Source organism: Sorex fumeus, unplaced genomic scaffold (assembly GCF_029834395.1).
Source record: "Sorex fumeus unplaced genomic scaffold, SorFum_2.1 ptg000006l, whole genome shotgun sequence".
Classification (NCBI taxonomy): domain Eukaryota; kingdom Metazoa; phylum Chordata; class Mammalia; order Eulipotyphla; family Soricidae; genus Sorex; species Sorex fumeus.
This window is the reverse complement of record NW_026606063.1, coordinates 37,074,502-37,200,252: the sequence shown is the minus strand read 5'-3', so window position 1 is coordinate 37,200,252 and position 125,751 is coordinate 37,074,502. Positions and strand designations below refer to the sequence as shown.

General features: G+C 44.6%; 2 protein-coding genes, 1 non-coding gene and 1 pseudogene across 7 annotated transcripts; all 4 read left to right on the top strand.

The window, feature by feature from the left end:
* The first annotated feature begins 11,813 nt into the window (after positions 1-11,813).
* Positions 11,814-11,944, top strand: LOC130038291 (small nucleolar RNA SNORA70). Its single transcript, XR_008794656.1, has one exon. It is a non-coding gene; the product is annotated as a small nucleolar RNA SNORA70 (small nucleolar RNA).
* A 10,894-nt stretch (positions 11,945-22,838) lies between these two features.
* On the top strand, positions 22,839-54,311 carry ACTG2 (actin gamma 2, smooth muscle). 2 transcript variants are annotated; one of them, XM_056124079.1, is made up of 9 exons: positions 22,839-22,882; positions 33,667-33,828; positions 34,242-34,370; positions 43,435-43,545; positions 43,968-44,052; positions 47,443-47,604; positions 48,365-48,556; positions 50,948-51,129; positions 54,101-54,311. In XM_056124079.1, the coding sequence occupies exons 2-9, from the start codon at positions 33,703-33,705 to the stop codon at positions 54,242-54,244; spliced, it is 1,131 nt and encodes a 376-aa protein (XP_055980054.1). In that variant the 5' UTR covers positions 22,839-22,882; positions 33,667-33,702; the 3' UTR covers positions 54,245-54,311. The 2 variants fall into 2 exon arrangements, with proteins under 2 accessions (XP_055980054.1, XP_055980047.1); XM_056124072.1 differs by lacking the exon at positions 22,839-22,882 and adding an exon at positions 33,303-33,415.
* On the top strand, positions 34,634-40,534 carry LOC130033958 (heterogeneous nuclear ribonucleoprotein A3-like; annotated as a pseudogene).
* Positions 54,312-58,088: 3,777 nt separating the features above from the next.
* DGUOK (deoxyguanosine kinase) lies at positions 58,089-113,576 on the top strand. 4 transcript variants are annotated; one of them, XM_056125491.1, is made up of 7 exons: positions 58,089-58,259; positions 73,135-73,247; positions 91,941-92,128; positions 103,795-103,942; positions 110,123-110,238; positions 111,699-111,798; positions 112,463-113,576. In XM_056125491.1, exons 1-7 carry the CDS (start codon positions 58,112-58,114, stop codon positions 112,487-112,489), a joined length of 840 nt encoding a protein of 279 aa, XP_055981466.1. In that variant the 5' UTR covers positions 58,089-58,111; the 3' UTR covers positions 112,490-113,576. The 4 variants fall into 4 exon arrangements, with proteins under 4 accessions (XP_055981466.1, XP_055981469.1, XP_055981467.1 ...); XM_056125494.1 differs by lacking the exon at positions 73,135-73,247 and having other exon boundaries at positions 58,133-58,259; XM_056125492.1 differs by lacking the exons at positions 58,089-58,259; positions 73,135-73,247 and adding an exon at positions 91,545-91,596.
* Positions 113,577-125,751: the final 12,175 nt, after the last annotated feature.

Genomic DNA, 125,751 nt, shown 5'->3' with positions numbered 1-125,751 from the left:
AGGAATCCCCGAGTTCAATCCCTGGCACCAACACCTCACCCTCCAAGAGAAATGATGGTGTTATTGATGATCCCTCAGGCGAGATGAGGGCAAAAGATTAAAATGCCTTGAATAGGAAAAGGATTATTTGATATCACAGTTCAGGGGGGCGAGGGTGGGGGTTGAGGTGGTATCTCTGTGATAATTTGCTTTCTCAGTATTCTCAATCTTTATTTTTTTTTTTAAATTTTTATTAGTGAGACACCATGAGGTACAGTTGTATTCTCAATCTTTATTGTTATAGTTAGTGGTCCTTGCATTTGTTCTCTGAAAAAGCCAAGTCTCTCTATTCTTTTTTTCTTGGCTTTTGCTTAGGTTCTAAACTCCCAAGATGCCTTGCAGTTTTCTTTCCTTGTAGTGCTGGTTGAGCTGGGATTCAGGTTCCGAGTGATTCTGAGGAGAGAAAGGAGCCCAGAGCTAATTGTCCCCCTCTTCCTTTATCTGCTGCTGTTACGGGCAGCCTGACCCATTACTTGTTGTCCCCAAGAGTCCTACAATTGCCCAGGTTTTTATTTTCTACGAAGTTCCTCCCTGATTTTGAGGCTCAGAGCAATCAGTTGGGGATCTCTATTTCTTGCTTTGGCTATTGCCAAATAGGCTCATTTCCCTTCTTTTTGGTGTTTTGTTTTTCTTGTTTCTGTTCTGCTCAGCACGATCAGAAGCTTCCCACCTCAAAGCCTTCTCCCTGTTTCCTTCCACTCACAAACTTGCAGTTGCTTTCCATTGCCTGTGTTTGACTTTGTTTAGCTATCATTCTGAACTTACTGCACAGGGCCACTAAAGTTCTCCCTCCTGATTACACAAAGATACCTAGGAAACTTTTAAAATAAAGAAGAGAGGAACTTTCACCCTCTTAACCAAAGTCTTCACTCCTAAACTGGAATTGACTTTTTCTTGTGACGTGTAGCCTACTTGGGTTAGGGCTGTATGCATCTGGGATATGTCTGCTGTCGTTTAGGATGCTTGTCAATCCAGAACCCAGTCCTGTTGCACAGCATCGCCATGGGCCCTTATGTCTGTTGGTGACCAAATCTGCTTCTGTTAGTACTTGGTTTACATTCTTCTTCCCCTGGTTCCATCTTTCACTGATAAACTTTATCTGACTTCTGTCAATTCCAGTGACACTTCCGGTCTGTTTTCTACAAGTTGATATGTATCTATCTTCCTTTCCCTGCCCCCCACCCCCACTGTAGTGCTATTTTCTTCTTATATGAGTCACGTTTCTGAACTACCATGCAAACTGTAAGGACAGGGCATGTTTGCTTTTCAGCACTGTGTGGGTGCCTTTAAGCATAGCACTTCCTTTCTTTTTTAGAGTCCCTCCTTGAAATAGCGTCCTTGACAGTGAATCATGTGTTATGGGCAACTAGCTGGATCTAAGCCTTGCCTTGAGAAACTCTGCTCCCAGCCATTCCCATTCTGGTGGTCACCCACCTCTCAACCTGGGATGTATAATGCCTTCCTTTCACTTTATGGGATATCATAGGCATTCTCTCCTCTGGAGAGGTCTGTATTCTCTCTTGCAGACCTCTCCCTCTCCCCGCCTTTCTCTCACTCTTTCTCATTCTCTCCTCTTCTCTAAATAAAACTATTGTATTTCACACACATAAAAAAGAAGAAGCTCTGCCCCCACCTTTTGGGAAACAAGCATCTTCACTCTGACTCAGACTTTATCTCTTGGTCCTTTCCTGCCACCCCAGAGTCACCCTGAGCCACGTCTGAATAAAGCATTAACAGCCAGATGCTTTCAGAAAAGGGAACCAGCACTAGAGTTCAGTGGATGGTTGTCTTGCCCCCTGGGCTTATGTCCCAGCAACGAAGGCTATCTTGATTCAGAAACCAAGTCAAGCATCATCTTAAAGGGGATTTGAGTGGCACCCAATGACGTGGAAGATTTTCTGGGCTAAGGACCCATAGGAGCCCCCGGATCAGCCACTTATCAGGAATCTTCCTTGAAAACCATCCCAAACACCTTCACCTCACCACTTCACCACTGTTCCTTCTTCACTCTGTCAATAGTATTGTCATTAGCTACTGTCTTCCTAGCATCTGTATCCAAAGTATACTCCCCAAGAACAGCAACTTTGTCATGTTCACTCTTGTATTCTCAACTTCCATAATAGTGTCTTGATAATCAACAAGATAGGATTATAACGACAAAGATGCATCTAAAGGCACCCAGCTAACAAGTGAGAAAGGTTTGCTTTTGTCCTGGGGAGTGAGGGAATGATGGGGATAAGGTATAATAGGAAATGTACACACATTTTGAATGATGGTTTTAAAGATTATGCAATTGAAATATAATAAGTTACGGGACTAGGGAGATAGTACAGTGGGTATGGTGCTTTCCTTGTATTCAGCTGACCCAGGTTCAAATCCCCAATACCCTATATGGTCCCCCAAACTGCACCATGGGTGATCCCTGACTGCAGAGCCAGGAGTAAGCCCTGACAACAGCCAAATATGGCCCAAATCCCACCTCACCCCCACAGTTAACAAATTTGTCACAGATGGTTACCTCAGATAAGAAAGAAGCAAATCATTCAAGAAAATTTAAAAGCCACAGATGCAGAAATTTTCTTTTATTCTGATATCAATTAAGATGAAACATTACCATATGACCCAGCAATACCACTTCTGAGAATATATCTCGGGGATGCAAAAAAGCACAGTAGAAAGGACATCTGCACCTGTATGTTCATTTCAGCACTGTTCACAATAGCCAGAATGTGGAAGCAACCCAAGAGCCCAAGAACAGACGACTGGTTAAAGAAACTTTGGTACATTTACACGATGGAATACTATGCAGCTGTTAGGGAAGATGAAGACATGAAATTTGCTTCTAAATGGATGGACATGGAATGAGTCAGAAAGAGAGGGACAGACATAGAATTATTGCACTCACTTGTGGAATATAAAATAACATAATATGAGACTAACACCAAAAGACAGTAGAGACAAGGGCTAGGAATATTGCTCCATAGTTGGAAGCCTGCCTCATTAGCAGGGGGAGAAGGCAGCTGGGATAGAGAAGGGATCACTAAGTCAATGATGGTTGGAGGGAATGCTCAGGGTGGGAGAGGTGTGCTGACTGAAGATAAAGGACCAAATATGATGGCCTCTCAGTATCTGTATTGCAAATCATAATGCCCAAAAGTAGAGAGAACAAGTAAGAAGGAGGGGCTGGAGCAGTAGCACAGCAGGTAGGGCATTTGCCTTGCACAAGGCCCACCTGGATTTGATTCCCAGCATCCCATGTGGTCCCCTGAGCATTGCTAGGAGTAATCCCTGAATGCAGAGCCAGGAGTAACCCCTGTGCATCACCAGATGTGTCCCCCACCCCCAGAAAAAAAGAGTAAGAAGGAAATTATCTGTCATAGAGGCAGGAGGTGGGGTCGGGTGGGGGAGACATGAGGAATACTGGGGACATTGGTTGTAGAAAATGTACACTGGTGGTGTTTGATCATTTTATGGCTGAAACTCAATCATGAATCTCCCAGTGATTCAATTTAAAAAAATGAAACATCACAAATTAAAACTTCTAGATTGTCCACAAGTGCCCAGAGAAAAACTTAGAACTTCAGATGCTTCAGTAATAATAATTCAAAAGGTATGTGTTAAGCACTTGACGCAAATTAGGTGGGAAAAATCCAAATATTTTAGATAGAAACAAATGCGTTGAAATATGGTCACTCACATCTCAACCTGGGGTGTGTAATGCTTTTTTTTTTTTAAAAGTTATGGGCTACCATAGGCTTTCTCTCCACTGGAGAAGTCTGCATTCTCTCTTGCTCACTTTCTTTCTCTCTGTCTCTGTCTCGGTTTCTCTGTCTGTCTCTCTCTCGCTCACTTTCACTCTTTCCTCTTGTTCTCTAAGTAAAACCATTCTATTTCACACAATCACAAAAGAAGAAGCTCTACCCCCATCTTTTGGGAAGCAAGCCATCTTCACTCTGACTCAGACTTTATCTCTTGATCCTTTCCTGCCACCTCAGAATCACCCTGAGCCAAGTCTGAATAAAGCGTGTAACAGCCAGTTGCTTTCAAAAAAGAGGACCAATATTGGAGTTCAATGGATAGCTCCACTAGCACAGTTAAAGAAAGGGTGAGCCAGGAAGATGTCCCTGCAGTGAAGGATATCTTCACTGCAGGAAATAAAGTTTTTTTTAAATTACTGAATTTAAAAGTAGAAGAATCTATAGATAAATTGATACTGTATTTTATAATAATATTAAGTAGCCAAAGAAGGGGGGAAAAAACATACAAATTTGAAATGAACCAGTGAGAGGAGAAATGGACAAGGGGAAATGCAAATGTCTAAATGCCTGCCCCTAAGTGTCATGAAAAAGTCTTATGGGGGCCAGAGATGTAGCCATTCTTTATCCACACATCTGCTGCATTCTGGCTACTATTATGAAAAAGAGCCCTGCAAGGAAAATCCAGCCAAGGCAGCAAAACACAGGATTAAGAGGTTATTGGAATGGAGGCATGGTTGGGGGTTGCAGACCATCTTCCCAGGAATCTGACGAAAATCCTATACACAGACCTGATGAGACCTGAAATGGCTTCCTAGTACTAGTCATGCATATGCAGGTGGGCCAAGGGAGTGAGGGGAACACTCTCATTCACCTGAGTCCCCAGAACTATAAAATACCTTGGAACATAATAGGAAACATGCAAGGTTTCTATGCAGAAAGTTACTAAGCTTAAAGGAAATAAATGGGAAGGCTCGTGTGTTATTCCATGAGACTTAATGCTCTCAAGATCTTAATGTTGAGGCTAGGGAGACAGTTCAAGTGAGAGCTGGTGTCGAAGCCCTGAGTTTGATCCCCAGCATTTCATGGCCCTATGAGCACCCCCAAGTACTTGCAAGCCCTGGAGTTAGGCTGGGACCACTCCTAGCCATGAGAACGCAGCAGCATGATGTGGGTGTTACCCTCACAAAAATTACGTTGATTTTTTTTTCTTTTTGGGTCACACCCAACAATGGCTCTGCACTCAAGTAGAGCTTAGGGGACCTTATGGAATGCTGAGACTCGAACCTGGGTCAGCTGTGTGCAAGGCAAACACACTACCCACTGTACTATCACTCCAGCCCAAACGTTGATTTTTTTTTAATTAATTTGTTTTTTCTTGGGGTTTATACCCATAAGTGCTCAGGGCTTACTCTTGGCTCTGTGCTTGACTCTGTGCTCGGGGTTACTTTTGGCTGGATTCAGGAGACCATATGCAGTACTGGGGAACTAAGTTGAACTAAGTTGGCCTTATGCAAGGCAAGTGCACTATACCATGACTCTAGCACCCTAATTTTCATTTTTTCACTTGATGATTATGTTTCATCTGGAATAAGTGAAATAACCATTATTTTTGTTTTTGTTTTTTTAACCAAAGGAATTAGGATACTGGGGGAACCACATGAGAATTAGCAAACTTTATTGTAAAAGGAGGAACAAGGATTAGATGCTGAAGGTCACAGAACTCCAAATGAGTGGTGTCAGACTTCCAAACCCACATCCAACCACAGTGAACTGCCTTCCTAAAATATACCCAGACCCATGTGTGCATAAAAACAAATATGCAAAAAAATGTGATCCAGAGGTGATGAAATTATGGCATATTGTTCTTCCCCCCTATATACTGTAAAAAAAAAATTCCAAGTATTCTAGAGAACCCTGTACAGCTCACATAATTGGAGAAAAGGACACTACCTACTCTTTTCAGAAACCAAAGCTCCGTTTCCCCTTTTGTGTGGGAATCCAGCCACCATCTGATTCTTGGACAGCACCAGACAAAGAGCTTGGGAACACTCCTGAACACAGCCGCGAGGCTGTCATATATGGAAACCTTCCCCTTGGATGATCTCAGCCCTGGAACCTGCTCAACGTAAACGATGCCTCCAAGAGTTAGCAGAGATCTTCGGGCAAAGCCCGAGGGTGGAGCATCAAGAAAAAACTGGCCTAAAGAAGAGAGTTGTTGGGCATAGGGCCGGCAAAAGCCCTGCGTATCCCTTATAGGTGAGGCAATGTGGGAACTGCAACCAACAAAAGACCTAACTCACAGGTCCATGAAAAAACAAAGAGATCTTGAATCTCTGCAGGGCTTACTGACTTCTTGATAGAAAACTGGAGAGCATGGTCTGCCAGCTACTGACTGGCCCATCCTCAGTGGATAGAAGCGGACCCAATTTCATTTTCCTTCTCACTGAGCCCCCTGTATACATCAACTTAGTGTCCCCTCACTGCATAAGCAAATACTAATGACACAGGGTACCTATTAGGAAGTATGTAGCCCTTATACGCATGCCACAACTTTACCATGACTCCTCATGGTGCTAACTCATGCCACACTCCCTAGTTAATTAACTTCCTGAGTAAATTCACCCCAAACCCAGTGATAACTCTCCTCTGAGAGCGTCTGTACCCACTTCATGGGTGCACGCTTGAAAATATCTCCAGTCTTGCACTTGAATTCTTCCTCCCACAAAGAAAAGGAATTGAGGTATGGCAAGGACCTGACTGTGCACCCCTTCTTCCCCGTGATATGTGGTGGAGCAGACTTGGGTTCTAACAGCCTCCTGATCCCCTTCTTTCCTTCAGGAGGACAAAGAACCTGGTTTCCTTTGCATAGAGGCCACTTTCATATCTTTTTTTCTGAATTTGCACAAGTGTTCACACACACTTTAGTTGGAGTGCTTGCCAAGGGCCACACACCTGGTAATGGGGTGCTACTAAAGATTGCTCCCTTGGTTGTAGTGCAGGGGTGGGTCACACACTCATGCAGGGCTTGCAACTTGGGCATGTGTGGTGACGCTAGGATCAAACTCACGACCTCAGGTCTGCAAGACAGGGTTCTATCACTGAGTTTTGCCTGAGCCATTTAGCTTATTTTTAATTGCTTCACGGATAAATTCACACAAATATTTTATTTCCAGCTCAAGCATTTATCTTTAAACACAAGCACTCTGATTATAGGCCTTGATAACTGCAGTGTGATCTAAGAAGAAACAATATGATAAAAATAAAATCCTGCCTGTGTTTGTGGGCTGTGTGTGTGTGTGTGTGTGTGTGTGTGTCTGGCAGGAGGTAGGAACAACTTGATGGCTGCTCAGGGACTATTACTGGCTCTGTGTTTGTGGTGCTTGGGAAACCATGCAGTGCTGGGAATCAAACCAGGGTTGACAAGTGCAAGGCAAGCATCCTAACCCGGTACTGTCTCTCCAGCCCTGATTTAACTTCTTTTCATTACTCAAACAGAAAACTCAGTTCACTGAATCCAGTGCCCACTATCATCAAGACTCATTTTGTATTCCCCCAGTGGCTCAAATACTTGGGGTTCTTTTACTAGATTTCTTCAATATGGTAACTCTGTCAATGGCAGGTAAAGCCTAGTTTCTTGGTAACTCCAGCAGTAAAAAGAGAACTTGTATGTCCAAAGATTGCACAAATCTTGGACCTGAGTCACACGCCATGTTTTCATCATGCCTCCCTCACAGGATCAATCATCCCCACCAAATTAATGGAATGCTCTGTTTGGCAGGCCTGGGTCATGTGTCTATCAGATATCACAGTGAGAGTGGAGAAGCATTTATTTTTTAAAGAAAATGGCATTAACAGTAGAAGGGGGAGTAGATGCTGGGAAGACAAAAGAACAGATGTCTACACAGGTGCCTAAGAGGAAAATCCACCACTGTGGGCAGCAGAACCCAAAGTGAACAATCTCAAAGTGCTATGGGTTTTAGAGAAGCACACCTGGGGGCTGGGGGAGGCAGTTCAGTGGTGGAGCATCTATTTTTTCCTGCATGAGACTGTTTTTGGGTTCATTCCCAGCACACGCCCCAACAGCACCTGAACTATGGGGTAATAACTCTTTCACTCTCCAAATGATGGGTCACCTCCAGACCACTTATTCGCTTTATTTGCACCTCCGTAGTACTTACTGAGTGCGAATGCTCTTCAAAGTACACAGGAAGTAGATGTCATGCTATCATCACAGAGCAAAAGTGGAATAGAAAAAGTAAGATATTCCCATGAAATAGCACAATGACAATTTCTTTATAACTGATTAGTGTGCACATGATAAGCACCAAGTTTGTACGTGTATTAAGGAAACCCAAGGCAGGGAGAAAGAAATGTTTTTATTTTCACTACTCTACTTCACTACTATAACTGAATTTGTATGCTTTATAATGATGATTTGTGTGTGCTTTTAATTCTTTCAACTTATATATTTTCTCTATGATTAGATACCGAGCCCATGCTAGACACTGGGTGTTTAAGAGAGAGCTTTTCAGGATATGTGAAACATTACAAAGAGAAAGCCCACACAGCAAAGCCTAGCAAGCTACCCGTGGTGTATTCAATATGCCAAAACCAGTAACAACAAGTCTTACAATGGAGACGTTACTGGTGTCCGTTCGAGAAAATCCATGAACAACGGGGAAATAGTACAGTGCTACAAAGAGAAAATGAATGTGGGTATGGAGAAATGTAGGATACAAAGATTGAATCAAGTGGGTCCAGTGATAAATCAACATCTATAACCATGATCACTTACATTCCCACCACAGATGGGCCACATGGGACATGATGTCATCAATAATAACATGGATATTTGCATAATAACAAGTGTTCATTTGTTATTATAAAAACAATGAACACTTGTACAATCAGTGTCTGGGTTTTTTTTGTTGTTGTTGGGGGGATCCTCTTCAGTGGTGCAGGGGCCTCCAAGGCTACATCCAGTGGAGCTCAGGGACCATGAAATACCAAGGCTCAGACCAGGTCCCTGTGCATGACAGACATGAGCGCCAGCCCCTTGAGCTATATCCCTTGCACCCTGCCTAACAAATTTAAACATCGCAGAGAAGATCCTGCTTGTGTATAAAAGATAGCATTTCAATATCATACAATATATAGAAGAAGTAATCTACAGGAGCTCAGGAGAGCATCAGTAGGGGTAATAGAGTTTGACTCTGATACTTTAGCTGAAGCCACCTGGCTTAACCTAGGGATGCATTTTTCTGTAGCTGAGAGCTCAGATGAACTGTATATATTTGAAACAATTTCAAGTTTCTCTCTGGTGATATTTTAATAAATACTTGGTGACAGTTAACTGGGAATTGTAATCTTTGGCCAATGCCTCTGGAGAATCTTGCTGTATTATTATTGGTGACTGAGTAAGATTAAAGGCTCTCAGTTTCCAAACGGGTTTTGGTTTTGCTTTCACACAGCTCACCAAGGTGGGGTAAGAGAGCCCATGACCTACTTACTACATTGATTCCTACTTTACGGCAGAAAAAGAACTTGCAGTGACCACAAATGGTTTCTGTATAAGCAAATCCAGGGAATCAAATTTTGGAGAATGTGGTTGACTAACTTAAAAATTGGGAGTAAGGAGTCATTGGTATGGAATGTCACAGGGTGAGACCAGGATGTGCCTGGAAAACTTGGATGAGCAGACACCAGGAGATAATCACCTCAGCTTCCTAATCCTTTTACCACCCAACTGCTTTAAACTTAATGAAAATTCCTCACCCTACCCCTTTGTTAAAAAGATAAGAAAAGGGAAAGATTTATTTCTGGAATCCTTAGAGGAAGATCCCTCCCAAAATCCAGGAGCTTCTTTGCCTTCTTTTCCTTTCCTTCCCCTTCTCTCAAATAAAATAGTTCCTGGATTTGAAAATAAGAATAACTAAATAAATAAAAACAGAAATTTGGGACTAGCACAGGAATAACCTACGTAGGTTATAACTCTAGTCTTAGAGGTTTTCCTCTACAGCCCTTTTCTCTGTTCATGCTTAGCTACGTAGAGTCTGCTGTAGATACAGACCATTCCTTGTCCAGAAAAATAAAATCGTGTCATCAGAGTAAAAAGAATAGCTCTTTTGAAAAAATAGCAAGGGGCTCTGCAACCAACTCATCCAAAAATAGGATTGGATTTTTTTTTTTTTAAATGAGTGGAAAAGTACGGGTGTTAGAACTCAGCTGGGCCAAGCCTCGGGAAATCTGTTTGCTCCACCCTGGCGCCTGAACAGAACAGCAATGCCAAATCAGTTCCTCCCTGACCCAAAACTGAGGATAGGTCAGAAAAGGTTGCAGATGATATGATTGATATTCTTCTTGCCACAGAAGGGCAGAGATTATGGCAGTGACCTGCGATGGAGCTGTTGCTGAAAGCTCATCGGGTCTTATGTCAAACGCTGAGCTCAGAATCCTGGATTGGTAGCATTTATTGAAGAGCTGGCATAGAAATGGAGTAGAATGACCCATAAACAAACAGACGTTTCATTAGAGTTAGGAGAGGCACATGTTGTTCTTATTTAAGGAAGATAAACTGGACTTTGGCTCTCTCCAAACAGAGTTAAATCCAAAGAACAAAACAATATATAATAAAAACAATAAATAAAAACGGAGGGTCGGAGCCAACATGCAGGAGGAACATGAACAACTCCAGAGGCAAGTTTCCTCCTCGAAATTGAACGTACCTCAAGTTTTTAAGTGGTCTGATCAGCAGGCCATAATTTGGATCTAGGTCAGAGACTAGCCTCATGTTTATGAAAAATCAAGGCCGTGACTGACATGGGGAGGGTGGGGGTGGTTCCGTGACAAAAGCCCAGCTTTGCAGAGGCAGGGCTGTTGGGTCCATTCTCCCACTCACATGCCTTGAGCATGGCTCCCAGCCCCTCTTCTTAAAATGGTAGGTCGCTAGGTGGTTGCATAACTGAATGTGGAGAATCACAAAAAATTTGGCAACAGCAAAAGGTTTCTGAAAGCACAACAACCAAAACTCAATTCAAGATCAACCATGTAATGAATCCAAGGTGTTTCTGGCAGCATTTGCGCATGTTGCATTTCCCCAGGGGGAAAAAAAAGAGTTGTGGGTGGAAAGTTTAAGAAGTCCTGGTCTAGAGTCCACACAGCCAGGTGTGTAGGAGCTCAGCAACTGAAGTGTGTGGGAGCACCACAGCCAGGAGTGCACCCCAGTGAATACACACAGGAGCACCACAGCAACCCCTAGGGAGTACTCCAACCAGAATACATGCGAGCACCACAGCTAAGAGTAGCAGAATCTCAGCAGGTGTGTGTGTACCCCAATAAGAGTCTTCAAGTTCTTGGGGCCAGAGAGATATTGCAGTGGGTAAGGTGATTGCCTGGCTCAAGGTCAACCCAGGTTTGATTCCCAGTACCACAAATGGTCCCCCGAGCACCACCAGGAATGATCCCTGAGTATAAAGCCAGGCGTAAACTCTGAGAGCATCATCAGGTAAAAAGTGCATAAGCCCAGGAGAACACTAGAGTGTGGGCACCACACTGCGTGTGTAACTCCTAGCAAACACGTGATCCCTAATAATCACAAAACAGCAATAGGACTGGGACTGGGAAATTTGGTGGTAGTGGTGGAGAGCTTGGGGCCACACCCAGATGTGCTCAGGGTTTACTCCTGGCTCTGCACTCAGGGCTCACTCCTAACTGGGCTCAGGGGACCATATGTAGTGCTGGGGATCAATTTCTGTCAGCCTCCATCAAGGCAAGCACCTTAGACCCCTGTGCTATCTCTCCAGCCCAGGATTTTTTTCTTTAATTAAATATCTGTGGTAGGTCTGGAGAGATAGCACAGGTAGTTAGAGTTTGCTTTACACGGGGGCCCCAGTTCAAACTCCAGCATTGCATATGGTCCCCCCAGTACCACCAGGAGTGATCCCTGAGCATAAAGCCAGGAGTAAGTTCTGGGCATAGCCAGGTGTGGCCCCCCAAACAAGCAATAATCTGTGGTATCTTCAGCAAAGTAAGTTTACTGTGCTCTTTCTCCCCATGGGGCCATGTGCAGAGGCTGAGAGAGTGGCTGCTTGATACTGTCCATAGCCTGTGGTTTGTATAAGTAGACCTAAAGGGCCCTGGAGACAATCCTTTGGGTGGACATTCACATCTGCCCTCACGCTGTCCCCAATCTTGGACTCCAAACAGGTATGGATGTGCCTCTGGAAAGCCTCAGGGCACAGTGGTCACACACTGAGCAAGTTATCATGACCCTCAGCATCAAACTGTAACTGTATAGCAAGGAATGTGACTGAGACTCAGTGCCAGGCCAAGTTCAAGTTGGTCGCAGAAGATCCACATCTCCAAGAAGTGAGGCTTTGCCATGGTTAATGGGGAGGAGTTTGAAGACTCAGTGGTTAAAAAGTGCCTAGTGCCACTTGCTGTGGTGTCAAATACATCCTCAATTATGCATCACTGGACAAACAGCAGTTACACACTCCTGACAGCCTCCACACTCCCTGAGTTCCTGCCCACCTGCTCCTCAATAAGTCTGGCTTCCCACTTATTCCCCTCCCACCCACAAAGTTTGTGTTACGGGATAGAAAAAGTCATAACAAAAAGCATGGGGGAAGGCAGCTGACCTTGTTTCATGAGACCTGAAGGAAGGGAACTTCCCAGGTATTATTCATCCTTCGGTTCCACACAAACTCGTTTTCCAAAATAAGGGCTCAGAAACCTCTTCCGGAGTCTGCCTTTGTTGCCAGACTTGATTCTCACCAGAAGGTGTTATTGAAGTCAAGTATTTTTAAGACAGTGAAAAATGTATTTGAATGTTGTTTTTTGTTTTTTTTTTTAAGCGCCTGGGTGTCTTCTTCCTATTTTGGTTTTTTGCAGCTTCTTTCCTTTGGGACAATGCAGTTTCCCAAGCACTGCTCAGAGGACCCCAGAGCCACTCCCAGTGAGATCCAGTCAACCAGCTCAGGTTTCATGCTACGGGACTTGCAGTGTGCTACTTCTCAGGCCTAGAGGTGCTAGGGGCCATCCGGAGTTCAACTTTGAATCCCACCCAGAGAACCTTGTGGTGCCAGGGATCATACAAAGCTTGTGCCTCTGACTTCTGAGTTATCTCCCCAGTCCCTTTTTGACATTTCTTTATTTATTTATTTATTTTTATTAGTGAAATACCATGAGGTACAGTTGTAGACTTACAAATTTTTGTGCTTGGGTTTCAGTTATAGAATGACCGAATACCCATCCCTCCACCAGTGCCCATTCTCCACCACCAATGATTCCAGTAGTCCTCCCACCACCCCACCACACCACTCCATCCTCCCTACCCCACCCTGCCTCTGTGACAGGGAATTCCCTTTTGTTCTCTCTCTCCTTTTGAGTGCTGTGGTTTGCAAAAGAGACACTGAGTGGCAATCATGTTCGGTCTAGAGTCTACTCTCATTACGCATCTCCCATCCTGGGACATTTCTTCATTTGACTTGTTAAAGATGATTGGATTGCTCAACAATTAATTCTTATTCTGCTAATAAATTCATTCTTCAACTAAAATTTTATAAATAATCCTCAAACCAGATGTTGGAAAGATAGAACCTGCATTTATGGTAATAATTGGAAATTGAGACTCATTTTAAATATTTGTGTAACATTGGACAACCTCATCTTCAGAACACTACAGGTGGACCAGGGAGAGACTCAAAGAGGTGGAGCACAAGCCTTGCAAGTGTGGCATGTGGGGCCCAAGTCTAATCCCCAGCACTCGAGGTTCCCAAGCACCACCAGGCAGAACCCAGATCTCCCCCAGGCCCCTGGGCTCTGCTGGGGAAATCTTCCCCAAATGAATACTACAGGTGATATTTCTAGTTTTCAGCTGGCATCAAACTGTCCGTGTACTTACCCCTAAGCACTAAGAGAGGGCATGATGCTGAGGTTACAAGCAGGCTCTGACAGGCTGGGAAGTTCCATGGCTTCTTTTTTACTGACTATTCCTGCCTCTCCTCAACTGCAAAGGCCTTGGCTAGAAGAAGATCCATAGAATGTGTGCATGCATTTACAGCCAGTGGACTAGAAACTCATGAAAAAGCTACAATTTGAATCCAAAAGCAATTGGAAAGGCTGGAGATACAGTACAGCGGGTAGGGCATTTGCCTTGCACAAGTCTGACCAGGGTTTATGCAAGACAGAGTCGGGAGTAAGTATTTATTTATTTATTTATTTATTTATTTATTTATTTGGGGTTTTGGCATATCGAATACTCTCGGTAGCTTGCCGGGCTCTCCGAGAGGGGCGGAGGAATCGAACTCGGGTTGGCCATGTTGGCCGCTTATAAGGCGAGTGCTCTACCGCACAGTAACAACAAAGTCTCCAATGGACACGTTACTGGGCCCGCTCAAGCAAATCGACGATCAACGGGAGGGCCTTTACCTTTTACCTTTGGGGTTTTGGGTTACACCCGGCGATGTACAGAAGTTACTACTGGGTCTGCAGTCAGGAATTACTCCTGGCTGTGCTCAAGGAGCCGTATGGGATGCTGGGAATCGAACCCGGGTCAGCTCTGTGCAAGGCAAACGCCCTACCCAGCTGTGCTATTGCCTCAGCCCCAGGAGTAAGTCTTGAGCACAGCTGGGTGTAGCCCCAGAATAAACAGAAACAGCAGTTGATTGGCAGAATTTCCTCTCCCAGGAAGATTACAGCTTTCAGCTGGTTGGATAAGACCCAACCAAGTTATGGCAGATAATCTGCTTCACTCAAAAATCTACTGATTTTGGACTAGTATAGCAGGGAAGACACTTTCCCTGCATGCAGCTGACCCTGGTTCAATCCCCAGCACCCAATACAGTCCCCTGTGCCCAACCAGGAGTAATTCCTGAGCACTTCTGAATGTAGCCCCAAGCAACAACCAAAATTCTACAGGTTTAAATGCTAATCTCACAAAAACATCTATGTTAATGTTTGGCCAAATATCTGGATACTGTGGACTAGCCAAGATGACATAAAGTTAAACATGCCAGATCCAGAGGCGAGTCACGAGTGTTTGACAGAGAGCTTTGAACTCCATTGCTTTCTTCTCCAGACCCATAATCTATCAAATGCACTAATTAGCTTCTCAGTCTCTTAGTTACTGCTTCTTACTCAACATCTTGGCCACTTAGATACCTTGTGCCACTTAGACACTGAAAGACATCTCAAAAAGGAAATAGTGTAAAATCTCGACTTCACCCCACATTCTCCCTGATAAGGGATGGTAGTTAGGTAGTTCTCTGAATCCTTCAGACAAGCGTTTTTTAATATTTTATCATAGAGGGAGAGAGATGTTTAAAAGACATTTTTTACATGCAACTCCAAATTAATATTTCTTAAAATTGAGAATTACTATAAACATAAAAAATAAAGTGCATTGGCCAGAGAAATAGTGCAGGAATTAAGGCACTTACCTTGCACACAGCCAACTCCAGTTTGAATCATTGGCACCACTTATGGTTCCCTGGGCACCACCAGGAGCAATCTCTGGGCACATAGACAGGAGTAACTGATGAACATGGTCGGGTGCAGTCTTAATCCCCCTCCCAAATAATAATAGTGAATATTATACTGCATAACATTTATTTGTTTGTGGGTCTTGGACCACACATAGTGTCTACTTAGACTCCCAGCTCTGTGTTTATGAGTTGCTCAGAGGAACATCTATGTGGAGCCAGACATCAACCCTTGACTTCTCCCTTGTAAAGCATGGGTCCAGTCCATTGAACTACCTCTCCAGCACCGATACTAAGTAGTATTTAGTGGGTAATTATCAGAGGGTTCTGCATGGTATGCTGGGAGAGAATGTGCTTCACTGTTATTTATACTACTAATAGGGCCTACCTTAGGTTTTCTGAACTGAACCTGTGAGCTCCCTAGGGCATGGATGAAGAACATGAAATGAGGGGCGTTCTCCTCAAAGATGCCAATTGTAAAGGCATAACATTATGCATCTTGCAAACCACAGCACCCTAAGAGAGAGAAAGAGAGAGTAAAAGGGAATGTGCCTGCCACAGAGGTTGGGGGGGGGGGGCAGGGAGGGAACAGGGGGAGGTACTGGGAACATTGGTGGTGGAGAATGAGCACTGGTGGAGGGATAGGTACTCGATCATTGTATGACTGAAATGTAAGCATGAAAATTTTTAAGTCTGTAACTGTACCTCATGGTGAGTCATTAAAAAATTTTTAAATTTAAAAAAAATTAAAGAACACATTATGCATCAGTCTGAAATTTTTATATAGTATGATAAAAATATATGTAAAAATATTTATGGGCTGGAGTGATAGTACAGCGGGTAGGGCATTTGCCTTGCACACGGCTGGCCTGGGTTCGATTGCTCCGCCCCTTTCGAAGAGCCCAGCAAGCTACCGAGAGTATCCCACCCGCAGATACCAGGCGGAGCCTGATCCCTGTGGAATATTTGATATGCCAAAAACAGTAACAACAAGTCTTACAATTTGTTGTGAGATGTTACTGGCTTCAATTTTTATTTATTGAAAAGTTTATATTTATACTGGAGTGAATCAATTTACTGACATAGTATTATTTTCAGGTTATAATATTATCTAAGTAGAAAATGAAAATGTTTATGGGGCTAGAAACATGTACAGCTCTTGCCTTGCAGGCAGCAGACCTGGGTTCAATCCCTGGCATCCCATATGGACCCCAGAGCGCTGTCATGATTAATTCCTGAGTGCAGAGTCAGGATTAAGTCTTGAGCATAGTGCAGAGCTAAGATTAAGTCCTGACACAGACTAGTGTAGCCCAAAAAACAAAAATAAGAAAAGAAAATGTTCAGACTGATGAGAACTGAGAAATACAGCTAGATACATCTACTTAATTATGTTCATATATTCACTGTCACTCACTGTCCTCCCGTTGTTCATCGATTTACTTGAGCGGGCCCAGTAATGTCTCCATTGTGACACTTGTTACTGTGTTTGGCATATCAAATATATCACAGGTAGCTTGCCAGGCTTTGCCGTGCGGGCGAGATTCTCTTGATAGCTTGCCAGGCTCTCCGAGAGGAGCGGAGTAATCAAACCTGGGTTGGCCAGGTCAGCTGCGTGCAAGGCAAACACCCTACCACTGTGCTATCACTCCAGCCATATTATAACATATATTTCCTCTATTTTAGTTATAAATTGTAGAAATTTCTACAGTTAAAAATTGTGGCAAATGGGAGAAGCATGCTGAAAGTAGACTATTAGACCAAACATGATTGCCACTCAATGCCTCTTTTACAAACCACAACACCCAAAAGGAGAAAGAGAAAAGAGAGGAATGCCCTGCCACAGAGGCAGGGTGGGATGGGGGGGCATGGGGGGTGGGAGGGATACTGGGATCCGTGGTGGTGGGAAATGGGCACTGGTGGAGGGATGGGTATTTGATCATTGTATAATTGAAACCCAAGCACAAAAATTTGTAAGTCTACAACTGTACCTCATGGTATCTCAATAATAAAATTGTTTTTTAAATTGTGGCAAAAATATTAATAGCAAAAAAAGTATAAAAACCTAGTTAAACAAAATTGTGCAAGAACTAATGATAAAACAGATATTATTGAAGAATCTATACTTCTATATTTGGTTTTAGACCCACATTGGACGATACTTAGGGGTTACTACTAATTCTGCACTCAGGAATTACCCCTGGAGGTTCTTGGGAGATCAAACAGGATGCCAGGGATTGAACCCGGGTTGGCCGCATGCTAGGCAATTGCTCTTACCCACTGTACTATCTCTCCAGTCCAAAAATATAAACTTTTCAATAAATAAAAATTGAAGCCATATCCAACAATGGAAAGATGCAATTATTTTCTGGGTTAATATATGGATTCGTTTAATTCCAATTAGGTTATTCACATTTTAGGTTATTCTGATTAGGAACTTGGTGAGAAATTTTTGCAAAATTATTGTAAAATTTTTCCAGGAATTTAACGAAGAAATCTTTTTAAATGTCATTATGATGTATTAACTTTGGTAAACATTAAAATTTTGGGTTGTATTTAAATTGGTGCAAAACTTCTGCTGAAATAGACCAAAAAAGAGGGCAGTGAATAAAATGAAGACTATTTCAAATCATGGAGATGCTGCTGACTGTCTTAAGCGGTGTTAGCGAGAAGTCCTTGAGGGAAAAGAGAGTACAAATGAGCTTGATCCCTAGCTCAGAGATGGTAGCAGAAAAGATTTCAGCTGGACTCAATAAATATTTCAGCATAATAAATAAATTATAAAATTTACAGAAGAAAATATAGGTTAATAGCTATTACTAGCTTATCTTTATGAGTTGAGGAATGCTTTTCTAAGCATGATCCACAGATAAGAACCATGAAGGATATGAAAGATATTATTATGTCAAAGTTTAAAAATCACAACAACTTCTACCTTGGGAGGATAATGATTAGAAGAGGTTCTGTGGAAAGCTGATTGTGATGAGTGTTATATGGGTGGGTGTAAAAGCTCATTTTCTGTACGTGTGTTATCCCTCAATTAAAAATAGCTTTAGTATAACTTCTACATAGAAAAGGACACCACAATATTTTAAAATGAAATGACAAGCTAGGAATAAATCTTTCAACACTCATGACACAATGAGTTACTTATTATTTTCTGGTGCCAGAGAGATAGTATGGCAGTTAGAGCTTGTGTCTAACAGGAGGCAGACCCTGATGATGTCCCTTGGCACCACACTGTCCCCCAAGAATCTCTGGATGTAGCCATTAAGAGCCCCCACTGAACATTGCCGTTATTGTTTGGGTGATCCCCAAGCACCCCAGGATCCAAGCAGCACCACACAGTGTCCTTCAGATGCGCCCTTGCCTTGAATCCTCCAGCTCAGTTGGTGACAACAATTGGGAGTGGCCCCTTAGCCTCCAGAACACCCCTTGAGATGGTCTCCATACCCCCAAAATAGCACAGTTGGCCACAGAATGATTAAAAGAATTTGAGCACATGCTTAGCTTGTGAGAGCCCAGATCCAGTCCCTGGCACTGCATGATTCCTTGAGCACTGCTAGGAGTGGTACGAAAAATTTTTGAAAAGATGAGCCCCAGGGCCAGGGATGTGGCTCAGTTGTAGGACACATTTCACACTAGGGAAGCCATGGATTCCAACACCAGATTACAAAAAAAGTATCACTGTATCACTGTCATCCTGTTGTTCATCGATTTCCTTAAGCAGGCACCAGTAATGTCTTCATTCATCCTAACCCTGAGATTTTAGCAAGTGCCACATTGGAGGCTCCTTCAGGGTCAGGGGTTACTGGGTTTTGGCATATTGAATACACAACGGGGAGTTTGCTGGAGTCTGCCGTGCGGGCAGGATACACTTGGTAGCCTGTCGGGTTCTCCAAGAGTGAGAACTAGACAATAAGAGGTCTTAGAGAGTTTCCGGGAGCTGGGTTTTATAGTCCCTGGGTCTTGGCCGTTGATGGGATAACACAGCGCCAGGGGCAGTTGGTGGGTGTAACACCTAGCTACTGGAAGATGGGGGTTCTGGGTGGAGGAGGCCCAGTCCCAATCCGAGCAGGCTTGGAGATCTTAGCCCCGGGTCCCGCACACCTGGGTTCCTCTGCCGGTTCCTTCATACGTGAGGCTCATCCGAACATATGGGGAGTCGTCTTTAAGCATGGCTGTGGCTGGTTCCAGAGGTCTTCAGCTGCCGGGGCTCTGCTTGGGGCAGGGAGGGAAACTCAACTCGCCCCCCTCAAGGGGCCCCAGTGAGGACAGCCAGGCATAATAGAGAAAAGTAATAGAGAGATAAGTATTTATTAAATTTTTAATAGACCAGAATCCAAGAAGATAGTGGTGAGCCATCTAAGAGAAAAATAGACAGATATGAACCAGTTATTCTCAGAGAAAGATAAGTTAAAAAAAATTAAATTAACAAATGTGAAACAAGTTCATTTACATTAGTTAGAAATAAATATTTTTTATTTTTTGTCTTTTGGGCCAGACCCAGTGGTACTCAGGGGCTATCTCTGGCTCTGCACTCAGAAATTATTCCTATTGGTGCACAGGGTTTCTGAGGGTGCCAAAGATTAAATCTGGGTCAGCTGCATGCAAGGTAAGTACCTTACCCACTGTATTATCACACATCCCCATAGTTACCAAATATTTTTAAATTTAAATTTTTGCAGGGCTAGAAAAACACAAAATTTACAGCCAAAAAAAAAAAAACCCACAAGACAAAAGCTCTACACTCAATGTCTAAAGGAGTATGAAGAGAGAGGGATGGTTTCGTGAGCAACCTTACGGGGAAAAAATTCTGGGTGTTTGTAATCACTATTTAAAATGTTATTTTCTTGATCAAGTAATTCCACTTTAAGAAATTTACAATAGAGAGCTAGAGAAATAGTGAGGGAGATTAGGCCCCGCCTGCTGTAATATCTCTCTAGCCCTTGATCTTTTAACATTGAGTTTAAAAGTGGGGTAGAGAGTGGTCAAAGAAATGTCAAAGAAATGTAGGGCTCCAGGGGCTAGAAAAAATAGAGTCTTTCTGTCACCTGGAATGAAGAATGGCTTTACTTCCTGCTTCTGCTGCCCCTTGCAAAGTCAAGTCCAGCTCCCTCTCCCTAAGCAGTTCCCGAATACGTCATCTTATTCGATGACCTTTCTTTTTTTATCTCGGGTTCTTCAGACCCTGAATCACAACTGAATTCCTTGGATTGTAACCTCTCGATTATTTACCAGCTGATTGGGTCGACTAGGAGTGAATGTCTACCAAGACCACAATGCGATAAGAAAGAACTGAGTGGGCACTGGAAGGGGCTTCCCACTTAGAGACCTGCACCCTATCCCCCAGCTCTGGCAGTTAGTGGCCACCGAAAAGACCCGCAGAGCCACGAATGCCCTGGGCGTGAGCACTCAGTGTCTGGCCAGTGGGGACAGACAGCGCTCTATCCCTGCTGGACAGCTCCCACCTGCTCTGCTGATTGGCAGGCCTCAGCCTGGGTGGTCAGGGCCTCTCCAGGCCCCTGAGAGACTCAAGGAAATTTTCCCTGGGGGCCTGCAATTGAGACTTTACCTTGGGCACTCAGGTCAGTGGGCAAGAGTTGAGTATGTGCCTACCGATGACTCCATGCTCGCTTCTGGGTGGGGGAATATGCAGAAGCCCTTGGGCACAGTCTTCCCTGGTATTTTTCCCAGGAGCAGGCAGTCTCCCGGGCCTTCATCAAACGAGGTGCCAGGATGCCTGAAACCTCTTAGAATTCCCATGCAGTGCCCACAAAGTGGGAACCGTTGTGCCTAATCTGACACATGCCAGGGGAAGCGATGCCGGTGCCCTCCTCAACAGCTGCCCCTCACACTGGCTCCCTACTCCTGTGCAAGACAGAAACTGGAGGAGGCCAGGGCCACTTGGGCAAGTATCTGTTGCTGTCCTTTTGGGGAAAGGTAAGTCTCCTGGGCACTTGGGGAGGGACAGCTTTGTGAGAAATGGTTGAGCCCCCAGACTTCTAATTTAATAGGTCCCTGGGAGGGGACCTGAGAACCTGGTTTCTGACAAGTCTGGGGTCTGGCCGAGGCTGCCTTCCCATATGCCCTGGGCTCATGTTCCTTGTCCTGCAGTCCCCTGGGCTCATGCTCCGGGAACCACTAGCTTTGAAGAGGAACACTGAAAGGGCTGTCCAGGGACTGTGCCAGACAGAACCGGAGCCTGCAGGAGTGGAAGGGAGGGTGAGGAGTTGGGAGCATTTCTGAGGAGAGGCCCAGGTGGGGTGGGGGGTGAGGAAGAGTGAGGAGAACTCACAGTGGGTGGGGCTACAGAGGGAGGAAGGAGCCCAGGGGAGGAGCTTGAGGGAGGGAGCCCAGTGGGGGCCAGTGGTACTGACAGGAGAGGACTAAAATTGTCCGGGGCACCGCCTAGATGGGGCCGTTCCAGGGACCACCGTACTCTTAGTCTGGATTGAGGGAAAGATTGAGAATGTGGAACTGGGATGAAGCTAATTGCCACAGGGCTGAGAGAGACGCCCAGGAGGGAAACCAACCTGCTCCTGAGGACAGAGAAGATCCAGAGGGCCGGAGAGATAGTGCAGCATGTAGGACACTTGCCTTGCACACGGTTGAGTTGGGTTCCATCCTAGGCATCTCTTTATGGTTCCTCAAGCCAGCCAGGAGTGAGTGCAGAGCCAGGAGTAAGTAAGCCCTGAGCACCAACAGGTGTGGCCCAGAAATGAGAGAGAGAGACAAACAGACAGACAGAGAGACAGAGAGAGACAAAGAGACAGAGACAGACAGAGACAGAGACAGAGACAGAGACAGAGAGAGAAGAATAAGAATAAGAACCACAGGTCTGTGAAACATTCTCTAAGCTTGTGAGAATGTCTAGAGGGCCTCAGCCCTACCCAAGGTGGTTCCTTGTCCTGCAGTCCCCAGGGCTTCAGGGCTTCAGGCCTGCTAGCAGGGAGTGTGGAAGGGCCAGGAGAAAGGGGGAGGAGATGGCTGGTCCCTAAGGAGGGAGCCTCAGTGTGCAGGCCTCCAGCGCGGGGCCCTCAGGACTGCTTTCCCAGGCCTGACTGGTCTTTCCTTTGACTTATAGCTGTCCCAGGCTATAACCAGAGACACTCTCCCCTACAGACTACTGCCTGGGATTCCCAGGCCGTCCCTGGTGCAGCGGGCAGCCAGGCCTGAAGAGAGAGTGTGTGGGGGGGAGGTGGGGGCCACTGCCATTCTTGGTATGGTTCTCTCTCCAGGAGCAGAGCTGCATCAGGTCACACTCCGGACAGCTTATAAGGCCTGGTGCGAGTTTTGTTTATGCAAGAGCAGCTTAAAAGGAACAAACCCGCCAGCACCGGGGGCTGTTGCCACTTGAGACCTTTTGCATACATTTTTCAACCGATAATTCACTCTCCCCAACTCCCTTCCGAACCCCACCCCCCCATGCCGATTTATTGAAAAAACTGCCTTATATGGTAATATTGCTCCCACACCGTCAGCCGGCCTTTTTAGGGACTGAGTTTAAAGAAGATCCGCCTCTGGGGTTTTATATTGCTCTGGTATTTATGCCAAAGACACACCAACCCTCAGCTACTGGGAGAAGAATCTCTCGTCCACTGGGTGAGTACATTGCCTGCGTCCAGCGCCTCTTCCCTCCCTGAGGGCCACCTGGCCCCCTGGGTGTAGGAGGCGCCTCCAGATTGGCCTGGTTTCTGTGACGCCGGCCTCAGTCACGCGTCAAGGCCCTCAGTGGGGTGAAGGGCTTCTAAGTATAATGTCGCCTACCAGGAAAAGGCATTCTGGGCTTGGAGCATCCAGGGGCCGCGGTTGTGCCCCAGACAGGGTGGCAATGGGCTGTTTGCCTGCTCCCCAGGGCCAGTGCAGAACATCCTGATATTCTTTGACATGTGTGGAATGTCCCGGAGAATGGTTGAGGGAGCAGATGCTTTCTGAAAAGCAGGATGCTGTCAGGGCATCTCCATCAAAGGCAAGGAGGGTCGGCATGTCTGAGCAGAGGGTGTGGTCGGTGATAGGGAGTATGTTGTCCTAGGTCTTCCCGTGGTTCTTGCTGTCTTCTACACGGTGGAGGTGAACGGAGAGTTTTCTTGTCCTTGGAAGCAACACGAGGGCATGGAGGATGTCAGCGGGACAGGGCAGGAAGTGCCCTGTGGCATGCACAGGGTTCAGGGCAGGAAGGGAGTACAAGCATCTTATTCTCACCCTTGCTGAGGATGCCCAGAGGAGTTAAGCAATGTGTCCCCAAGATTCACTCAGCAGCGAAACTGGAGAAAGGGCAGAAGGAAACAGCTTCTGGCAGTGCTGGAGTGAGGAGGAAGCATGTGTTGAAAGTTCTGTGTTGAGAGTGCTTGGTTCAAGGAGTCAGTAAGCTGGGTAGGGACCTGATTATTTGCCTTCCTAACAAGATCCTGGTGGTGCTCAGACCACCAACTGGGAGATCCCACTGTTGCAAAGATACACCCCCATGTTTGCTTTTATTATTTGAATGGGTTTGGGCCTTTGAGGTTAGCCCTTGGGCTGAAAAGCCAGAGATTTGGGGGATAGAGATGGGTGGGTGCTGGGGAAAGTGGAATGAAGAGATTCCATAGGGATCTTGAGAAAGCAAGTTGTGCACTATGACATCACGACCTTGAGGTTAGATTTCTTTCCTCTTTGTCTCTGTTCATTCCGCTGATGGTCACTTATGATATGCCAGATGAATACATGGCAACCCTGAAGAAAATGTTTGAAAAGGGATAAAAGCTCAAAAAGGAAGCCTTCACTTAGTCCTGGAGTTATCAGGTAAGGCTTCCTAGAGGAATGAGCCCATGAGTTGGGTCCTGAAGTGGGCAAAGTGACAGATCAGAGGGAGCCTTGTCTTTGGAATTTTTTAAGTGTCTCAACTTCCCTAAACTGACAGTTGAGGGCAAAATATGGGGTAAGATAAGCTATGATCAGACGGGTGAGTATGGCCAGTTTTGTTCGAGTTTTATACACTATAGTCAAGGATTGGATAGCGGGGGACACAGCCAGGTAAGAGTAGGGATTTGCCTTTAGAAGGAATTTCCCTGGCAACTGGAGCATGGAATGGAACAGGAAACAGGGTAAGTACAATACTGCAGTGTAAAACCACTTGGTTCTCTGGGTTGTAGAGGTAGGTCTGAAAGTGCCTAGGGAATGGTTGGGTGGGGAATAAGGGTGTTAGGCATGGTTGCGTCACTGAATATTGTGGTTCCTAAGGTGCTTCTTATGTTAAAGGATGGTGAGGTATTGAGAAGTTATGAAGGTGGAGTTGACTTTCCAGGGCCTTGGGATATAGCTGCCTTTCTGGGTGAACACTGCAAGTCAGGAACGAGTGGCCCAGGCCTACAATAAGCCCAGGAGTAAATGAGATCCAAGCAAAAGTCAAAATGGCAGGAGCGAAGGGGAGAATCCTAAGGATCGAAATATAACCACAAGTTGTGCTTAATTTACCTAATATATACCAACCAAGCTGAAATACCCTGGAGCTAAATAGAGGTTTTATAAAAATTTCCCTGTGGCTGTGTTTGTCATGCATCTACCTCTCTCAGCCTGGCCTCTTAGGCTAAGGATATATGGGATGCAAATTCTAGCAGGAAGATGCTTCTGTGTTGCTTGAAGCCATCACCTCAACATATTTCCCCAACTATTGGTTAAAAACCTCACCTTCCTTTTACAGCTTAATTTTCCCTCTATAATGAAAGTGTTAGGGCTGGAGAAACAGCTCCATGGTCTGGAGCACATGCTTTGCATGCAGGAGTCCCATGTTCATTCCCCCAGTACCTCCTATGGTTCCCCAGCACCACATATGGTCCCTCAGCACTTCTAGGAGTAACTCCTGAGCACTGAGCCAGAAGTAGCCCCAAACAAAACCAAACTAACTAAACTTAAATGGAAATGTTTTTGTGAACTGGTATAAACTCAAACTTCCATAACCACTGATCCATGAAATGAGTCATTCAAGTCCATTTGGTATCATGGATTTTATCCGGGGGACAAGTGAGATGGGAAAGAATCTGTTCTTTGCAGCCTTTTACAACAGAGGTTGACAAAGTTTCTCTGCAGATAGCCAGATCATAGATAATTTAGGCTTCTGTTGAGTCTAAATGTCTCTGTGACAACTACTCAGTGCTGCCATGATAGTGATAGAAATGCTAGACATGGTCAATTATGTCAGCTAGATAGTGCAGTGATGTTCCAGTAAAACTTTTTAGACACCAGAATTTGAATTGCTATCATTTCCTCGGGTCATAGAATACTATTCTTTTCTTTTCAGCAGTTCCCATCTCCCTTCCCTGCTTTTGGCATCATTGCCATGAGTGGCGGCATGCACTTGGTTGCTGTGCTCTCTCTCTCACGCGCACATACTAATCGTGGGGTTCATGAACACTTTTTGTCATGGTGCCTGCCAGTCATCACATTCTTTTTTTTTTTTTTTGCTTTTTGGGTCAGACCCAGCAATGCTCAGGGGTCACTCCTGGCTCTGCACTCAGGAATTACTCCTGGCGGTGCTTGGGGGAACCATATGAGATGCCGGGAATCGAACCTGGGTAGGCTGCATGCAAGGAAAATGCCCTACCCACTGTGCTATCGCTCCAGCTCCAGGCATTGCACTCTTGGTTGTGGTGCTAACACATGGTGGGGTGTGGAAAACATACTTGTAGTCTCGGGGATCACAAATGACAAGGGGTTACACGTAGTACCTGGTATAGTGCCAAAAAACCAAGCTTACAAACTCAGATCTATCACTCACCCAACCCATGTTTCTGGGCCCAGGAATATTGTCCTTCAGCTTTACTGATGAGATTATGCAACCATTTAAAGTTGTCAAAACCAGTCTTACTTTGTGGGGTCCACAGAAGCAGGTCTTAGTTTAGATGTGCAATTTATAAAGCATTTTCATTTCCATTCTTCAATCCATCATCCTGGGCGATGATGTTATTTTTTCCATTTTATAGTTAAAGAAACTGAAGGCCTGACATGGTCTGAGGCACAGGAAAGGGGTTTCCTGAGGAGAAAGACAAAGAAAGGAGACTTGGATGGAGCCCCAAAGCCCAACCATGTGTCCTTCAGAATGTCAGAGGGGGGTTAAGGTCTCATCTCCCATCTGCTTGGGGGATGACCAGGGAGTTGAATGAGTGAACAAGTTCTTTGCACTTGTTATTGTCTTTGGGTTTCGGCCATCTTTAGGGGGGGCTGGAGGGGGGGCTGTATTTCCAACTCTGAAATCCTCAATGAAGCCCAGATGTAGTTGCTGCTGCAGGAGCCAGAATAATTCGCTTGGCTTCCCACAAGCACACGGAGGCTGTGACCCCAGGAAACCACATGGCCTTTGGCATAGCTTCAGCTGACACACTCAAGTCTAGCCACAAATTACAGAGCAGCCGCTGAAGAAGGGCTAGAATTTCTCCTGGCAGAGACTTCAGGAGAGTCTGCTCCCTTGGTCCAGGGATCTTAACTCCCTTCTTCCGTGGGCCCACAGGAGGCCCCAGAGCACCTCCCTTCCAGGCCCCCTGCAGAAGCCTGCTTCAACCTCTTCTCTTCTCATCCGGTTCTGCCTTCCAAAGGGTTGGTTCAAAGCCACCATTGGTGTGTCAGGATGGCCTGGTTGGTGACTATAGTAGATGGCTCTGTGGCTTAACTATTACTCTGCCTGGGGACCACATGTTAACGTGCTTTGTCTCTCTGTGTATTGGGAACCTCAGGAGACAACAAAGAGGGAAAGTCAGACAAGCTGGAGCAATAAATTGTACAAGAGAGCCATGCTGAGGGAACCCTGTGGGTAGCAGTCGCAGAGGTGAGGCTTGGCTCTCTGGGCCACCTTGGAGCTTCCCCAGGTTGCCTCTCCCTCCAGGTGGACCCCTGCTCCAACACCAGGTCTAGGTGCTGGCCAGCTTGTGAAGAGCAGTCTCGGTGGTTCCCATTCATGTCTGGGTGGCCCATGAGATCAGACTGTGAGTGTCCGGGGTCCCCAGCACAGAGGAGACTCTGTAGGGGAAGAAGGTTCTTTATGAAGCACCTACACCTTGCAGAGTATAGAGTGAGGCAGAGGCTAGAGACAGGAAAGGCTACACAGCCCTGCCATGGGAGGGCCTCAGAGGTTCATAGGCAAGAGCGCTGACCCTTAGATTACAGAGCAGTTTTAGGAACTGGGGCAGAAGCAAAAATTACCAGAACTGTGGAGGGGAGGGCAGTGAGGAAGGAGCAGCACAGACATGGGTCCCTGTCTACCAGATGTAGCCCTTCCTCTTCCCGGTCAGGAAGCTTGAGCTAAATTCTGCCATGGCCCTGACACTTGGTTCCCAATCTGTAAGGTGGAAGCTTTTGTGAGAATTAGGTAGATAATAGAAGTGGGAAACACACACACACACACACACACACAAAAAAAAAACCCCACAAAATCATTGTAATTAAAGATATATTTTTCCAGGGCTAGAGAGATGGTACAGAGGTTAAGGTGCTTGCCTTGTATGCTGCCAACCCCAGTTCCAATCCCAGCCCTGCATATGGTCCCCCAAGAAACATCAGGGTTGATTACTGAGCACAGAACCATGAGTAAGTCTTATATGGTGCCCTCACTTCAAATAAAGATACATTTTCCCAAACCATGATATCTTAATAAAAATTTGTTACATACATATATATTGCTTTTTTTAGGTCCCACCCGGTGATGCACAGGGGTTACTCATGGCTCATGCACTCGGGAATTACTCCTGACGGTGCTCAGGGGACCATATGGGATGCTGGGAATCGAACCCAGGTCGGCCACAGGCAAGGCAAACGCCCTACCCTCTGTGCTATCACTCCAGTCCCCAATATATTATATATTTTTTAAAGGATACATTTCTCCCCATAGTGAAATCATGGAGAATACTGCTCTATTTCACCTGACAAAACACCATTTTTTCCTACTGTTTTCAAACCTGCTTTTTTCATTGCCCAGAGGTTCTGCAATTAGTTTACAAACCAATTCATTATTCAATACATTTTTAAAAAAATATTAACACTGTTTCTGATTTAGGTTGTTTTAAACAAATCTGGGATGTCCTGTCTCCTGGCCAAGTTTTGCACTTACCCAAGAGAGTTTTCCAAGGATTAAATTCCCTGAAAGGTCTCTAGGGAGTCAAAGGTGCATTTCTTAGAGGCCTTTGATACGTGTTTTCAAATTCTCCTCCCATGAAAGTAGTATAATTTGACATTCATCAGCTGTGAGTGAGCCTACATCTCCACATTTTTCCCTGCAAGGGTGATCCCAAACACCAGACATGGACATACTTCTCCAGGCAGTGGGGCCCTAGCTCACTGCGGACTCCGGGACTCCTTGAAGCTTCACTGGGACTCTGTTTCTTTAACTAGACTCACACACATAGTCTCACATCTCTTTGTTTTCATCTTGGTGGACTCGGCTCACTTTCTCTGCTCGGTGAGACATTCTTGGATTTAATTCTTCCATTTAATATATTGAGCATTACTCACTCTCCCCAGCTCTGCTTTATCTGGGAGTTTGATCAGCACATGTTTTCCGCTCTCCTCTGACTCATTTATTAATATGTCATGTATGAAAGGACGAGCAGCTGAGTGAAGCCTCTGGGTTGACCTTGACCTACTAATTAGCACCTTTCAGTGACTATAACTCAGGCAACTGTAAATATGTCTAACTGATTTATTGTCTGACCTGAATGGCTTTATCAATAGAGCTATCTCAAGAGAGCTTGTCAGATGCTGAGATATACTTAAGCTAATGGCTCCCACCTTCTCTGCATTCCCATCCTGGGGTCCTGGGGGCAGAGGAAGGGCGGGGTGAGGAAGAGAGGCTCTGTTACACCCACATTTGCTCTTAGAAAACTAATTATTAAAAAATAAAAAAAACACTGCTTTGGGGAGAAAGAGCGCACATGTTCACCCCAGGTGGTACTGGTGTTCAGGGGACCAGATGTGGTGCAAGGGTTTGAACGGCATGCAAGCCAAATGCCCAGTGCTATCTTTTTGGCCCAAGAATTACTGAATAGTGCTTTAATATTTTTTAACATGCTAATCAAGATTATCTGAATTTTTATAGTAATCAATATTTTTTCTTCCCCGTTTTGAACATTGGAATCTTTACTCATCTGCAGTCCTGGGACATCACCACACATCTCTGTTCTTCTAATTTGGTAGGAGGTTAGGAACCTTCTCTGCAATCCAGATATTCAGAAGTTCAGACCCACAGATCCACTGAGATTAACTTGGTACTCTTCTCTTTCCATTTCCACCTCACTTTGGACCTCAGTTTCTTCCCTACTGTTGGGTTTTCCTTTGTGATTCTAAAACTCTCCTCTTCGCCAGTCACCAGTTTCTTTACTCACTCATTTTGGTAACATACACATGAAAACCCCTCTCTACAATCATGTATTAGGCACTCAGAAGAATCGCTGGAGACTGAGGCAGACCCAGACTTTATAGAGCCATTGAGGAGTTGGTATTTAGAGTTGATCATTGTTTGGACAAGTTCAAGATGCCGTGGGAACAAAGAGGAGAGGTGAATGAGAGCAATGAGCCAGAGTCCTCATGAAAATGCAGTGACAGAAGTTAGAGGTCAGGATCCTTCCTCAAAAAAGAAGAGGCGGTGAATGGGATGGAACTCAGCACAGAGAAGGCCAAAAAGGAGCAAGAGGAAAGGTGAGGCTGGAGATGGAGAAATAGGGTCAGACCCTGTTGGGTGCCCTGGGTTGGATTAGAAGCTTCAGAACTGATCCCCAGGACTGGAAGTGAAGGCCACGAAACTCGACAGATAAGCAGAGCTGGATGTAAGAGTTTATTGGGCCTCTCCCCTCAGACTCGGCTGCTTTAAGGGAATCTTGCAGCCTTCTAACTTTTATCAATAAGTTTCTGCTCAGCCTCTATTAGCCTTTCTGACCTCCTAGTCACAGTCCTATGGCTCCATTTCCTCTTACTTTGATCATGAGTTAATAAGCTCCAACTTCCATGTCAGGCCATTGAGGAGCTAAAGTCACAGAATTTTCTTTATTTTTTCACTTAATTTTAAAAATTTATTTTTATTAAAGAACTGTGACTTCGAGTTATTGATAGTTGAGTTTAATATAAGATTTCAATGCCAATCCCACCTTAGAGCTATAATTCTTCTCCCTACCCAGCCCCCACACAAGGCAGACTATTTGTTGGATGCACTTTCTTTCAATCCCTCGCCCCTTCCCTCATCCATCCCCCTCACTTTTGCACCTGGCATTGCTCAGGAACTATGCCCAGCTCTGTGCTCGGGGTTCATTCCACCATTGCTCTGAGGGTTATGCCAGGGTTGAACTCAGGCCTTCTTTATGCAAAGCATGTACCAAGCCCTTTGAGCTTTCTCTCTGACCCTGCTTGCACATTCCCAATGAAGCTTTAGTGGTGACCTGCTCCACACCTGCCTTTCCCCCATGTCTCATGCCTCTTTCCTCTGGACTTCAGAATTGAAACCCAATCATGAACAACTTTATAACTATGTATCTCATGGTGGTTTGTTTGTTTTTTTTAAAAAAAAAAAAAAAGAAAGAAAAGAAAAGAGGGGCTGGAGAGATAGCACAGCGGTGGGGCGTTTGTCTTGCACACGGCCGACCCGGATCCGATTCCCAGCATCCCATATGGTCCCCTGAGCACCGCCAGGAGTAACTCCTGAGTGCAGAGCCAGGAGGAAACCCTGTGCATTGCCAGGTGTGACCCCCCCCCCAAAAAAAAAGAAAAGAGAAAGAAAATTAGTCTTCTCAACCCGTTAGCTAAAGACTTTTCTAAAATTCTACCTGTCCCACCTGGGAAATTTGTGCTTCCAGCATCAATTTGTGCTTTCCCCTTATCAATAAATGCCAAGATTTTGTAGGTGTGGTCTGTTAACTGCTCCCCATCCAAGAAAAGAAAACCACCTGCAACAGAAGTTTGAAAATTCCCTCATCACTATGTAGCTGCCCTAATTCTGATATCAATGTGGAAAATGGGATGTTTCTGTATTTGGAAGTGGGCCCACATTTCTCTTCCCTCTCAGAGGGCCCCCTTTCCCTCAACGAATTTCTTCCCTTAGGATTGTGCATCTTACCTATAATCACTATTGTTTTGCTTTGTTTTGTTTTGTTTTGGGCCACACACCTGAGCATATTAGGGCTTACTCCTGCCTCTGTGCTCAGGGATCACTCTTGGCAGTGCTGGAGGGGCCATATGTGATGTCAGGGATAAAAGCAGGGCCAGCCATATGCAAGGCAAGAAAGCACCTTAAGCCCTGTGTTCCTCTCCAGCCCTACCGCATCTTTTTTATCCTTAATGACATGCTATGCTATTGATTTTAATTACAAACTATACATGAATATAGGCTTCTTGTAAAATTAAAAGATCAGAGCTTTCACCTCCTCTCCCAGACCCCTCTTCCATCCAGAGATAATCACTAGGATCAGTCTTAGACATTTTCCCCCAGAACATTTTGCTATGTATTTGTAGCCACACAAAGAAAATCATGAAAACCACAAAGTAGTGTGTGTGTGTGTGTGTGTGTGTGTGTTTTTAAAAAACCCTTTTTTTGCTGTACTTTCTATTATGTACTTCTCACTGAGTAGAAATCTATCCACATTACTTCATGTAGATCACCCTGACTCTTTTTTTAACAATATTTCATCAGTTGGACCTTTCAGATATTTAAATTATGTTTGTGTTTTCCTGGTTAAAGAGAGCTCATTTTCTTACACCTTAAAAACACCTTTCAGAGAACTTTGACTACATGCTGTGATGAATGACAAAGGTTAACTTTTATTTGCATGTCCTTGATAACAAATGACTTTCTTTTCCTACAGTTGTTGGAGATTTGCATTTCCTTTTCTGTCAATGGCCTATTCAAACTCTTGGTTTTTCTTTTTTGACTATTTACTTCGTTCTTATTGATATATAAGAGTAGTTTGTATATACTAAATAACAATTCTTCATAAGAAACCCTACATGTCAAGTGTTCTAGAATTTCTTTCCCATGGATCACAGCTCTATTTCAGGTTTTTAGAAGACAGTGGTGTTTGTTTGCTAGGTTTTACACAGCAAAGAAATGGCAGAGTGGCAGCTTAAAAACAAAACTAAATCTTCTTGTGTACTAACCTGCTCTCCTTAAACAGACATCACACCTATGGAGCAATATTGGACACCAGTGATATTGAATTTATGTTCACATTTTACATGAATTATACCTCAAAATACCCTATCTCCATTAAGTAGTCTTTCTCTGAGGTCTCAAGGAGAAGATTAGAGATTCAACATAAGAATCTAGGGAAGGACACTATTCAGTTTATGACAGTGGAGAATAGTAGGAGGAGTCCAAACTTTCTACCCCTTCTGGAACTGGACTTTGATGGCAGATGAGCTCAAGCCCCAAGATGCCAAAGAGACTTCTCTCCAACATGATTTTCCCCCTTTATTTAAACACCATGATTTACAAAGCTGTTATACAATACATTTGTTACAGGCTTTTATTCAATATTCCAACACCAATCCCACCACCAGTGTGATCTTCCCTACACCATTGTCTCCATTTTCCCAACCCCTCCCCAAGTCTGCTCCCTTAGCAGGCACAAAATAATTTATTTTATATGGCTCATTACAACTGAGTGGCTAATAGAATTATCAAAGAACACTTCAGTAAAAGAAAATTTTTATTTTCTTGGTTATATCTCACCATGGGGACATTAAGTCTTTGAGGGTTTACTAAGCTGTGGTTGCTAGTTGAGCCTTCTAAGTTAACGTTTTTGTTAATTGACCTTTAGTTGACTTCTATGCCACATCCCCATCTAATTCGGTATGCTCCTACTGGGAAGTCAGAATTGTAGAATTTGGAGGTGTGCAGTCGTGGACTCTGGACCATGCTCCAGAAACTCCAGAACATTTAATTGGACCATGAGTTTATGGGCAGCAGTTGTGTGTGTGTGTGTGGGGGGGGGGGGGGGGGTTGCTAGGACTTTCAGAAGAACAAAGCGGGGAAAGGAGGGGGAGCAGGCTGTCTGCCACTCTGAGAAGATTCCAGAGTTCTCAGTCCGAAGACCAGTGTATCTGGAATTTTCGACAGCTTGTGTTCTCTGCAGAGCCTAGCTGTGAGGCAGCAGAGCTGGGCTTTTGGCATGGCAGCAACTGTGGGGAGTGAGTGTGGCTTCCAGGAGTTTTGGCAGGGCAGGGAGTTGGCTTGCCCCACTCCTGAAGGTGCCTCAGAGTTTTAAGCCGGGACTCCTGGCAGCTTGATGCTCTCTTCTGAGGTTTAATTATGAGTCTGCAAAGCTGGGTCTATGGATGAGTTTACCTGATGGGGAGGGGGGTCGTTGGGGAGGGAGGAGCAGTCCTCCAACAGGATTTTGACAAGGGGCTGACTTTTTCCCTTCTTTGCCAACCTCAAGGTGCTTCAGCCGCTGGTTTACTCAGCCACACTCACCATGTGTGAAGAGGAGAGCACTGCGCTTGTGTGTGACAATGGCTCTGGCCTGTGCAAGGCTGGCTTCGCAGGAGATGACGCGCCCCGGGCTGTCTTCCCCTCCATCGTGGGGCGCCCCCGCCACCAGGTGTGTATTCATTTGGACCCAAGATCTTGAGCCACTGGAGGAAGTGCTGCCTTGTGAGGATTCTGATGAGCAGTCTGTGTGCGTGTTCTCTGTGTGTGTGTGTTGTGTGTGTGTGTGTGTGTGTGTGTGTATGAGGAGGAAAATAATTTATCAATATGCCTTATTCTCTATCAGAAAATTATATTGTCATATGAGAAAAGAGAGACAAGGAAATCCTATGCATTCTGTCCCAACCACTTCTACCTCCACCCTTGTCTCCTGCGGTCTTGCTTCTAGGGGACGAAGGGCACTTGCTTTCTTAGGGAAAGAAGGATACTTTTCTAGTTCCATCCCTCCTTCAGAGACTTCAGTGCTTGCCTCTGAGTGGAGCCCTCCACCAATCCACTTCTCCTTCCTTCTCCTTTGCATTGCAGGGAGTGATGGTGGGAATGGGCCAGAAAGACAGCTACGTGGGAGATGAGGCTCAGAGCAAGCGAGGGATCCTAACTCTCAAATACCCCATCGAACACGGCATCATCACCAACTGGGATGACATGGAGAAGGTATCAGTGAACTCTGGCTCAATGCATTCGTGCATGATAACACAGCATGGTGACTGTTACTCCCCCCAGCACCTACACCTACTATCTTCCCCTCCTAGGTATTTCTCTCCTCTTCTTTCTGTGTATCCCAAGTCATTCTCCAGCCATCCTGACCTCCAATCTCTGGAACTGGCTTCCTGGGTGATTGCTTTGCCTTCTAACTCACTCACCTAATTAATTCTTCACACTACTACAAGGTTTTTCTTTATGAAACTAGATGAATCATGGCACTCACCTCCCCAACAATCTTCAGTAGCTCCTTATTGACCAACAGTAAGTGACTAACTCCCTGCCTAAAACCTACCTGGTCCTACTTAGTTCCCAGCTCCAACCTCTCCTCACTCCAGCCCAGCATTTCCTGCTTGAAACTGCTACTTATCAGATGGGTATTTGATAAATATTCTTTCCCATTCCATGGGCTCTCTCTGTATTTTGGTCACTGTTTCTTTTCAGGTGCAGAAGCTTCTTAGTTTAATGTAGTCCCATTGGTTTATGTTTGTTTCTACTTGCTTGGTCAGAGGTGTCTCATCCTTAAAGATGCTTTTAGCTTCAATGTCATGGAGGGTTCTACCTATATTTTCCTCCATGTACCTTATGAATTCAGGTCTGATATTGAGGTCTTTAATCCACTTTGATCTGACTTTTGTGCCTGGCATTAGACAGAGGTCTGAGTTCATTTTTTTGCAGTTAGCTGTCCAGTTTTCCCAGCACCACTTGTAAAAGAGGCTTTCCTTGTTCCACTTCACATTTCTTGCTTCTTCATCAAAGATTAAGTGATCATATATTTGAGAGTCTGTGACAGAATATTCAAGTCTCTCTGTTCCATTGGTCTGCGGGTCACAATGATGCAATTAAAAAAAAAGGAGGGGGCTGGAGTGATAGTACAGTGGGTAGGATGTTTGCCTTGCACGTGGCCAACCTGGGTTCGATTCCCAGCATCCCATATGGTCCCCTGAGCACCGCCAGGAGTAGTTCCTGGGTGCATGAGCCAGGAGTAACCCCTGTGCACCGCCGGGTGTGACCCAAAAAGGAAAAAAAAGGACAAAAGAGAAATGAATAAACTTTAAAAAGCTACTTCCTCCAGATAAATAACTTTCTTTCCCTTTCTCATGCCCCTCCTGACCTGAGAGGGCACATTGACATGGTAGTATTAGGATGGTGATATGTTAATAAATTACTTAAGTAGGAGTTGGAATTGGGGGGACTAGGTCTAGAAGCTTTTTTGTGTGTATAAGAAAATGGAAGGGGCAGTCCTATTTTGTTTTTGTTTTGTTTGTTTGGTTTTTTTTTTTTTTGGTCACACCCAGTGATGCTCAGGCTTACTAGTGATTCTGCAGTCAGGGATCACTTCTGGCAGACTTGGGAAACCCTATGGGGTGCCGGGTATCAAATTGGGTTGACTGTATGCAGGACAAATGCCCTACCCACTGGGGGGAGATGCGAGGGAAGTTCATTTTTAAGTGCTTGATTGTGATAAAATCACATGTGCAGAATGTTAACAGAGCCTTTCTCATACTCTTAATCAATTCTGCTGACAACTCTCTGAGAGTTCTTGATTTTGCAACGATGGCCTTTTGAAATGTAATAAAAGGCTTATTGAACAGACTGCAATTGGGAATAAAGAGTGTTAGTCTGAAATCTGTATTTTGAATATATTTTTCTCAAAGACCTAGATTCAGTCACTGTATGGTAAGATAAATGAATAACATGCACAAAAGCATTTGTTTCATAATAGAGTGGTTAAGAGCACACTCTCTGTGGCCAGCGGCAGGGAGGTCTGGACCCAACATCCTCCCTTCACAAAATCCTTTATTTGTAGAGTGTAATTATATTCTCTTCATTAGGATTTTTTGAAGATTGAGTCAAGTAAATACTTAATATAACCCAAAGCATTGGGCCATACTTAATACTCAGGAATGACACATATTGTTCCTATATCTAGCAATAACTAATTCAAAAACATCAACAAAATGCATTATTCACAGTAGTCACAATATGAAAAGGCTTTTTAAAAACCTGAAATATAAGTGCTTTAAAAGAAAGGCTGACAGGGTAAATCTGTCCTGTCCCACTGTAGAACAAGGCCATTACAGTAAAAATCTGACAATGGTGATTGTATGTATTGAAGGCAAATAATTTGATTTGATAAGCAAGTACATTACAGAGTAGTCACCACAGTTAAGCTAATTAACATATCTGTCAGCTCACCTACCTACCTTTTTGTGGTGCGGTAATTTAGGGTTTATGCTCATAGCAAATCTCAGATGTCTGGTGCCTCGGTGACTGGCACATTTCCATTTTCCCTCTCTCAACCCCCAGTCCCCAGTTCTGGGTAACTACCATTCTACCTTCAATTTTTATCAGTTTAACAAGAATAAAATCACAAATTTTAATTTTGAAAAATAATCACAATGTTGGCTTGGAGAAATAAGTAAGAAAAAAATAAGGCAGAGGAGTAGGAGAGAGAGTGGAGTGAGTATGGCTATTGCCTTGCATGTGACTGACCCAGGTTTAATCCTTGGCACGACACATAGGCCCCTGAGCAGGGGTCATCCCTGAGCACAGTTTGGAGTGAGCCCTAAGCCCTCTCAGGTGTGATCTAAATCATGCTTACCCTGTTAGAAAAAATGAAGTCATGAAATTTACATACAAGTGGTGCTTACTACATGTACTACATGAAAAGTATCATGATAAGCGAAATGAGTCGGAAAGAGAAGGACAGACATAGAAAGATTGCATTCATCTGAGGAACATGAAGTAACAAAATAGGACACTAACACCCAAGAATAGCCGAGATAGGTACCAGGAGGTTTACTCCATGGCTTGGAGGCCAACCACACACACTAGGGGAAAAGGCAGCTCAGATAGAAAAGGGAGCACCAAATAAAGGGTGTTGGGAGGATCCTCCTAGGATGGAAGATGCATGTTGAAAGTAGACTATAGAGGCTGGAGCAATAGCACAGCTGGTAGGGCATTTGCCTTGCACGCAGCTGACCTAGGTTCGATTCCCAGCATCCCATATGGTCCTCTGAGCACCGCCAGGAGTAATTCCTGTGTGCATGAACCAGGAGTAACTCCTGTGCATTGCCGGGTGTGACACAAAAAGCAAAAAAAAAAAAAAAAGGAAAGTATACTATAGACCGAACATGATTGCCATTCAATGCCTCTTTTGCAAAACACAGCACCCAAAAGCAGAGAGAGAACAAAAGGGAATGCCCTGCCACAGAGGCAGGGTGGGGATTGGGAGGATGGGGGATTGGAGGGATACTGGAATTAGTGGTGGTGGAGAATGAGCACTGGTAGAGGAATGGGTACTCGATCATTGTATAACTGAAACCTAAGCACAAAAATTTGTAAGTCTACAACTGTACCTCATGGTGTTTCACTAATAAAATTTTTTTTTTAAATCATGCTTACCCCCCCAAAAAAGGCAAACAAAAAATATTCACAAGTTATAATGACAGAATAATATGAACAGTTGATATGCACTGATAGAAGTTGGGGAGATGACTCAGCGCCTTAAGTACACAGGGGTGTTCCAGGTTTGATCCCTGACACTGCATGATTCCCCAGTACACTGCTAGGTGTGATCCCTGAAACTAAACAAGTGGAACCCAAATAATTGAGAGCTAAAAATACAAAATTTTATGCTACAAAAAGACAAATGACACGAGTAGATGATTTTTCAAGTAAAATTACAAAAGTTGCAAAAGCGAAAAAGTTTAAACTCATATGAAACAAAATATTTCAAAGGAAACAACTAGGTATCATTTTTCCTATGAAATTATTACTATTTTAGGGGCTGGAGGGATAGTACAGTGGGATGTAGGGTGATTACCTTGCATGTGGCCAACCCTGGTTTGACCCCTGTCATCCCTGAGTACTACCAAGAGTAATTCCTGAGTGCAGAGTTGGGACTAACCCTTGCTGTGTGTGGCAAAAGAAAAGTATTCATATTTTAGCTATAGAATATTGAATGCAGGTAAAGGTGTAGGAAACAGGCACTTTCTTATTCTAGTGTGCAGACTTATCTACCCTCACTGTAGGTAATAGAAATTAAAAAGACTCAGAAGGGATATCTTTGCTCTTAGCCCAGTAAATCTAGTAAAATTACTTCCCCTGAAAAACATAATGAATATATATATATAACATACACAAATTCAGTTATCATTATATTATTTGCAATAACAAATGGACAAAATCACGGATTGTGATGTGACAATAGTTTATTGTGAAATGCTATATGAGCATTGAGAAACAAATGTTAGTTCACTTGATTAAAAACAGATATTTAATGTGTTAGGGTTTGGCTCAAGCAATATACCACATACCCTAGCAGATATGAGATCCTTAGTTCGATATCTAGAATTACCTGGCACCCAAGTATGACCCTGGTGGGTCCCAGCTTTGCCAGTTGTGACTCTTATTTTAAAAATAATTAAACTGAAAATAAATAGTATAAGAAAGGAAATGTATTAACTAAAATATGGTAGGAAACAAATTTGAACAAAAAGTATTATTAATATAATTTTAAAATTTGAAATATATTAAATAAATGCTAATAGTGATAAAATTGAAAATACAGAAAGGTAAAACATTAGGGAGAAGAAAAAAAATCTCAAAATACAACTGTTTGATTTTAGGTGATAGAAATATGGGAGATTTCAATACTTCTAATAATAATTTTTTTTTTCTGGACTGGGGTTATAACTCAGCGGTAGATCACTTGCCTTCCATGTGCTTTGGGTTTGATCCCTGGAATTGCAGTCTTTTTCTAATTTGCAAATCATCCGTATCTTTAACTTTTTTTTTCTTTTTTTCTTTTTGGGTCACACCCGGCAATGCACAGGGGTTATTCCTGGCTCTGCACTTGGGAATTATTACTGGCGGTGCTCAGGGGACCATATGGGATGCTGGGTATTGAACTCAGTTCGGCCGCATGCAAGGCAAACGCCCTACTCGCTGTGCTATTGCTCCAGCCCCAGTATCTTTAACTTTTAAAGCACCTTATTAAAAACTCCGAAAGGAATTTGAGTTGGAAGAGGTGAGTCCGGTCTCAAAACGGAGTAAATCCACTGACAGAGCAGTTGAGAAAACTGTTTATTGGAGGTTTGAGCTTTGAAACTACAGATGATAGTTTAACAGAACATTTTGAGAAATGGGGCACTCTTGTAGATTGTGTGGTGATGAGAGACCCCCAAACAAAGCATTCCAGAGGCTTTGGTTTTGTGATTTATGTGTTGAAGAGGTGGATGCAGTTGTGTGTGCTCGACTACATAACGTTGATGGGCGTGTAGTGGAAGCAAAGAGAGCTGTTTCTAGAGAGGACTCTGTGAAACCTGGTGCCATCTAACATTTTATTTATTTAACATTTATTTATTCAAAAATGAAGAAATTTTTTGTTGGTGGTATTAAAGAAGATACAGAGGAATAAATTTGAGAGATATCTTTGAAAAGTATGGCAAAATTGAAACCATGGAAGTTATGGAAGACAGGAAGAGTTGGAAAAATTGAGGATTTGCTTTTGTGACTTTTGATGATCATGATAGTGTTGATAAAATTGTTGTTCAGAAATACCACCGTATTAATGGGCATAATTGTGAAGTGAAAAAGACCCTTTCAAAGAGGTCGTAGAGGTGGATCTGGCAACTTTATGGGTCATGGAGGCAATTTTGGAGGTGGTGGAGGAAACTTTGGCCGTGGTAGAAACTTTGGTGGAAGAGGAGGCTATGGTGGTGGCAGTGATGGCAGCAGAGGTAGTTTATGGAGGAGGTGATGGTGGGTATAATGGATTTGGAGGTGATGGTGGTAACTATGGTGGAGGTCCTGGTTATAGTAGTAGAGGAGGCTATGGTGGTGAGGGACCAGGATATGGAAACCAAGGTGGTGGATATGGTGGAGGTGGTGGAAGATATGATGGTTACAATGAAGGAGAAAATTTTGGCGGTGGTTACTATGGTGGTGGTGGGAACTATAATGATTTTTGAAATTATAGTGGACAATAGCAATCAAATTATGGACCCATGAAAGGGGGCAGTTTTGGTGGAAGAAGCTCAGGCAGTTCCTATGGTGGTGGTTATAGATCTGGTGGTGGAAGTGGTGGATATGGTAGCAGAAGGTTCTAAAAACTCATCAGAAAAAGGCTACAGTTCTTAGCAGGAGAGAGAGTGAGGAGTTGTCAGGAAAGCTGCAGGTTACTTTGAGACAGTCATCCCAAATCCATTAGAGGAACTGTAAAAATCTGCCACAGAAGGAGCGATGATCCATAGTCAGAAAAGTTACTGCAGCTTAAACAGGAAAACCTTCTTGTTCAGGACTGTCATAGCTATAGTTTGCAAAAGTGCAGTTATTGATTAATGCAATATAATGTCAATTAGATGTACTCCTGAGGTCTTCTATCTGTTGTAGCTTTGTCTTTTTCTTTTTCTTTTCATTACATCAGGTATATTGCCCTGTAAATTGTCGTAGTGGTACCAGGAATAAAAAATTAAGGATTTTTTAACTTTTCAATATTTGTGTAGTTCATTTTTTCTACATTTTAGTACAGAAACTTTAACAAAATGCAGTTTTGGAGATGTTTCCTTGTAAGTTAACAAGTAAAGAAGATCATTGTTAATTACTATTTTGTATGAATTTTGCTAAAGTTAACTGTAAAGAAACACCTGCTGACTTGCTGTTTAAGGGAAATCTATTCTCCCATTTCCAAACCATGAAATGAATGGGTGCTGACATGTGGAGACAATAGATATTTGTATGTTTGCAATGTGTGTTTTAGATAAATAGAATTGGGTATATAAATTAGCATATTTGTGAATTTAATAGCATTAAGATTTAACTTCAAATGAAAAAAATCTCAAAATTCCTATTTGGTTTTTGTCCATTTTCTTTCAAAATGTAATCCATGATTTTAGTGTGTTAGTTGTATTGAGAGTCCTAGCTGTTGTTTAGAACATCATTCTACATTTACCTTGGTCTCATGTTAACTGCTGCCATGATTTTATTTGGGTGTAAAAAAATGTCTACTGTCCTCTGTTTAAATTCTGGAAAGGGGTAGTGAATATTCTCCTTCCCTCCTACGGTTAAAAAAAAAAGTTCTTAAAAACTTTGAAAATACAGGAATACTAGGCCTGCTAAATCTGAGCAAATTAGTGGCTATCTTCTGTTTTTCTTTTTAAAGCACAAGAGGCCCATAAGTCTTGAGTTCTTTTCCTTGGTTTAATATATATATATATATATATATATATATATATATATATATATTTTGATACAAGCTCTCAGAGCAAGAGAATAAAAATCATGCATTGTTGAATCCTTAAAAAACACTCTGAAAGATAAAATATAATGAAATGAATATGCATAGGCCCAACACTAAGAGATTCTATGTCTTACGGGTCTGGAGTACCAACTAAGAGCCTGCACCTATAACAATTATCTGAAGATATCCTAGTACAAGGGATGTGGGTGCCATTTGGGTGCCATTTAGGTGCCATTACTCCTGAAGCTTTGCTACTATTTCCTCCCCTTTTGGAAAACACCAGGGTCTTTGCCGGTGCTATTTCTCCCTCTGAAATCCTGAAATGCTCTCTCCTGCAGAGACCTTCCTGTGTCAGGACTCACTCAGATTCCCCAGAAAATAACTGCTCTAGGATTTCCTTCACTTAAAGTGTGGTTGTGTTTTTGTGTTATTTGCGGTTTTCTTCTCCAGACTTGGCAACTAAGCCCTGGGAGTCATGTCTGATTCTTGACTTGATTCTCATCCTCATCCCCTTAGCACAGTCCTAAGCACTAAGCCAGGACCCAGAAACATATGGGTACAGGGGAATCAAATGTCCCTTTGTCCCTCCTCTGAGGCAATCAAAGCCAAATGCTCCTACCACTCTGCTGATGCCTTCTGAGATAATGATGCTTGTTTGGTTGTCCCTAGGACCAAATCGCTAAAGTGAAAAATAAACCCAAAGGGAAAAAGCCTTCCTTCAAAGCAGTGGTTCTTGATGGAGACAAATTTGCCTTTGAGGGGATATCTGTCAGTATCTGAGGTCACTACTGTTTGATACAGCTGGGGAAGTGCTACCGGTATCTTGTGGGTGAAAGCAAGAGATGCTGCTAAGCTTCCTATCATGACCAAGTTGGCTCTGTCAACAAAGAGTTTCTCATTCTAAGCTGTTCAAGTGCTGAAGTTAAGAAGTTCCACTCTAAAGCACAAGTCTGCCACGAACAGTCATTGAAATCTCAAGAATGTGCATCAGATTCCCAGCAGGAGACAATATACATGCAGAGTTCTGACAAGACTGGAGAACTGCTTAGAGATATGAATGAGCAAGGTTAGGGAACCAGAAAGGGATGTTCAGTTCTAGCAACTGAGGGAAATGCTCCAAATCACCCTTAAGAACAAGGGGTAAGGGTAGTATCACTGGAATTCAGTAAAAGCTGGAGCCAAAACCTGGAGGGCCTGTGTTGTGGCTCAGTGGAAGACCAGTTGTGTTGCATTTGTGAGGCCCTGAGTTGCATCCCTCGCACCAAAGGGGTGGGGGTGGGGGAAGAGGGTCTTTTCTACTGGAGCCATGTTCTAGAGTACCAGCTCTCTCTCTCTCTCTCTCTCTCTCTCTCCCTCTCTCTCTCTCTCCCCACTCCCACTCCCACTCCCTCCCTCCCTCCCTCATCCACTTTCAATCCTCTTGATATTTTCCATTAGCCAACTATCTCCATATATATCTTCATTATCTACAAAGAAAAGAATGTTGAGCCATCCAGGGCACAAAGCAGGGGAGAGGAAGGAAAAGCATAGAGAGAGAAGGTCCTTGGAATTTGATTCATTAAGTATAATAACTCCTGTTCTGAGTGCTGTCTGAAGTTCTGCTGAGAATATATATAAACTCTGTCCATCAGAAGTTCCTCTGGCTGACAGGCCTCCTCCCGATTCAGCCCATCTCAAAAACATTGTGCCATCCCCCAGCAGGGGCGTGCCAATCAGCACTGTCTAGATGCCAGGAGTCTTTTGGGCTCATTTGACTCTTTCCTTAACCAGATCTGGCACCACTCCTTCTATAATGAGCTGCGAGTCGCACCTGAAGAGCACCCCACCCTGCTCACAGAAGCACCCTTAAATCCCAAGGCCAACAGGGAGAAAATGACCCAGGTAAGAGGCCAGCAGGACTTGAACAAAGACACAACTAGGCACCATGGATGCTTTCTCCCCTTCATGCATCAACTCAACAGACATTTGTTGGGGGGGTGGGCACTCACCCAGTGATAATCAGGGGTTAATCCTGGTTCTGCATTCAGGAGTCACTCCTGAGGGTACCATATAGGATGCTGGGGGTCAAAACCAGGTCGGCTTTGACCCTCAGGTTTGTGCAAGGCAAATCCCCTACCTGCTGTACAACCAAAATTGCTTTAAGAACCTGTTACATGCATGATCCATGCTAGAGCATAGATAGGGAAAGGGGGGAGGATAAATAGACACAGTTCCTGCCTTTAATAAGAGTTCACACTATTCTAAGGGCTGAGAGGCACTGTGAATTTGGCCAGGAAGTTCTTCATTCTATATTGCCCTTTCAGATCATGTTTGAAACCTTCAATGTTCCTGCCATGTATGTCGCCATCCAGGCTGTGCTCTCCCTCTATGCTTCTGGCCGCACCACAGGTAAGAAGCCTTATAATGTATTCCCTTACATGCCTCAGGGAGAGAGAGAATGGAGGTGGGGGAGGGAGGGAGAAGCTGGCCTCATACGCATGTAGTCTCCTGCTCAGAGGAATCAAAGAGATAGCCAAAGCACAGGGAAACCTAGGAATAAGAGAATGCATGTGCCAGGCTGCCGGATAGAGCTGGAAGAATTTACATGAATAACTCACTGTCACTGTCACTGTGCTCCTGTTGTTCATCGATTTGCTCAAGCAGGCCCAGTAACGTCTCCATTTTGAGACTTCTTGTTACTGTGTTTGGCATATCGAATACGTCACGGGTAGCTTGCCAGGCTTTGCCAGGTGGGCGAGATACTCTCTGTAGCTCGCTGGGCTCTCCGAGAGGGGCAGAGGAATTGAACTCGGGTAGGCCATGCTGGCTGCGTGCAAGGCAAATGCCCTACCTGCTATGCTATCACTCTAGCCCATGAATAACTCAAAACTACAATATTCAGTGGGGGCCATTTCCATCACAGCAGTCCAGCTTATAAACACATTCCAACACTGAAACATTTTTGCTCCTGAGCAATGTTTTTGCTCATAAAACCCATGTTGGTGGATATACAAAAATGTGACCATGGTAAAGAATGGTGATCCAGCAAACAGAAGAAACACCATAATAGAGCAATTTTTTAGAACACATTTTTTATGTTTTTGTTACTGCAGTGCTGGAGGCAGGGCAGAGGAACATGTACTCTGAGGATCCAACTTAAGACCTCACACTGGCAAAGCTCAGGTTCTGTTGCTTAAGTCTCACCTCCATATAATTAAGCAATTTTTAATTTGGATTGGGCAGCTTTCATGAATATTGTTCAAATATTTTCTCATTCATGTATTCATTAATTTGTTCATTCCTTCAGCAAATATTTTCTATCTCTGTCTACCATGTGTCAAATACTGCACCAGGTCTCGAGCCTATTATGACAAAATTAATATTGCCATTGCAAAGCTAACCATCTAATGGGGGAAAGACGGAAGTGAAAGATAATTTCACTGCTACTGATAATGACAGTGATGAGGAAATACACGACATATTACGTTTTCTCATCCTGTACTTTGTACTTGATTTTATGCTGTAAACATCATGCTTAACGTCCACAATTAAATTGCTGTAGAATGGAGCAATAGCACAGCAGTAGGGTGTTTGCCTTGCACACGGCCGACCCTGCCAACCAGGGTTCGATTCCTCTGTCCCTCTCAGAGAGCCCGGCAAGCTACCGAGAGTATCTCACCCGCACAGCAAAGCCTGGAAAGCTACCCGTGACATATTCAATATGCCAAACACAGTAACAGCAGCTCTCACAATGAAGATGTTACTGGGCTCGCTCAAGCAAATCGATGACCAACGGGAGGACAGTGCTACAGAATGGTTCCATAATTTCCTTTTTTAAAAAATCATCTCTCTGGGGCCAGAGTGATAGTACAGCAGGTAGCGCATTTGCCTTGCACACAGCTGACTCGGGTTTGGTCCCTTGAATCCCATCTGGTCCCCTGAGTACCACCAGGATTAATTCCTGAGTGCAAAGCCAGCTCTGAGCATCGCAAAGTATGACCCATAAAGTGGAGGTGGGGTGGGGAATCTCTCTGTTGCTGGACTTAGGTAATCTCTAGTCATTATTATTATTATTATTATTATTATTATTATGCTATTGTCAAAATTTTTGAAAAAGAGTAAGCTAGTGGTTTCTGGATATTTGTTTGCTTCCTACTGAGCCATTTTATTAGCACAAACTGTCACTGTCACTGTCCTCCCGTTGTTCATCGATTTGCTTGAGCAGGCCCAGTAACGTCTCCACTGTGACAATTGTTACTGTGTTTGACATATCGAATAGGTGACGTATGGGTAGCTTGCCAGGCTTTGCCGCTCGGGCGAGATACTCTTGGTAGCTTGCCGGCTCCCGAGTTCAATTAGCACAAAATGATTCTAATTTGTTTCTCTTGGGTCTTCTAGGTATATATAGCCATTGTAGCACTGTCCTGTAGTGCTGTCATCAATTTGTTCATCGATTTGCTCAAGCAGGCACCAGTAATGTCTCCATTGTGAGGCTTGTTGTTACTGTTTTTGGCATATCGAATATGCCACGGGGAGCTTGGCAGGCTCTGCCATGTGGGCAGGATACTCTCGGTAGTTGCTGGGCTCTCCGACAGGGATGAAGGAATCGAACCTGGGTTGACTGCATGCAAGGCAAATGCCCTACCCGCTGTGCTATTGCTCCAGCCCTATATAGCCATTACATCTGAAAATAATAATTTTTATTTTCTTTTGATAGCAATACCTCTTTTAGAGGGAACCTCCCCAAAAGTGCTCTGGGGCCTGGTAGGCCAATCTGGGTGATATTTAACAGGCAATTTGGAACTGATGGTTCAGTGCTTGAGCCCAGACATGCAATGTTACTTGACCCATAGGTGCTGAGTAGACACCAGGGCTACACCTAATAATGCTTGGGGCAGGGCGTAGGATGCTAGGGACTGAATTCTGGGTCTCATTTATGCAAGGCATGTGTTCCACCTCTTTGAGCTATCTTCCTGGCCTTACCTCTTGGATTTATATTCTATCTATATTATTGTATTTACTAGAACACTCTAGGACAACTTGTAACAAAAATAATGTTTCTCTTCACTTTTTTTCTTTTTGGGCCACACCCAGTGATGCTCAGGGGTTACTCCTTTCTCTGCAATCAGGAATTACTCCTGGCTGTGCTTGGGGGACCATATAGGATGCTGGGGAACAAACCCAGGTCGGCCGTGTGCAAAGCGAATGCCCTACCCACTGTGCTATCTTTCCGGCCCCGCTTCCTTCAATTTTGATGTGATTGTGGATTAAGTTTTTTTTTAAATCATGTTTAGAAAGCTTATTTCCTTCACAGTTTACTAAAAGTTTTATCAGTAGAAAATGTTAACTTTTGTTCAAATTGACCGGAATATTTCCATTTTCCTACTCCTTTCAGTTCCAACATTGTAGTTGGTATGCATATGTGTATTCTGATGTTTAAAGGATATACAGATTATACGTCTCACTTAAAGAAATGTGCAGTCTAAGAAGCAAACCAACAAGGGTGCATTATCATGAAAATGTTCCAAGAAATTTAAGTAAAGAAGATAATTTACTTGCTTTCCAGAAAGTAGTAGTCTCATTTGGGAAGATAAAATGGCTATACACACACACACACACACACACACACACACACACACACACATTATGATAACTGAATCTCATGAATCTTGTAGGGGATGAATTTTCTAAACAGCTAAAGAAAAACATGGTGGTTTAATATCATCTGATCACTGGTCCTAGAAAGACAGATGAAAGAGAAGAAAAGTTTTCACAGATCCCAACCTCTCTTGTCCACAGGCATCGTCCTGGATTCAGGAGATGGCGTCACCCACAACGTTCCCATCTATGAAGGCTATGCCCTGCCTCATGCCATAATGCGCCTTGACCTAGCTGGCCGTGATCTCACAGACTACCTCATGAAGATCCTCACAGAGAGGGGCTATTCCTTTGTGACCACAGGTACTGGCCCCCCCACGCCCCCCCCACCCCCCGCCTCACTCTTGCTTGTGCTCAGATCTGTTTCAGAGCCAAAAGTTCTCAGGACTGTTGAGAAAAGTCTGCAGACCTAGGGTGAAGAGTCCCTGGGGACTCAAGACAAGGCCAGATCATGAAGGCAGACTTACCTAGGAAAGTGGGCTCCAACCAAAATGCCCCAGCAAAGAGACAAGCTTCTGCCCATGGAGCCTTGGCTGCCCTGAACTGAACCTTTGTTAGGTACCCTTGAATTACATCTCTGTCCTCCCCTTCTCCTCTGTTTTTATCACACCATGATCAGAGAGAAATTTTTTAAGGCTGAATTGTAGTAAAGATTGGGGGATGTCTAGTACAAAAGACCAGTGCAATAAGTGCAATAAATAAGGTTTACATTTCTATGGGGAACTGTCATATCTTAGTCTTTCTTTTCCCACCACTTCCCAGGGCAAGAGGCATTGCTAGATTGGGCCCATCCTAGATTCTAAATGATCACAACATAGAAATCTCCCTCTAGACCAGAATTGTGCCTTGCAAATCCTCATAAAGTCCTGAAGAGGGATAAGGACTATAGATCAGGACTCAAAATTGGGATTTTAAGCCCCCACTTTGAAAGAAATGAAAGTATTAATACTTATCCTGAGAGTGAGTTCAAAATAGAGCGAAGAAAAAAATTTCAGGCATATCCAAAAGGGACAATCACACTAACAGAAATGAGCATCTTTTATGTCATTTCACCTCCTTCCAGCTGAGCGAGAAATTGTGCGTGACATCAAGGAAAAGCTGTGCTATGTGGCCCTGGATTTTGAGAATGAGATGGCTACAGCAGCCTCCTCTTCCTCCCTGGAAAAGAGTTATGAGCTCCCAGATGGGCAGGTCATCACCATCGGCAATGAGCGTTTCCGCTGCCCAGAGACCCTCTTCCAGCCTTCGTTCATTGGTGAGGTGCTGCCCACAGACCCTGTCAAATGAGAGGGTATAGTGGAGAGGGAATGTGAGATATGGGATGCTTAACACCAGGAGACACTGTTTATGACTTATACATAATCCCATGTTTTCCTGCTAAGGACCACAAGTAAATAAATACCACAACTGGATAAACTCTAATTTTAAAGAGTAAGGAAATCAAGATAAAGGGGAATCAGGATAGGGTATGTATTATTATGAAACTAAGAAGGGGATTGGATTGATAGTATAGCAGGTAAGGTCTTTGCCTTGAACTCAGCTGACCCAGGTTCAACATCTGGAACCCCATAGAGTCTCCCAGCTGTGTTAGGAGTGATCACTAAATACAGAGCCAGGAGTAAGCCCTGAGCATAGGTGGGTATGGCCCCAAAACAACAACAATATCAACAACAACAAAAATACCCTAGGACCATTAAGGTCATAGAGACTGAAAACTTATGTAGTTAAGAGAATTAGTTTGGGGTCAGACTTTATTTTAAGCCTTTAATCTTCCCATTTCAAACTCTGTAACTATGGACATATTATTATCTCCAAATCTCAGTTAATATTTAATCAAGAAAAAGTGCTTTCTTGGGAAATGTATCAGAAGATATAGGTGTATAAGCTAATGTTGACCTACATGTAGTAGTAGCAAACTGGACAAAGTGCTTTTGGCCTAAGAAGTTAGGGAAGGTTTCTTAGGGAAGGTAAACATTTGAGTACTAAGATTATTTATATGGTATCTAGGATGAAAGGAATGTAGAGTGGGAAATGGCATACAAGGTCAGTATGATGATAAGTGTGAGAGAATGAAGGTGGGAAAAGTCATGCTCTATTTGGGATACAAAGAGAGAGTTCTGTGTATGTGGGATACATGGAGTGTGGGTGCATAGGTGTGCATATGTTTGCACATGGGAAATGGAAGAGAATTGCTGGACCACACAAAGAGTACATGATTAACCATAACAGCATCAAGTTCCCCTGAAATAATTTGAGGTGTAGTATAGCAAAGTCAGATTAGTTCCTAGGATTGCTTCCTGATCAACAGTCTTCAGTTTTCACTCATGAAAAGCCAGTAGCAGTAGGGAGAGGAGAATAGCAGAACTTCTGTTGGTTTAATAGTCATGGCCTTTTGCTAGTGAAGATCTTGATGTCAGACTCAGGTAGTGAGATTTTAACCTGTTGGTAAATGTAGAATTCAGTAATATTTTAGCCAAACATAAGAACAAAAGAGAATAAAGTCCTGGCAGAGACTCTAACATGATGAACTTGAAAATATTATGCTAAGTGAATGGAGTCAGACACAAAAGACTAAGTATGTATGTTTCTACTCAGGCAAAATTTCCAGAAGAGGTAATTTTGTAGAGGGAAAAAGTAGGAACTTAATAATTGCTTAGAGCTGTGAGAAGTGAAGAAGAAAATGTGGACAGGGAATGCTAATTAACATGGATGTACTGAAGATGTTCTGAAATTAGGGCTAAAGGGAAAAATAATGGACTGAGCACATGCTTTGCATACAGGAGGCAGAGGGTCAATTCACTGCACAGTCTCCTGAGCACCACCACAAGTGACCCTCAAGAACAGAGATGCGAGTAGCCTCTGAACACCGCAGGATGTGATCCCAAAACAAGACCAAAATAAAACTCACCCTCCCAAATCTTTAAGTTGTTGTGGTGGCTACACAGCTTTGTAAATGTACTAAAAAGTACTGAATTATCAGGGGCTGGAGATAGTTCATGGGTAAGGCATTGGCCTTGCATGCAGTTGACCCCAGTTCAATCCCTGGCACTGCATATGGTGCCCTGATCAGTGCCAGGAATGATCCCAGAGTCAAAGCCATGAATAAGCTCTGAGCACCACCAGATGTGACCCCAAAACGACAAAAACAAAAGAGAAAAAGGAGAAAAAAATATTTAAACTGTGCTTTTAAAAAGTAAATATTATATGAATTATATCTCAGTAAAACTGAAAAATGGTGATAAGATGAAAAGGTTCCTTGGGCCCAGGTGATAGCTCTCAGCAGACTGAGAATATGCTGTGCATGCAGGAGGCCTGGGTTTGATCACCTGAACACCACCGGAAGTGACCCCCAAGCACTGATCCAGGAGTAACCCCCAAGTATGGCCAGGTGTGGTCCCCAAACCACACAATGAAGCAATCAATAGGAAAGGGTTCCTTTGTAAACATATCTTAGGCAAGAACATGAAAGCTTAATTAGAACAGTGGGAAACTGAAGGCTGGGAGCTGACCAGGTAGAGGTCTGATCTTGTAATACTTTTGGAATGCGATGAAAAGTCTGAACTACAGGAACTACGACAACAGTCACTTGAAGAATTAGAGCGGTGGGACTTTAAGGATACTGACTTGGTGCTGTGGTTGCCACTAGGCATGGAATCAGCCGGGATTCACGAAACAACCTATAATTCCATCATGAAGTGTGACATCGATATCCGCAAAGACTTATATGCCAACAATGTCCTCTCTGGGGGTACCACCATGTATCCTGGCATTGCTGACAGGATGCAGAAGGAAATTACAGCCCTGGCCCCCAGTACCATGAAGATCAAGGTGAGTATTGGTCCGATTTTATTTCAGGGGATTATGGTTCTTTGGGCATTGGAGAGCTCAAGACACATTTAGCATGGGATCTTAATAACTGTGAAAGCCACACAAGAAGGTATTAGAATTTGGGAGAACAAGAATATTAGGGGGAGGGTTTGAGCCCCCATGTAATAAGAAGAAAGTGAGAAGAAAAGAAAAAGATACCTCAGTACAAGATCTTTAAATTTAGAACAGGACTTGGGTGTCAGTCCAGTGGAGACTGAAACTTCCAAATAGGGAATATTTGACCATGGGATTGACTTCTGGCTCATGCTCACAGTGATTTTCTCTAATCCCCAGAGAGTCCACTGCCATATCTTGGCTATCACCCACACCACGTTGCTTCTCACCCTGTAGGGCCCAGCAGAATGGGGGTCTTCCTCTCCTACTACTTCTCTCAAGACTCTGGTCCCAAATCAAACACATAGCTCTTTCAGAGCTTCCTAGAATGTTTGAAAAGAGTTGGGAATAGAATAGAGATAACAACTAGGCTAAAAGTTACAAAGTGAGACTTTATAAATTTGGTCTCTGGGAATCCAAGGAAGTGGAGTCTCTATGTCATTATTCTGAGAACCTTCATTAATGAAGGCCCCAAGCCTTCTTGAACCAAGAGATGGTGCACATAGAAGCAGAAAAGATCATGAGGAAATAGGAAAGAACCTGAGAATTCTTCTCACCTTGAGCCACTGAAGTGACCAAACACTGAAGGCGACTTGCCAGGCCACAAGCAGTACTTTTTACCAGGTCCATGCATCAATAAACCACACCTAGCCTTATCTCCATATTCTAGTTCAAGACCTCGAGTGTCCTTGTCACCTGCAGAGATAAACACTGGTGACTTCATGCAAATTCTAATTTATAAGTTACCATTTTGAGTTTAAACACACACAGACACACACAGACACACAGGCACACACACACACACACACACACACACACACACACACACACCTTAGAAGCTTAGTATTGAATCAGAAGAGACGATCAATGAAAGAACTATATCACTAAGTGAAATGAGTCAGAAAGAGAGGCATAGACATAGAAAGATTACATTCATCTGGGGAATATAAAGTAACAAAATAGGAGACTAACACCCAAGAATAGCTGAGATAAGTACCAGAAGGTTCGCTCCATGGCTTGGAGGCCAGCCACACATGCTAGGGGAAAAGACAGCTCAGATAGAGGAAGGAGAACCAAGTGAAGGGTGTTGGGAGGATCCTCCCAGGATGAGAGATGCATGCTGAAAGCAGACTATAGACCAAACATGATTGCCACTCAATGCCTCTTTTGCAAACCACAGCACCCAAAAGGAGAGAGAGAACAAAAGGGAATGCCCTGCCACAGGGGTGGGGTGGGGTGTGGGGGTAGGGGTGGGAGGGATACTGGGAGCATTGGAGGTGGAGAATGGGCACCGGTGGAGGGATGGGTAATCAATCATTGTATAACTGTAACCCAGCACAAAGATTTGTAAGTCAACAACTGTACCTCATGGTGTTTCCCTAATAAAAATTAAAAAAGAAAGAAAAAGAAAGAAAGAAAGAAAGAAAGAAAGAAAGAAAGAAAGAAAGAAAGAAAGAAAGAAAGAACTATATCAGTAAACAGGGATGAGGAAAAGCACCCCAGACAGAGGAAAGAAAATGAGAAAAGATACTCAAGGTGTGTGCATGTAACTTCTGCTGATAAATTGGACAGGAGGAATTGGGAGAGATGAGGACATGAAAAGCAAATTGTGAGTTAAGGCTGGGACTCCAGCCTAAAGGAGTCTAGCTTAAAATGCCCGAGTTCTCACAACCAAAAGTACCCAATAAAAAGTCTTTTACCTTAATAATTGTGTGAGTCTTTGAAATATCTGTTCAAGGAGCTATTGGATGACTTTTTTCTGTCTGAATAGTAAGGTAACTTGAAAGATCTTTATTATTCTGTAATTACAAGATTGCTGCAATTTAGCAAATATGAAGATATTCTCTTAGAGACAAACCAATTTAGTGTCTGGTTTTCCCAGTATTGAATTCTTTTACCCTCTGTAAAGTGACTCTCTAGTTGGAGAGTCAATCCTTATGGATCCACTTTTAATCAAAGTCCAAAGTTATTTGATGGACTGAAGAGATAGCTCAAAAGGATGGAGCACATGTCCCCACACCACATGGCTCTCGATCAACACCATAGTGCTAAGCTTGTGAGGGCATTGAAGCCACAGGAAAACACAATTAAGTTGTTCAACATGACAACCAACTTCCAAAAGCTAAGTTTGGTATTCTGAGTAGTATACATGAATTTGAGAACTTCTCAGATACAAATGTCTATTGACAGATCAAGTCTAGTTTAGATGAAGGAATGCAGAAATCTAAGTCCATTGCCAATGCAACCAAACTTGAGGCAAGAATAGAAGAGTCACTTCTTCTACACATGATTGTATTGATTAGGTACTGCTGAGTAATAAGCAACTATGTGATCTCAAGACATATGTTAATAAACATTTATTGCTCTTTCATAGGCAGGTCATCTGGGAATTGATTGGTGTAGGTCTAGGCTGCTCTGTAGGTCTCCTAAGCTAAGATCAGCTCTACATCTCACAGTTTGAGGACCCGGCTGAAAAGTCAGCAGCTGCTCCATTGAATCCTCTTCTTTTGAAGATGTCATGGCACAATAGTATACCTGAAGCACACTTAAAAACCTTGTTTTGTAATATGTGTATATCATGTATATTTTCCCTTTAATCAAAACAAATACATGGTCAGCTTCAAAATCACAGGGTAGAACATTGCATTCTTTCCATGGAGGGGAAAGGGGGATGGGAGAACAAAGATTTGGACAATAACCCACTTTGTTTCTAACCATCAAGGCTCTCCTTTTCTAGAGCAGATCAGCAGTAGTGAGATATTCCTAGCCCACCTTATTTCTTGTGACTGATCATACTTTATCACTTTATTCTTTGCAGATTATTGCCCCTCCAGAGAGGAAGTACTCAGTTTGGATTGGAGGGTCCATCCTGGCCTCTCTCTCTACCTTTCAGCAGATGTGGATCAGCAAGCCTGAGTACGATGAGGCAGGGCCATCCATTGTCCATAGGAAGTGTTTCTAAAGCCAGAAACAGATTGTCTGGGGATCACTCTGAGACTGCTCTATTATGAATCATGAAACATTAAAACCTACAAGTTTCTCTGTATGGGGCTCTTTTTTCCCCCCCAGGACTTTATCTTACAATCTAGTTTAAATATTTTTAAGTTTCCCACCTATTTTCTTTAGTTTTTTGTTTGTTGTTGTCTGTGTTGCAAGATGTACAAACCAAGGCCTCATGTAGCATGTCTATTTATAAATCATATAATGATCCTGTGAGGTAGGTATTATTAGTCTCACCATATTATTGTGAAGAAAAATAACAACTAGAGAAGGTAGAAACTTGCTGAAGATTAAAATCCAAGTGTTTCTGACTCCAAAGTTAGTACTCGTACTACCATACCTTATCTCCTTTTCCTTGGAGATGCGTAAGACTGAGCACCACAAATATGGGTAGAGGGTAGAGGGAAAGGAGCGTTGGTAGTGTTGGTGGTGAAGAAACAGAATTTCCAGGGCTAGAGACATACAGGGATTAAGGCACTTGCCTTGCATGTGAACAACCCCAGTTTGATCCCTGCATGTACCTCCTTGAGCACCACTGTGTATAGACCTGGAGGCTCCTCCCAACACTTCCCAGGTGGCTCAGGTAATCCATGGCATTGAAGGTCCTTGCAGTACTGCATCCTCGGGGCCTCCCACTGAATTTCCTGCTGGGATGGCTGAAAACTGCTCAGAAGCCTTTAGGTTTTCTGAATATGACTTGGGAGATACCCCCTTACCCTCTCCAAATAAAATAAATTCTGGAGATACAGGTTCTGGTACTCAAACAGGATACACAAAGAACAGGAATACAAAGTGAAACATAATGCTTTAGAATGGAACATATGACGGCATCAGAGAGATAGTAAAATGGATAAGGCACTCACCTTCTATGCAACCAACCTGAGTTCAATTCTCAGCATCCCATATGGTCCCTCAAGCAACCAAGAGGAGCAATTGCTCAGAGCCAGGAGTAACCCATGAACATCACTGGGTATGGCCCAAAAACAAAAACAAATATAATGGAACATATGAGTGGGTCAAACAATATTATTGAATTAAGGTGAATGAAGGTCGTAGTACACTTACGATCTCTCAGTTATTTTAGTGAAGCAAGATAGTTTTCATTGAACAAAACTTAGAAAGATATAAGTGGGGGCAGGGTGAGGGGAAAGGAAAGGAATTTGTGTTCAAGCGAACTTGTACACCAAAGAACAAGCAAGCAAAGGAGAGAGATAAGCAAATGTTCAAGAGAAAACACAGGCTTGAAGAGCAAGGCTACTTAAGATCTCTGTGAGGTCTCTTTGTTATTGAAGATTCGGTTGTACTTTGCTACAAAAACTGAAGTAGAAACTCATACGAAGAATATTTTCTCTCCCCTTTGAGGCTCCCTCCTTTCTTTTCCTCCTTTATTTTCTTATTATTTGTTTCCTATCCCCCGCCCTTGGTCAGTTATCTTTAACTTGACAAGTATTTACTGAATCTGGGGGAATCTAGAATTGCTGGGTAAATCACATGGGATTTATGTACTCCACAAAGATTATTCATATCAGTCACTGCAATAAAGTGGATGGGGGAGATAAACACACACAACTCAATGATTCGAGGTAAATAGAAGCACCCATCAAGTACTATGAGAAAAAAGAGGATAAAGATAATAGTTAATATTTATCGAGTACATATAATATGGTAAGCATGGGCAATAATTACATGGCTTTCCTCATCACAAACCAAGGAAGCAGGTGTCAGTATCATTTTATAGTTTACTATTTAATTAGGTGTCTTAACTAGTGAATGGAAGAGTTCAGTCTTCACTTCTGCCTAGTGTGCCCTTTGCTCTCTCCACCTAGGCAAACCCAGGCCTCGAGGTTCCTAAACAGATCCCACCTGGCTATGAGCTTTGGAAGCACACACCTATCTGGAGACAGCAGATCCCACTGGAACTTCACCCCGATTCCAAACATCCCTCTTTACCATCCCCACATCAGGGGCTGCAGTAGAGCACCAAGGCATCAAAAGCACCTGGAGGATTTGTCTCAGCACAAGTTTTCTAGGAGTAAACCCTGAAATGATGGTTAACATGCAAGTGTCTTAGTAAGGACGGGCTCTTAGAAATAGAATGAGCACAGTGGGAGAAGCAGAACAAGAAAAGGGAGGAAACCTGGCAGCAAGCAAAATCCTAAAGAGCGGAGTTTCAGCCAGTTCCAGAGAGAACTTTGGAATTAGGAACATCGTGGGACCACCTAAGGTCCGAGATGTTCCACTTTCAGGCCATTCTGTATAGACTGGCTATTGGCACTGGCAGATGGAGAGAGCACACACAAGACTACTATATGTGTGTGCTTCTTTCCCCAGGCCACCACCACACACACACACACACACACACAAAGCACACATCATAAGGCTACTGTATTTTCTCAAGCCACTGTACACACATACACACACACACACACACAAAGCACACATAAGGCTACTGTGTTTTCTCAAGCCACTGTACACACACACACACACACACACACACACACACACACACAAGCACTGCTGTTCCCCTCCCCACAACTCCTGCAGTCAGATGGCTGTTCCCATCTCCTCCTGCCTCTTAAAAGTGCTGTCTGAATGCAGGCTTGTTTGTCAGCTCCTAGTGCGACTTCTGTGATTTAAGTATAGAAGCTCACTCTGACAATACTTGTCTTGAAGTCTTGACAGTAAGATGCGGAGGACAAAGAAACCCAAGACCAGGTGGCCTAAGCTCAGAATTGTCCTGCCCCTCTGCAGAGCAGTTTTCCAACAGCAGAATTCTGTTGTTCAACATCCACAAGTCACTGGCAAGCCATGCACAAGTCCCATTCGACACCTACACCTGCCTGAGCCTGCCCCACCCCGCCCTCACCCAGGCCCAGTGACTACAATCGCCCCATCTGATTAAAAAAGTTCCTGTCACATCCTGGAACCTTCGTATTACGGGGATTTTTTGACTGTTATGCAAATCGATTGACCGGCAGTTATTCTTTCTCATTCAAGAGACAAAATGAGATCGGGTACTACTGAACTCACTTGTTGAGCATTCAGCCGTGTGCCAATATTGCCATGTGCTACAGGCATTCATTTGTGTAAATTGTAAGAGGGCCTCATTTTCCTACTGAAAAACGCCCAATTTCCCCTCCCCTCACCCCATACTTGAAAACCAACTAGGGGCTGAGAGGGAGTCCTCATTTAAAATTATAATCAGTTGCTTGCATTTAGGTATAAAATTTAACACACACACACACACACAAACGCAAAGGTGGGGATGGAGCGATAGCACAGAGGGTAGGGCATTTGTCTTGCACGCGGCCCACCCGGGTTCGATTCCCAGCATCCCATATCGTCCCCCTGAGCACCGCCAGGAGTAACTCCTGAGTGCAGGGCCAGGAGTAACCCCTGTGCATCGCAGGGTATGACCCCAAAAAGCAAAAAAAAAAAAAAGAGCAGGGGCAATGAGATTGCTACGGTTCTTTTAACTGTTATTTGTCCAACAACAACAACAACAACAACAACAACAAAAACAAAGAGAGGCCCTGGGACTGCCGTTGCACTCATCAGCAAACTCCCCAGCAGTCCCAGCCAAAAGCCACTCTGCGCGCTCCCGGCACGCTCTCTACAAGCCTCGCGATAACGAAGGGACCTCCCCGCCCCCTTTGGGCCCCGCCCTCCCGATCGGGTTTCCGCCCCACCCACTTCCCCGCTGACGTCAGAGGCGCGTCCGCGTGCGTGCGTGCGTGCGTGCGTGCGTGCATGCGTGCATGCGTGCGTGCGCGGCGGCTGGGGGGCGGATGCGCCCTGGGCGGAAGTGACCTGCCGCGGCGTGGGTGGGATGGCGGCGGCGGCGGGACGCAGCTTCCTCGGGCTGCTGCGGGCGCGCTCCAGCGCCATGGCTCGGCGCCCGCTCGAGGGCGTGGCGCCCTCCCGGGGTCTGTGCGCGGAGTGCGGGCCCCGAAGGCTCTCCATCGAAGGCAACATTGGTAAGGGCCGCAGAGCGCTTGCCCGGCCCTGGCCGCCGTGGGAGCCGGGCCGGGGACGGGGCCCGGGCGGAGGCGGCGGGGCTGCCGGGGCTGCGCTGCCTCGTGGCCGTGTCGCTTACGCCGCAGTTCCCCGACAAGCATACATTTTGTTGTGTCTGGAGAAACCACGCCGCGGGCAGACGGCGATGGCAACGACAAAGCGCAGGATGCAGTTCTTTTCCTCTCCTAACTGGGTGGCTAGGTCAAACGAGTTAAATAGATAACATACAAATATAATATATATATATATATATATATATATATGTATGGGCTGGAGCGATAGTCCAGCGGGTAGGGCGTTTCGTGCCCGACCCGGGTTCATTCCCTGGCATCCCATATGGTCCCCAGAGCACCGCCAGGAGTGATTCCTGAGTGCAGAGCTAGGAGTAACCCCTGAGCATCGCTGGGTGTGACCCAAAAAGCAAAACATATATACGTACACATATGCCCATTTAAAGTCGGATTTCAGGGGGCCCGGAGGGTAGTGCAGGAAGTAGGGCTTTTGACTTGCACGCAGCCCACCCGGTTTCGATCCCCAGCACCTCATATGCAATAATCCCCTCCACTTCCCCAGCACCACCCAAAGTGATTTCTGAGCGCAGAGCCAGGAATAACCCCTGAGCACCGCAGGGTGTGGCCCCCCCCAAATCCTAATCAATAAAGTCGGATTTCAGAAAACGAGAGATAAGGTATTGTGTCTCATGCAGTATTTGGGGGGTCTTCTCCAAATACTGTTTTTGTTGATCTAAAATGTGTTGTTTTACTTAAAATTCAAGTTTAACTGAATGTCCCCCTTCCCCCCTGGTGTTTTTTTTTTTGTTTGTTTGTTTTTTGTGGGGTTTTTATTTATCTATTTATTTATTTTGCTTTTTGGGTCACACCCAGCGGTGCTGGGTTACTCCTGGCGGTGCTTGGGGGACCGTATGGGATGCCAGGGATTGCGTGTGTAAGGCTAATGCTCTCCCTGCTGTACAATCGCTCCGGCCCCATAGGTGCCCCTTTTAAAAGATCCCTTGACTGATACAGGAATACTCGGAGGTACTGTGAATTCAGTCTCAGACCACTGCAGTGAATCTAATAGGGCAATAAAGAGAATCACGCCAAGTGTTTGGTTTCCTGGTGCATATAAAACTTCGGTCTACGCTATACCTTATTAGGTGTGGTAGCATGAAAATTACACTTTAAAAAAGCAATGAACATACCCTCATTAAAGATGACACGGGGAAGTGAGTATATGTTGTTGAAAAAAGTGGCACATAACACTTGCAGGATGAAAAGTTATCACATACCTTCAGCTGTTGCAAGTCCAGTATCTGTGAAGCACAATAAAGTGGAGTGCAGTGAAATGAGGTGTGCCGGCGCCCTGTGTGTTCTAGTGGAAGACTGAGGAGTTGTGGCAGTGGTGAGTTAGACTGAGTTGGACCTAAGTGGTAACAGTGGAGATGGTGAGAAGCAAAATGGAGTCTGATTTAAAAAGTAGGGCCATCTGGATTTGGTAATAGATGTGGAATGTGAGATAAAGAGAGGGCTCTGTGAAGACTCCGAGCATTTTGGTCTGAACAACTTGAAAAGATGACGTTCCAGTTTTCTTAAATGGAAAAGAATGGGAAGATCAGGAGGCTAAGGAGTTGGTTCCAAGATTTAGATTTTCTGCATGTTAAGGTTTTTATATGGTTATTAGCTGAATGGAGATGAGAACAGACAGTTGGAATCTGAGCAGAGTTCACTGTCTCCCTGGACTGGAGTTATAATAAACGTAGATTGCATTTGAAGCTTGGAGACTATTGATGGAAAGGATTAAGCACTGGGGCAAGCAGTTGTTGAAGAGATGGAGAGAGGTATGAAACCTGCAAACCAGACTGAAAGAATGAGCACTGTTAGAGGAAGGGGGAAAAGCAAGAGATTGATATCCTGGAAGCCAAGTGAAGAGATACTTAGGGGGAGCGAGTAATGAACTGTGTAATATTGCTTAAGTAATAAAGCTCTTGATGAACTGGAAAAGAAATTTTAGATCAGGAGGGGCAAAAGTTTGCTTGTGGGTTTAAGGAGAATGGAGTTGGGCAGTGAGTTGAGACAGGTTAAGACAGATGTTTGGAAGTATTCCTAGAGAGGAAATACAGAATGGTTGCTGAAATACATGGGAAAGGGAAGTTTTCCCTCCCCTCCCCTCTCCCTATGTGTTCCCCTCCTCCCTCCCCTTCTCTATAATTAGATAATGGTAGAAATGGTCTAACTGAGAGGGATAAAATTGAAACAAGAGAGGACGGAATATTTAAGCGAGAGGAATGGAGTCTGTTGCCTAAATTGAGAGAGATTGACCTTAGCTAGGTCACACAAAATATGCAGTGAAATAAATGAATACTGAATATTCAAGTAGGTGTTGTGGAACTTGAGGGAGTTCTTTTGATTGTGTACAGTGTTTGTGTGAAATAGGAAGGTCAGCTGAGAGTGTTTGTGGGAAGAGTGGAATGACATGAACTTGTTAAGTGAAAGAAATGTACAAATGCCAGCAGTGTTAAGGGCCCACTTAGACGTGATGTTCATGATTTAAAAGTGAGACCATGGGGCTGGAGTGATAGCACAGCGGGTAGAGCGTTTGCCTTGCACACGGCTGACCCAGGTTCGATTCCCAGCATCCCATATGGTCCCCTGAGCACCTCCAGGAGTAATTCCTGAGTGCAAAGCCAGGAGTAACCCCTGAGCATTGCCAGGTGTGACCCAAAAAGCAAAAAATAAATAAATATAAATAAATAAAAGTGAGACCAGTCAGAGGGCAAGGGGGTTTGACTCAGTAGTATATGCCTTGCATGTAGGGAGCCCTTGGGCTTGCTCCGTGCGTGCAAGAAGGGAGGATTCTGCTACCTGCCTCATGGTATTATTTGGGGTGCGGAGTAAAGGGAGCTCCCTAGCCAGTACTTGGAAGAACGTACGGTACCAGGCTCTTATTAGGCATGTGTACCAGCCCTTTGAGCTGTCAACAGGCCCTCATGTGTTTATGACCCTCTCCCACATACCCCCAAAGGAAGCTATACCTTTAGAGATCAGAGGGGCATCAAAAATACTTAACAAAATAAATATTTTGGACAAGTCATCAGCTGAAGTTTGAATTGCTGCTATCAGTCTTTCTGTTCTTTGCTTCATAACTTCTCTTGGCTTTTTTGCTTCTTCTTTGCTTTCTCCTGCAGCCAAGACTAAAAGATGAGGGTGAACTCATAAGACAGCCCCAGCCTTTAAAAACTCACAAGTAAGTGGGAGGAACAGATTTATAAAAATAATTTTTGTGGAACTCTCAGTCTCTGGGTTAGGAATTCTCAAGGGGGAGAATGGAGAGAAAAGAGTGTTTGTTCTAGGCACAGGAAGTGACATTTGCTTAGGTAAAGACTGAAGAGACACATGGACTTTTAATCACAGAGAAGTAGCTGAAGTTTGAAGGGCCTCCAAGAGGGTTGCAGGCCAAGAGGTGGACAGAGGGAGGAGTTGCTAGGTATTGACAGTCTTTTTTGATCCATTCTTGATTCTTCTGTTGGCTGTGGGAAATCGCTGAAAATCTGAAGCCAGCGTGCTGCAGCTAAATTAATTTTTAAACGATGGGCCTGCAGAAGTAGTCTGGGAGTTAAGAGGTAGTGCAGCTTGTTTTACAAGTGGCCAACTCAGGTCCTATCCTTGGGACCCCATAAGGTGCCCCAGGCTCTGCTAGGAGTAAGCCCTGAGGCATAAAAATAATACTAATTGAAAAGAAATGGGCTCGATTGAGCATTACAAAGCATACTCTTTCTTTGCATCTGCTGTTTGCTACTGTATTGTGCCTTGCATCCTGTTGAATGAATGATTGAATGAATGGGAGCAGAGCTTGGAGTAAACAGTTTTGTGGCCATTGTAGTAGTTGGAGAAAGGAAAATGCAGACTTGAACAGAAAGAATGGAGACTTGAGAGAGACTTGATGGTTTGAGAGAGATTTTGGAAGTAGGTCGATGATGACTACTTGGGAGGGAGGAATAAGGAGGTGTAGAGAATGACAATGAGGTTTATAATTTGAATTCTAAGTCTAAAAATCTGAGGGTGGGATTGAGGGAAGAGAAAGACTAGGGAGGCAAGAGCAATTTGCATGAGGTGCCTCTGAGACATAAGGAGAGAGAAGACAAATTAGAACCTGTACTGAAGCTAAGAGAAACAGACCCTTAGATTTCTGATAGGGAAGTGGTGACTTGTGGGAGTAGTCGGAGCCTTCAGAATGATGCAGTTGCCCAACGTAAGTGTGACTAATGAAAAGTGGACTGGGGAGACCTTAATCTGGCTCTTTGTAGTTTTATTTCCTATTACACTTCATCACCCCACACTCTCTGATGACTCTAGACAGAATTAGTCACAGCCTCCTCTGGAGCGCTCATAACATTTTGTACCCACAACTGCTGCTGCACTTGAATTCTGTTAAGATTGTTTGCACATTCATTATCTTCCCTTGGGTAGCCATTTCCCCTCTCTTTCCTCTTTGTACCACCATGCTTCATCCTTGCCCTGACCTATCGTACTCATCCCGGTACCTGCTAAATGTTTGAATCCTGTACTGTGGTATTCATGAAGAAATTAGTCATTGGTGCCCAGAGAGGAAATGTATTAAACCTCTTACACAATCAATTCAAGAGTTAGCTTGCTCTTGAGTCACTGATGGCTTCTCTAAATAGAATCAGAAAGTACCATTCAGGAACCTGAGCGGGAGAAGGCGCACCCCTCTCCTACCTCAAGTTCATGTGTAGAGGGACTTTGTACTTTTTAGTTCTGCTGCACGAAATCTGGCTAATCTGATCCCGCAGGCAGGGAAAACAGACTAGGGAAGAGGCAATTAATGGCAGGTAGCATGAATTATGACCCCAGGTGCTCTGTGACTGGAAGTCAAAAGCCTGATATCTAGATTTTTAAAGCTTAAAAGATGAGATGTTTGCCCTATTTAAGTGTTTTCATCACTAAAATGTATTCTCCTTTTTTCTGAAGCCAGTTATTTTCATTATTACAACGTTATATTTTATAAAGATTGCTTTCTGAACTATTGTCACTCACCACGGACGGCTACTCTCAGTTTGTTTCTTGTTTTGCGGGCACACTCGGTGGTGCTTAGGGTCTGCTCTTTTCTCTGTGCTGGGGGGGGGGGGGGTCACTCCTGCAGTGCTCAGTGACCGTGTGATACCAGAGACCAAACTGGGGTTTACTGCAAGGCAAGCCATTTAACCAATTTCTCTGGCCCTCATTTTTTACTTTTTCAAAGATTCTACCAAAGAAGGGAAAACTTTTAGTTTTGCAGTGTAAACTTAATACATAACACAGCGAGGAGTTTCCCTAATAATATATTCCTCCATCATCCAGAATATTGTTAAATGGCTTAACAACACTAATATTGCGTCTTTGGCTTTACTTAGTCTAAGCAAGTGGACAAAGGCGCCTAGGGGTAAAATACCTATTTATTCCAAACATTGTTGAAGAGAGTCCCTGTTTTCTGTAATTCAACTCATTCTATCCATCTATCTTCACTTTTGGTGAGATAACTTAGAATGCAAACGGAATAAAGTCAGTCCATGTTTTTGAAAAGCTCTTAGTTTAACTGGAGGGAGTGATGAGTCAACAAATAATTACAGTGGGATACCTTGGTAAACCAGAGCAGGCAACAATTAACTCTGCTTAGGGATGAAGTGAAGCAGGAGAGAGTTTAAGGAGGCTCGAGAGAAGGAATGGATCGATTAGGCCACTTGTGCTAAACGGATGAGTTGGGAGGATGCTCTGGATGTTGTGGGAGATCTTTCACAAAATCAGAGCAGTTTGCCTTAAAGCAGAATCAGAACAGAATTTGTTGTTTCTTTTATGTCCACTGAGCATTTGTTGTTAAGTCTGGTCAGAATGCTTCCAGGCCCACAGCCTGTTGGATCCTGGGTAAAGGAGCAGGGTTGGAATCCACACTTTCTGAGGGGAAGATCCCAACCTAGTTCATGGTAAAAGTTTCAGAATGGAATTTCCCCATGTCTCTCATCATGTTTAAGAGAATAAAATGCCTGGAGGTGGGGATATATTTAGAGGTTCCCTTGAAGTACAACAAATTTAAAAATAATTTAATTATTTTGGATGTTACATCACATACTCTTTTACTACAAATTTTAGCACAGTGTAGGTATTGCTGGCATCTCAGTTTATAGAAAAATTTGTGGGAGGGAAAAAAAAAAGGCGTGACAGGGAGGATGAACATTAACAACAGACCTCTGGTCCAGCTTGTGGAAGAACAAACCTGGTGGTAATAAAAATGAGCATGTTGAAGTAACTCTAAGGAAGTACCCACCCCATTGCAAGCCATGTTCTAAAGTACAGGGGTAGCCAAGTTTCCTAAGAAACCGGTGCTCTGCCTCGGAACTTGACGCAGGGAGAGATTTGTCAGTTTTCCCCCCTGCTGTCTGAAAAAGGGAAGTTCTGGGTGCCACAGGTTATCTGGCCTCCAGGAGGAGGCCAAGGCGGCAGCAGAGAGCCACATAGCACCGTACTCGATGCTTGTGGGACCACTAAAAACAGCAGCAATCAGAGCCTCAGCAGAAAGAAAACAACTCTTAGGCGCAGGTATCACAGCACTTCAAAAAAAAAAAAAAAGGCCATGCTGTGTGTGTGGTTCTAATATAAATGTATAACTTTAAAAATAATTACCCCTTGTGTGGGTGGTGCCTGGCACAGCAGAGTTCCAGTGGAATGCGGCTTAAGAGCTGCTGCCCCGTGGTAATTACCCAGCTCCTGAAGCCCTTCCAGACCTTGCTCCCCACTTACTGTCATTCATGGCTGAAGCCAGACTGGGATCCCTGAACTGCCACTTTAGAAGCTTTGGGGTTGGGAGTGGGGGGTGCAGGTGGGGATGTTGCCCTGGCCTGTTTGTTCCAGTAATTGGAACTGTGTATTTCCCGTTACGTTTGATTTGTTGGCATTTGGGTGTTTGTGTGTATAAATGGCATGAGGCGTTTTCTAAGAGTCCTGACAGTCCTCAGATGAACTATTAAGTGTCTGATCTCAGAGGTGAAGTTGGCTCTCCCAAGCCCTCAGGGCCATTATTTTCCATCTGCAATAGTTTTTTTATGAGTTGGTTCTTCTTTTTTTTTTTTCTTTTTCTCATTTTCTTTTTTCGCTTTTTGTCAGGGTGCCTCAAAGCAGTGCCCCTGAGTCCTGGGAGCCCCCCCTCCTTGATTCGCCGTGAACCTACTGTTAGTTCAGTGCAAGGGAGGATGCTAGGCTGCTTAGGCCCTGTGGGGCCGAGATCCCTAGTCCACCTTGGTAATGCTGGGGGCCTCCAGAGCTCAACCCAGCGATGATCTGGGAAGCCATGGGTGCTGGGAATTGAATCCTTATCAGCCCGTGATAGGCATGTCCCCTAACTGCTATAGTGTCTCCCAGTTCCTTTTATGAATTGGGGGTTTTTTTGTTTGTTTTTTGTTTGGTTGTATTTTTGGGGGGAGTCACACCTGGCGATGCACAGGGGTTACTCCTGGCTCATATACTCAGGAATTACTCCTGGCAGTGCTTGGGGGACCATATGGGATGCTGGAAATTGAACCCGGGTCGGCCACGTGCAAGGCAAACGCCCTACTCGCTGTGCTCTCACTCTAGCCCCTACGAACTGTTTTTAACTTTAAAATATTTAAGTAATTAGAAGAGACATTCAGTCCTACCCTTTGCCTTTATCCTTTCATATAAATTAAAATAGCATTTCAGCTGGTGGGCAGAGATCATGTTTTAGCTTCATCAGTAAGCTGCTGTCTAAATATTGATCATTTGTGAGATAACTTAGATAACACAGATAGCAATATTTTAAACCTGGAACTACTCAGAGCAGGGTAGGTACCTTGATAATATACAAACCAGTTTTGTTAGTTTGGTTGGTTTGGGGGCCATACCTGGGGCACTTAAAGCTTAGTCCTGGCTCTGTACTCAAGGATCATTCCAGGCAGTGCTCAAGGACCATGCGTGGTCCCGAAATCAAATTCAGGTGGGTTCTGTGTGAGGCAAGTGCCCTCTTACCTGCTGTACTATCTCTCGGTCCCCAAGTCAACTAATTTTCAATTCCTTCCACTCTTATTAGTTACTCCGTGAAAAACCTTAGAGAGTTTTATTTAGTGATCTGATTTTGGAGCCTATATTAAAAAAAAATATATGTGTGTTGATTTTGATCAGATTGTTCTAAATAAATTTATATATTGTTCTCATTAAATTTATTTTATTGTTCTAAATAAATTTATATATTGTTCTCATATATAAATGTGCATGAAGATCTCTTGGGGAATACCTTCAAAATGTGGGTTCTGGGACTGGGAAGATACCTGAATTTGATCCTGGTACTATGTGACCTCTAGTATGATCACTAACTATGACCCTGGAGGCTCACAAGGATCACCAGGGTGGCCCTGGTGCTCCCCAGCACCTCACAACCTAAGTAGCATCTCATCTTCAGGCTCTTGGCACTGAACCAGGCCTGTTTGGCTGAGAATTGCCTGCAGTGGTCCCTGCCTCCCACCCAGCACTGCTTAGGAGGCACCTCCCCTCCCTCCAACCTCCCTCCCTACATCCCCCCCCCCACACACACACACTCACACTCACACACACAGTGAATTGCTGGGTTAAGATTTTGAATCAAGTGGGCGAGCATATGCCTAGCATGTTTTGCGACTCTTAAATTTGGTTGCTGGCACTGCTTGGCTACTTCTCAGTGCCACGGGCCTGACGGTGGGAGTGGGCCAAGAGCCCCATGTACAGCTGAGGGTGGCCTCTATTGTGAAAGTGTGATTTCCTGAGGTTGGTTCAATCCCAAAATTCAGATTCTGCAAAGAAAGCAATTTTTAGTTGTTTTTGTGTCACAGCCGGCAGTGCTCAGGGGGGCTTACTCCTGGATCTGCACTTAGGAATTACTCCTGACAGTGCTCGGGGTACTGTATGGGATGCTGGGATTATACTTAGGCCAGCTACATGCAAGGCAGGTGTCCTACCCACTGTACTATCACTCTGGCCTGTGCAAGGAAAGCAAATTTGAAATTGAAGAAACCAAGACAATCGCTAAACTTAGGCAGTTCGATTCAGTTGCCCAATGTGGTAGGAATTTGGTGTAAGCTGGTCTCAAACTTCATGGACGAGACATGGTCTAATATTTTGCTCTGATATTTAGGCATAGGTCTAGAAGAACAGGGAAAGGTTTTTGTTCATTGAGTATGGGAAGAGCTGAGGCTGAGCGAACGGGCAAAGGCACATAGGAGTTCGTTGGAAGTGGGCTTGAGAGATGATATGAGTGTACAAAATGCACAGATTTTTGTTGTTTGTTCTTACCCTGTGTGTTGAGTTATGTGGTGTGTAATAAATGTCACATAACAGATGTGTGGGCTTTTCTGCTGAGACTTCACTTAGCACCCAATCAGTAAACATTTGTGACTGGTAGTACTGAGTGGACAAGTGCCTCCTTTCCTTCTTTTGATTTCATTTGGATTCCTCCTGAGGATAGGATTCATTTGAGAGGGATCATCTTTGAGAGAAGAAATAGAATTCCAAATATACTCCTAAGGTTCATTATTAAAACTTTTAACAAATTGGGTTTCCAAGTGTACTGAACTTAATAATGTACTTTGTGCTTTATTCCTCAGCCAGGTCATTAGACTGGACTTGGGTTCCTGACCTGGAGGTGCCCCATCTTCTAGAGGAACACAATTACTATTGTAGTCGTAGAGTGTTACCCAGAATGCCAGGCTAAGCACTAAAGAGAATTGGCTGATCCAAGCTTAGAAGTGTCAGGAATGTATCTGAACAGAATCTCAAAAGATTGAGTAGGAATTGGCCAGGTGAGGAAAGGAAGTGCTCTAGGAAATGGGAAGCATATGCAAAAAACATTTGCAGGAGATAGCATGGCACACTTAAAGTTGCAAAGAATTTTGTCCTTCGAATCTGAATTTGAAACACAACGAAACCAGAAAGGTGTATGCAGGGTCAGATCTTGAAGTGTGTTAAGCAATGTTATTTTTGTGTCAGTAGGCTGCAGTATGAGAGAGAGATGGAGGCAGATAAAGGCTGGAGTTGGAAGGCCAAAGGATGGTGAGACACTTGACTTCTAACATGGAGGTGGAAATGGAGAGAACAGGAAGGTGGAGAAAGCTATGACAGGTGGGGAAAGCTATGAGATTTGGCAGAGGAGGAAGTTCTCACAGTGAATGGGTAGTGGGTGCTGCCATATCTTGAGATCCAAGCCAAGGAAGCTCAGTTTGGTAGGGAAGACAGTTTCAAAGGGAATATAGTGACTTAGAAATATCTGTATATTGTCCAAGTAGAGATGTTTGAGGGCTTTTGAGTAACAAATCAGGAGCTCTTGAAGGTATGGACCAGATGTTGGTGTGATGGGGAAAAGTAACTTGTGTTGTGGTACTAGGTGGAATGCATCTCCAGAATAACTCTTGGAGCAGTAACTATTTCCCAACTCCTTTGGCTCAAGCAAGGATCCATTGTATCTTCTAACTGGTTTGTCTACTTCCTTATCACTATTCTCACCTCACTGATGGAGTCATCTTTTTACAGTAAGATGGAAACTTTCATTTCTCTGCTTAAAACCCATCATAACTGACTTTCCATTGCCCTTAAAGTGGAATTTTGGCTTGTTTTTTTAAAAAAAATTTTAAAGAACCATGATTGACAGTTTATTTATAAAATGATTAAGTTTTAGGTATATAATTATAAATTATTTTTATTTTTAATTAAGCCACCATGAGATGCACAGTTAAAAAGTTGTTCACGGTTGAATTTTAGTCATACAATGTTCCATCGCCTGTTCCTTCACCAGTGTACTTATCTTGCCACCAGTGTTCGCAGTTTTTCTCTCATCCTCCCTTTCACCCCCTCAGCAGCAATCTGCCTCTGTGACAGACACCTCTCTCTCTCTCTCTCTCTCTCTCTCTCACTTACTCTCATTTTCCTTTTCGCTCACTCTCATTTTCCTTTTCACTCACTCTCATTTTCCTTTTAGGCACTGTGTTTTGCAGTATGGCTACTAAAAGGGTACATATCATTTTACCTCCTTTCAGCACTCAGATCTTGCCCAGAGTGTTCATTTTCCAACTGTCATTGTCATAGTGGTCCCTTCTGTGTCCTAACTGCACTCCCCCTCGCCCTTTGTGACAAGCTTACTACCATGGACCAGTCCTCCTGGCCCTTGTTTCTACTGTCTATGGGAACTGTTCACATACAGTGGTGGGTTTTGTTGTTGTTGTTTTTTATCTCCAAATGAGTGCGACAATTCTGTGTTTTGTCCCTCTTCCTCTGACTCATTTCACTCAACGTGAGACTGTTCATATCTATCCATGTGTAAGCAAATTTCATGATTTCATTTTTTCCTAACGGCTTCATAGTGTTTCATTGTGTAGCTATACCATAGTTTCTTTATCCCCCTCATCTGTTCTCAGACACTTGGGTTGTTTTCAGATTCTGACTATTGTGAATAGTGCTGTAGTGAACACCGGAGTGCAGATAGCTTTTCTGAATTATGTTTTTTGGGTCACTAGGATATATTCCCAGGAGCAGTATTGCTAGGTTATGTGTGAGCTCAGTTTCTAGTTTTTTGAGGAATTTTCATATTGTTTTCCAGAAAGGCTGGACCAGTCAGCATTCCCAACATCAGTGCATGAGAGTCCCTCTCTCTCTGCATCCACACCAGCACTGGTTGTTCTTTTTGATGTGTGGCAGTCTCCGTGGTGTGTGATGGTATCTCATTGTTGTTTTCAGTTGCATCTCCCTCATAGTGATGGAGAACACTTTTTCATATATCTTTCGGCCATTTTGTATTTCTTCTTTGAGTTCATCTCTTAGCCCCATTTTTTGATGGGGTTTTGTGCTTTTTTTCTTGTCAAACTCTGCCAGTGCCTTGTATATCTTGTATATTAACCCCTTATCAGATAACTATTGGGTAAATAGTTTTTCCCACTCCCTGGGCTCTATTTATATTCTGGTCATTGTTTCCTTTGAAGTGCAGAAGCTTCTCAGTTTAATGTGGTCCATTTGTTTACCTAAGCTTCCACTCCATGGTCAGTGATGTTTTATCCCTGAAGATACCTTTAGCATCTTCAAGATGCACCAGTGTTCCCATACTCCATTCCTCACCCTCTGCACTGTTCCACCCACCCTCTTACCCCCAGCTTGCTACCTTATGTCATGGAAAGTTCTGCCTATATTTTCCTCTGTGTAGCTTATGGATTCGGGCCTAATATCAAGGGCTTTAATCCATTTTGATTAAATTTTTGTGCATTGCGTTAGAAAGAGGTCTGAGTTTTGGGGGTTTTTTGTTTGTTTGTTTGTTTGTTTGTTTTGCATATAGTTGACCAGTTTTTCCAGCACCATATGTTGAAAAGGCTTTCCTTGCTCCACTTCATTTTTTTTCTTTTTTATTGAAGATTTACTGATCATATGCCTCAGGGTCTGTCTTAAGATATTCAAGTATATTCCATTGATCTGAGGGTCGATCTTTATTCCAATGCCATGCTGTTTTAATTACCACTGCTTTGTAATACAGTTTGAGGTTGGGGAAAGTGATTTTTCTCATATTCTTTTTCTGAAGGACTGCTTTAATTACTCAGATGGGGGAGGGGTTATTCCATATGAATTTCAGGAGTTTTGATCTATTTCTTTAACAAATTATATGGGTAAGAATTAGATACTTGTCACTGCCTATACCTGCAGTTGAACTGAATGGAACTTTGTATGTTAATAGTTGTTGTTCTTATCAATCATAAGATTAAATTGTTGTATCTTGTATCTTGAAAAAAATTACATGGGTATCCTTATACAGACAGTATTGAATTTGTACAATGCCTTTGGCAATATTGCCATTTTGATGATAATAATCCTCCCAATCAGGCATATAATATTTCAGTACCAGTCCCACCACCAGTGTCAACTTCACCCCACCAATGTTCCCATATTCTTTTCCTCACCCTCTGCACCATCACCCCCTTCCCCCCACTTCCAGCTTGCTAGCTTAAAGACACATTACAAAATTTGATGATTGCAGGTTAGATCTCATGTTTTCAGTGTTGTACAGTCTGGGTTTTAGATATATAGCTATACCATTCTCCCACATCATCAGTATAACCAAAGCCCCAACCCCTGTTCCCTCCATTACTTCCCTTTCTCATCTTCCTTCCTCCCTTGACTTCTTTCCTTCTCCCCCCTATATTCTGGTGTGAGGGGCGGTCTACACATCCCCCATTTTACTACATTACATTTCCTCCAGTTATTCTATATACCACAGCTGGTGAGATCATCCTTTTTGTCCTCTCTGACTACACTGAGCATGGTATCTTCCAGTTCCAACCATGTTGCAGCTACTTGCATGATTTCATCATTTCTTACAGCTGCATAGTATTCCATTGTGAATATAGCAAAGTTCACAGCAGACTCCTCCCGTTGTTCATCGATTTTGCTCGAGCAGGCTCAGTAACGTCTCCATTTTGAGACTTGTTGCTACTGTGTTTGGCATATTGAATACATCACGGGGAGCTTGCCAGGCTCTGCCGTGCAGGTGAGATACTCTTGGTAGCTTGCCGAGCTCTCCGAGAGGGGTGGAGGAATCGAACTCGGGTTGGCCAAGTTGGCTGCGTGCAAGACAAACACCCTACCCACTGTGCTATTGCTCCAGCCCTTGTATACCTCAAGTTCATACATATCACAAATTCATAATCCATTAATCTGTCATTGATGTCATGTTTTAGCTATTGTACTAAGTGCAACAATGAATAGTGCTGTGCATCCATCCTTTTGAATGAATGTTTTTTAAGTCCTGGGGGTAGATAGAAAATGGAATTGCTGGGTTGGAATCCAGACTTCTCAATCTGGTTCCAAAGATTTCTCCCTGCCTCTCCACATAAATCCTGAACCAGTAGTTTCCCTCTCTTGACCATGTTGTAGCAGCACTTGCTTCTAGGCAACAGCCTTCTTTTCTGTTTTACTGTGTACCAATATTTTTTCTCTGTGAAGAATATCCTCTCCTACTCTTCCGTTAATTGTCTGGCTCCTCCTCAGCTGTCACTTCTTCCGAGGAGATGTTCCTTTGTTGTTGTTTGGGTAGTGCTTAGGTCTCACTCCTGGCTCTGTGCCCAGGGATCACTCCTGGCCGTGCTTGGGGAACCATATGGGGCCCTAGGGATTGAACCCAAGTTGGCTGCATGCAAGGCAAAAACCTTATCCACTGAACTATCCCTCTGTCTCCCCCACACCCTTGAGGAGTTCTTCTTGACCTTCTGAACTGTATTAGAGTCATCCTGCATTTTTCTTTCCTAGCACTTAATGCAGCTTGTTACTAGTTATAGGTGTATTTATTTAATACCTATCTCCTCTAAGGCAGAATTTTGCCTGAGTTTTGTTTACAGTACCAGACCATCCTGAGCATGTAGTAATAAATACTGCATGAATCTTAGATTTGTTGAGTGAATGAGGGTCATGGTCTCTGTGCATCTTTTTGAAAATCTTACACTGTGACAATAAATAGGACGGTGATTCAGCTGATTTCATCAACTTTGACAATCTTCTGCACTTTCAGCTAATTACTCTGAGAGATTGGGATATTAAAATTGCAAATCCAGTCTTAAGGGTGTTTTTCCTCACTGTTGACTGTATTCTTGATGGTGACCTGGTTGGGATGGTCTCGCCCATCATCAGTCTGAGAGCAGTACTGCTACTGAATATTAGAATTGGAAGAACTGGTACTTGTTCCCTTGAGTTCGGCATCAGCGGCTGAGCTTGGTAGCAGCTTTCTTCAGCCCTGGTTTGGGCAGGTTCCCAACACATGGTGTTTCTGTTGCAGCTGTGGGAAAGTCCACCTTTGTGAAGTTCCTCACGGCAGCTTATCCAGAGTGGCACGTCGCTACAGAACCTGTAGCAACATGGCAGAACATCCAGACTGCGGGCACCCAAAAAGTAAGTTTCTATCTATGGCAAGTAGTTACCTGGCTTGGATAAGTAAGCTAATTGTCCACTGTCCACTGTCCTCCCGTTGTTCATCAATTTGCTTGAGCGGGCCCAGTAACGTCTCCATCGCGAGACTTGTTGTTACTGTGTTTGGCATAGCGAATACGTCACGGGTAGCTTGCCAGGGTCTGCCGTGCGGGCGAGATACTCTCGGTAGCTTGCCCGGCTCTCTGAGAGGGGCGGAGGAATCGAACCCAGCTTGGCCGGGCTGCCTGCGCACAAGACAAACACCCTGCCGCTGTGCTATCGCTCCAGCCCAAGCTAATTGTAATACTCTATAATTTGCTCGGAGTAGGTGAAGTAGACCCATTTGAAGTCTTTATTTTTTTTTAAGTACCTTTATTCTAGGGCCAGAAATGATAGCCCAAAGGGTTGGAGTACACAAGGAAGGTGCCACATTCAACCCCTGGCGCTGCATAGCCCACCCTCCTCCGCCTTGAGTGTGTAGAGAGTGGCCCTGGTGGTGTCTAGCACTGTCAGTCTTAGAAAGTGGAACAAACCTGAGAGAGCATCTTGTCAGACTTTGAGTTAGTGAAAAAATAACTAACATTTATAGAGCGATTTATAAAGCTTGGCACTACATGCCAAGCCCTGTATATTTCACTTACACCTCATGCATAGGGACTGGAGTAGAATTTGTTGCATTGGGAAACTTTGTCATTTTGGTTTCGATGCCAGCCAGTGTGAGCCAAGACCAGTTGGAACTTGAGCTTTGGTTGTGACTGACAGAGAAGCAGCACTGCCTCTCTCTGACTTGGTAGATTCACACTGTAGCTCTGGAACATTCACTGAATGCTCTGATTTGCTTGTTTGGCCAAACTGGCCAGCAATGCCCAGGGGCTATTCCTGGCTCGGTGCTTGGGGATTCAGGCAGTATCAGGGATTGAACCCAGGGTTCCTGCATGTAAAGAATGTGCTCCAGCCCAAATGCTCTGGTTTTTAAAAAACGGTGATTGTTTAAAAAAAAAAAAACCCACATGTGCCACTTTGCGTTCCTGTAATTCTTACTCATTGCTCAGCCTCTTAAATCTTAACTTTCCACATTGCAGCCCTTCCTAGAGTTCAAAGCAGTGATTTTCCTGCTCTTTCCTTCTTGAAGTTTTCTCTTTCAAGCCAAACCCAGACTTTTCTTCATTTTGAAGTAACACTGTCTGGTTTGTTAATTTTGCATGTAGAAATGACAGTGGAAGTGAAGAGGGCATTCTGGACATAGTCTAAATCAGTGGCTTTCAACCTTTTGACACCAGCAGACAGGTGTTGGTATAGAATATAAGTGAATTCTGGTGCCATTTTCTTTTATTGTAACTTAGAATCATGCTTTTTGGCAGGTACATTGTATTTATTGAAGATAGTTAATTTTCAGATTATCTCTATATATGCATTATATGCATTTGTGAAATTAACTTTACCTTTTTGGGGGTTGAGGGGGACACACCAGTGGTGCTCAGACCTTACTCCTAGCTCTGTGCTCAGGAATCACTCCTGGCAGGGCTGGGCGGCCATATGCAGTGCCAAAAATCAAACTGGGGTCTGCTGTGTACAAGACCTTAAACCCTGTACTTTCTCTGCTCCCAGCTTTCCCGTTTGAAAATGAATTGTCTATTTCTGAGTATGACACAGGCCACCTGTTGCAGGGACTTAAAAATAGGTCCACAAGTGATCTGATACCCTTTCTTTCAAAAGGTGCCAACTTAATGCTCCCCTTGAATGTGAGCTAGACTTAGTGACTGGCTTCTAACAACTCAAATGTAGAAAGAACAACAATGTGACTTCCTAGGGGGTAGGTCACAGGGTCTTTGTGTCTTCCATTCTCTTGACCACTTTTGGCTCTGAGAGATACCAGCTGCCAGTCCTGAAGTGACTCTGTGGGCGAAGAGGTCAGGCAGCAAAGGATGGAATGCTCCTGCTGACAGCCGTGTGTGTGTGTGTGTGTGTGTGTGTGTGTGTGTGTGTGTGTGTGTGTTGTGTGTCTTCAGCCCCACTCCATCCTTCAAATGACTAGCCTCAGCCAACATGTGTCTGAAGCCTGAGAGAATGGGTCCCAGATTCCTTACCCACAGAAACTGAGACAATGAACTTTTTGTTTAAGCATCTAACTGTGGCCAGAGAGATAGTACAAAGAGTAAAGCACTTGCCTTGCATGTGACTGTGTCACCCATGACCCTGTTTTGAATCCACAGTACCACATATGGTCTCTACCAGGTAACAGTCCTGAACACAGAGCCAGGAATAGCCCCTCATCACTGCTGAGTGTGACTTAAAACAAATAAATATGGACTGGTAACTAATATGCCAGTGATCCCGTTATCCAGCGACTTTTTTTTAACATATTTTCAAAAGTCGACATTCCTTGATATTTTTTTTTAGAGGAAGACATGTATATATTTACTTTTACTTAAAACATTTTTGTTTTTTAAACAAAATTTGTAGGACCAGAGAGATAGTAAAGGGGTAAAGGTGCTTACCTTGCATGTGGCTGAACCCAGTTCAGTCCCTGGCTTTATATGTGGTTCCCTGAGCACCACCAGGAGTGATCCCTGAGCGCAGAGCCAGTAGTAAGCCTTGAGAGCAACAGGGTGTGGCCCCAAAACCAAGCAAAGAAAGCAATCAAAAGTTGTGTTGATTGCTGCATGCATCTCAGTATATGAGGTCTTTCTTTCATGGTAATACCACTTTAATGGTTTCAGTATTCTGCGTAATTCAGTTGATAGGCTAACGCTTATTTACACAGTCTTTCATTCTGAATATTTGCTCTTCTGTTTTCTCCCTATTATAAATAGTGCTGCAATGAATAGATTTTTTTATTAGATAAATTTTGTATACTTTTGTATTTTCTCAGAATAATTTTGAACTGAAATTTTGATGTCTCAAAACTATGTATCTTAAAAAAAACTGCATCTTGTTGAGACTTTTGCTATAATTTTTCTTTAAGAAAATTTGTGCCAGGGCTGGAGCAATAGCACAGCGGGTAGGGCGTTTGCCTTGCATGCAGCTGACCTGGGTTCGACTCCCAGCATCCCATATGGTCTCCTGAGCACCTCCAGGAGTAATTCCTAAATGCAGAGCCAGGAGTAACCCCTGTGCATCGCCAAGTGTGACCCGGGGGGGGGGAGCAAAATATATATATATATATATATATATATATATATATATATATTTGTACCGAGAGGGGCAGAGGAATCGAACTCGGGTCCGGCAAGCTACCGAGAGTATTCGATATGCCAGACACAGTAACAACAAAGTCTCCAATGGAGACGTTACTGGGCCCGCTCGAGCAAATCGACGATCAACGGGAGGGCCTTTACCTATATTTGTACCATAGGTAAGATAGAGAAGAGACCACTATGATAGTAATAGCTGGGAATGATCACACTGGACAAGATCTAAGGGTTGAAAGTAGGTAAGGGATATTCTGGATAACCTTTCAGTATCAATATTGCAAAGCACAATACCCAGAGAGAGAGAGAGAAGAAAGAGAGAAGAAAAGTTCCTGCCATAAAGGCAGGCAGGAGGTGGGGTGGCGGGTGGTGGGAGGGAAACTGGGGACACTGGTGCTGGGAAATGTACACTGTTGGAGGGATGGGTGTTGGAACACTGTATGACTGAAATCTAGTCATGAATGCTTTGTAATGGTCTATCTCTCAGTGATTCAATAAAAAAGTTTAAAAAAAAGAAAAGTTGTACCAATTTCTTCCCACTGTCAGCATCTCTAAGTGTTATTCATTTTCATTCTTGCTACTGTGAGAGGCAATAACAAGGTGTGTAATTTTGTTTCTTTGGTGAATTGGATATCTCTTATCTGTCAGCTATATATTAGTATCTATTCATATTTTTTGCTTTTTTCCCACCTAATTGCACCTTCAAGGTTTTTTGTTTATTTTTGAGCCACAGCCAGAGGTGCTCGGTGTCAGTGCTTGGGGTCACTCCTGGCTGTGCTTGGGGGACTGAGTGGTTGGGGTTTGAACCTGGGCTTCCTGACTGCAAAGCCTGCACTCTTATCTCTCTGCAACTCCTTTTTTGGGGGGCGAGGGAGGAGGAGGTGGACAGGATTGGGCCACACCTGACTAGACCTGACTCTGTGCTTGGGGGTCACTCCCAGCATTGATCAGGGTACAGTGTGGGGCCGGTGGGTCCCATTCTGGACTCCCACACACAGAACAAGAGCACAGCTCTTTGAGATTTTTCTCCAGCAGGTACTACCAAGTTTCCTCATAAGAATTCATATGATGGGGGTTGGAGAGGTAATCCAGGGGTTAAGGTGCTTACCTTGCAATAAGTATTCTTACAGAGAAAATAAGAAGGGAGGAATCCGATCATCACGACTCCCAGTGGTGCCTGATTTTCATCCTGTGTGTGTCAGGCATCTGTGGCCTGGTTGGTCAGTTCACAAGCCCTCATTTTCAGAGGCGCAGCCGGCCAGAGAGTAGGGGGGTGCGGGGTAGTTAGTAACTCGTGTTCATCAGATGTGCAAACTATAGAAGAAAAGGTTTTTCTTATCCGTGGGCTTTTCAGAACCTTTTGGGGTCTGGTCTGGAGGCTTTTCTAGCTTTCTGGGTGTCGAGGCATCTGGGGGAGATGTGTGGTGTGTTGTGGCGTGCATGCTGGGGCTGGTGTCCAGCAGCTCTGGGGGCTGTCTATTAAAAGAGTTGTGACATGGGAGACCTCTGGTGCTTGGTGAGCTGTTACTGTCCACCAGATGCGGAGGAAGGCAGGTCCTCCGCAACGGATTTGGCACCCGAAGGAGGGGCTTCCAGCAGCTCAGTGGGGATGCCCTACAGTTTCACCGGTGGCCCCAGAAACTCAAGCAGCCCCCACACATAGCCAGCTCCTGCAGGACCACAGGTCCAGCCTCAAGAGGGGAGCTCCCACTCCTACTCTCTTACTCCTGATGTCCGTCAGTCTTGTCTGAATGTATGCAGGACTGTAGGAGGGACTCCCTCGGCCTCGTGTCTTGGCTTGGCATGAAACTGAATGCTTGGCCCAGAACCTCAGCCACCATGATGCAGAGCCACCTCTTCCAGGGGCTCCCGTGCAGCCCTGGGAGAAGAGCATCCCATCTGGCTTACCTAAAATTGTTTTTGATCCTGCTGCCAGAATACATTTTTACAGGTCATGCATCCCCCGGTCCCTCTTGCTCTCTGCTTACCTCTTATATAAATGAGGATTTGTGGATCTAACCAATCATGTCGTATGTGCTCTGTGCATACAACAGTCTGTAACACAGCCAGTTGGAGAGCGTATGAAGAGAAGGCCCTGATGGGAATCTTGGTTATCTGACCTCTCTTTCCTACTTCCTCTGTAACAGTATTGACTTTTGCTGATACTTGCCCTTGTTTGTCATTTTTTTCCCTTTTATCTTTATTTATGACATTTTGTAATATAGTACATTGAAACTTTAAAAATAGTCAAATCTCTCTTCATAGTTGCTACCTAATGTCAGAGTTCTAAAAAGACCCCTCTTTTGCTCCTTGGCTTGGAGGCCAGCGACACATGCTATGGGAAAAGGCAGCTCAGATAGAGAAGGGAGCACCAAATAAAGGATGTTTGGAGGATCCTCCCAGGATGGGAGAAGCATGCTGAAAGTAGACTATAGACCAAATATGATTGCACTCAATGCCTCTTTTGCAAACCACAACACCCAAAAGGAGAGAGAGAACAAAAGGGAATACCCTGCTACAGAAGCAGGGTGGGATTGGGGGGATGGGGGTGGGAGGGATACTGGAACCCGTGGTGGTGGAAAATGGGCACTGGTGGAGGGATGGGTGTTTGATCATTGTACAATTGAAACCCAAGCACAGAAATTTGTAAATCTACAACTGTACCTCAAGGTGTTTCACTAACAACGATTTAAAAAAAAAAAGGTAAATGATGGAGAATGTGCACTGGTGGAGGGATGGGTACTGGATCATTGTATAACTGAAACCCAGGCACAAAAAGTTGTAAGTCTACAACTGTACCTCATGGAGTTTCACAAATAAAATTTTTAAAAAATAAATAAATAAAAATATAAAGACCTCTCGCAGGGCCCCGAGAAATTATTCCGTGACTTAGAGTGCTTGCCTTGAGACTGTTCAGTTGCAGCTTCAGTGCCCAGCGCTGTCACGTGTGCTGAGCTTGGTTCTGGCAGCTTTGCTGACTGTGATCCCTGGAGCGTCAAGCAGTTTTCTGCAGATGTGTGACACCAACACTAAAAAAAGGGCACAGGAAAAGGTGACAAGCCAAGAAAGTAAAAGATTCCCAAGCACCACAGCCAAGAAGTTTGGCTTCTAGTGAGTCTGTGTGAGCACTACAACTCAAGGCATGCAAGCAAACCGTGGTGTGCTCTGTAGTGGAGTGTGGGAGCTTGTCAATTGTTGACACCCAGTGAACACCATGGCTAAAAATGTGCTGTCTGTGTGCAACTCCCGTCAGTGTGACAACATTTTAAAAAAAGGGAAGATGGGGTGAGGGGGAATTAAAAAAATAAATGAAGTTTAATTTGGTAAGATTTCACAATCCAAAATTTTATTTAATTTTGTTCTCTATATTGCTATAAATGTACATGATAGCACAGCGGGTAGGGCGTTTGCTTTGCATGCATCTGACCCAGGTTTGATTCCTCCATCCCTTTCGGGGAGCCCAGCAAACTACCGCGAGTATCCCGCCCGCACGGCAGAGCCTGGCAAGCTCCCCGTGGCATATTCGATATGCCAAAAACAGTAACAACAAGTCACACAATGGAGACGTTACTGGTGCCTGCTTGAGCAAATCGATGAAAACGGAGGACAGTGCTATAATACAGTGCTGTATTGCTATAAATATCTTTAAAAGTTGTATGATACCACATTATTTACAAGAACTAAAATATGGAAAATAGCCAAGTGTGTCCTTAGATAAAAGGATAAGGATGTTGAGATGCTGATATAGATATACAATGGAATACTAGTCAATTTTAAAACATTATTATTTGTTTTACTTTGGGGACTGACGCGATAGCACAGTGGGAAGGCGTTTGCCTTGCACGCAGCTGATCCGGCCGGCCCAAGTTCGATTCCTCCACCCCTCTCGGAGAGCCCGGCAAGCTACCGAGAGTATCTTGCCCGCACGGCAAAGCCTAGCAAGCTACCCGTGACATATTGGATATGCCAAACATACCGTAACAATGAGTCTCACAAGGGAGACGTTACTGGGCCCGCTCAAGCAAATCAGTGAACAACGTGAGGACAATGCTACGGTGCTACAGTTTTGTTTTGGGGGCCACACCAAGCAGCACTCAGGGTCTGTTCTTGCCTCTGGCTCAGGAGCGACTGCTAGCAGTGCTCAAGGGACCATATATGGTGCAGGAATTTGAACCAGAGTTGTGGCCAGTGCCACCATATACAAGGCAAGCCCCTTCCTAGACTATCTCTGGCCCTGTTCAGTTAGGGGAGAATGAGGGAATTGGACCACACCCGTGGTGCTCAGGGCTAACTCTTAGCAGTGAGCTCAGAAATCACTCCTGATGGGGCTCAGGGTACTATATGGGCCACCAAGGTTTGAACCTGGGTCATATACAAGGCAAGTGCCTTACCCATTGTACTATCTCCCCATTCCCTCAGCTATTTACAAAAGTGTAATTCCCCTCCCCGCCATCATTGCAAAGTAGAAGGAGCTTGAGAGATCATGCAAAACAAAAATAAGTCATAAGGAAAAGACAAGTGTTAGCTGATCTCATTCGAAGTGCAGTACAAGGGTAGAAAGTTGATGAACAGACTAAACAAAACAAGCCAGGGGATAAGGTTATCTGAGGGAAAGAATAGAAGAGTAGGGCAAAGGGTGTAGGAAGTGTAAATGTAGGTGGTGGATTTTATTTGTGAAAAATAACTGGACTGAGAGATAGTTGAGCAGGTCAGAGTGCATGTTTTGCATGCAGGAGGTCCAGGTTTGATCCAGAGCCCCAAGTGGTGCTGCCAGCATTACCCAGAGTGACCTCAGAGCACTGACCCAGAAATAGTCCCTGGGCACTGCCAGGTGTGGCCCCCAAACTAAAAATAAAATAATAGAGCCAGGAGTAAGCCCTAAGCACTGCTGGGTGTGGCCCCAAAACTAAAAATAAAATAATGGAGCTGGGAGTAAACCCTGAGCACTGCTGGGTGTGGCCCCCCAAAAAATAATGAAATAAAATAATAAAGACTATAGGAGTCTGATTTTCCCAAGTAATTACCTTCTTGCCCCAGTAGTGTTCCTGTTTATTTTATCCATGACTGGTTATTTATATGCTTATTATCCTGTCTGGGAAGTGGCTATTGCTGTCTTAGAGAAAAGCAGTTGTTTTTTTTATGTTTGTCTTCTGTGACTTAATTCTTGTACTGTTATATTTTGATTTTTTCCTAAATAGTAATTATTTGTATGAGTTTTCCAGTGTTCATATTCATCTGTATTCTTTCATTTGAGTAGAAGTTCTAGAATAATATTAAATAGGAGTAGTGATGGTAGTCACCATTATTTGGGTGTGGCTATAATGAGGTGCTTTCATATATAACATATTTTATATATGTTAACATCATAATGTTATCTGTCATAACATATATGTTATGATATATAACATATATATCATAACATATCAATGTTTAGGTTCCATAATTCTTGTACAATAGCATCATGTCAAGGCGGAGGTACACTTCTATAACTGGAATATTTTTATCAGGATTGGTGTTGTGTTTTCATCAAAAGACTTCTTAGTAGCCAGTGAAATAATCCTGTCTTCCTTTCCCAGGGCCTCACACATGTAAAGCGTGTATGCTGTCACAGAGCTACATTTCCAACCTCAAGGATTATACTTTTTAGTAGTTTCAGTATGGATTCGATAATGCTATTGTCTTCACATTCCTAGGATGAACTCCTTTTTGGCAATGATGTACTAGTTCGTTAATTTACTAATGATACTTGGACTTTCATAGATATATCTATAAAATTAGAGACTTCGCTTTCAGTGTTATAAAAGTCATTTCATAAGCTTCATGTTGTTTTTAGCATAGTAATCTTTTCCTTAAAGATGTACAAAACTAATTTCAAGTATTTGATGTTTGAGTGCTGTTTGAGGGGGAAAAGCTTTGAACACTGTTTCTTCAGTTATTCAGACAGTAGTCTTTAGTATCTTGAAACAGTTTCATTAAATTTTGTTTCCTCAGAGAACTGAGACTTTTAAATGAAATTTAAAATTTGTACTTTTTTTTTTTTTTTTGCTTTTTGGGTCACACCCGGCGATGCTCAGGGGTTACTCCTGGCTCGTGCACTCAGGAATTGCTCCTGGCGGTGCTCAGGGGACCATATGGGATGCTGGGAATCGAACCTGTGTAGGCCATGTTGGCTGCGTGCAAGGCAAACGCCCTACCCGCTGTGCTATTGCTCCAGCCCCTGTACATGTATTTTATACTTTTATGTGTTAAACTCTCTGTGTCCAGAATTAAATCTTTTGTCTAATGTTGCTTAATTTTGTAAGTATTTGGAAGAGATTTAATGATTGATGATTGTCTGCGCTTTTTTTTTTTTTTTTTTTTTTTTTTGCTGTTGCGGCCAAACCCATCTGCGTTCATGTCAGTGAGCTCAGGAATGACTCCTGGAGAGGTTGGGGGACCATATGGGGTGCCAGGGACTGAACTTGGGTTGCACACAACAAGGCAGTGCCCTGCCCACTGCCCACTGTACTATCACTGCAGACCCCCCCACTTGTCATTTTTTAGAAGACCTTCTAAATGGACTTTCTAGTTTGATGGGCGCATGTATTCTAATTCATTGTTTTTGAAAACAGAGAAAGACAAAAGGAGGAATGGGAAAGGAAAGGAAGTAGAAAAAAAGGAGGGAGGGAGGGAAGGAGAGAGAGGGAAGCTAAAAGCCTTCATTTCTTTCTTTTCCTTTTTGGTCCTTGGACCACACCTGTGGTGAGGTGCTCAGGGGACTGCAGTGCTCGAGATTAAAGGTGAGGCTGCTGTATGTATTCCAGCGCTTTAAGCCTCCTCCTGGGCCTATTTTAATTCCATTGCAATTTCTTAATTTAAAAAAAAAATTAGGGGCTGGAGCAATAGCACAACGGGTAGGGCGTTTGCCTTGTATGCAGTCGACTCGGGTTCGATTCCCAGCATCCCATATGGTCCCCCAAGCACTGCCAGGAGTGATTCCTGAGTGCAAAGCCAGGAGTGACCCCTGAGCATTGCCGGGTGTGACGCAAAAAGCAATATATACATATATATATATATATATATATATATATATATATATATATGCCACACCAAGTGGTTCCAGGACATTGGGGGCCCTGGGAACCGCAGAGGGTGATATTTAGGTGATGCAGTGCTGACCTGGCCGGTTGGTGGTAGGGCCCAGTGTTGGAGTTCTTGACCTGCAGTGCCAAGGATTGCACAGCCACACCCCGAGGTGGGGGTTCCTGAGGTGCCAGGGACTGAGCTCACCCCTCAAATGTGCTCCACCCTCCTGAGTCAAATCCCTCCCTGCTTCCTAACACCTTTAAATGCTCTTGGGGTAGAGCGGTTGGGTGGGTGGGTGTATGTGTGTGTGTATCCATCCCTGCTTCCTAACACCTTTAAATACTCTCTTGGCGGGGTAGAGCTGGTTTGTAGCTGAAATTTCTAGAGTTTGTAGCCTTGCATGTAGCCGTCCTGGTTCAGTCTCTGGCTTTGCCAGTAGTAAGGACCAGTAGGAGTTATCCCTGAGCACTGAGCCAGGAATAAGCCCTGAACACAGCCAGATGTTGCCCACCCCACATCCCAAAAAGGGATAACTTTAAAAAAATGTTTTTAAGAGACTTTTATTTCCTGAGTAGATTTCATGTTTTTAATTTTTTGTTAACATTTCCAATTTCCTTTGGGTATGAACAATGCAGCTTAGACAGTTTCTGAGGGAACTTAGTTTCCTCATGGGTTACACATGAGGAGGAGTGGCCAGGAATTGAATCCATGGGTCTCACAAGTGGGGGGTGCATTCTGCTTCTGAACTACATCCAGGCTCTGATCAGCTTTTTCCTTGGTGGGGGGTGAGGGGGTGGTGAAGGAGGGAGCCGCAGGGGCTCTCAGAGGCTATTCCTGGCTCTGTGTTCAGGAGTGAGCCCTGGAGGTTCTCAGGGGACCATTTGCAGTGCAGGGATCGGCTGGGTGCCTGACACATGCCTTAATTCCTGACTATTTCTCTTGACACCCCTGACAAGTATTTGATGTTAATTTTGGTAAACACCTATAGAGTTTAAGAATGTGGGGTTGAAGACCAGAGTGATGGTAGAGGGGTTAGGGTACTTGCTTTGCAGCACATGGCCCCTCACTCAAGTGATTGACTACAGTTCTAAAGGGCCCCTAAGCACTGCTGGGTGTGGCCCCTGGTGGCCCCAGCACCACACAGCCAATCAGCACCACGGCCTTGGGTGCTTGTGCTCACCTCTCTGGACCAGTTGACCGAGAATCAGCAGAAGTCACTTTGGTGGCCTGAGCTTCGTTTGGGGGACCCAAGAGGAGAAAAAGGAAGAGGAGTGATATTTTATAAAAAGAAAAGAAATAACATTTTATAAATTCTGAGGTGCTATTGGTGGTGAGACCCATAATCAATTCATAATAAGCCCATTTCAGTTATGTGGGGAAAAAATAATTGTCTTCGGGGGTATTGTGCCGCCAGCAGGTCAATCTGTACCTGTGAGGCGAGTGCATCAGCAGCCTCATGGCGCCTTCAGACTTCCAGATACCCCCAAATTGCTGCTGTGCCTTTGGCCAGACCCCAAAAACTTGGGGCAAAGTTTACCAAGATAGTAAACGGCCAAAAATTAGGTATGTGGGAAACACCCATAGATCACCTCCGGCTCAGCTATATAATTGAAGGCAAGGCCTCTTTGGTTCCTGATTGAACTGCTTAATGGCCATGATCCCAGAGACTCAGAAAAGAATCTCCGAACCCAGCAGCTTTAGGTAGAAATGCGTCCAGTCTCTGCAGTAGGCTACCAGTGCTGGGCCAACCCAGGTGGGAATAGGTTTCGTGCCTTGGCCTGTTCCCCCTGGCGGCCCAGTGGCCGCCATCCTTCAGAGGCCACTGGATAGTCACATTTGGGCCCCCAGTGATGAGACACACAGGGCCTCACGGGATGGGGGTGGAGCCGGGCTTGTCCTCCCCACCCCAACGAGACCCCAAGTCATCGCCCACGAACGGCCTCTCTGGCTCCTCATCAAGCTGCTTAACGGGCATGATCCCAGAGACTCAGAAACAAATCTCAAAACCCAGTGGCATTTGGCAGAAATGCATCCGGACCCCACAGTAAGTTACTGTCGCCTGGCCACCCCAGGGAGGAAAGGGTGTTGTCCCTCCGCCTGCTCCCTCTTGGCGGCTTGGTGGCCGTCATCCTCCAGAGGCCATTGGACAGTCAGGCTTGGGCCCGCAGTGACGAAACTTGTTGGGCCTCGCGGGATGGGGGGGGAGCCGGGCCTGTCCTCCCCACCCCAACGAGACCCCAAGTCATAGCCCACAAACGACCTCTCTGGCTCCTCATCAAGCTGTTTAACGGCCTTGGTCCCAGAGACTCAGAAACAAATCTCAAAACCCAGCGGCTTTTGGCAGAAATGTGTCCGGATCCAGCAGTAGGTTACTGTTGACGGGCCACCCCAGGGGGGAAAGGGTGCTGTCCCTCCGCCTGTTTCCTTCTGGCGGCTCTGTGGCCGTCATCCTCCAGAGGCCACTGGACAGTCAGGCTTGGGCTCGCAGTGATGAAACTTGTTGGGCCTTACGGGATGGGGTGGAGCCGGACCTGTCCTCCCCACCCCAACGAGACCCCAAGTCATCGCCCACGAATGGCCTCTCTGGCTCCTCATCAAACTGCTCAACAGCCATGATCCCAGAGACTCAGGAGCAGATCTCGAAACCCAGTGGCTTTTGGCAGAAATTCCTCCAGATTTAAGTGTTGAAATTTCAGAATTTCAAAATCCCGCGGCAACTACTGCAGCCACACGACATCATATTCATAACCAGCAATAGAACACAAATTGCCTTTTCAGCAGATCTGACTGTTGGGGTAAAATTTCAAATAATAATGGTGAGTCTGGTGTTGAAATATTGAATGTGATCAAAGTAGAGAGAGAGTAATGTGGAAATCATCTGCCCCACAGGTAGGGGGAGGGTGTGGGGTGGGGGAATACTGGGGTTTTTGGTGTGGAGAATGGGCACTGGTGAAGGTACGGGTGCTTCATTGTATGACCAAGACTTAAACCCAAAAGCTTTGTAACTGCTCTCACGGTGATTCAATAAATAAAATTATAAAAAATGGAAAAAAAAGTAAGGTGGAGTTCATGCACAGTTCAATCAGCTAATCAGTGGCTGAATAAATAGCAGTACTCCAACAAAAAAATTATTTTTAAATTTAAAAAGAAATTGTCTTATCCTCAAAGCCATCATTTAAAGGTTCTGTTTTTTGTATTGAATCATGAAAAAGAGTGTGTTAAAAGTTCTGTGCTTTTATTGTGTTTTGTTCATTTCTTCATAATTTTAAGTTAACGTTGCTCTGTATAGGTTCCAGTGCCTTGTGCTATGTAAAAAGGCTCTGGAGTCTTTATTGGTTTAGTATTTATTTTTGAAACCCATTGTAGGATTGAATATTTTTTACCCTTGATGCAGCTTTTCTGTATCTGATTCCTTTTGTTTGCATCTGCTCACTGGGTTTTGCTGTTTATTGGTTTATTGGTTCTGAGGATAGAGCCCAAGACTCAGCCATGCGATACAGTAGCATTGAGGTACATCCCCAGCCTTTCTTTTCAGGTTTTTTATGTCATTTTTTATGTCATTTTTTCCTTTCTTTTAAGGTTTTTTATGTCATCTCATTTTAGGTGTCTTCTTAATAATGAACAGAACTCTTCATTTTCACTTCGTCTTAGAATGTGTCTTTCCTGGAGTGTTTACTTCTTTGTTTTGTTTTGTTTTGTTTTGTTTTGTTTTAGTTGTTACTGTTGGCTGGAGTGATAGCACAGCGGGTAGGGCACACGGCCAACCTGGGTTCCATTCCTCCATCCCTCTCGGAGAACCCAGCAAGTCCTCTCAGAGAACCCAGAATACTGAGAGTATTCTGCCCGCATGGCAGAGCCTGGCAAGATCCCCATGGCTATTTGATATGCTAAAAACAGTAACAACAAGTCGCACAATGGAGCCATTACTGGTGCCCACTCAAGCAAACCGATGAACAACAGCATGACAGTACTACAGTGTGACTGTTGGTAGTGGAGGTGAGGCACACCTGTGTTGGCTCAGGGGCCAGCATTCGATGTAGGGGTTGAACCTGGTTAATTGGGGTCAAAGCAGGCACCTTACCTGTGCTCTTTTCTCCATTATAGTGATTCTGTTTCATCCTGCCTATCTATGTTAATGAAGGGTGGGGTGAAGACCTCGGGTACATTTTAATCACCTTCTAACTATCCCCCAGTTATAATGAAACTGTCTAAAATTGTTCACGGCTGTACTAATAGTAGTTAATATTTTGTTTTATTCTATTGGGCGATCACTAACAACTATTTTCTGCTTCGCGCATTTTCCCCTTTATTCAGGGTAGGAGGCCATCCCCCGCTGGTGCTCGAGAGCCACTCCTAGTGGTGTTCAGGTGACCATTCCTGCAGTGATGGAACCCGAGGTAACTGCCCGCAAGGCCTGTGCTCGAGCATTCAATCCACCTCCCCGGTTATCTTCCCCTTTCTTAACCTATATTATTCATTTCTCAGTTTTAGGGCACTTTATTTTGAAAGACTATGTGGGTGATGATAATTTCTGAGATATCATTTAAATGCCTTTTCTTTGCTCTGAAATATAAAAGGAACTTCTTAGTTTTTTGTTTCTTTTGGGGGCCGTGCCCAGCTGTGCTCAGGGATCCACTCCTGGCGGTGCTGGGGATTGAAGCTGGGTCAGCTGTGTGCAAGGCAAGTACCCTACCCACTGTACTATTAACTCTAGCCCCAAAGTAGTTTTTGTTGTGGAGAGATAGGAAGGGTTAACTGGCTCCAATTTTTTTTTTAAACTCACACGTTCCTCCCCACCCTCACCCCCATTTTTATGTTTTGTTGTTTGTATTAGTTCTGACATTTTGTGTATGTAACCTACCGACCTAAATATGTTTAACATCATTTTTGGTATTTAGTTAATTTCTCTGCTAGAAAAAGCCTTGTATCTCAGATATATTAAACTTTTTTTAACTTATATCGCATTTTCATCTGATCATTTCAGCCTCATAACTCCTAGTTGAACCATGATTTTTAACTCTATTTGTTCTAAAACATCTAGAGACACTCCATGTTTCTGCTAAATAGTGATTCTCGGTGCCTGCTTGACATGATGAGAGAGCCACACACCTTAGTAGTTTCTTCGAGTGGAGGTATATATCAGAGCTCTCCACAACTGAGCTCATGAGAAGGAAAACTGTTTCCTTGGTTAGGTCGCTTTCTCTGAGCTCAGAGTGCTATGACGTTGATGGTCATTTTAACTCCTATTAATAGAGAATTGTGTTCATTACTGAGGTAAAGAACGTGGGGTACATTTTGAGGTCTTATTTATTTTGGGGGTTGGGGCCACACCCAGCAATACCCAGGGGTTACTCTTGGCTCTGCACTGAGGAATCACTCCTGGCAGAGTTCGGGGGAACCATACCAGATGCCAGGGATCGATCCAGGGTTGGCCACGTGAAGGCAAATACCCTATCTGCTGTACCATCACTCCAGCCCCTGATGTGTCTTTTAGGGGAAAAAAATAAAAAGCAAAAAATATGTGTTGCTTTTTATCCATGTATGTTCATCTCCTACTTGTTTATCTGTGGTTTTAGTTTTGTTTTTCGGTCTGTTCTTTCATAATTTTCTGCTTTTTAATGATCTTGTAATTTCAGGAGAACTGCTTGAATTGACTACACGATATTCATTAATTAGGTTTGTTGCAGTATTCAGTTTGCTAATAATTGAGCTTCACTGAGAGTCTTATGTTAGCAATTGCATTTTTTACTTCTGAGAATATTTCTTTTCATACTGCACTTAAAGAAAAAGGTTGGCTTTGCTTTTATTTTTGTTCTTTGTTTTTGGTCCATACTCCTAGCTGTGCCCAGGGCTTACTCCTGACTCCAGTCAGGGATCACTCCTAGTGGTGCTCAGGAGACCCTGTGCAGGGCTGGGGACTGAACCCCGGTCGGCTATGTGGAAGGCAAATGCCCTACCCATCGTACTGTTGTTCCAGTTCCCTGTATCCATAGTCTTTATATTCTTATCACTCCCCTTCCCTTTTGTATTATGCGTTTCCTGAGTTTGGGAACTGTGCCTTATCACTTGTATCTGCAGAAGGCTTAGAATGAAGCTAGAGGAAGTCAGATTTGATTTCCTCATTCTAGTCTTATGTCCCACAAAATCTTGGGACTAGTAAGTTACTTATTTCTGAGCAGGTTTTGTTCCGCAGGAAAATGGACATAATACAGTATCTAGTTCATGAAACCCCTTTGAAGATGAAATGATAGCAGGATTGCCTTAGATATAAAAACTATTGAACAATTCAAGTAGACCTCCAGGACCAGCCACCACCATGCTGAGACCACTCTCCGCACACATGAAGGTACTGGCAGAGGGACAAAGCCACGCGGGTTCCGGGGCCGAGACCTCCAAGCCTACTCGAATTGGAGTCGAGCATCTTCCACCCAGATCCTCCAAATTCCAGTAGGCGGGGGTCACACCCACCACCTGGCCCCCTGGCGCCGTGTAATCCCATCAGCGGCCAAGACTCAGAGACTATAAAATCCAGATTCCGGAACCGCGCGGCCGCATGCACGGCCGCGCGACATCTTATCAGAACTTTTTTTATGACATCTTATTGTCTCCTTCCTACTTTGGACAAACTTGCAGGCTATCGAATGTAGCCTGCCCACAGGGCAGAGTCTGGCAAACTCCCCTTGGCGTACCAAATATGCCAAATACCAGTAACAATCATGGGTCTCATTCTCCTAAAGAGCCTTGAATATAATCTCAGGGCTAGGATGAAGGAGACGTTACTGGGGCCTGCTCGAGGCAATCGACGAATAACAGGATGATGAAATGAAAAATGAAAAATGAACAATTCAAAAGGAAAGAGGCAGTCTGTTTTGCTCGGGACAAGCCGACTCCTAGGAGACAGTCTTCTGTGCTCCTTATAGCACCCAGTCCGTGCAGTGCCTCTTCTACATAGGCTTTCCGTCAGTGATGACTGAGTGACTGCAGTTTCAACGTGCTTTATGCACAGACCATGTTTGCCCAACCAGGGAAGAATCCAGGACTCCCGAGTATTGCACACAAACCTGCACATGCCAAGGACGGGGATCCGCACATGTCTTTTGTAAGGTCTCTACAACGGAGGAGGATTGTTTGCTTTTATTTGCTAAACCAGTTGTAGCTGGGGGGGGGGGGGGGGGGGGGTGCTGGAGCACTCATTCTTTTTTTTTTTTTTTTTTTTTTATTTATTGAATCACTGTGGGAAAGGTTACAAAGCTTTCAGGTTTATGTCTCAGTCATGCAAATATCAAACACATTTCCCTTTACCAATACTTATTTTTTACCATGAAGAACCCCAATAAAACCCCACCCCCCACCCCTCCCCGTCCCTGTGAAGCAGATGAATTCTAGTTAACACTCTATCTGCTTTGATTAGATTCATTGTTTCAATAAAAGATTCACCACTATTATTTAGAGTTTACCCCCCCCCCCCAAATCAGACATGCTGAAAAAGCATTGTGAAGTGATTTGCTTTCTACGGCTGGGTTCAAGAATTAAATGTTGGTTTTGGATTTCTGCTCTTTTACCTATTGACCCTGGAAGTATTTCTACTGAAAGTCAGATAGTTAAGAAATTGGTTTCTGTGTTCTGGAGTCCTGGCCGTGCTGGAGAGCCGCTCGCGGGGGGCAACCGGTGGCCTCGGTAGGGCGTGAAGGGCGGACCGAAACGCCCCCCTTCCCATGAGGTTTTAGTCGCCCCCACACTCCCGGCTCATACCTGCTGTCCACAAGGCTCCCATGTGGCCGCCATCTTTCTTTCCAAAGAGGAGAGGGCGAATGGGGCAACACCCTTTCCCCTCCGGCAGACTTGATGGCCTGGATCAATGCAGAGTCCGTTCACTTTTCTGCTCCAAGCTGCTGGGTTCTGCATTAAGTCCTTTGGAGCACTCATTCTTTTGATTGGTGCTTTTTCATCGATTCCTCTCTCCTCTGGGTTGAAGTGTTATAAAGAAACAGCTACAAATGGATGCCCAAAAGAAAAGGCAACATAGTGTTTCAATGGAGAGATTTGACTGCAGGGAGTTTCAGATGGTCTTGATGGTGAGCTCCTCCCGCAGACTCAGTAACCCCATCCATCGTCAGTGAGCTTTCTAATTGTCGGTGAGCTTTCTAATTGCACGTGTGGTGCTTCCCCTTTTCTTCTCTGGTATATGGAAGGAAGCGTGTCATCTCTACCAAGCTCTTTCCCTGTAAGGTGGGAAAATCTTGTCCTTGATTCCGTCGCCTTGATTAAACTGGAGAATGGGATTGTGTCTCTTCAGTGGGAGGAAACTTCTGTAATTACTTCCCGAGTTGGTTATTAAGCCTGCTGCAAGGGGAGACGACAAGCACCGCCAAGCAAATAGCCTCCTAGGAAATTCTCCTTCTTTGTAATTTCTCTTTAGGCCTCCACTACCCAGAGTCTTGGAAACTTGCTCGATATGCTGTACCAGGAGCCAGCACGATGGTCCTATACATTCCAGACATTTTCTTTCCTGAGCCGCCTGAAAACCCAGATGGAGCCTGTTCCCGAGAGACTGTTCCAGGCCAGCAGCGCCGTGCAGATCTTTGAGAGGTCTGTTTACAGTGACAGGTGAGAACTGACCCGACCTTCTGTGGGTCACAAGCCCCATGTTCAGTGCTGCATGTTTGCATGTTTTCTCTTCTTGCTCAGACCCTGTACTTCCCGGGTTATTGAAAACTGGGCCTTGAAAAATGGTCTGTATATACACAGTGATAATTGGAAATGGTCACTCTGGTTAAGAACTGAGTGCTGAAAGGAAGTACAGTGATATATGCATGATGATTTTTTAGAAATAACATTGAGAAGGGCTGGAGCGATTGCACAGCGGGTAGAGTGCTTGCCTTGCACGCGGACGACCCGGGTTCGATTTCCAGCATCCCATATGGTCCCCTGAGCACCTCCATGGGTAATTCCTGGGTGCAGAGCCAGGAGTAACCCCTGTGCATCGCCAGGTGTGACCCAAAAAGCAAAAAAAAAAAAGAACATTGAGAGAGAGCGCGCTGGGGACGTCAGTGGCAGGAAAGGTAACACCGGTGAAGGGATGGGTGTTAGAACATTGCATGACTGAAACCCAGTCATGAATAGCGTTGTAATTATGTATCTCGAGGCAATAAAAAAAGAAATAGACTTCTATACCAAAAAAAAAAAAAGTGGCGTGTATAGATATACCAGACAGATTTTGCTCAGAACTGAAAATCCACAAAATTATCACATGTGTCAAGGAAAGACCACTGTGCCTTTCAGAAGCAACATATTTAATTCTCAAATTGCTGCTGATTATGTTTTCTTAATCTTTTCTGGCACAGAGGCAGGCTGATAGCTTTCTGTTACAACCACCGCATGCTAACAGGCACAGACAGAGAAGACAGTGCAGCTCAGCAGTGTATTTCCTAGTAAAAGAAATGAATCAGTTGTTGGTTATCACCTTGAAAAAGAACGAGAACAGAATTCAGTTTGGGGTCCCTAAAATGATATACTTTTTTTGTTTGTAGGATAAATAACATTGGCTTGTCCTTTCTCCCTGGCCACAGGGAGTTTAGGTTTATTGGATTACACCATTCACAGTGCTCCTTTGGCACTCCCATTCCTCTGTGTTTGTCTTAACTTCTCTGTGCTCTCTTCCCCAACCGGTTAACCACCTATTTCCCCTAAGCAGTCATTCCCCAGAAATCTCTGGATTTGTATTTGTAAGTCAAATATCACTTTTCTCCTTCCCTTATGTCCTTCTGCATAGTTTACTTTAGAGCAATGTCTTTTTTGTGTAGTCACTGGAAGCCAGCTAATACTATGCTTTTATAACTTGGGAGTCATTTGACTCAGAATAATATTCACTCCTGGGTATCTGTTTTCTCAATTTAAGCCTCAGTTGCCCTTAATTCCTAGCACCCCAAAAGCAGGGTCCTGATGAAGGGACTGGATGAACCCAAGGGCAAGCCGTGAGCTACTCTGGCATCGAAAAGGGCCAGGCCAAGCACCATAATCCTTAACTATAAGTTAAGAGCATGATCATGGACAAATACTATCATGATCCAAAGAGAAAAAACTTGACTAGGACCCTGCTAGGGTTAGGAAAGAACTATCTGGCCTGAGCACTGTAGACTGGGATCTATAGTGAGTTGTCCCCAAGAGAGCCACCCTATAAGCTTTATGTATCTCTTACTGTTCACAATCACAATCATCCTGTTGTTCATCGATTGCCTCGAGCAGGCCCCGGTAACGTCTGTCTCCTTCATCCTAGCCCTGAGATTTTAAAAAGTGCCATGTTCAAGGCTCTTTCAGAGTTAGGAGAATGAGACCCATCATTGTTACTGGTATTTGGCATATTGGGTACACCATGGGGAGTTTGCCAGACTCTGCCGTGTGGGCAGGTAACATTCAGTAACTGTGTCCATACCAAATGATCAATTATTAAGAAGTCTAAGATGATTGTTTATGGACTGTAAAGGAAAGGAGAAGTATGCCCTTAGATAAAAACACCCCCTTGAGCAAATATCCTGGCTGTAGGAGATCATTGTCTTAGAAGAGCTTCCCCGGAAGGAAGAGATTTACATATGTTGATTGTGCTACCTCACCTGTGGGTAGTTGCTACCCCCAATGCTTGGAGGTTGGGCACAAGAAAGGCTGCCAGACAGCCAGACGGAGCTGGGAGAGACCAGCAGGGGGGGACAGGAGGAGCCAGGAATGAGGGGCAGTGTGAGACTCAGCCGGGGCGCTCAGTGAGACTGAAACTGGCTTGTGGAGAGGAGGGAATAAAAGCAACTGATCACCAACCGGCCCAGCGGCCCTATTCCCCCTTCATGCATCTGCTGGCATGGCAGCTGCAGGCCGAGGTGGGGAGGCTGCCAAACCCACGTGGCAGGAGAGAGAGACCATGCTGCTGCTGCTCACTTATTTATTTTGTGAGCTTATACAGTTGTTGTTCAAGAAAGGTTTTCTAATTAGGAATTACACTTCCATGAAATTAGTTTCTGTTTAAAATCCCGCCCCCTTTGACCCCTTGTTTGTGGCAGGGCTTGTTGCTGCCCAGGGTCTACAATAGACATCCAGTGTCTTTGTCAGGCCAAGGGTAGCACATCACCTTCATCACCTGAGGCAGTGAGAAGTGAGCACTTTCAGAGGAGCTGCCCACTTGCGTGGGCAGTGAACTGATCTGTGCCAGAAGAGTTCGTGCATCCAGACTGCACAGTGCCTGGCTCAGCTGCGAGACTGGGCTGGGACTTGTGTTCAAGTCATTTGGAGACAGAATAAAGGTGCCTTGGGCTAGACACTACTGAGGTTTTATTAGATGAAAACTGAAGGACTTGTCTCAGCATGAGAAGGTTGAAACATTATCATTTGTCTGAAGCTCGTTTGAGTTGTCAAAGTGGAAAATGATGTGTTTTCATTCTCTGTTTACTTCCATCTTGTTTGTTTGTTTGTTTGGGGGCCAAACCCAGAAATTCCCAGGGGTGACCCCTGGTGGTGCTAGGAGACCATATGGGATGCTGAGAATTGAACCTGGGTTGGCTGCATGCAAGGCAAATACCCTGTACACTCTACTGTTACTCAAGCTCTTCCATTTGCTTCTGAAGACACAAAATTGGTTATCCATCTGATTCCAAATTAGACAAGTTTGTTGTACTTCTTACTCCTAGAAGGGGGGGAGGGGAGGGAAGTGACCTTTTGTTTTGGAATATGTGATTTAAAAAAAAAAAAAAACTAAAAATCAAGCAAAATATATAAAGCAAACTCCTTAGGTGACACTTCTCTATATCACCAAAAGAACCTACTTTATTTATTTATTTATTTATTTTAGTTTTTAATAGAATTTTATTAAAGCCCCATGATTGGAGTGATAGTACAATGAGTAGGGCACTTGCCTTGCAGGCAGCCAGCTTGAATTTGATCCACAGCACTCCTGGTAGTGATTCCCCAAACCCCAGTAGGAGTGATTTCTGTGCACAGAACCAGGAGTAAACCCTGAACAAGTAATAATAACAATAATATAGTATATAGTTATTATATATATAATATATTATATAGTTTGGTGTGTGGTCCCAAAACCAGAACAGTAATGATAATACAATTGGGTTTTTTCTTTTTTTATTTTCTTTTTGGGTCGCACCCAACTATGCTCAGGAATTAGTCCTGGCAGTGCTTGGGGGACCATATGGGATGCCAGAGATCGAACCTAGATTGGCAAATGCTCTACCCGCTGTTGTACTATCACTTCAGCCCCACAAATAGGTTTTTTTTCAAAGTTTCATAGTTTATTTAATGCAATGAAAAATTGAATAGCAGTGTGTTTGCTTATGGATAATATAAATTAGACTGTACAAATTGAAAAACAAATTAGGTCACATTAATTCAGAAATTATCCCTGGCGGTGCTCAGGGGACCATATGAGATGCTGGGAATCGAACCTGGGTCAGCCGCATGCAAGGCAAATGCCGTATCTGCTGTGCTATTGCTCCAGCCCCATTGCTCTTTACTTTTGGGCATTATGGGTTGCAATAGATACTGAGGGACCATCATGTTTGGTCCTTTATCTACTTTCAGCACACATCTCCCATCCCCAACAATTCTTCAGCCATCATTAACTTAGTGGTCCCTTCTCTATCCCAGCTCCCTTCTCCCCCAGCTCTGAGGCAGGCTTCCAACCATGGAGCAATCTTCCTGACCCTTGTCTCTACTGTCCTTGGGTGTTATTCTCATACTGTGTTATTTTATATTTCACAAGTGAGTGCATGTCTATGTCTGTCCCTCTCTTTCTGACTCATTTCACTTAGCAACATTCATTCTTATCTAATACTTACTTGACAGCCCCCAAAAAGCAACTCCAAACTTCACATCTTATTGGCAATAATCTCTGTTAAACTCTCAAAAAGAACTCGACTGAACACAAAACCATACTTCTCTCTTGTAGAAAGTTCATTTTCATGCACCTGAAACAGAGATGGCTTTGGTAGAAGCCCTGAATTAATTTAAAGTGAACACAACAATAAAAAGGTAATCATAGGTTTTCTACAATGAGCGTTAAGCTTAGAATTCTGATTTGACCATATTCTTTCACAGGGATTCTACTGTACAGCTTGTGTGCAGGGTCTTTAATCTCTGTACCTGGTCTGGCCGTCTTGACTTGGCACCTTATTTGATCTGCTCAAATCATCAGAATGACCCCCTTAAGAATATACATAGTCTCTCAAGTGTGCCTCACTCCCCACCAAACCATTCTTCATCATGGAGTTTTGGTTATGTACATGGTTGTAGGGTGGGATGGGAGGCAAGAGGTTGCCATGACAGACTTGACCCTGTGACTCTACTTTCTTTTTTTTTTTTTAAGTTTGGGAATATCTTATAATATCATAAGGATTTACAGAAACAAAATGAGATAAAAGGGGAAAACACAGGCAAACATATGATCACCTCTGAGCAGTAGAGCATCAAGGTAACAAAGAGGGGGGAAAAGTAGACTGGAATCCTTCCTCCCCCCCCCCTTTTTTTTTCTTTCTTTTATTTTTTTTTTTCTTTTTTTATTAGTGAAACACCATGAGGTACAGTTACAGACTTGCAAATTTTGTGCTTGGGTTTCAGTTATACCATGATCAAGTGCCCATCCCTCCACCAGTGCCCGTCATCCATCACCACAGGTCCCAGCATCCCCCCTCCCATCCCACCCCGTCCCATCCTGCCTCTGTGGCAGGGTATTACCCCTTGTTCTCTCTCTCTTCTTTTGGGTACTGTGTTTTGCAAGAGAGGCATTAAGTGACAATCATGTTTGGTCTATAGACTACTTTTAGCATGCTTCTCCCACCCTGGGAGGGTCCTCACAACACCCTTTATTTGATGCTCTCTTCTCTGTCTGAGCTTCCTTTTCACCTAGCACGTGTGGCTGGCCTTCCATTCATAGAGCAAAATTCCTGGTACTAATCTCAGCCATTCCTGGGTGTTAGTCTCCCGTTTTGTTGCTTTATGTTCCCCAGATGAATGCAATCTTTCTGTGTCTATCCCGCTCTTTCTGGCTCATTTCGCTTAACATGATATTTTCCATGTAGTACCACTTGTATGTAAATTTCATGACTTCGTCTTTTCTAACAGCTACATAGTACTCCATTGTGTAAATGTACCAAAGTTTCTTTAACCAGTCATCTGCTCTTGGGCACTCAGGTTTTTTCCAGATTCTGGCTATTGTAAAGAGTGCTGCAATAAACAAACAATTGCAGATGTCACTTCGACTATACCTTTTTGCCTCTCTGGGATATATTCCCAGGAGTGCTATAGCTGGGTCAAATGGCAGATCAAATTCTAATTTTTTGAGAATCGTCCATACTGTTTTCCAAAAGGGTTGGACCAGCCGGCATTCCCACCAGCAGTGAAGGAGGGTCCCTTTCTCGCCATATCCGCGCCAGCACCGGTTGCTTTTGTTCTTGTGGATATGGGCCAGTCTCTGTGGTGTGAAATGATATCTCATTGTGGTTTTGATCTGCATCTCTCTGATGATTAGTGATGTAGAGCATTTTCTCATGTGCCTTTTTGCCATTCGGATTTCTTCTTTGCGAAAGTTTCTGTTCATTTCCTCGCCCCATTTTTTGATGGGGTTGGGTGATTTCTTCTTGTGGAGTTCAACCAGTACCTTGTATATCCTTGATCTCAACCCCTTATCGGATGTGTATTTGGTGAATATCCTTTCCCATTCTGTAGGCTCTCTCTGTATTTTGGAGTGACTCTCCTTTCCTCCCTGCAGTGGCGACTGTTGAGATGTGATAGGTCTTGTCTGACTTTCTTGCTTTGCCTCCTTTCATCAACACGGTGGTTTTATACTTCAGTGAACTGAATTTGTTTTTTATTTTTTAACTTTATTTAAGCTCCATCATTCACAAAGTTGTTTCTAAAACATTTGTTATGGGCTTTGGATGCTCTGTTACCAATCCCACTGCTTGAGTGATCACCGCTCTGCCATTGTCCCCATTTTCCCAGCCACACCCCAAGCTTACCCACTAAGCAGGCACAGGATAGTTTGTTTTCTGTTGCTTGTTACATCCAAGTGGCTGAAGGAATTATCAAAAATACTTCAGCAAAAGAAAAGTTGTAAAATTGTTACATCTCACCACAAGGTTGTTAAGTCTTTGTGTGAGAATTTACTAAGCTGTTCATTGTTTTTGTTTGTTGAGTTTAGTTGTCTTCTATGTTACTTTCTCATCTGATAAGGTGTGTTCCTGCTGGAATTTCAGTAGTGTGGAGTTTGAATTCTAGAAGCTTTGGGATCTGTAGAACTTGGATGAGTCTACAAAGATCCTTAGCGAAGAAGTCGAGTTGGACCGTTGGTATGGCGGCAGCAGTGGGGTGTGGGTGCAGCTGCCGGGGCTCTAGCAGGAAGGGGACTCAGCCTACTGCCTTTCCAAGGGCACTCCAGCGTTTCCAACCAGGGGGACCAGTGTGTCCATGAATTTCAGCTGCTTAGTTTGTAACTCCTTGGGGATTTAGTTCATGCCTCTGAAGATCAGAGCCAGAGGATGAGTTGACATGGCAGTGGCTGTGGTAGAATGGGTCCATAATTGGGTTTTAGACATACCATGTGCTAGCAACAACCTCTCACCCACCCCCATCCCCAGGCGGCCACTTTGGCAGGAACCTTTTTAAGTTTGGTTGTTGAGTTTGGGTCTCTTCTTTTCAGTGTTGTTGACTCTGTGACTTAGGTATTTAACTCCTTTCCACCACCAACGTACTCGGGTCCCCTTGACCCCTGCTCCCCATTGTTTCCCATCTGTCTCTCTTCCCCTTCAATTTCTTTCTTCTTCTGCCTTCTCCTCCCTATATTCTGGATCTAAGGGTGATCCAGGCAACCCCCCCCTTCCAAACATTGCATTCCCTCAACCAGCTATTATCTATACCACATATAAGTGAGATCATCCTGTGTTTGTCCTTCTTCTGGCGTCATTTAACATGGTATTTTCCAGTTCCATCTGTGTTGCAGAGAATTGCATGATATCACCTTTCCTTGCAGCTGCGTAGTATTCCATGTGTATATATATCACGCCTTCTTGATCCACTTACCCATCATTAGACACCTAGGTTGATTCCTTATTGTAGTTATTGTACTGAGTGCTCCAATGAGTTATGATGTGCATATGTCTTTGTGTCCTGGGGGTAGAGTCTACTTTTTACCAAAATTAAATTTGTGAATTACAAATGCTTGAGCTGCACATTTTGGTTCTTTTACAAGTGTTGCACACACACTACACTTTTTCCTCTCTCCTTTCCCGAACTTTGGCTCTTAGACTAGAATGATGGTTTATGTATATATAACCACCTGGGTGCTTAGAAACATACTTACTGTTGATCTTTTAATTTCCATCCTCTTAAACAAAAATGAAACAGCTTACCAATAGAAATGCTTTCTATTTTGATGGAGGCAGGAGATAGTTGGGTCACACCTGGCTGTGCTCGGAGCTTACTCCTGGCTCTGTGCTCAGGGATCAGTCCTGGCAATGCTCAGGGCACCATGTGTGGTACTGAGGCTTGAACCAGGCTTGGCCACATGCAGGGAAAATGTCTTTATTCCAGTACTACTTCTCCAACCCAGATATGCTTTCATTAGAAGCTATCAATCCTTTTTTGGTTTGTATTTTTGTTTTTGTTTGCTTAGAGGACACATCTCGTGGTGTTTAGGAACCGGGTGGTGCTGGCGATTAAACCTGGGCTCCAATATGGGCATTCCTAAAAAAACTAGAAATTGAGCTTCCATATGACCCCGTAATACCAATTCTTGGGATATATCCGGAGGTTGTAAAAAAAAGCACAGTAGAAATGACATCTGCACCTGTATGTCCATTGCAGCACTGTTCACGATAGCCAGAATCTGGAAACAAACCAAGTGCCCGAGAACAGATGACTGGTTAAAGAAACTTTGGTACATCTACACAATGGAAGACTATGCAGCTGTTAGGAGAGATAAAGCCATGAAATTTGCTTATAAGTAGATGGACATGGAGAGTATCATGCTAAGTGAAACGAGTCAGAAAGAGAGAGACAGACATAGGAGGACTGCACTTATTTGTGGAGTATAAAACAACATAACATGAGACTGACACCCAAGGACAGTAGACACAAGGGCCAGAAATAGTACTCTATAGTTGGAAGGCTGTCTCATGAGCTGGGGGAGAAGGCAGCTGGAATAGAGAAGGGATCACTAAGTCAATGATGGTTGGAGGGATCATTCGGAATGGGAAATGTGTGCTGAAAGTAGATTAAGGACCAAACGTGATAGCCTCTCAGTATCGATATTGCAAAGCATAATGCCCAAAATTAGAGAGTACGGGAAAAATTGTCTGCCATAGAGGCAGGGGAGGGTAAGGATGGGGGAGGGGCAGGGATACTGGGGATATTGGTGGTGGAAAACATGCACTGGTGGAGGGATGGGTGTTCAATTATTGTATGACTGAAACTCAGACATGAAAGCTTTGTAACTATCTTATGGTGATTCAATAAAAAAATTTTTTAAAGAATTTTAAAAAATACAAAAACTGGGTTCCTGCATGCCGAGCATGTGCCCAGCCCACTGAGCCCTTTCTCTGGCCTAGAAGCTGGACATCCCAAGGGAAAAGGTTAATTGACTGCACTGTAGACACCCATAATATCCTAAATATTTCTTCTGAGATCACATTTTTTTTTTAGACAGAAAGATCATTACTCTTTTTATTTATTTTTTAAATTGAATCACCATGAGATACACAGTTACATGATTGTTCATGATTGGGTTTCAGTCATGCAGTGTTCCAATGCCCACCTCTTCACCAGTGTACGTTTCCCATTGTACATTTTAAAGCTGATGGTAATCAGATCCTTTCATTCTTACAAAAATGTATCCATTTATCCTCTGAGGACAAATACATTTAATGCCTCCTGTGTTAGGGCACCAGGCTGGGTCAGGCTGCAACAGTGTGCAAAGCAGACCCAGTCTTACCTTTCTGGCACCCTCTTCTCAGAGGGGATTCCCAGGCCAGTTACATTTGCTGTCTGCTTCAGAAGAAGAACATGGGTTGTTCGGGAGAGTAGATGAAAGAGAAGAAGAAATCTAAATCTCTTCTGCTGGAGTTAGAAGAAACAGCAGGGCGGGTTAGAGCCAGAACCCTGCCATCTACACCTGTGAGATGCTCCTTCTCTCCCACTCTCCTTCAGCTGCAGTGGCTCCTTCCCTGCATGATCAGCGCCAACCGCTAGATTTGAAGAAGTAAAAGAAGTGCCCATCCTCAACAAAGGCGAGCCAGAGCAGTAGTATAGCGGGGTAGGGCGTTTGCCTTGCACACGGCCAGTCCAAGTTCTGGCTGATCTGGGTTCCATCCCTGGCATCCCATATGCTACCCCAAGCACTGCTTTGAATGATCTCTGAATGCAAGGCCAGGAATAACCCCTGAGCATTGCTGGGTGTGGCCAAAAAAAAAAAAAAGAAAAGAAAAAAATTTAAAAAAAAAAAGAATGCACTATATAGGGTGTTTGCCTTACCATGGCCAACCCTGGTTCGATTCCCGGCACCTCATATGGTCCCTTCAAGCCATGAGTAAGGTCATGAAATGATCCCTGAGTGCAGAGCCAGGTTTAAGGCCTGAGCACTGCCAGATGTGGCCCCCCAAAATAAAAAAAAATAAAGACAAGAAATCCTTTCATAGATCTTATCAACAGATGTGTAATTTCTTTCTTCCTTTCTTTTTTAAGATTTTAACTTAAAGCTCTTAAAAATTATCTGTCAAGAAGCTGAAAACATTGTTCAGAAATTGAGCCACAAGTCACCTCTTGGGGCTGGAGAAATAGTACAGCTGGTAGGGCATTTGCCTGCCTTGCACGCAGCCAACCCGGGTTTGATTCCCAGCATCCCATATAGTCCCCTGAGCACCGCCAGGAATAACTGCTGAGTGCAGAGCCAGGAGTAACTCCTGTGCATCACATCGTCAGGTAGTATAGCGTCACATCGACCCAAAAAGAAAAAAAAAAGTCACCTCTTGCTTGTTACAGGTGACCTATTGTCAGACCATTCCAGACTGGCCATGTTGGCTTCTTCGACTAATTTGGGCTGAAGCTCTCAAATGAGTTTCTTCGTTGCCCCGCAAAGAGTAATTATAATAGCAACTAAGAAGTCTTGAATGCTTTGTGCCAGTCAGTCCTCTAAACACTTTGCTAGTGTCATATACCATCATCACAATAGCTCTCTGCGTCATGTCGCATCTTTCTAAAGTGGAAGAAACCAGCCGATAGAGTTTAGCTTGCCCATGATGATGCAGCTGGTGAATTTTGAAGCTAGTAGCAGACAGAGTCACTCTGAAATCTGTTCTTCAGCACAGCTCTTGCAGCCTTGTGGTATATACTTGCCAGAGTCACTTATAAACAAGGATTCCAATTTTCATTTTTCCACAAGTGGCCAGTTGCGTTACCTTAGAAACCTGGAGTTTATTGTTTAGAATGTAATTGTGTTTTGTATTAAGATGCCCGAGGTTTTAAAGCAGAGTAAAGAATTCTGAAGCAGTGACTCTAAGGTTGCACCAATTTCCTTTTTGCTGGCTGCTCTTTTAGTTCTGGAAGTAAGCATGGGGTAAAGCTAGTTTGGTTTTTTGATTTTTGCTTTCTTGTATCTGGATTAGTTGTTCAGCAGCAGAAAAAAATAAGCAAATAGGGACTCATGTATGCTTGGGAGAAGAATGTGCTTTCCTGGTAATACTACAGTTAGCAGGAAACACATTTTTTTGGTGCATACCTGACACCACTGAATAGAGTTTCTGCTCCCCATCTCAGCTGAACCGAAGGATGGGTCAGCAGCCTGGAGATTGAGAAGCCCTCAGAACTTATTTGAACTGGGCTAGTACCCAACATCAGGTTGTTTATTTGGCAGCCTATTGTTACAAGAGTAAGAAAACCTCAGGATTTGAGTTTTTATCCGCCCTTTGTTGTGTATCCTGACTGGCTCCCAGTAATCAATGATCTTCTCTTCCAGCTTCCTTTTTCTTCCAGTGGGTTGATTCATCTGGAGAGATGTAGTCCGGGCTTCTAAAGTGTTGGTACTAGCTCCCACTTCAGAGTTGAGAAGGGGGAGAGTTGCAGTTTAAGAATTCACATTTCTTAAAGATTAATGAAGTGCTGGAAAGGTTAAGTGGCTTGAACAGACATGGAACAAGTTAGTTATTGATTTTCTGCACCGCTCTCTCCTCTGCCTTTGATTCCATTTCCCATTTTTCTCTCCTCTCCCATCCCCTTCCATTTCCAATCAGGTATATCTTTGCAAAGAGCCTTTTTGAAAATGGCTCCCTCAGTGACATCGAGTGGCACATCTACCAGGACTGGCACTCCTTTCTCTTGCAGCAGTTTGCCAGCCAGCTACAACTTCATGGCTTCATCTACCTCCGGGCTACTCCCCAGGTAATGTGAAAACCTAAAGCCGTAGGCCAGGGCTCTGTGAGCTGACTCCTGGTTTTCTGGTGCTTGAACTTAATGTGGTGGGCATTAGTCAGAGCCTGGGGGACGGTCAGTGAGCGCACGCCCGCACCAGCACAGAGTACCCTCTCCCACCTACGCTCTGCAGCCGAAACTGGGGCAAGTGTCTCTTGAAGTAACAGCAGCAGAGAGCAAATTGGACTTTAAAAATAGTTGAGGTGGGCTAGAGCAATAGCACAGCGGTTAGGGCGTTTGCCTTGCATGCAGCCGACCCAGGTTTGATTCCCCGTATCCCATATGGTCCCCCGAGCACTGCCAGGAGTAAATCCTGAGTTGCAGAGTCAGGAGTAACCCCTGTACATCACCAGTGTGACCCAAAAAGAAAAAAAAAAACTAAAATAAATTTTAAAAAATAGTTAAGGTGGTTGTTTTGTTTATTACTTTTTTTAAATATATATAATAATGTCAGCATTGCCTGCCTCATCCTTGCTCCCTGCCCTTTCCCTTCCCCTCCCTTGGTAACCTTAGTTCTGTTGTCAGAAAAACATGTTTTTTTTTATCCTCCAGGGTTTGTGCATTGACCCCTCTACAGTTGGCTCCCCCCCAACTCTTCCTTTCCTCCAACTGGGCCAGCAGAATGTGGGGAGGAGGAGAAGGAGGAAGATTTCCTCATCCTGTTCTGATGCCAACCTAATTTATAGTCCATTCTGTGGACTGTGCATTAGTTTGGTTTGGCTATAGGAGCCACACCCGGCAGTACTCAGGGGCTTCTCCTGGCTCTATCTAGGCCTGAGGGTGGCTCCCGGCGGTGCTCAGAGGACCATGTGGAGCTGTGGATTGAGCCCGGGCCTGCCACATGCAAAGCATATGCTCAGCCCTTTGTGCCGTCTCTGCAGTTCCCTTGAGCCCTCTTTGAACCTTGAGGATGCTTCTGACCAGGCAGGATGGATGACAGAATTTGCTCTCCATGACTCTCTGACTGAGAATGTAGACACAGCCTGGCACATGGGGATGGGGGTGCGGGGACGGGGAGTGAGATAGGAGAGGCACTATTGCCTCTGAAAAGAATGAGGCCGACACTGGGTGCATGAAGTTTAAGGTGAACAATGACTAGACAGTCGGGATGGGGATGAATGTCAGTGGCTGGGGAAAGACCCCAGCCAGAGAGGATGGCTCGAAGTAACCTAGCATTGGGTTGGGGTGAGAGGAAAGCCCTGGCCCCAGGAAGGCTCACGGCCAGAGCAAAGGACACGTGCTGGTGGACCCAGTCAAGACTGTGGCTGGAGTAGAAAGAGGTGACAGAGGTTTCCAGGGGGAAGAGAGGAGTCTCGGGATGACTGAAGAAGCAGCAGGTTGAGAAGCTGAGCTTTAGGAGAAGAATCGAGAAAGGGGAGGAACCTTTGCTCAAAGAAGCAGAACTTCACACACTTGGTTCAGGGCCATGAAGACAAGCTCGGCTTTAGGAAACGGGCAGAGCTGTTCCTGGAGCCAAACGGCGTGCTCGGCCCTCTCCTGGCAGCGACTTTGTTTCTGGGACCTGGGCACTGGGTTGAGAAAACGAGGACAGTGCTGGTGGTAGTGAAGATGATGGTGTGGCTTGGAGCCAGAGCAATGGTACAGCGGGTAAGGCACTTGCCTGGCACACGTCTGACCTGGGTTCAACCCCCGGTATCCATTGTGGTCCTTGAGCACTGCCAGGAGTGATTTCTTTATGCAGAGCCAGGAGCAAGCCCTGAGCATTGCCGGGTGAGAACCCCCAAACAGAAACAAAAAGGGAAATAATCAGGCTCACAGGATGATTGATAAGAGGTCTTTCAACTGAGTTAGTCTGAGGGGAACTGAAGGATTGCCTCGGTTTAAGATGTGGCTTGCTCATTCTGTGAACAAATGGGGACTTGGGTAATGTTTCACCTAGGGGACATGAGAGCCAGGGGACCTAGGAATGCTGCTGTCCTCCCCGAGGTCAGCCCTGACTCCTGTGTGCAGGCCCTGGTTAGTGCTATTAGAGACTCCGTTCAAGTAAGCTTGCACTTTTTTTTTTAACTGATAATAAATCATAATGAAATTTATTTTATGACACAATCCTAAGACTCTTAACACTGGGAGCTGGAGGTAGGGTGTTTGCTTTGCATGTGACTGACCTGGGTTAGATCTCTGGCATCCCATGTGGTTCCCCCACACACACATACCCAGCACCGACCGGAGTAATTCCTGAGTGCAGAGCCAGGGGTAACCACTGAGCATTGCCCGGTGTGACCCAAAAAGCAAACAAAGACTCTCAACAGTTCTCACATTCACTTATGTGACTCCCTGACATGTTTAAGAAGCAGCATGAAGGGGCCAGAGCAGTAGCGCAGCAGGTAATTTGTTTGCCCCACACATAGCCAACCCCGGGTTCGAGCCCCACTTTATTTTATTTATTTATTTATTTTTTTAAATGAGAAGAAAAATGCTTGGGTGTCTTTGTGCTTCCTCCGGCCCATGGGGCTGGGAGGCGTGGGCGCAGCTGATGTGTACCTCTCAGCATCAGGCCCACGGACACTGCCAGAGAATGAGGAGAGTGGGTAGGAAACCCCCCGAAACGAGGCATCTGGGACAGCCCTGAGACACAGCCTGGGCCCATGCCTTAGCAGCCTCAGCGCAGGCCCGGCCTCCGACCCCACAGCCCCAGCAGCAGCTCCTCTTCGGGGGAGAGGCGAAGGGGCAGATTGGCACTTGTAGTCCCTCCTGCTCACATTCAGGTGTGTCCTCCTGCATGGGCTGAGATGCAGAGCACTCAGACTGTATCACTGTTCACAAAGGATGGCTTTCAGTGTTTAAGAATTTGTGGTAACTAGGACTGGGGAGATAGCATAGAGGGTAGGTGCTTGCCTGGCATGTGGCTCACCCGGATTCGATCCCCAGCGTCCTGTATGAAGTTCTCCAAGCACTGCCAGGAGTAATTCCTGAATGCAGAGCCAAGAGTAACCCCTGAGCATTACTGGGTGTGGCCCAAAAAACAAAAAAAGAAAATTATTGTAACCCTAGCCGTGCAACAAGAATGCGGCCAGATGCTCAAAATAGGAGTTAATCTAGATCTATGGAGGGGAAAGTTTGCTCTTATAAATGAATTAACAGTTAAAAGGGGGAATGTTGACCTATTTTAAGAGGAGAGACTTTAGTATCAATATTTGCCTGCAAGCAATGAATGAATAATTATAGCCTTAATAAAAATAATTGCCCTGTTCTTATGTGTAATTGAAAACATAAAGCCACATTTAAAAGTATGCATTTCCATTAATTCTGATAATATTTTCCTTCAGAGAGGAAAATTAGATAGTTTTGCTAAGTTTAGAAATCCTGAAGCTACCTTTGTAGCAGGAATGTAAATTAGCTAATCTCTAAGGAAGCAGTCCGGCGGCCTGTACTAGTAAATCCACATACCTTTTGACCTGTTAGTCATGAGCCTTAAAATTTACTCTTTAAATATGCCCCCACATGGGCAGATTGGCTCATGTGCAAGGCAGCATTGTTTGTAAAAGCAAATGGTTGGAATCAGCACAAGAAATCATCATTAGCGACTAGATGAACATACTACATTCCCTCCTTGCACTGGAAAACTCTGACACCATTAAAAAGAACAACAAAGTTGTCCTAAGACATTTTGTTAAGCAAAGAAAAACAAGAGTGTGTGGTGGAACTTTGATGTGTTTGCTTAAGAAAAACAGGTCGGGGGTAAAAAAGATAACTGAGTACACAAAAAACTACTAAAGTTGGTTGTATCTGTGGTGTAGAGAGCCAGGGAGCTCAAAGTCAGGAGTGTTTAAAGCTGCTGTGTTGGAGAGAGAGGGAGAAGGGGAAGTATTCCGAAGTCGTCATCAGTACAGGTGGGATCGTGGAACAAATGTAGAAGCAAAGAAAAAGAGTTGTACACAAGGCCTGAGAGAGCACAGCGGGTAGGACACTTGCCTTGCGCGTGGCCGAGCTGGGTTAGGTGCCCAGAACCACACAAGATTCCTCAACCCCCTGATCCCACCCTCGGGCCCCAACACACACACACCAAGAGTGATCCTTGAGCACAGAGCCAGGAGTAAACCCTGAGTACCACAGGGGTTGCCCTCCCCCTCAAAATATTTTTGCAGACATTCAGAAGGAATGAGAATAGAAAAGGAAGATTAGAATAGGATGTTTGTTAAGGTCAAAAATGAAAGCTTTGAGGGTTGTTGACCCTCAACTCCACAAGACTGCTCCTGTGCAAGGATTTTGCCTTGTTCTCTGGGGTTCCTTTGCCTGGTGAGATGGAGCACCCCGTATTTCCCTCCTCCCTCTGTTTCCTGAGCAAGTAGAAACTCCTCTGGTGGCCTGTGTGTGCACAGACCTGGAATCGCACCAGACGCAGAGAGCTCATTCGTACTGAAGGAATGGGGCAGGGGTGGGCAGGGAGTAGTGGGGGTTGGTGCTACCTTTTTCAAGAACCCGTCTTGGACTCCCCAAGCTCAAGTCATTCCCTCTGTTAGCTGAAGTGTACTTAGGATTCAAACCTCAGGACTAGGGAGGGTTGGAGCATGTGTTTTGCATGTGGGAAGCCTAGGTTGGATCTCTGGCACAGATGGTGCATGGAGCACCACATGGGGAAGAGAAATAGAATTCATAGTTGAGCACTCGGTTATTTCACACATTCATTTTAGTTATTCTCTTACTACATTGGAAAGTTCTGAGGACAAAGACTTTAAGTGTGGGACATTGAACAGATTCAGGGGTCAATGGGAAAGGGAAAGACGAGATGGAATATGTGTTAAGAGTCATCTGTGTGAATCAGTTTGAAAAGTTGGGCATGAGCCTATAAAAGAAATATGTTTTCATTTCCTTGGAGTCCAGGTAGGCTGTGATGGGAAAACAAAAACTGTGTTTGGAAATGTTGTGTTATATTTGGAAATGATGTTTACATTTGGAAATAAAGTGTTTGAAAGAGGGATTCATCATTGGGTTTATCTAGGGGTTATTCAGGGGGTTAATTCATCTGTTCTTCAAGGACACATGACACTGAATAGCAAAAATTTTGCTAGGCAGGCAGAGGAAGAAATGCTACTCAGGCAGAATATAAATATTTGGAGCAGAAGTTTTGAGGTATGAAGGAAGTTATCTTGCCTGTAGGAGGTCAAGTCATGCCTTGCTAAAGCTAAGAGTCCAGGGGAGTTACCACGGAGATGAAGATGAAGAAGACACAGGAGTGAGGTCAAGCTTCAAGCTCCAGCACAGACATGCTGTGAGCTGCTGTGTTCTACTTTTCTATCACCTGATAGAAAGTAGAATAAGATCACTCTAGCTTTACAGAAAAGTGAAGGGAGGAGAGTTACTCAACAAATCTCACTTTTAAAAATTCTTTGTTTCACTTTTGACCTCTGCAAGATTTTTGCATTTTGTTCCAGAGTGCATGATTGGCATAATAGGAAAGAGCTGTTTCTAGTTCCTTATCTCCATATGTAAATAGGATGCTGCCCAGACTTCCCTGAAAGGAGGGGGCTTGGTGATACCTGTAGGTAGGAAAGAGACTGGGAGGTATTTAGCAAGGAGAGGCATGCCATCTTTCTAAAGGATACCGAAGGGTGGGCTGAGGGGCACCAATGGAAGCTCTGCCAGGAACCCGACAAGCCTTCCCTGAGTGGATCCGCACAGCTCCTTCCCTGAGTGGATCCGCACAGCTACGTGTGTGGTGAGAGGGGAATGAGGAAATGGAAGCCCACAGAGATTGCACCACTGCACCATGGTGAAGACAGGAATTTGATCCTGGACTTCGGTGGTTTTTAAGGTCCTTTTTAAGGTGGTTTTCCCTGTTCTTCACTGCCTCCAGGAGGCGGAGGGCTTCTCTCGTGGACCAGGTGGGAGGAAATGAGGACCTGTCGAGGGCAGAAGGGAGAGGGCAGGAGGAGAGAACTAAGTGGGAAAAAAGCCAAGCAACTTGAGAGACCTCCCAGCTATAGTTGGGAGAAGGAAAGAGAAAAGTCATGACAGGTTCCTGGAGCAGGTCTTGTTTTCCTGGATCCACGTTGAGCAAGAAAACAGGCAGAAAGCAATTCCACGTGCAAGTTCACCCCAGAGTTCAGGAGAGACCTCAGGAGCGGGTCCAAGAGCTCTAGGAGATGATGCTGGGAGAATCACGGTAACGGTCCTGGGGTTGTTTTTCAGGTTTGTTTGAAGCGACTGCACCAGAGAGCCAGGCAGGAGGAGAAGGGAATTGAGCTGGCGTATCTCGAGCAGCTTCATGAGCAGCATGAGGCCTGGCTTGTCCATAAGACAACCAAGTAAGTGTTGAGCAGACGCCGAGTCCTGCCTCCCTCCTGCCAGTTGTTGGAACACAGATGGACATGCAGCCTGTAAGATGGTCTTGAATGTACTAGAAGAGGTTGGAAATTTTAGGCCACTATTCAACTCAAATTTAATAGTGGGTGTAACCTGAATATTCCAAGAGACTTTTTATAAGGTCCCATTTCTCCAGCTTTTTTGTTGTTGTTCTACTTGATTGAATTTTATGATTGATGATGGTCATCTAGTTGATTCAGACTGAAGAGTTGAAGATTGTAGAGAAATTGTGCATTTTGCTAAATTGACATTCTTAGTTTCTGCCTTTTCTCCCTTAGACTTGCTCAGTTATCTACTTAAAATGGGGCTCAGACCTTAAGTATTAGCCTTACAATTAAAAAAGAAATTTTCAGGGCCAGAAAGTTATTGCAGGAAGCTAAGGCACTTGCCTTGCATGTGACCAACTCCGGTTATCTGGGTCCCCACCAAGAGAGAGCGACCCCAGAGTACAGGGTCAGGAGTAGTCTCTGAGCATTGCTGGGTGTGGCCCAAACTCTCCATCCCTAACTTAAAAAAAATAAATAAATTTCATCCTCTATTCCTACCACCTTTATTTTGGTGGGGAGGGGCACACACTTGACAGTACTCAGGGTTTACTCCTGGTCAGCCAGGTGCACAGCAAACATGCTACCCACTATCCTGTCGTTCTGGCCCCATTCCTGCCAACTTTAAATCTGGTTTGTTTTTTAAAAAACTATTTTTAATTTCTTTAGAACAGAGTTTGTCTTTTATCAGATTTCATAAAGTTTTTCTTTACAGTTTTTTCATATTTATTTTAGCTTCTGTAATTCTCAGGCCAAAGGGCCCTGTGATTCAGTGCTAAGGCCTAAAGCTCTTTGGGCCCAACGGGAATTACTGGGTCACCCCAGAGATGCTGGCAGTGGTTGGGTACCTCTAGAGCTGTCTCTGATAACTGCTCAGGGACCAGGTCATACCAGAGATTGAATCAGGGTCAGATTCATGCGAAGCATGAGCTTTACTTCCCTGTACTATGGTCCTTAGTTCTTTTTCAGGGGGGGAGGTAGGAAGGGTGCATCAGTCAGCCACATGTGGCAGTTCTCAGGGCTTACTTCTGGCTCTGTACTCAGGGATTACTCCTGGTGGTGCTTGGGGGACCATGTGCAGTGCTGGGGATTGAGCACTACGTGTGGCTGGCCACATGCAAAGCCAGCACCCTACCCACAGTACTGTCTCACCACCACCCATTTTTTTTATTATTATTATTATTATTGTTGTTGTTGTTGTTATTAAATTTCTACAGCTTCATATTACTAAATTTTGTTGAGAAGCCATGTGAGTGTAGTTCTGTTCTCTGAACTAATAAGACTTCACAAACAAGTCTCAAAGTAGGCTCAGCTTTCAGTCATTTTACATATCCCATAAATGTCGGTGCTTCTTTTAGGCTCCACTTTGATACTCTGCTCAACATTCCAGTGCTGGTGCTGGATGTCAATGATGACTTTTCTGAAGTCGGAACCAAACAAGAGGAACTTCTGGCAAAGGTAGGGGGTACTGAGCACCCACCCGCCTTCCGGGGGCTTTCCTTCATTGGGCTTTGAATCTTGGCATCAAGTTTCAGTGTCATGGGTCTCACATTTTGTGCCTCTCTTCCCATGGAGCTTGTGGGTGTGTGGAATTTTGCACAAGTTACTAATACAATCCCCCGATCTCTGAAGTATTTCAGGCTAATGGTGATTTCCAGTCAATTTCAGTTAGGTCCTAAGATTCACAGTAGTGTCGGTATCTCTGTTCTACCCCTGTCATGTTGATCCAGCACCTCAGCCACGAGAGCGCCCAGCATTCCTTCCCTACTGTAGCAGACTCGGCTCTCCATGCCGGCTCGTGGGGTCTAGGGGTCTCTTATCATTGGCCAGAGTTTGCTCCCTGACTCTTCCTTTACATGCTGGGCTGATGAAAATACCTCCCTGACTCTGTTTCTTTACTAGAAAAATTTCTCCTCTAAGGTATTCTAGAACTAGAAAATGCAACTTCTCGATTTTTCTCCCAGCTCTGTCTTTACCCTCAGTGTGACCCTGGGTAGATCATCTTTTTCTCTTTGTGCCCTTCCTAATATCTCCTGGGCTTGGCTACAGATATGTCATAGATGGACTTTTGTATAGCCCACTGAAAATGTGAACTTTAATTTTTTTTTTCTCTTTCCCTCAGGTAAACACCTTTGTAAAAAATCTATAGTCATATTCTGGGATTTAAATTTTTTTGAATTTTGTACATACAGTATTGTAGCACCAGACACCGCCAGAGTCAGCAACCCTCCAGCCAGTGCTCCCAGGTTCCCGCTCATATTCCACATCTCCCCACCCCCACCCCCGGCCTCCCCAGCCTGCCATGTTGACAGCACCAGTGGTGTTCGCTGCCATTGTTCTAGAAGACCAAGTAAGTCCTGGGTGATGCAGCCTCTCTCCTGAGATGCTGTGCTGAAGTATTTGTGAGAGAAATGAAGAAATGTTGTGTGGAGAAGAACTGCTACTCCGTGACGTCCACACAAGAATGCAATTGCCTACTGACACATTTCTCACAACATATTTTTGTCATTAAGTGATGCAGGACCATAGGCTTATGAGAAAAATATACGCTTATATAGAATTGCAGTGCTTGTTGCAAGAAGTCTGCAGGCCTCTGATTCACCAGATCCAGAATTCACCCATGCAGCCCTTGACAGTTGTGCAGGCACGCAAGGAATTGAATGAGTTCAAGGCTAAATATCCTGAGAGAGCTGTGTTTCCCTTAGTGATAAGTCAGTGTGATGTTTGGAAATTAAAGCACAGCATATTATTAGCTTTAAGACAAAAAAGTTTTAAATTGAGACATAACTCATGGACAAAGCACCTCACCCATTTAAAGTATAAAGTGTCTTCCTGAATAGCTAAAGCAGTCCTAAGAAAAAGGAAGGTGGGGTGCATTGCTTTCCATAACTTCAAATTGTATTACAAAATGGTCGTAATTAAAACAGCATAGTATTGTGATATTGGTAGTGGAAAATGTGCACTGGTGAAGGGATGGGTGATTGATCATTGTGTGACCGCCCAAAAGCTTTATAACTGTTCTCATGGTAATTCATAAAAAAAATAAAATAAAAAGCCTCTGCACTTCAAAGGAAACAATGTCCAGAATACAAAAACAGTCCACTGAATGGGAAAAATTATTTACCCAACACTCATTTGATAGCGATTAATATCCAAGATGTATAAGGCACTGGAAGAACTTTACCAAAAAAAAAAAAAAAAAAAGAACATACAACGCCATCAAAAAGTGGGGAGAAGAGATGAACAGAAACTTCCTTAAAGAAGAAATATAAATGGAATGGCCAGAAGGTGAAAAACTGCTCTGAATCACTAATTATCAGGGAGATGCATCTCATGCAACAAAAACTGGCACACATAGGTCAGAAAGAACAACCAGTGCTGGCATGCATGTGGGGAGAAAGGGACTCATATCCAGTGTTGTTGGGAATGCCGATTGGTGCCTTTTTTCTGGAAAACAATATTATTATTTTTGAGGTTATTCCTCAAAAAACTAGAAATTGAGCTTCTATACACCTAGCAGTACCTCTCCTGGGAATATATCCTAATGACCCAAGAACGCACAGCAGAAAAGGCAGGGGAAGGAGAGGAGGGCAGTTAAGACAGAGGGTCACTGTGACGATGATAATTGGAAATGATCACTCTGGACAATAACTGAAGTGATATGCTGATACCCTTTCAGTAGCAGTATTGCAAACCACAGTGCCTAAAAGGGAAAAGAAAAAAAAGTGTTTGCCATAGAGGCAGGCTGCGGGGGCAGGATGGGAGGGAAACTGGAGATTTTGATGGTGGGAAATGTACCCTGGTGAAGGGATGGGTGTTAGAACATTGTATGACTGAAATTTAATCATTGTCACTGTCACTGTCCTCCCGTTGTTCATGGATTTGCTCGAGCGGGCCCAGTAATGTCTCCGTCGTGAGACTTGTTGTTACTGTGTTTGACATATCGAATATGTCATGAGTAGCTTGCCAGGCTTTGCCGTGCGGGAGGGATACTCTCGGTAGCTTGCCGGGCTCTCGAGAGGGGCGGAAGAATTGAACCCGGCTCGGCCGGGCCGGCCGCGCACAAGGCAAACTCCCTACTGCTGTGCTATTGCTCCAGCCCATCATGAACACAGTGATTAAATAATAAAAGTGTGTAGTTTGGTGTCAGATTTATAGCTCAGAGGGCTGGAGTGCAGCTTTGCATGCTGGAGTCCTGAGTTCAGTCCACTAGCACCAAGTCAGTGTGGTCCAATGCCCCTGCAGTTTTTCCATCAGCACAAACAATTCCGTTTTTCACCCCAAGAAGAAATGTCATGCCTTTAGTAGTCACTCCATTTCACACCTCCCCACAGTCTTTACTCATCCCCACCCCGATAGGCAGCCATCAATCTACTTTTTGGGGGGTTTTGTTTGTTTCTTTTTTTTTTTTGGACCACACCTGACAGTGCTTAGAGTACTTTTTCATGGCTCTGTGCTCAGTGGTGGGATTTAGGAGACCAAATTTATGTACCAGGGATCAAACCTGGATTCTATGTAAGGCAAGTGCCTTACCTATGTCTCTGGCCCATACTTTGTATCTGTGATTTGCCTGTTCCAGACATTTTGTATAAATGGAATGTCATAATATGTGCCTTTTGTGTTAAGCTTCTTTTGTTTCCAGGGCTTATTAAAAGTTCATCTGTAGTATGTACTTTCATTTATCGGTGGTTCATTTTTTTGTGTGAATAAATGGTTTATGCATATTCCACATTTTGCTTTATTTAGGAGTAAGCTCTGAACACAAACAAGGCAGTTATCCCTCCACGGCAAGGGCAAATGCAGGGGCGAGAGACAGCATCGTCCCTCTGTTCCAAAACACTGAGAAAAACTAGTGAGTCACATAGGGGGGATTTCACATGGGGAACCCCAACCGTCCCCTTGAGGAGCCTGTTTCTGTATTTATGAGACATCAGCTTTTTTTTTTCAGTTTGGTTAATTTTGGAATAATTTTAAATACGCAGAAAAGTGGCGAAGACGGTGCAGTTTCCACATATCCCTGACCTAGTTTCCCTTCATGCCAACATCTTAAACTGCATTTGTCAAAATCAAGAAGCCAACACTGGGGGAAGAGGGAGCAGCAAGGAAACTGGGGATATCGGTGATGGGAAATGTACCCTGGTGAAGGAATGGGTATTGGAATATTGTATAACTAAAACCCGACAATGGACAATTTTGTAACTACCTCATGGTGATTCAATACAAAATAAAAAGAAGCCTACGTTGATTCACTGCTCTTAACTAAAACCATTTAGATTTCACTAGGGTTTTTGTTGTTGTTGTTGTTTTTTAAATCTTCATTTGCTTCTTTCTCTTCCAGGATCCACTCCAGGATACTGCTTTGCATTTAAATACCGACCTTCTAATCTTTAGTTTTGGTTTGGGGGCCACATGTAGTGCCAGGGATTGAAATTGGAGCTCCTGCACTAACACCCAAGAATAGCCGAGATAAGTAGTACCAGGAAGTTTACTTCATGGCTTGGAGGCCAGCCACACATACGCTAGGGGTAAAGGCAGCTCAGATAGAGAAGGGAGCACCAAATAAAGGGTGTTGGAAAGATCTGCCCAGGATGGGATATGCATGCTGAAAGTAGACTATAGACCGAACATGATTGCCACTCAGTGCCTCTTTTGAGAACAAAAGGAAATGCCCTGCCACAGAGGTTGGGGCTATGGGGGGTGGGAGGGATACTGGGATCATTAGTGGTGGAGAATGGGCACTGGTGGAGGGATGGGTACTTGATCATTGTATAACTGAAGCCCAAGCACAAAAATTTATAAGTCTACAACTGTACCTCATGGTGTTTCACTAATAAAAATTTTTTTAAAAAAGAAATTGGAGCTCCTGAATGGAAGGCATGCATTTTGGCCCACCCAGCCACCTCCTCATCTGATACCAATATTTCTAAAGGAAGTAATTCAATGTAAGATGGGTGGGCTTTGTTTTGGGCCTCTCTGGGTCAGCATGTGCTGCTGCTTGGGCCCTGTGGAGTCAGGGATCACCCAGGCCATACTTAGGAAGTTTAAGGACCTCCAGGGTTCCTTCTAGAGATGTCTGAGGAATGCTGTGGTTCTGGGGATTGGTCAGGAGGTTGGTCATATGCAAGGCAGGTGCCTTAATCTCTGTACTATCTTGCCACCCCCCACAATAAAAGGTCACGATCATCCTGTTTTTCATCAATTTCCTCGAGCAGGCACCAGTAATGTCTCCTTCTTCCTAGCCCTGAGATTTTAAAAGAGCCATTTCAATGTTCTTTCAGGATTATTAGAATGAGACCCATCATTGTTACTGGCATTTGGCATATTGAGTATGACACAGGAAGTTTGCCAGACTCTGCCAATAAAAGGTAATTCTAAGAAAATCATCTGGGGGTCTGAGAGTTAGTACAAGGGTTTAAAGGATCTGTACACTGTGAACCTCAGTTCAGTCCGTGGCATTCATATGTTTACCTGATTCCTGCCCGGAGTGATCCCAGAGCACAGAGCCAGGTGTGGCCCCAAAACCAAAAACCCCAAAACAGAAACACTTAAAACAGCTATGAGACAATAGTATCGAACTCATGCTGCCATAACCCATGTCCTGGCCCACTGGGGCTAAAAATCACTGTATTTTCACACCAGGGGAATTCCAGGGCATATAACCAGACAGGGAGAAAGCATTCTATAGGATCTGGTTGGGGGGAAGGGTTGATTTTAGCTAACATTTAAATGATGCTTCTACAGACTCTGTAGTGGCGGGAACTGTAACACAGACCCAGGTTCGCTTCCTGTCAGAGCACAAACCTAAGATAAATGTGGAATGCTGTGGTCAAAGGCCCTTCCTTATCTGAAGCTCTGGACCTGGGCTGCAAATCAAGCTCGCTTCTCTCTGTTAAAGCCACTTAGATCCTCCAGGCAAGAGAAGCATGTTTCATTTTTACTACAAAGTTTCCAACTGCCGACTTTCTAATGGTCCGTGGGCTCCAGACAGAGGCTTCTGGGGGAGTCAGAAAAAGGTGGTCTGAGCTCCCCAGGAGGGGGCCATTAGCTCTGCCTCCTGGCGGATTGCTAAGGAGAGAAGTTTCATGGCAACTTTGTTGCTGACCGCAGGTCCCTGCAGCAACCTGATCAATATCCAGCCCTTTTCCTTTCTGGGTCTAAACTTGTTTTCACTCTGCAGCCTACCTCACCTGGTCCACCTTAGCCAAATCTCAGGGTATGGGTATATTGAAGCAAGCTCACCTCCCACTCCCTTAATCCCCCCCCACAGGAGAAATGACTTACAAATCTGTCGCTGTAGTAACGCCCCCCACCTTATGTTTCCCAAGAGGGTCTCCTCAGCTCCGAGCCCACTCTCACACCCCTCTCCTCTCCTGACCACCAGGGCATGCTTCCCTGCCCTCCAAAGGAAGCCCTAGTGAACCTCCTCGTCATCTCCTCTCTCTACGGAATGTTTATCTCCCACATCTCTCAGATCTCTCTCTCCGGGCTTCTCTAGTCAAAGATGCAGAAGACATAGTGGGTGGCTCCCCCCGGGTTTTCTCTCAGAGGGAGTTGCATGTTAGCAAGCAGCCAGAATGCTTGCTCATGCCTTTCTCCTATCAACAATCATCTCTTTCCCCCCCAACCCACTGTGGTTAGGTGGTCTGGTGGGGCTCATGCTTTGAGCGGTAACAGCTCATGAAAGCAGAGCATTTCTACTGTGTCCACATAGGAAGGGTCAGTGGGCAGCTATCTGGTGGCAGGGCTGGGTCAGGGAGCCTGGTGTGGAGCTGTGTCTGCACAGTCACTGCGAGGAGCCGTGACTTCTTTGTGGTGGTCCGTAACCCACCTGACGTGCTTCACTCCCTCTTCCACATCCTTTCTCCCCACCGTTATTTTCTGGACGAACTTGCTGCATGTTTTAGCAAGTCCGGGCTCTGCTTCTCTCTCTCTGAGTCTCACCTCCTACACACAAGGGGTGGGCCTTTGCACTCCTGGCCACTTTGTCAAATGTATCAAACCCGATTGAAAGTTGTCTGCAACATCCTCTCCTAAGTTTTCCCCTTCTTGACAGAGATCTTGTCCCTTAGCGCAGTGCCTGGAGCTCACTATCTGTTGCTCTTCAGTGGACGAGCACCTAATGTAGAGGAGACGAAATGAATGAAGCAACTGAAGACATGCAGTCATTGTTCTCTGCTCTCGATATCTCACCATCGATGTACAAAGTCCCTGTCATGTGCTCAAGCTCTGAAGAAGACAGGCAAGAAAATGACAGGCCCAGCCGCTTGGGGTATCAAGGGAGCTAATGATCACTGACACTTGCCATGTGGGAGCTACCCTACCAAACACTTCTCAAAGCCTTTCTTAATCTTCCCAGTCCTGCTGTGAACTTAAAGGCCCAGGTAGCGCCACATCCCCATACCCTTGCACTGAACTGCTGGCCCAGAGAGGCCCTGGGCCTGCTCACCATCACTTGGGAGGCCCAAAACAAACAAAGCCCGCCCATCTTTCATTGTATTAATATTTCCGTTAGGAATATTGGGCTGGATCGTTAGCACAGCGGTAGGGCGTTTGCCTTGCGTGCAGCCAGCCTGGCAAAGCCGGGTTAGATTTCTCCGCCCCTCTCAGAGAGCCTGGCAAGCTACCGAGAGTATCTCGCCTGCACGTCAAAGCCGGCAAGCTACCCGTGATGCCAAACACAGTAACAACAAGTCTCATGATGGAGACGTTACTGGGCCCTCTCGAGCAAAATCGATGAACAACGGGAGGACAGTGTTTGTGTTTGTTTAGAAATATTGGTATCATATGAGGAGGTGGCTGGGTGGGCTGAATGCATGCTTCCCATTCAGGAGCTCCAATTTCAATCCCTGGTACCACATGTGGTTCCCCCATCCCCAAAAAAAACCTCAAATTAAAAGGTTGGTATGTAAATGTAAAGTAGTACCCTGGAGTGGACCCTGGAAGAGGAAAAAGTAAATGAAGATTAAAAAAAAAAGGCCTAGTGAAATCTGAACCAAGTCTTATTAAGAACAGCGTGTCAACATTGACTTCTTGATTTTGACAAATGCAATATAATGTAAGATGTTGGCATGAAGGGAAATTGGATCAGGGGTATGTAGAAATTGCACCATCTTTGCCACTTTTCTGTACTACTAAAATTATTCCGAAATAAACCTCAGTTTAAAAAAAAATGTTGACATCACTTATAAAAATAAAAACAGGCTCCAAAACTGGACTTTGGGGTCCCCCCATTTCCTGCCTCTGTGAAACCCCTCCCACCAGTTGGCTCAGTGGTTTTTCTCAGTGTCCTTGGAGCAGAGGGGCGCTGCTGTCTCTCCCATTCCTGCGTTTGCCCTCACCCCAGAGTGATAAACTACCGAGAATCCACTATGGGCCTTAATTGCTAACAGAAGCAAGTTCCCTGGCTGGCACCTAATGAAGTTCAAGCTTCAGGGCTTGTCATTTGCAAGGGTCCCCTGCTGCTGTCACTAGCCTGTGATTATTCGGCCAGTGCTGCCGCAGGCAGCCGCAGAAAGTTCCCCCACACCCAGTCTTGAGAGAGGCTCCGTGAGACCAAGTCTAGGTCCCTTACACACACACACACACACACACACACACACACACACACACACACACACACGAAGCATGGATGGAGGGCGCCTGGGAAAGACGGTATCTGCCTTTGCATCTTCACTGTGGGCGGTGGGTTGTTCCTCCATGCAAGGTAAGTCTGTCAACACGGAAGGAGATTCATTCGCCACTTCTCCACCAAGTGGCAGTTGTTCACAACAGGAGGGCTCTCTAGAGCCAGAGCGTCTGCCGGGGACCACGGGGCTCCAGTGACACTTGCGCACTTCCAGCTTGGGCTGTTAGGGACACTGCACGGACCAGGCTCTGCTCCTCTGTATGATTTACCAGACCACAGTCAAGGAAACTTGATCTCAGGCGGGCACCGAGTGAAGCCACTTAGGATGGAAAGGGTCCGGGGGGATAGCTCAGTGGGATAGCACCCGACCTTCCGTTCTGAGGTACTGAGTCTGATCCCCAGCAAGACCCCACATACTGAGTGATTCCAGTGACACCGATGTGTGTGGTCCTTACTCATTGCAACAACCACCACAAAGGGAAGGGAAGGTTGGGAGAAAAATCTGTGTTATAAAAAATGAAAAGGGGGGGACCAGGGTGATGGTACAGCAGTAGGCATTTATTTCGCATGCAGCCAACCTGGGTTTGATCCCTGACATCCCCTATGATCCCCCAAGCACCGCCAAGAGTATTCCTGAGTGCAAAGCCAGGAATAACCCCTGAGCATTGCACAGTATGGCCCAAACCCAAAAAAGAACTGGAGGGAGAGAGGGAGGGAGGGAAGGAAGGAAGAAAGGAAGGAGGGAGGGAGGATGGGAGGGAGGGAGGGAGGGAAGGAAGGAAGGAAGGAAGGAGGGAGGGAGGATGGGAGGAAGGGAAGGAGGGAAGGAAGGAAGGAAGGAAGGAAGGAAGGAAGGAAGGAAGGAAGGAAGGAAAAAGCTTCCATAGCATGTCTTGGGAAGAAGTCATAGAGAAGAGCGGCACTGGAGCTGTGCTAAGCTGTGAAGAGCCCATGGTCACTGCGAGGAAAGCCTGTCTCCTGCTTCAGCCACCCCGAAACATCCCTGCGACCATAGCAGCTAGAACACTAGGAATGTCTCACTCCTTCCTCCCACTCATCCCCCGAGAGCCAGGCAGGCGCTAAAGATGTACCTGCAGTATTTCTCAGCTATGTCTTTTTTGACCCCCTCTGCAGCAGCTTCTCATTCCTGTTGAGGGCCTTCGCATGTATCTTACTGTTGCATTTGCCACACAGCATTGAAATGATCAGCTTCAGGGTGAGAGTGCAGGAGATATGGTGCTCACCTTGCAGGCAGCTGGCCCATTTGGTACCCAGCACTACATATGGGCTCCTGCACACTGTCAGAAGTGACCCCTGAGCACCGAGCCAGGACTAAGCAATGAGCACTGCCAGTGTGGCTCCAAATCTACTTCCTTATTTCTATTGTGGGGGTGTGGGGGATAGGGGAGGTACACACCTGGCAAGGCTCAAGGGTTATCGTGACTCTGCACTCAGGAATTACTCCTGGCGGTGCTCAGGGGACCATATAGGATGCTGGGGATCAAACTTGGGGTCGGCAGTGGCCATATGCAAGGCAAACACCCTCCGCCCTCTACTATGTCTCCAGCCCCAACTTCCTTGTTTCTTTATTAGAGCAAGGGATAAATCTTACCCTCTGTGATTGTAGTGCCTGGCACATAATAGCAAGCAGCTCAATAAAATGACAAATGGAAAGAGGAAGGAAAAAGAAGAAGCAAGCTAAGCTTGAGAAGGGCCCCAGCACCAAGCAGTGTTCCCCACACCATCAACCCTTGGCATGGCCAGCAGCAAGCTACGTACTTGCCAATCCCAGGGCCGGTCCTCAGCTGGCTCTCTGCAGCCTTTCAGCCTCTGGACCAGGTTATGTGATTGTTGAGATCCTTTGGACAAGTGACAGGAACTGAAGAGGGTCAGTTGAAGCCTCTCAATCTGCTCTCAGAATGAAACAATTACACCTTTGCCCTTCCTCCCGGGGATCCCGGGGATCTCCTGTGACCATAAAGTACAGGAGGAAGGCTGGCTTGTTTCTGTCACTGTAGTACAGTCCCTGTTCTTGCGTTCTGTACAGCTGAGTTCATGTGAACTGTGGCTCTGAGCTACTTTGGGACATGCTTACAGTGCAGGCATCAAATGGATTACAACCGGGGAGCGAAGGGAATGATCTCCGGTGCTGGGAGGCAGCGGGCAAGCAGTTCTTGTGTTATCCATCTGGGTGCCTGGGATGAATGGGGATGGGGGTGGGGCGGCTCCACCTGGAGAGTCCTCAGCCTCTTTGTGCTGGTGCCTTGCTGGGGAAGCAAGATGAGCTCTTCAGCTGTGGAAAATTGAAGGACTCCAGGACGCAGCTGCCGCACAGTTAGTAGAACTGCTTGTTCCTGTGGGGAGCATGACCCTCCTGCTGGTGGCTGTCAAGAGTGTACCTGCTCTGCTCTCGCTTGGGCCATCCTGAAATAAAGAAAGTGGAGAATTGAGCTGCTGTAGAGCATAGTGAGAAAAGGAGCTGCAACAGGGTGACTTAAATAAAACTTTACTGACTGATTAAATAAAATACACTTACTGTAGAGTAAGAAAGGATGAAAGAAAAGGAAAGGAAAGAAAGAATGGGATGAATGGGGGTGGGGGAAAGGAAAAGAAAAGAAAAAGGAAAGGAAAGGAAGGAAGGAAGGAAGGAAGGAAAAGAAAGCCATATGAGTTTCAAGGTTGTTTGCAATATCCAGCACATCTTTGCCTTAGACTGGAGTTAATAGTTTAGGCATAGGTGTCAGACAAACCTGAGTCCAGCTGGAGCAATAGCGTAGCATGAAGGGTGCTTACCCTGCACATGGCCAACCTGGTTCGGTCCCTGACACCCATACGGTACCCTGAGGTCACTCAAAGTGATCTCTGGGCACAAAGCCAGGATTAAGCCCTGAGCACAGCCACAGCCACGTGTGTGTGTAGGGGGGGGAGGGGCGGGGAGCGGGAAACTCTGAGTTCCAGTCCTGGCTGGGCCCCCAACTCACAGTACAGTCTGGACAAGTTCCTTCAGTTATCTGAGCTGCATTTCTCTGTATCTGGAGGTAAAACCTACTTTGCATCGTGTGTGTGTGTGTGTGTGTGTGTGTGTGGTGTGTGGGGGAGTGTTCCAGGATTTATTAGAGCCACAGGATAATTTCTGAGTACAGGAACCACTCAATCAGTGGGGCCCGTGATAGTCGGAAGGTCATTCACAGAGGGTCCAGCCGAGCCAGCTCTCAGAAGGGAAGGAGAGGAGTCAACGGGCAGTGGGGGGTGGGGAGGACGTGCTCCACAGTGGGCAGCCTGCTATGAGGAGGAGAGTCTGCAGTGAGGACCAAACTGATCAGGGCTCTCAGTTCCATGCAAGCTGCCCTCAAACAGGTGCTGTTTCCAGATAAAGGGGCCTCCTGGAGCAGACAGGGATTCAAACTGGACACAAAATGGTAAAGTGATAGGATTTTTGTTGTTGTTTGGGGGGCACCCTTGGCTCTGTACTCAGGTATCACTTCTGGTAGGTCTTGGGAGATTCCATGCAGAGCTGGAAATCAAATCTCAGTTGGCCCCACGTGCAAGGCAAGTGTCTTACCTGCTGTTCCCTCTCCCCACCCTCACCCCCGCTGCCACCCTCAGCCCCCAGTCTCATGATAGGATTTTTTTTTAAGTAAAAACTGATTTTATTTGGAGGGTTTTAGAAAGAGAAAGGAGGGAGAGAAAGTGGGAGAGAGAGTAATATGTTTAAGTAAGAACATGGGTTTCTCCAAAGGCAGAGAGATTTCCCCCCCCCATGCCCCTCCCCCAGCCATAGATAGGTAGGCATAAAAGTACACATCTCAAGAGCAGAAATGCAGGCACCACATGTGCTCAGCCACATGGGCACAAGTAGCACATGGGCTTGGGCAGCATATGCGCCATGATAGGATGGTTAAACAGTCATGGTCATGGTCCTCCCGTTGTTCATTGATTTGCTCGAGCGGACCCAGTAACGTTTCCATCGTGAGACTTGTTACTGTGTTTGGCATATCAAATACGTCACGGGTAGCTTGCCAGGCTTTGCCGTGCGGGCAAGATACTCTCGGTAGCTTGCCGGGCTCTCTGACAGGGTCAGAGGAATCAAACTTGGGTCAGCTGGGCTGGCTGTGCGCAAGGCAAATGCCCTACTGCTGTGCTATTGCTCCAGCCCAGGATGTTTAAAGAGTGTGTTTATTGTTGAGGATGCACTGCTGGGGATAGAATCCAAGTGTCACACCTGCACTCTACACTCTACCATGAGCCACATCCCTGGGCTCAGGAATAAGAAGGACGGCCTTGAAGTGAGCCCCAGGGGTAAAAGTGGAAGGTAAGAAAGTGTCTTTGCCAAAGATGGTGGTGACAAGTCTGGAGGACAGGATGGTTGTGAAGGAGGAATGAGTCCAAGTTGGAGTCGCACTTGAAAGTGAAGAAGATGGACCTGCTAAACCTTAGTTGCTTGCCCTGTTTCTGCCCGCTGCCTGGCAGCACCTCTGCGTGGCCAGAGCCCTTGAGGCCCGAATTGGGATACCTGCATCTGGAAGAGGCCTCTGTGGGTTCAGGGCTTGTGCTGCAAAGGTGGAGGCTGAGAGAACAGAAGACCAGCCTGCAGGTCTTCCCTGCCGGTGCTTTGCTCTTGACCTCAGCTGACCTGTGTTCCCTTCCAGGAGCCCAGCCCTTTGCCAGGAGTCCCCGAGCTCCCATGGGTTTTCTTGCTTCCTCAGAGCAGGGACTTGGTCTCAGCTCAGAATGCCTTTGCTGTCCCCGATGTTTCCCCGAAGTTACTTTAACCTTTCTCTCCATTGCATGTCGTGCGGGAGGGGACTACAGTTGGCGATCTGCCTCCTGTCAGCCCTCCCTGTTCTCTTTCTAATGGGTGAGTGTAAGGTTGGAGAGACAACGCAGGGGGTAAGGGACTTGCCTTGCACTTGACTGACCTGATTCAATCCCTTCCACCACAGACAGTCCCCGAGCACCAAGAGGAGTGACTCTGAGCACTGAGCTAGGTGTAAACTCCCGAGCACAGCTAGTTGCGGCTCATGAAACAAACAAAAAGGATGGCTGGCTTGAAGAGTGTGAGATAACTGTAGAGATGACTGAAAGAGTAAGAGAGGCCGTGTAGATAGTCAATACTGAGCTGCCAGGATACCTGTGTTCTCTGACGTGACCTCAAGCTGCCTGACTGTCCCCTTCATATTCATCAAAGCATAGACCTGTGGACCTCAGCTCATTTTTAAGCCCAGATTAATGTCAGCATCTTGAAATACTTGTAGGAAAAAGTGAGCTATGTTCCAGGCATTGTCCTTGTTAACAATACCATGTTTGGATGTTTTGTGGGTTGGGTTGGCCTGGAAAATAATTCCTGAGATGACTAGATTTATCCAGTGTCAATGATTAGTGTTGCCTTGAGAGAATAAATCCAGTATTAGCCCTGGGAAGAGGAAGCATACGGTATCGATACAAATAGCCTACTTGTCAGAGAAAGGGACTTGTTTCTAATCACATAGAAATGAGAATATGTGAATCCCAAAGAAACTGCTTTGCTCACAAACCCTTTTCAGATTTACCTGTGGCCAGAGTATGGGTCCTGGTAGAATCAGGCTCCCATTCACTGTTTAACAAGAATATGTGGCCTGTCTGTTTCCCTAGCATGGTGTAGGCACCAGGAATGCACCGAATAGCAAAGCAGACCAACCCTTGTGCCCTATAAGGAACCCCTTCACTTAAAACACAAAATGTCTTACCAAGGTTTGAATACCACTTTAATCATCAGGTTTGGTTCTGAAGGATATTTTTGGCTTCTT

Excerpts from the sequence above, each read along its gene's own strand:
- ACTG2 (XM_056124079.1), top strand. The coding sequence starts at position 33,703 with ATGTGTGAAGAGGAGAGCACTGCGCTTGTGTGTGACAATGGCTCTGGC. Across the intron at positions 33,829-34,241 it reads TGGGGCGCCCCCGCCACCAG|GGAGTGATGGTGGGAATGGG; the intron begins GTGTGTATTCAT and ends TTTGCATTGCAG. Across the intron at positions 44,053-47,442 it reads TGCTTCTGGCCGCACCACAG|GCATCGTCCTGGATTCAGGA; the intron begins GTAAGAAGCCTT and ends TCTTGTCCACAG.
- DGUOK (XM_056125491.1), top strand. The coding sequence starts at position 58,112 with ATGGCGGCGGCGGCGGGACGCAGCTTCCTCGGGCTGCTGCGGGCGCGC. Across the intron at positions 58,260-73,134 it reads CTCCATCGAAGGCAACATTG|CTGTGGGAAAGTCCACCTTT; the intron begins GTAAGGGCCGCA and ends TTTCTGTTGCAG. Across the intron at positions 111,799-112,462 it reads AAGAGGAACTTCTGGCAAAG|GTAAACACCTTTGTAAAAAA; the intron begins GTAGGGGGTACT and ends TCTTTCCCTCAG.